At 47.1% G+C, this 144179-nt stretch overlaps 1 protein-coding gene and 1 long non-coding RNA gene across 3 annotated transcripts in view; both read left to right on the forward strand.

Moving 5' to 3' along the window:
- The first annotated feature begins 1760 nt into the window (after positions 1–1760).
- On the forward strand, positions 1761–111249 carry LOC105861111 (uncharacterized). Its single transcript, XM_076004606.1, has 5 exons — positions 1761–1769; positions 2628–2892; positions 9906–10028; positions 78341–78421; positions 109636–111249. The coding sequence occupies exons 1-5, from the start codon at positions 1761–1763 to the stop codon at positions 109782–109784; spliced, it is 627 nt and encodes a 208-aa protein (XP_075860721.1). The 3' UTR covers positions 109785–111249.
- A 16884-nt stretch (positions 111250–128133) lies between these two features.
- LOC142861001 (uncharacterized) overlaps positions 128134–144179 on the forward strand; it is a 19433-nt gene continuing 3387 nt past the window's right edge. Inside the window, exons 1-3 of one of the 2 annotated variants that reach the window (XR_012919666.1) lie at positions 128134–133690; positions 135314–135436; positions 136844–137318. This is a non-coding gene — a long non-coding RNA (uncharacterized LOC142861001). The remainder of the gene's footprint in view (positions 133691–135313; positions 135437–136843; positions 137319–144179) is intronic. The other variant, XR_012919667.1, reaches the window with a different exon arrangement.

Consider the following 144179-nt stretch of genomic DNA (forward strand, 5'->3'; position numbering starts at 1 on the left):
TTCTAAGAGGTCAGCTCTAGGTGTCTGCTCAGTGAGAAATAAATACCCGGGGCCTGACCTTGCAGTAAACCCTCCACCCAGAGCCGCATTTACCCCTGATATAGTGAAACTAACTGCACCTCAATTCTCCTCCTGGCTGTACAAGTGTCAACAAAAATGTATTTTTCCCTTTCCTCCTCAGTTCAGAGGTTATTCCTAAAAAGCAGCAGTTAATGTATTTTTGATTTTTTTGAGACTGAGAAAACTATTTACCAGGAACACACAAATTATTTGCTTTACTCTATATGACTCACTTAATGCAAGATTACCGGAAAAGCCATGTCAGAACAAATGGAAGATTAACTTAAAAACTGATTTATTTTTTCCGCACAATCAGTGGGGTCACTCATGTGGGCTGTAGTTTAAACAATCTCAAGGTCATTTAGCTTGTTACATATTAAATGTTACAGTCTTATGCAAAACAACAACAGATATGTCTTTGATTAAAAAAAAATTGGTCACTTTTCCTGTGCAACTTTTATCTCAAATAGAAAAGGATTCTAATTTTATCTGTGTTCAATAAGCAGATAAAAAAAATCGAAAGGCTGGAGCTGTTTACTTTTTCCTACAATTCTGTGAGCAGCAGGAGGAAGGAAAATCAACTTGAATCTAGCATTTTCTGAGCACACTAAAACAGCCAGGTCCCTTCCACCCATCTGGAAAGAAATTAATTACTTCTATGTGTTAGTTTAATATGAAATTATTTTATTTTCACTGTATTTTTCTTCCAGCTATTAGGGAATAAAAAAAAAAAAAAAGAAGGTGTGGAGAAAGATAGGCTTTGGTTTCTTGCCATCCATTTTCTCTCCAGGCCTTTCTTGGTTTCCAGATTTTGCTTTTTGTATTTTTTTCCTTTTTTGGGGAGGTTGAAAAATGTGTACAAAATGTGTATTTTAAATATCAAAAATTACAGATTTTGAACATGACAAAAATCTTAGATCCACAATACATTTTAACAAAAATGTTAATACCGTCTGCTTTCACTCTACTTAAATTAAAATGTCATTTTCATTTAATATCCTCGGATCTGTTCAATCTGACGTTTGTTAGATGTGAAAAAGTCCTGCAGACTATTTCGGAGGCTACTTCAAGAATGTAAACAATCGATATGTCAAATTTCCAGGGAAGTTCGCTTCTTAGTTCACAATTTTTAAGACAGTGGGGCGCCCGAGGTGGCGGCGTGGCTCCTGGGCACCGGGCGCGGCCGTCTTCTTCCCGGGGGCGCAGCGCGGCGGGGGCGCCGACGGCGTCTCCTTGCCCGCCTGGGTCCAGGGCGGCCCTGGGCGGCCTCCTCCGCTAGCACGTTCCTTCTCCGAAGTGCGCAGGCTGTGGAGAGCCCCCGCGGGCCTGGGGAGGGCGCGCGGCCTGCGGCGAGGGTTGGGCCGCGCGTCCCACCTGCTCCCGCCCGGCCCGCGTGTCCCGGAGCCGCCGCCGCCGCCGCGGAGCGCGGTTCCGCTTGATGGAACACCCAGAGCTCACTCCTCCGCCTGGCTCCCATTTGGCTTTTTATTATCTGCCTCCCCCATCCTAAGTGGTTCCAGATTTACAATTTAAGAGGCGAAGGGACCACGCTCTCAGCTCCCAGGGGACCCTCAAGGGATTAGGGCAACCGCAGCACGCACGCTGGGCGGCCTCGGGGGCTGCGTACGACTGCGGGCCGCTAGCGGGTTCCTTCCCGGAGCTCGGACCCTCCCCGAGAGCGCACCACCTAGGGCTACAGCATGAAGGCGGTGCTGGATCTCCGAGCTGGGGCCCAGCTGCCCTAGGCACCTGCCCGGCCTTCCCCGGGGCGCACAGCCTTGCGTGGAGAGGGGGCCCCAGAGTCCCAGGGGGCAGGGCACGAGCCCTCGGGCGACCTCGGAAGTGGGCGCGGCGGGCAGCACGGAGCAGACACTGGCTCCCAGGCCCAGCCAAGCCTGGCGGTCACGACGCGGACCACCCACGCCGCCGCGGACCTGGGAGCCAGCGGTCCCTAAGCGAGGCCTCCGGAACGCCGCGGGGTCGCGGGCTCTGCCTGACCACAGCACGTCACCTGGGTACCACCGTCCCGAGTCACTGCCCTTAGTGGGAGGACCCCAACCCGATCAGCTTCAAGCCCGCCACACCCCCATGCGCGGCACCCCAGGCAGGCCCCGCGGCTAGGCCCCGCAGGCGCCGGAGGGGGAGGGCCCCGAGGGCCCAGGGCGCTGTTCCAAAGGCCAGAATGGAAACTGTGCGAAAAGAATCCCCAAATCCGGCCGGGCCCGAAGCCCACCGGCTTACATAAAGCCCCAGGAGCCTGCCTGCCCGCCCACGGCCTCCAAGCTTGGGGGTGTACAACGGCGGGCGCCCGGCCAGCCCTGGGGCTGGCACCGCCACCGACCCCCGACCACGGGCCTGGCGTGACCCCGGGAGGGGGCAGGGGTCTCAGCCTCTTCCCACCCTCTGCTCCCAGAAACGTTTAACTGGCCTTTAATCACATTAGCGGGCGGCCCCAATTAGGGCCGCAGGAGGTGGGGGGCAGGAGGAAACCGCCGTGTCACTCGAGGATAAAGGTCCTTTCATGCCCTCGGCCTGGTCATGGGCAACCCGGCGGCCGCCACCCCCAGCCTTTGATCGCGGCGCCCGGGTCTCGCCGACGCCGCCGTGTCCGGCCCTTGCCACCGCACCGGGTGCCCTCGCCCGGGAGTGCGCGCTGGGGAGCGGGTAACTCCGAGGCCCACCGCCCGGTGCCCAAGCCCGACGGAATCCCGGCAGTGCGGGCGGCCCGCGGGCTCGCGCGTGCGCATCGGGGGCGCGGGCCAGTGGTCCGCCCAGGGGGCTCGCAGCGGGCCTGGGGACCGAGCGCCGCCCCCGCCAACCAGCCGGGACCTGGTAAGGCCGCTGCCTGTGGCGTGCGCGGTTCTGAGGGAGGGTGACCCGCTGCCACGGGTGGCCTGGCAGGTCACCTGTGCCCTCCTGAGCCGCCGAGGAGGTCGACCACCCTGAGTCGCTCCGTCCTCCTGGGCCCCGGGGTGAGGCCCAACCGTCGCCCGGGGTCAGGCGGAGGCCCAGGCCCAGGCCAGGCGCTGCTGCGGCCTGTCTCCCTGGGCCCCAGGCGACGCGGGGGCACGGGGCGGGGCGACGGGCCGGACTGGGGCCTCCCCGTCGGCTGGGCGGCCCAGCGCGGGGGAGAACCGGCCGGTGCGCCCTGTCGAGGGTCGCCGTGTGCGGCGCTCCCCTTGCTGCGCCACGCTTACCTTGCTCGGCTGCCGGGCCGCGCTCCCGTCGCCCCGGGGGTCGGTGCCGGCGCGCTCTGGGCGCACCGAGGTCGTGCGAGGACAGCGGCCGCCCGCGCCGCCGGAATGCTGATGCCGCGACTCCCGGTGGCCGCCCGGGACCCCCCGCCCCACTGCGGCAGCTGCAGCCCGGAGCCGCGTGACCCCGGCCCCGACCTCCCCGCGCTGGGCTGTTTGTGCGAACACAAAAGAGAACACTCATATTTTTCTTTTCCCGGCACAGACTTAACACCCGCCCCGTCTCCCCTCCCCCAAGTCACCCCCCACCTCACACACGCTTCACTGAGAACCGCTTTCTCTCCGCGCACCCACTTTGTCTCGCCTTTCTCTGCTATTTAATTCCATACTTGTATTCGAGGATGTCAGTATAGCTTAGAAAGTTTCATAGAAAGTCAGAAAGCAATTAGAGAGGCCCTTTTATTGGAGTCTCGTTGGTGCCATGGAATCTTTTAAAGGAGAGCCTGAAGGACCGAACACAATCCCATTAAGCCGCCAAAACTCCCACAGTCTTCAATAGGGGTGCTCAATACTTCGACAGACTTTCGCTGGCTCATTGGGAACGGCGGGTTTCAATTCCTAGTCCCACCGCCGACTCACAACAGCGGGGCCTTGGACCCCTCATGCCTCCCTTTCTCATCGGAATTTCCATTGGTGAAATGGCTCGCAGCGCCGGAGTGAACATTAATTAATGTCTGCAAAGCCAGTCCCAGGTCTCGGTTTGACAAGTGCTATGAAAACCTGAAGCGCTTTAATACAGAAACACCACGTCCCGACTGTTTATTTGAATTTTTTTTTAAAGAAAATTCCAGCTAGTTTCTGGAAATGTGAGCTCGATTCTTTTAAAATAAACTTTTTACCCCTCTCAGCTTTAAAATCGATCGGCTAACGTTTGGAAAATGGGTCAAAGAAATTATGCTTTGCTGGGAAAAAGACCACATATGACCAAAGTTTCAGCTTAATTGAATTTTAGTGCCAAATTATAACTCGCTGAATAACTGGACTTGGGTGAAGGGGGGTGGAGGAGAAGCCAGTTAAGGAGGGACAATTCTAATGGAAATACAGCCATCCTGAGCTGGGGTAGGGAGGCCACACTGGTACATTCAGGACTGCAGCCTCCACTAGCAGCCTAATTCCAAAGAGGTGAGGTTATCACAGTATCGGCTTCTTATGTGGGAAAACTAGTATTGGCCCATGTCTGATTTTTGTGAATTTTGGTTAATATTCTGGTGTGTTATTTAATGTAGCAGGCAACTCTTCTATAGAGCATAGCTTTCTCCTTTGCTATTTTAGAGAATAACTTCTGTTCTTGACAATAAAAATTAATCTCTTCCTTTAAAAGTCAGTATGTAAAGAAAGCAGGTGTTTTTTTTTTAAAAAAAAAAAAAAAAGAAGAAAAAAACAAAGTATTAAAAAAAATAGGTGCTTGGTTGTCAAAGCAAAGCGCCAGGTTTAGAACAATTAGGATTTTGCTCCTGGTGTGTGATCACAGATGTTCGTTTTATTAAATAGAAGTTTGTATTTGACAGTTTCTGGATTAGTTTTTGGAGAGGAGAATAGGTGATAGGCTCATAATTAAGGAATTATAATTTAGATGCTAATGAAATGAGCATCGGGTCTGTGGAAAGAGGATTGTTTTCTAACTCTATGAGGGGATAATTAAGAGCGGGCATGCAAAAATTGAATATTTAATGTTAGACTGCTTTGTGTTAGTCAGCAGTTATTTTTAGATTTTTCTCAAATTTGCCCTCTTTTTTTCTCTTTGCCCTTCCTGGTCCTGCTGCCACCAAGGTCAGCTCCTTGGCCTCTGTTCTCTTATTTTGTGTCTGCACTGCACCCACGGCCAGTCGCATGGCATTCTGCATCCCCTCCCCAGCCTGGCAGCCTTCGAGACTCCCAAATCCAAATCCAACCTCAGGCACTTCCCAGGCCTGCCTTCGAGATCCCCTGCCTTGGCCACACGGGTTTCTTCCCTGACTCTTTAACAAGCCTTTCCCCCCTGCCTCTGGACTTCTCTGTCACCCTCTTCCCTACCTGAAACGCCTCCCACCCTTCTCTTCCCCTGTCCAGGTGGCACCCTCAGACCTAGCCTCTGCCTCCTCGTCGCGGGCTCAGACCCACATTGACCTGGCCCGCGGCGGGCTCCCGTGGACCTGGCTCCCCCGCCCGGTAGTCACGGAGGGCTCCGTGGCACTGTCTGTGTCTCGTGGCACCGTCTGTGTCTCGTGGCACCGTCTGTGTCCCGTGGCACCGTCTGTGTCCCGTGGCACCGTCTGTGTCTCGCGGCACCGTCTGTGTCCCGTGGCACCGTGCTTATTGCTCGTACTGTATCATGAGTTTGGGAATGTTTCTGGTGGCGGAGGAAACACTGGGGCTCCCTGTGAGCAGGTATCATTTTACTCACTTCTTGGGGCTCTGTCAGCACCCAGCACTCAGAAAGTAGGTCATCCATCAGTCAATGGGATGTTGATTTATAAATCAGATTCCCATTTCAGCAGGCAGGAAGGAGGAAAACAGCTCAGAGTGCATCCGTTCACAGGACGCGCTTCTGCACTGAGCTCGTAGGACCCGTCCCTGGACTTTTCCAAACAACATAAAACTATTTAAATTAAATGGAATCTTAAATTGTTTAAAAAATGAATATGATTCAGTTGGATTGCAATAGAAAGTAGAGAAAAACAAACAAACAAACAAACAAAAGCAAATCCAGAAACCCAAACAGTTCAGTCTGCCTTGGATATTCTTGATTCGCCTAAGAAAAGGATCAGATTCCCGAGAAAGAAGCAAGACGTTGGAACAGTGCTGTCACATATTGGCGAAGGCCCCCGAAAACGCTGCCTCTGGCAGGTTGTCTGTTCCCTGTCTTGCTTGCGACCCTCTTCTCTGAAGTTGCCCTATGCCAGGACAGGGTGTGGGTAGTTTTGGAAAAGTGCCACCCCAGCGATGTCCTTGTGCACCTGGACCGATTGAATTCACGCACCTTCCTCGGGGAGCGTGGCTCACTCTGAATCACGCTGAAACACGGGCAATGGGACTTGCTTTGGAGAGGATGACAAATTCTGCTCTTGTCAATAAGCGCGTGATTAAAGTAACAAGATAAAAATGACACTAACACAGCTACTTTTAAAACTCTTCAGGGAACAAAGAGATTAGCAATTGCTGTGGTATGGGAAGAAATGAAACTGATGAAAATAACTCTCTCAAGAATTTGAAGGGGGAAAAATTGGCATCTTAGATTTTACTGAATACGAGCGAGGTATCATTTCATACCATTTAATAAAATTAACTAAATTAGAAGTATTAGCATTTAAAGATGGATTGTGTTCCTCCTGTGAACTTTACAGCCCCTGAGGGGGGCCATCCTAAGGGTCTTCATCTTCAGCTGAGAAATTGCACTTCCTGTTGGAGTGTACTTCTCGGTTCACACTTGCAAGTAACAATAAGATAATCAAAAGGAGAAGAAGAAAAAAAAACAGGTATATAAAACAGAGAGCTGGATTTGGAGTGCAGCCAGGTGACAACGTTCATGTGGCATGATTTTCAAGCTGTTTAAAAAACTTGAAAAGCTTCCTTTCTTTCTTCCCAAGCGAAAGTCTTAAAAAATGGATGGGTGGCTTAAGCCTTTTCCCACCCATGAAATCATTTGCCCTTATTGTGTCTTTTCAGCCAGCCACTTACCCCGAATGAAACCCTGCTTTCCTTCACGTCATTTTTGGAGAATATTTTGATGTTCTGATTTTGTTCCAATTCGATAGTTTAAGAAAATATGTAGGTTCGGGTTCCTTTTAAATTGGCTCATTAGAGGAGTCCCTTGGGTGTGGGGCAGGGGTGGAAAGAGAAAGCAAACAAAACAAAAATGCCAACTTTGGATGTATGGTTCAACACAGAATTGATATTTGGGTTCAGGCCAACAAGCAGTGAAATGGCGTGGCGTGTTGGGTGTCTGTTAAAGATAGCTTTGGGTCAAGGCCAGGCTTTCAGTTTTAATCCTAAGCGTCGCCCTCCTATTGGCTCTGGCTTAGGTACTTCTTTATCTTAAAAGACGCCAGTCCCCTGCTTATGTTAGACTTTAACAATACCTGTCCGCAAAACATTTGGGGCTGGGTGTTTTTTTTAGAATTTATATTTTTTTCCTTTCGGATTTTAGAAAGGGAATGCGGTATAGAGACTGTGTATTATGGAATGCTCCAGCCTGGGGGTACTTCCTTCCCAAGTGCACGTACATTTGGGTGGTTAGGAGTATTCACTTTAAGTGGAGCAAAACGGAGACTCTAAATAGATATCCTCACGTTGGCGTAGCGTGCAACATTTGTGAAACAACCTTTGTCTTTCAGAGCTTTATGAAGTGTTGGACTTGCATGTAATGGGGTGGTGGAACTGGATTTCAGGACCTCTTTTCTTTTCCTAAAAAAAAAAAAAAAAAAGGGAACTAGTTCCAGGGGCCTTCAAAAATCCTTTCCATTGGTCAGCTTTAATTGTAGCTATGGTGTTTAAGTGTTATTTGTTTCAAGACTGCTTCTATATTTTCAGATCATTCATAAAAAGTTGTGGGCTAAGGGCCACACTTTAGCATATTAAACATACACCATGCTAACATTTCGCGTGTCCTGCTCTACATAAAGGAGCAGCTGCAGGAGGCATCGGCTGGCTGGACTTAGCACCGAGGTGGGCAGCCTCTGGTGGCCATGTCTCACTCTCCCCCTGCCAGGAATATCTCCCAAGCTTAAAAGGGCTGCAAGTGCCTTCATTTGCCTCTGACCTCTAGAACCAAAATAAACTGCGCACGACTAATGGAACCTAAGGTACTAAGAGGTCCTTCAAAGGATGAAAGGGAGCCAGCAGCACGTGGATGGGGTTCCCGCAGGGGGTGGAGGGTTGGGTTACACAACTCCTACTGTCCCATCCAATTTTGGCTCCGTGGGTCTGTGTGACCCATATTAAGTTCTCATAAACATCAGCTCTTTCAAGAGGTAGAAACATTTGGGGCAGAAATAGCGAGCATTCCAATTTAAATGGGAATACGCTGTCTATTTTAATTATTAGAGAGATTTTAATTTTATTATAAAGGATCCCGTGTTGTTCAAATTTGATTGAGTTCTTTATAGGGCCCGTAAGAGCAAATGAAATGCACATAGGCTGTGCACACTCTCAGGAAATGTCAGAATTCTTCATTAGATTTTATATTGTGTTGGACACAAGCGCTCGACCTCCATGACTGTGCTTCTGAAATTAAAATGGAAGCCACGTGGAAGGATGATTCACCATGCCAGCATTCAGTTTTGCACCTGACTGTTCTGGGATCCATCTAGTGCTGAAAGCAAAACGGTCCTGTTTTAACAATGCACATTTTTAAGGGTTCCTGAAAATAACTGTGCAACCAACAGCACTGGCCTCACAGAGACACCAGCTTACTCTCATAAAAGGGGAAGAGGGTCCAGGGCCAGCATCCCTTGGGCAAAAAGAGCCGGGGGAGGAGGCAGGGAGGCAGCAGACAACGCTTAGGAGGACTCCAAGGGAGAAAACCCTCCAAAAAGTGCCATTCTGGTGCGAATTTTGGAGCTGCCAAAAGTGGCAGGGAGATGGCTGAGACTGGGGTACTCCACCTCATCTCTCTCCCACACGCCCGACATTTGTCACTCGGCACGTGTACATAGTGCACACTAAAGGGAGACGGCTGGCCCCGGGGGGTCGAGAACTAGCAGGTGAACTCCAGCCTCTGCAGGAGGCAGCGCCTATGCCTGCCTCAGAGCAAGCTTCTCATCTCAGATTCCTCTTGCTAGCTTCCAAGCATGCACCTTTTCCCCTCAAGGTCTCAAGGTGTTGTACAGAGCCTTTTACCTATGAAGCATCTTATTTAATTTTGCATGATTAAAATCGGGGGAAGCGGGTGAAGGCGCAGGCAGGGGAAAGGGGAGCAGGCTTCAAGAGAGGGTAGGTGGGGGAGCAAGGCAAAGCCAGGTGCTGCCCGAGGCAAGGTGGTGAGGTCCCCGCTCAGCAGCGGTGATGCAGGTGTAAAGATAAAGAAGAAATCATTGCGCCCAGTGACAGTAACAAAGCACTGATGGATTTATACCTTGCCAGGCAGGGAGGGGCCCAGGCACAGGTCTTGGAGAGGTGGTGCCGGAGATGAGTCTTAAAGGGTGAGTTGGCTGTGGCCAAGAGGAAGGCAAGGCCGGGGGCAATGCAGGGAGACTATCACCAGGAAAAAGGAATGAGCAGCCCGAGAAGGGCATGCTGGGGGCTCTGGGGTCTGGGGTCTGGCTCTGGGGTCTGGCTCTGGGGTCTGGGGTCTGGCTCTGGGGTCTGGCTCTCCATTTCAAGGCCGCAGACCCTCAGTCCTGCTTCTCTATGAGGAGTAGCTGAAGTGATCTCCTTCTGCAGGGTCTTACCTCACTAATACCAAGCTGCACTGCAGCAGGTGAAGTTCGAGTTCTGCAGACTTTAATAGGGATTCCCAAAAGAGAGAACCAAATGGACAGTTTTCCTAAAGTTTTGTGTATACAGATATTTGTAGGCTTTGACTTACAGATGTTTTTGGCTTTGGCTTGGGATCTCTGTACCAATATTGTCTTTCATTCATTTATTCAGTAGACATTTGTCCGCATCTAACAGGCCCAGAGCTCCAGCCCAGGCACGAGGCGCAGCAGGATGGCCCGGTTTCTGCCTTGGAGGGGCTGACGGTCTCGGGGGAAGACGCTGAGCAGCAACAATGGCAGCAGCAATACCACATCCCAGGTTAGTGGGTGTTATTTTTTGTATATTTATTTTAGCGTATTATGGGGGTACAAGTGTTAAAGTTACATATATTGCCCGTGCCCCCTCCCCCCTTGAGTAAGGGCTTCAAGCATGTCCATCCCCCAAACGTTGCACATCTTACTCGTTGTTGTTGTATATACCCCTCCCCTCCTCCCCCCTCCCACCCTCCCGACACCCGATAAATGTTACTTCTATGTCCACTTGGGTGTTGATCTGTTAATACCAATTTGCTGGTGAGTGCATGTGGTGCTGGGTTTTCCATTCTTGAGATACTTCACTTAGTAGAATGGGTTCCAGCTCTATCCAGGAAAATACAAGAGGTGCTAGATTACTATTGTTTCTTAAAGCTGAATAGTACTCCATGGTATACATATACCACATTTTATTAATCCACTCATGAATTGATGGGCACTTGGGTTGTTTCCACAGTTTTGCAATTGTGAACTGTGCTGCTATAAACATTTGAGTGCAGGTGTCTTTTTCATAAAGTGACTTTTGATCTTTTGGGTAGATGCCCAGTAGTGGAATTGCTGGATCAAATGATAGATCTACAGGTTAGTGTTTTAAAGTGCATGTTGTTTTAGTTGCTCCGAAGGAAAAGAGCCGTCAGCAGACATCTCTGGGAGCTCTACTATGCGACAGGCGCCGTGTGGGTGCTGGGAGGTGTGCAGGGGTCAGCCCTCTGCTCTCGATGAGCTTGGATCCTCAGTGGCTGAGCCAGGCCAGGCCATTTCAGTGTTATCAGCCGTGGGAGTCTTGGGGGCACACGGGATGGGGGGCAGGGGGTCATTGCATGGCATTGTATCAGGAGGAGGAGCAGCATGAAAAAGGTTGAGTGTCTCTGGGGTACAGTCAGCCCTAACTGGGGCTGGGGTAGGGGTGGGGTCAGGAGGGGTGAGGACAGTTGCAGGCACCAGGTGGCTGGGGCTATCTGTGGTTGTTGAGTTACCTGCTCCTGGAACACAAGAATTATGCCAGCCGAAGGTGTCCCATGGAAGATGTTCTACCTCTCGTGAAGTTCACATTTTATACAAAATGTTCCATGACATCAAGCGTAATTTGACATCACTTAAAAAAAATCCGATTTTCCGAACATAACCTGGATAACTGTTTTAATGTCAGGTTAGCTTCTTGCAGAAGAAAGACTTGAAACGTAGGCTACCTAGAAGGACTGGGGACACGAGTCCCTTCTCCCCGACAATAGTGACCCTAGCTTCGGATTAGAAATGCAAGCAGAATTTCACAAAAGGCACGCCATGAGATCAATGATGCTTGTGAACCTGCTTCCTGGACCGTTCCACAGAAGGGCTTCAGCCCCGGCAGCCCGTGTTTGGGCACATGGGATGCTCTACCTGGTTTGTCTGAGCTGTGTCTGATTCCATTTCTGGGGCCGCGCGGGAGGACTGAGCGGTGGTGGGTGGGAAGGCAAGGAGCTGCTCCCACCTGTACGGGAGCCAGCTGGTGTGCGCTTGGGGAGGGGAATCAGGTGGTGGCAATTCTGAGCTTTGTTTTCTGCAAGTGTCATTCCCCCCCTGCCCCCACCTCCCGGCTGTGGGAAGCCTTCACTTCGAAGATGTGGCTACCAGCAGAGGCGGAGGCAGGTGGCTTTAGACTTGCTGGAAGCCTCTTTCTCAGACCCAGAAAGTTGCCTCTCTGTGCAATGAAACTGATTTTGAGAGTGAGTCAAATATCTTTTTTTTTTTTTTTTTTTTTTAAAGAGCAACCACTTAGTAATTAGTTGTTCAATTCAACTGTTTTCTTGCCTTCTTTAAAAATTTTTTTTTTTTTAAATGTGGTAGTTTTTTTTTTTTTTTTTTTTTTCTGGGCAAATTCTTAGGATTTAATTGCACTTAAAAATTGTGGAGCCTGTCAGAATAAATTGCAGATAGAATAGTCTTACCCAATAAAACTAGTCCTGTGATTGTCACCACTGTCAGGCTTCTCAGATAAAGTTGTGGGAAGGACAATTTAAGTCTACACGGTGAACCACACTTCAAATCAGTATTCAGCATGAAGCTCATTGAACTGAAAAACAAATACCGGAGTTGTTAGCAGCCCTGATGTTTGAGGAATCAGGCTTTGATTTTAAAATGACTCCAAAATTTTCCCCCTGAAAATAAAAGGAGAAATGTCTACCCCTTTGGTTTTAAGTTAAGGCGGTGGCATTAAATCTGTTAAAAAATATTTTTTAAAGGACAAAATGGGTTTTATAGCATATTAAAAATAGTAAAAGCATAAACAGTATTGCTAGCTTCATGCAGACTTGCATCTGCCTGTTTGGCTCCGTCAAATTCTTGTTTATTTCTGGGAGCAAATGGCGATCACTGCCTGTCAGGGGCGGGCACGGACCTTTTCTTTGACTTCAGAAAAAGGCACCACTTTGGGGTATACAGAGCTCAAATGGTGTTTTCTTTTCCCGTGGCATTTCTAAGAAACACTTTCATCCTTTGTTCTTCCATTTTTGATAAGTGAGCGTCTAAAGGTGAATCGATCGATCTTCATGAAAAACGGAACGTTTTATGTATCTTATCCGTACGACCAAACTGTGCTTTCTGGGGGAGAAGAGGGCGCAGGGCACTTTTCATTCTCTCCCAGAGCCCGGCCCTGATGGCTGCTCTTGATAACCCTCAACTAAATGAGTGATAAATCCTATAAAAGACAGAAAGTACTCTGTCGTTTGAAGTCATTTTTAAGTTGACCGTACTGTGTGTCTCTGTGACTAATCTACACTTTGTGTATGTTTTTGCATAGTTCCCTGTGTATCAGGATGGGTAGGGAAAACATCTTCCTTACAGGAAAATGTTAGTTTATTTCTGCTTTTCAGCACTGTGGAGAAGATGAGTCAAATAATAGGCTGCGAAGTGTTGGGGCTTGAAGAAGGGAGACACTCAGCGGGAACCGGGGCTGGGCTGGGCGCAGGAAGTCTGGTTTCCGGGACGAGACCCCCCCCCGCCCCCCCCCCTGGGCCCAGTTCGGGTTCCTCGCCTGTGCACTGTGCTGTGCAAATGGTGTGATCCCCTGCGCCTCGGTTTCCTCATCTGCGTAGGACGTGGATGTCTGTATTTCCATCACATAGTTATCCGAAGGATTTAGCAGAAGAAAGACCCCAGTGAAGTTCTTAGCTCAGCGCCTGGTGCTTAGTAACTGATCATTAACGAGAAACAGAATTTCACAAAAACAAAATTAGAAAAATTAAGGTGGTTGAATATTTGTCTTATCAGTGATTCCTATTTTTTCCAAAGGGCATGTTAAGAATATGAGTATGCTTATGTATGAGTAATAATTAATATGTTAATGTGATTCTGTATGTTGTCAATTATCTGAGTCCTAAAGAGATTTAAAACGCTGTTGCCCATGGAAGTTGCTGGGTTATTGGTATGATGTGTATACGCATATGCTCATATATGTGTGTGCATGCATACCCCTCCCCCACATGCACGCACATACCTGTGTCTGGCCATTTCATACATTTTGTAAGCTGTCACCTAACAGCAGCAGGGCACTGGCCCCATACTTGCTCTGGAGCTGAGGAGGGTCCCACAGCCAACTTTAGCTTGGACTCCTCCACTTGGGAAAGTGGACTGTCGGCCCCACAGTTGAACAGAAACCCTCGTGCTGGTCTCAGGCTCCCTGTGGGCTGTGGAAGCCCAGGGCACTCAGGACCTGGGGCCCCCGGGGGCTGTTTCTTTCTGGCCCCACAGTCTCTGCCATCCCCTGGAAGGGCTTCCTGTCTCTTCCTCCTGGTGGGGGTGAGCAGCTGGGGCTCCAGAGCTGGCCGTCCCCAGGTGCCCAGGCAGGTGATGCTCTGGCACCAGGTGGTCCCCACAGAGACCAGGCATGAGCAAGGTGGAAAGGAAGGGACCTGAACCGCACAGAAAGCTTAGGGCAGATCTGGCTGAGCCCCTGGCCTCAGGCAAGGCTTGGAACCTTCCAGAGCCTCAGGCTCTTTCTGTGGTATGCAGATTAGCTAATGTCATAGGATCAGCTGCAGAGTCCCGCTGTTCCAGTTTATAAGCAGGCTAGGTCACAGATGTGATAACGACTCATCCCAGCTGAGGAGGCAGCAACTGCTTTCTGAAGTTGATTACTTTTATAAATGCTAAGGCAGGTAAATGACAAGTTGTCTGATATAAGCCAGTGGTAATGTGAGCTGGCATATTCTGTCCAGATCTGTCTTGTCCAGATCTGTTTTTCTGAGTATGCTGTTTCTCACCTTGCAGTTGTTATGTTAGAGCAAAGAGAAAGCCAACTTCTACCATAAATCACTCCTGTACATAAAGGGCTCCCAACCTTGCATATTAAATCAAGGCCTGAGAAGTTCTTTAAAAATCCAGATTTTCTACCCAGTCCATTCTGGTTAACTGAGCTAGATCATATAGCAACTGTTGAAGGATGTTATTTATCAACACTTGAATAAACCAAGTGTTAAAATATCCTATATTTTTAATACCCTAAGAGGTGAATAAAAATACTATTAATTTATTTTCCAAGCTATAAAATTCAGTTCAAATCTGCCTACTAAAAGTCTTTCTGTTCATATACTTAAGATAACTTTGCAAAAAGCAATGTTTAGGATTGGGTCCACAAATGTAAACTGATAACATATAAACATCATAAATTATCAGTTGTTTGACTGAATCTGGCTAACGGTGAAAACTGGTCTGTTGTGAATGCAGACAGAGCCTAAATGTGAGTCTTGTTTATTAAAAGACAACATTTTTGGTTAAAATTCTGAGTAGGGATTGTGTAACCTATTATTTAAAAATGTGTTAAAACTACTTTGAATTTCTTTTTCCCAAAGAGAATCTGTGATAAACTGTCTGCGATTCTTTAAGTGTCTTCAGTTACTTTGTCTTGAAGCCGAGGGGATTTAATAAGAAGAGCTGATATCAGTTGCATGCTCTGTCTGATACTGTTTTGCAGACTTTGCCCGTGTTGCCTCACTTATTCCAGATACCAGTCTAGCAGTGTAGGGGCCATCGTTGTGCGTTTACAGACAAGGAAACTGCAGCTCATCCCAGCCCAAGGGGGGAATTCAAGCCAGGAGGCAAACTTCCAGCAGCCCTGCGCTTCGTGACCACGCAGTACTGCTTCCCAGCATTACAGAGGCTTGTGGGGATTTTTAATTTTCAGTGACAGCTTTCTTATTGCATGACAAACTATATAATAATAAACACGAATGGATGTAAATTAGGACTATTGGGCAGGTTTCGCAATAGCAATTGTTTTGAACTTCTGCTTGAAATATGCTTCTGTAACTGGCAGCCTGTTCTAGCAGTGGGATTTAGAAACGCTCACCCAGTTTGAACGAAACCACTGCATGGCAATCAGAGGATGTTTCCAAATTGAATTTGTCCAGTGAAACTCTAAAGGGGAACTAATATTGTGTTATAAATGAGGACGGCACATGCAATGCAAACAGTTACCGAACAGTTAATCGGGGAGAGTTAAAAACACAATTTTATTTTCAAACAGCATCCGTGTTTACTGAGCACGTCTCACGTGCCAAGTGCTGGGCTACGAAGGGAGGACCTTCTTCCAGGAGCTCACGGGCTAGTCTGGTGGGAGAGAGAACCACGTCAAGAGATAGTGAAAATATTTCCAGATGGATGTGAAGAGAGTTATAAATATGAAAGTGGTGTATAGGGAAAGTATGGAAAGGGACCATTTTCAAATAATAACCCTCTGTTTCGTAAGAATGCCAGTAGTTTCCAGAGGAACAAGTTGCATATTAACTTGGGGGAATCACTAGCATTGTAACACTGAAGGGAATACTGATCAGGGGTCGCGTGCTCTGGAAACCGGGGACAGTCCCTGGAGGCTTCGTTACCCAACTGCGACCGAGACAGACCAACAGACATTTCAGCGAGTAACAGTGAACCACGTTTCTGACATTTGTGCGTTTCAACACATTTGTTTTATTGGTGAAGTTGAAGTCACAGATGATCAGATATCCTTGACGGGAACCCCCCCACCCCCTTCCATCTGCATTTAGAGAATCCCAAGAATCTGTGCGGGCGGAGACTGCAGGGCACAGGATAAGCCTAGTAGAGCCCGGGCCGGTCTCATCAGGGAATTAGATGTGTCTGTGCTCACTTTGAAGCAGAAGAAATACATTTCTAGAGGAAAAAGAGAAACCCGGCTCTAATCCTGCCCACTGGAGTCCATGGCACAACTTCCAGATGGTGATATTCAGATTCTTTTGATATTTCTCCAGCTAGGGATATGAAATACATTTGAGGAAAAAAAACAAAACTTATGCCCCGGAAAAAAAAAAATAAGCACATCCTAACTATTGACTATCTCCTGTCCGTATTTAATGAAATGATCACTTCCTGTTGTGAATGTCATGAGGTCAGCGGTAGTAGGTGCCACCAGGGTGTAAACTTCAGGGAGCCACACCTGGATCCCTGCTCTCACCTGTCCCGTTCACCTGGCATTCCCAGTGCTTCAGACAGGGTCTGGGATGTTGTAGGTGCTCAGAAATATGTGATGATCAAGTGACCGTGATGATTGACAGAGATGAGTGTAGAGTGAAAGCCATTCAACAGAGAAGTGCCTTTTCAGCCATAATTTAAAATATATGGGCAGACCTTTGAGAAGTTCATGGCAGTGCAGTGATGGTGATGCAATCTTCTGGAGCCTTTTCCTAGGTTCTTAAACAACTGAAGAGGAATAAAGAAGACCCGAGAAGGTATTTCAAAGAACACGTGAATAATTCACAGATAAGAGAGGAATACAATGTTGGGGAAATTCAGTAGCACCAAAGAACTGCAGCAGACTGAAAACAAATTGGGAAGTGGAGCCACTTCACTGCTAGCTCAGACAGCATTAGTATTTCATAAGTAGTTTTTGAGAATTAATTCGGAGAGGGGAGGATTTTCCCTTCTTTTTCTTTCTTTCTTTCTTTTTTTTTTTACAGGATGGTTCCCTATCACGAGCTGCTTTAACTGGACAAAAACATTTATCTGGCACACGCTTGCTCAAAACCCAGAGGGGGGAAAAAAAGCAAAGTTCCCTTAAGGATGTCAGCTCCTGACTACAGGAGTCAGTTTGAAAAATCTTGAGTTTTTAAGAAGGTGGCAGAATTACATAATTATTCACAACTCATAAGAAATTAAAATACCTCTTCCAAATATGAAGTTGTGAGATAACAAAAACCACAAATTCTAGACTCGAGGAGGGTGCGTGCATCTTCTACTCTCCCACGCAGAAACCCACGGCGGGCGAGGAGTCTAGGTGGCGCGGGGTGGCGCACGTGGCCGGGCTCGGGGGCGTGCGGGGTGCCGAGGGGACGCCCTCGTGGGGCGGCTCCTTCTCTGCGCCTGCTTGGGGGAGTCTGGGGCCCGGCTAGGCGCTGGGGATGCAGGACGCTGGGGAGCCAGGCGCCCCCGGGAACCACCCAGCTTCCTTCCCGCCCACTCCCGGCAGCGCTGCACAGGCACGGAGGAGCCAGAGTCCCGGAGGAAAGCGCTGGGGGGCTATGGGAGGAACCTGGGGGGCAGGGGGGACAGGTGCCGAGATGAGCCCAAGTGGCCTGTCATTCTGGACGGAGGCCATGCACTGTCATCCTGTTCGGGTACACTTTGAAAATCACAGCACCTCACTTAAACCAGGCTTGCTGTAAAAAGCTACAGTTAACCTCTTAAGAATCCGGGGAGCTGCCTTCAGAGGACGCTTGAAGCCTCCTCACTCCCTCCCGTTTTAAGGAAGCACCTGCCTCAGCCCTGCAGGAGGCCCCGGGGGTTCCCGCCTGCAGGGGGCTTTCCACCCAGTAGGGCCGGCAGGTGGGCACCCGGGGCCTGTTGGATGAGTAAGCAGTGCAGGGTGCTGGCGAGAGGAGATGCGGCCAGGATGGGCACCCGGAGGCAGGAAGGAGGGGCTGGGGTGGGGCTGGCAGAGGGGGCTGAGACCTGGAGCATGGAGTGGGCATGAGCCGGGGCACCAGGGGGCAGCCGGAGCCGGGGCCAGGCGGCGGCAGACCTGCTGGCGTGTCTGAGGAGGGGAGCCTTCCCTGGCTGCAGAGGTGGGTGGAGGCCTTGGCAGTGCAGCACGAGGTGCTGGGACTGGCCACGGGGACGTGTGGACAGGCGTCAGCTGGGTGACAGTCCAGCAGCACTGGGGAGGCAGGACTGGGGGAACAGCTGTCGGTGTGGGAGAAAGCCCACGCGGGGGAGCAGGAGCACCCCGAGGCTGGGCGGCGGTGTGGAAGGCTGCAGAGACCTCAGAGAATAAGGTGCTGAGAAGTCCCAGGAACGATCTCAGTGGGGAGGGCCTGGCAGCCACGGCCAGTGCGGTTACTGGACACAAAAGCCTCCCTGCGTTGGGCTAAGAGTGGATGGAGGTGGAGTGTGGATCGTGGGGGACAGAGGCAATGGCTCATTTTGAGGTCCATCCTAGTGCTTGGCACATAGTGAGCGCCTAATCCATATAGTTTGTTAATAATTGGAAACCTCTCCCTGTATTTCTGTATACCTTCATTACCAATGTTCTTTCACCAATATTATGTTATTTAATTTTTACAAACGCACATAACCTTGAACTTGGCTAAGGAAGGGACCCACCACAGATCGATCTAATTTGTGTCATTTCCGCTCTGCCGGTTGGCCTTCATGAAGTACCCCCTACAGAAGGAGTCTTAGCTTTGAGTTGTATGTTAACTGCCAAGACATGGAATTCAAGAAATAATTTCCTCCACACTCTGTTGAATACCCACCACCTGCCAGGAACGTACGAGGGCGGCATCGTGGCTGCTGCCATTTGGGAGCTCACGGTCTCGTTTCTTTGCTTAACAATGTGGAAATGGGATAAGATCGAATTCTCTGTAGAAACAATATCCTAGGAGGAGTTAGGGCCAATGAGCGCCAGCAGAATTGTGTTTGTATGTGGAGCATTTTATGGGGCCAGAGAACTTAGAGAAACATGAGACAATAAAACAATTACTATAAGAATAAGAGCGCCGTCTTCAATAAATCCCACCTATGGAGAATTAACTAGCCTTATGCCACAGTAAGTCTGACAGTGAAGGGGTTAAAATAACAAATAAATGACTTTATTTAGACTTGAGCATTTCTGGCATATTTTCTAGATTTTTTTTTTTTTTTTGCCACAGTATTTGATGTGACAGCTTTTGTTTGCTCACACTTGTCTCTCTTTTAAAATTCTCATATCAGCAGTAAAAGCTATTTCTTTTTCCTGTAACATCTTGAGCCCGGTATCCAATGATGGGAGAAATTGCTCTTGCATTACTTGAAATTATAATATTATGCCTAATTTTTTTTGGGGGGGGGAATTAAAGTAATTTAGATCTCAAGGCACCGAATACATTGCAGCCAGGTCATTGGTGACATCATTGCGATCAGTCACCCATAATTGTCTTGGCCCCCGGGGTGGGCCTTTGTGTGCAGAACTGAGGTGCCGGGGCTGGCCAAGGGGACGCGTGGACAGGTGTCCCCCGGGGGTGACAGTCCAGCGGCACTGGAGAGGCAGGACTGTGGGAGCAGCCGTCGGTGTGGGAGCAAACCTGCGCAGAGGGGGGACAGCACCCCGAGGCTCGGCGGCGGTGTGGAAGGCCGTGAGTGAGGCCCCCCACTTGTGGCATTCTGCAGGGGCGCTGATGTGAGCCCTGTCTGGCAATGGAGGGATGGTCGTCGCCCCTTGTGGAGGGGACGATCCTTGCCGAGCTCAGGTTAGGGAGTGGAGAGTCCTGGCCCTCCCCCCGATTCACCGTTGGGAGGAAGTGAGCGGGTGGAGGGGCAGCGAGGGTGCTGCCGTCTTTAAGCCCAAGATCACCCTCTAGCGCGTCACCCTCGGGTCCTTTGTCACTCCGAACACGCACGCGCTGCGGCACTGCCTCTTTGAAATAGATGGTGGGTTTCCGGTGCTGATTATCTCCGCGCGGAAAGGTTACAGGGGGGGAAGTCTATCTTTTCTCGACTCTGCGAGATCATTCACAGACTATAAACAAACCAGGATTTGTTGGCTAATCATTTTAAGAGCAATTTTGAAAGGAGACGCTCTATTTCCTCAGTCTGCGGCCGTCTCCAGTCTCCTCCTTCACTCTCCCCAGGCACCTTCGGGTCAGTTCCGCGCCACGTGAGGGTGTTAGTTCTTTGGCCGCTGGTCTCCGAGTGAGACGCACATGACCTGTGCCTGGCTAATGGGAGCGCTTCCTCCTGGCGCCTTTTGGTGGGAGCGGGTGAAACGCATCCTGCAGTTTTCAGAGTGCAGGGGCCAGGCAGTCCCAGCCGGCCGGTATTTCCTAAACTTTTCTGTGTGCGCTGTTGAAAAGCACAGCCTTACCACTCTCAAGAAGGACGCGGAAGAATCCAGTGCCAGTGGAATTCTGTAATGTGGGCTGCAGTATAAACTGTGGTAGGGTTGAACTGAGGACTGTTCTAGAAAAACCTGCTAGTAATTAAGTTCTCCCTCCAGCAAGGTAAGCGCTGAGTCTGAAGTATATTAGCACAAAGAAGAGTGAAACCTTTGTTAGTGGTTACACTATTTTTTTTCCCCTCTTTTTTTTAATGTAAGTAAATAAAGAATTCTGGCAAGACGAAAAGAATCTCGTATCTCGTTACTAACCTAAGGAGAAAAAAAAAACAAAAGATGTGGCCATTGTTGGTTGCATGTTTTAAATCACTGAGGTCAGAACGAAACTTAGATTACCCTGTTTCAGCAGTTCCCAAACAATGTTCCGGGGAATATCAGATAGTTCCCGGGGAGGGAGAGCGGGGGGAGAGGGAGATTTCGTGGCCAGCTCGGCTTCGGAAGCTTTGCATGTTACTCCCCTCCTCCAGAGATTTTCAGTGCACTGTGGTGTCTTAGAAGAGGGAATGCCATCTGCCTCTGCGGATCCGGCGCTTTTCTCATGCTGAGCGACCACAAAATCCTTTTTCACAGGGCACCTGCTCACGTCTCAGGGGAATTGCAACTCACTTCGTCTGCAGTGGAAGAGCCACCACTGGCAGCTGCTCCACCTGCCAGCCTTTCTCTCCTGCTCTGTGCTGGCTTCACAGCGCTATACTGAGGTCTGTGTCGCCATGCAGCTTGTTGTGCTGCGTGTCTCCAGCTTCGAGGGTAGACTGCACACTTGTTAAGGACAGATACTTTTACTTCTTCATCTCTGTGTACCCAAAAGTGCTTACCTGGCGCGATTACAGGAGTATTCAACGACAGTTTGCTGGAACCCTGTCCCACTGTGGATCACCGAAGGACCTAAGCGCATTTTGGAATCTGCTAGTAGTGAGGGAGGTTAGAAACAGAAGTTTGGGAAGCGGGAGAGGCCATGGAAACAAACACTTGCAGGGCCGGTCCAATCCCATTCTCCCCCTTCCTTTTCCTCAATGGGAAGCAGATACCGGTAGACTCCTTATCTTTCTGTGTACACAAAAGAGTCAGATCACGTAGAAAGCTCTTCCTTTTAAAATTAGGAAAAGACACAGTCCGATGGCCTGGAGCTCCAGGCAGACTCAAATGAGGCTCACCGGTACAGCTGGGGGGTAGCATCGAATTTCCACGAAGGGCTTTAAGCAGCATGCATAGGGCTTGGAACAGCGGGCTTAACCACCGCAGTTTTCACTTTGCTGAGCACTCAGAGTGCGTGACCCTTCTCTGCAAGGAGCCCAGAGCTGTCACCCAGAGGGAGCCTGGAAAGACAGCGCCGTGACCCAGGACTGTGGTCTCAGTCCCATGATCTTGGAACTGAGGAAACTGATTTGGTTTCCTTATTTTTAGTATTTTAAAATATTTATTTTCAATGTGTATTATATTTTATAAAGATTTATATCAAGTGTTTCAGAAAATATTTTAAATTTCAATCTTAATGACACCTATCTCACGAGGTAACTGTAATCTACATAGATACTTGAATGTATCCATTTGCATGTCTTTATACATTCATTTAGACGTGGAACAAAATACAGGAGGGTGCGCACCGGGTTATTAACATGAATTATCTGTGGGAGGCGGCGCTGGCAGGGAGAGGTGGCTGGGGGTGGCAGCCGACCTCCAGAAGGGAGCCCCAGGGGTGTGACCACCAGGAGGTGCCTGTGTGTGGTCTCTTCCCCCAGTGAACCTGAGTAACCGATAGAGTATTGTGAAATGAAGACTCGGGGCTTCTGAGGCTGGCTCATGAAACACATCGCACCTTCCGCCCTGTCCTCTCTCAATTTCTGCTCTGGGTGGGGGGGGGGTCGCCGGCCGCCATGTTGTGAGGCCACTCAAGCAGGCGCTGCAGAAACACTTGGGTGGTGAGCACAGGGGCCTCCCGCCAGCAGCCAGCACCCACCCCCGCCACGTGAGGGCTGGAACCAGGTCTTCCAGCCCCAGTCGAGCCTTCAGACGACTGCCTCCCCATCTACCTGGTGACTGCAATCATACGAGAGACCTGCAACTCAGAACCGCCCAGCTAAGTGCTCCCAGATACCCGGCCTCCAGAAACCCTGGGCCGGGTACATGCTTTTTGTTGTTCTAAGCTGCTAAGTTTTGAGTCACGTCTGTGGGGAGTTGGGTAACTAATACAAATCAGGGAGGAGAGAAAGCAGACAAGAAGAGAAAGCCTGCACTGAGCAAGTACGACATGCACGCGATGATTTCATTCACATAGAATCTCATAAAAAACGGGCAGAAGGAAACTAGCAACATATGTAGCGAGATATGTACCCACTGACTTGTAGGAATGTCTGTGTTACAGTGTCAACTGTCAAGTGACAAATATAAATTATGAAATAACGTGTGAGGAATGATGCTATTTTGGTACGGAGAAGCGACAAGCCAGCCCTCTGCGTGTGCGTAGACCTGCTTGTCTGTGATCGCCGAGGCCAGGGGAAGGCTGTGGGTGGGGGCGTGGAGGGGGCGCTTGTATCTGCCTTTGTGTGTCCGTTTCTTGCATTGTTTCACTTGTCCCAATAAGCTTACGTTATTTTTGTAATTTGAGACTACAAGTAAATAAATATTTTTAAAAGTTAAAAATAAAGTGGTTGAAAATGAGAAGAAAAACTTCTGCAAACTGTTTGGCATATGGAGGGGTATGGAGGCCAAAAAAAAAAAAAAAAGATTCTTTCTTGTGTCACTGACCCATTTAGTGGCATTTGATGGTCCTAATTGGGTGGTCTGGTGAAGCCTATAGACTCTTTCTCAGAGTAATGTTTTTAAATCAGTGGACTAAAATACAAAGGGCTATAAAGGAAAACTGTTCTACTGAAATAAAGTTATAGTATGTCAAAAGCCAGATTTGCGATGTAGTAATATGTGTGCTTCACTGTTAATATTTTAAATAAGATCTAGCAGTAAATCCAACGACAGCCGTCATTTCAAAGCAGCGATGAGTGTATGTAACATTCTGAGATACCTTTAACAACTTTAATGCCATAGGAAAACATCTGTGATTTCTACGAGTGACAAAGTCGCGGGAACCGCAGATAGGACTGAGGTCTCTTGCCTACGTTCGCAGTTGAAGCGAGTGTTCTAAACGTCTGAGGGAGAGTAAAGGTAGAAATTTTTTCCCCGTTCAGGTTTGCAGACAATGGTAACTAGGAATAAGTTCGCTTCCTCTGGGGAACGTTAGCTGGTAATTTACAAAATCAAGTCCCGGTGGGTAGGGAGACCACGGAAGGGCGGACGGGTGGGCGTCAGGTTTGTCAGCAGGCCGGCCGTGGGCGTGGACGCAGGTGGATGCCAGCGGCTGGTCACCGAGGCCGGCGGGACGCGAGGCGGTGGTGCCGTGCGCCCACCCGCTCCACGCCCTCGGCAGCGGTGTTCGGTGGCAGCCAGTGCACAGTGCCCTGTGCTACCCTGCCTCGCTGCTTTTCATTTTTAACTTAAAAAATTTTCTGCTTTCATTCACGTTTTCCCGTTTTGTCTATACGTAGCCTTTCTTGGCGGTTGTTTTCGGGAGGTATTAATTACTTAGAGCTAACCTTCGGTCATCCCTGGCTCTCTCGAAGTTGAACGATCCACAGGATTTTTCTGGGAGGCCCAGGACTTGGGTAGACACACTGATGACAGCTCCCCTTTCTCCCAGGACCCCTTTGAGGGTGAAGGCTGAGTCCTGTCATTTGCCACTGTGTCTGACAAATTGGAAAGAGCCAAAGACCCACACCCAGAGACGGAGGCCCTGACGGCTGTCTCTCGGGCACTCTCGTCACCAGCCAGTCACTTAATCACGCGTCGATACTTATCGAGTGCCTAGTCTGCGCGAGGCACCCTGCTAGGGGCTGTACTGCGGCAGTTGCCACACTGTGTGCCACAACGCATTCGTGGGTTAGTAAAAGTAATCCGCTGGCGACTCATTGGTAACGAGTCCTGACCACCATTTACAAAATGAAATGGAAAACAACAGGAATCATTAATGGTAAAGGCAAATGTTCTAACGTGAGGTGTATGTCTCAGGCGTGTACCGGATCACAACGCGCAGTACGTTCATTTCTTATTTTGGGTCACTGTCAAAAACTTGGGAAATCCCTGCTGCGAGGAATATTCGTTCAGCAAACATTGCAATTTAGAGTTCTCCCGTGGCTAAAGTCGCAGCCGAGCGGAACGGTCAGTGCAGTGACCGCAGACGCATGGAAAGCTAACCACACGAGGGGTAGCTGCACGGGTCAGGCAGACGCCTGCTGGAGCACCTGCGCAGGTGAGACGCAGGCCATTGCCCTGGCTGGGCAATGCGGCGGGTAGCCCCAGCCCGCCGGTTCCGTGGGAACGCTAGTGTCTGGAGGCCGGGCCGGGTTTGTGGTGCGGGCAGAAGGGGTAGGAGAGGTCGGAATGTGATGGGCCAGTCCTTGGAGAGCACCCGAGTTTCACAGGCTCTGCGAAGGAGCTTTACTTTATCCTAAGCGCAGGGGAGGCCAACAGGCTTTAAACAGGGAACTGGCCCAATACGATATGTTTTCAGAGAATGTCACCCTGGATACCCCATGGCATGTAAATTGAAGGGGAGCAAGACCAGAGGCAGGAGCGCCCTGAGGAAGTTTTGCAGAAGTCCTGGCTGTGGGGCCGGGGTGCTAACAGTGAGGGTGGATTGTGGGCCGAGAAGAGATTTAGGAGGTCGCAACCAGAGCAGAGTTTGCAAACTTGTTCTGTGAAGGGCTAGATACTAAATATTTCAGGCTTTGTGGGTTGTACTGTCTCTGTTGCACCTGCTCCACTCTGCCACTGTGGTACGGAAGGGGCCATAGGCAGTACCTAAATGAATGGGCATGGCTGTGTCCTAATAAAGCTTTATTGGCAAAGCGGGCTGTGACTGGATTCCCATGGCTGTAGTTTCAGACCCACGATCTCTATTGGTGGTGATTTCACCCTCCTCCCCACGGGGCACTTGGCAACGTCTGGACTGTCGTCACCGCTTGGGGAGGGGTGCCCCTTGCATCTAGTGGGTGGAGGCCAGGCATGCTGAGAGACGTCCTGCCATGCACAGCCCAGCCCCCAGGGTCCCCAGTGCTGGGGTTGAGGGGCCGTGGCCGGGCGCACAGAATACGCTGTGGGTGTGGTGAGTGCTAGCCAGAGAGGGGGCCTCAATCATGAAATGAGCCTCAGGGTTTTGCTAGCACTGATGTCTCCTTTCCATTCCAGACAGGATATGTGTGGTGTAAAGACAGTAGAGTTTAAATGAAACTTACTTTAGCAACTAAGAACTTCAGCAGGATTGCCTCACCCTGGTAACTTATTTTAAAACATTTCTTTTGCAGCACCTTTAAACACGTGCACGTCTGTGGGCAGTCGCGTAGGGTTTTCGGCATATGCGAGCGTGCCATCGATCGAGCTCGCGTGTGCCTTCCACATGCAGAAACCACAGAGCCCGTGACCGTGTTGCTCTGGCAATGCCTCCGAGGTCTCCTTGCGCCTTCTCCGGGGACCCAGGTGTCCGGCCACACAGGACTGCTCCGGGGGCCAGGCTCTCCCAAACCCAGGGTCCCACGTCCCCAAAGTCTTCTCCATCTCTGGTTTGGTCCGCGTCATTCTGGCCCCGTCGATCTCGGCCGGCACGCTGGTGCGGGACCCGCTGAGATGACCGTCCTCCCGGGCTGGCGCTCAGCATCATGCTGGCCCTTGTCGGCGTCTGCGGAGACAGGTCACCGATGACTCTCAGGTCACCCTGAGAGACAGGTCACCGATGGGCGCGTCTCCCTCCCTCTGTCCGGGTGGGAGGCCCCGACGCTTGGCGGCACCAGAGTCTAGTCCCCTCGTCCTGCTTTCGTCCACGCTTTGTAGCGCTGCAGGAGTGGCCGGTGTTTCCGTCCGGCCCCTTACTGGCCACGGGGCACCGGGTGGGGCGTCCGTCTCCTGTCTCACGTCCTCCGTGCCACCTGGCCACGTTGCTTTCCCTTCGTTTCCTAACATTTTCCCTTCCTCTTGCAACATCTTCAGGTTATTTGAAAGTCTCATCGTAAGATTCAATATATAGTTTTTGGCGTATCATAACATTGGCCTTTAAAGAGAATTGTTACATCACAGAATGAAATTCAGTACTTCAATGAATTGATACCTATAACGTCAATAATTTTAGAAATATGATGCATCTTTCTGATTTTCAAAGCTTTGTATTTTCCTTTGTACTTATATCTCTTTTTTTCAGCATTCTCCCACAGAGTTTTTTTTTTTTAAATAAAGCTTGCACGTTAGAGTAGTTTTAGACTTACAGAAAAATTATGAAAATAGCCAGAGTTCCCACAGACCCCAGGCCCAGTTTGCCCCTCGACCAACATCTTGTATTTGTTACGATTAATGCACTTTATTAGCTGAAGGCCGCGCTGTGCTCCTGGCGTCCCTGTGTCCCAGGAGGCCACGTGACACCTGGCCACCACGACTCCTTTAGCTTCTCTTGGCGGTGACGGTTTTTCTGACTTTCCTTGTTTCTGACGACCCTGACAGTTTTGCGGGTGCCGGGCGGGTATTTTGTGGAATGTCCCACGACGGGGTTTTGTCCGGTGCTTTCTCGTGGTTATTGGCAGTCTCGGGTTTGGGAGGAAGTCCGGGGGTGAAGTGCCGTCCCGGCGTCGGGGCTCCTCGCTGGGCGTGTGGACCATCGCCACCCGGCTGGCTTAGCGTTTGTCGGGTTTCTCTGCAAAGTTGCCCATTTCCCCCGTTCTCACCCTGCCCTCCGGGGAAGGAAGTCGCTGCGCCAGCTCACCCTCGAGGAGCTGGGTGGGGTCATGCTTTGCACCCCCCTAACCCCGGGGCCGAGTGCACAAGCCATTTGCAGTTGCTCCGCACGGGAGAGTCACCTCCTCCGTTCCCGTTCGGCTATCTACTCAATCATTGATTTACATCAGTATAGACTCGGGGATATTTGTTTTCTGCTTTGGGCTTTAGTCCAATGCTGTGTTATTTATTTTGCACTCAGTGTTCTGCTTTGGCCATCGGGAGTTGCTGAGTGGCTTCTGCATCCCACTGTCCTGTGGTGTTCACACACCTGTCACCGTGGGTTCTGCTGTTGTTTTGGGTGGGGGTGGGGTGGTGGGTTTTTTTTTTTTTTTTTTCTAGCACTCTCTCATTAGGCTCATCTTGTGTATTTCCTGCCCCTGTCTGCCCTGGAATCAGCCATTTCTCCAACAAGCCCTGGTTCCTTTTATGGAGAAGGGTGTTGGGCACCGGGGCCTGGGCACCAGGCGTGCTCACTGCTCTTGCTCGCGGCTCCCGGGGTCAATGCTGGGCCCTCTCAGCTGTCAGAGCGAGGAGACGTGTGTGTGTGAGGGACCTGTGTCTACACACACGCCTATAACTATTCCTGTGCATAGCCATCTGTGCCTGTGCTGAGACGAGCGTGACTTCATGCTGGTGTCTCCAGCCCCAGTCCGTCACCCGCATGGGTCCTTCCGGCCTCCCCCGGGCTCGTGACCTCCCCCTCCAGTCCTGTGGTGTCTGGCACGGAAAGAGCTGCTCTTCCTTAAAAACTTGCATTTCTTCCGAGCCCGGTGTTTTCCACGGTACTCGCTTATTTACCACCCATCCCCCGCTGCCACCCCAGTTCCCATTGTGTTAGGCAAACAGACACTTAGCAAGACACTGTGACGAGTCTTAGAGGTAGACATTTTTTGGGACACGGGAGCCCAGAGAATGCTGGGGTACCGCCCAAGAAACAGGACCCTTCAGGCCCCTAAGAGACAAGGCCGTGTGTGCCAAGAGCTCTTGTGGTCTCTGCAGAGAACTCGGTTCACCGCTGGCAGAGGGTGTGTTCTCGGGGTGGGGGTGGGGGGGGGCGGGGGTCGCCCTTGACTGATTGCGGCCGTGCTCGCAGGAGAAGGGGACTGACGTGGGCAGCCTAAGGCAGGGGCGAGTCCAACAAGGATGTGGTCTCCCCGCATCCGCCTCCAGCCTGAGGCGCTGGGCATCCGCTGGGCATGAACTGCACTGCAGGTGGGTTGCACCTGGACGTGGGGTGCGGGCTGTCATCCCCCAGTGGGGTCCGCCTTTGCACGACCTCTCCGGCGAGGTGGAGGGAGGAAACCCTCGGAGAAGGAGGCGGTGGGAGCACCCAACACCCGGCATCCAGGGGACGGCAGCGCTGCCCTGGTAAGGGGGTCTGGGAGGATCCCCAGCAATGCCAGATTTTGGAGAAAATCTCTGTCATCCTTCTGGGAGGATGACATGAAGCCTGATTGTTCTCCGAGACAATTCCAGTGGAAGATCCGAGGATCGGCTCGGAGGACGTGGCCTGGGGAGCGGCTCCCTGCTTCTTTCCAGCATCGCGTGCCGCCGTCATTTCAGCCTAGAATAGGCCGCCTGAGGCCTGACCACCACACAAATGCCACCTTCTGTGTGAGACCTGGCAAGGAGGCCTCTCTGTTGTCTGCCGTCTGACAGAATGTCAGACTTGTTTTCTTGGAATAGGTTGTGCTCCAGTTGGGCCAAAACGGAACAGCTACTTCCTGGTACCGCCCCGTGGTCCCGAGGGCGGCTGTCCCCGGGCCGCTGTTTGGTTGGCCCACTTCCCCTGCCAGCAGGTGTCGTCAGGGGCAGAGGGGTTATGACGGTCATGAACTTGGCTTTGTTAAATATTTTGCAGGCTCCCTGTGTTTGAAGTCCTGTCGCCTCTCCAGGACCTGTTGGTCAGCCGCACATTCCAGGAGAGGCTGCTACCGAAAAGGGAATGGGAACAGAAACGACTGTTGACATGGGAGTAGCCGGAGAGGAGCCCTCGGGAATGAACAGGGACTCCGGGCATGCCCGGCCCCTCCCGGCCGGGGCACAGTCACAAACAGCAGGATTCTGGGGCCCCCTGAGAATAAACGTCTGCTGGTTTCCGCTGTGATCCGCGCCCACTCCTGCTGTACGTACTGTAACCCGTGGTCGTGGGGAAGGAGTGTCAGGAGAATCAAGGCCGGGCTGAAAAAATACGGATCTGGACAGTTTGTCCTTTTGGAGGAGTTCAAAGTTCTCCCGTGGTTCAAAGCAGAGCACACACTGTCCAGAGCTCTCCCAGCCAAACTGGCCGATCCTGTCACTTGGGTCACACGGTGTATCCTTTGACCAGACTCTCTGGCCTCCTGGGTGCCTGTCTCTGGCTGTCCCTAACGTGGGAAGAGTGATGTGAAGATACCACCGGTTGAATATCAGGGTTAAGTCTGGGTGGCATCGCGTGTTTAACAGAAGTGTGTCATTTGTCTAATGAGTTTGTCAATTACCCAATTATTAATAATTTTTTTCCCAGCCATCCAATAATGAGAACCTGTGCCAGTCTGTTCAGGCTGCTGTGACAAAAATACCATGGACTGGGTAATTTGTGCACAGAACAAATTTATTGCTCGCCCTGCTGGGGGCTGGAGAGTCTAGGCTAAGGGACCAGCGGATTCGCCTGCGGCTGGTGCGAGCTCTTTGCTCCGTGGGCGACGCCGCCTCGCTTTGTCCACGCGTAGCAGAGGGGCCCACATGTTCTCTCGGCCCTTTCTTACAAGGCCGCCGTCCTGATCACGAGGGCTCCACTCCTGTGACTTAATCCCCTCCCCGCAGGCCCCGCCTCGGCACACCATCGCACTGGGGGTTAGGTTTCAGCATGAATTTTGGAGGAGGCACAACCATTCAGAGCACAGCAAGACCCCTCACCTGAAAACTCGCTACGGGGTATCGCCGCCGTTCTGGTTTGCCTATTTCTGGAAAGACAGAGCAAAACGAGAGCAAGAAAAGGATATTACTAACACTCCATTTCATCTTGTTTCTTTTTAACAGTCTAATAAGTACTCTGTGAAGAGCGCTTTGCCCGTTGGAGACCGGTGCAGTCCTTTGCTGGTGGGCTGGAGAGCACGCCGTGGCCTTGGACCTGTGGCGGTGACTGGGTGCACGCGGGATTCTTTCTCCTTAATTTGCATGAGGAATTAAGGAAGGGCGTGTGTCCTTTGGGACAGGCGAGGATTGAATTGAAGCAAAATACTGTATATGGCAGCGGTTCTCAAGCCTATCAGACCCGATGCCCCTTTCCATAACAAAGATTTTGTGATGCTCTGTGGCCAGTGGCAAACCTGGCTACAAACCCCCATCCGTGTGTGCACTCCCTCTGCAATGTGACGTCGCTCCTCTGCTCGTCAAACGGGGGTGTCCGTTACTCTACCTCGTTGCAGGCAGGCTGGCCTCGTGATTAATCATCACCAATAGAATATAGTGGACACGATGCTGGGTGACTTCAGAGCTAAGGCCTCGAAGGGTTTGCAGCTTCTCCCTTCTCCCCCTCGGAACCCAGGCACCCTGTGAGGAAGCCTGAGCCGGCTACTTGGAGAGGCGACGTGAAGGAGAACTTAAGTGCCGTAGCTCACAGCCCTGCCCAGCTGCCCTATGTGTGGCCATCCAGGACTGGCCAGTCCCCTGCTGACCTTGCAACTCAACACAAAGACAACACTCAAGCAGCGTGCTGTGAGCAGAGGTGAGCCATCCCAGCTGAGCCCTGCCCAAAGTGCCAACCTATAGGATTGTGAGCAAAGAAGTGGTTATTGTTTTAAGCCACTAAGTTTTGGGATAGTTTGTTATGCACCAATAGATAACTGATATTCCTCTTTATTTATTTATTTATTTATTTTTGAAAGTCATAGGTTATATAACCCATTATGCATATAATTAAAAAGAAAAATGTAATATCCTAATTGTAATACAAGGTGATATAAAAGAAAAGTAATTTATATTAAAATAATGTGCAAATACTAGAGCAAAACTATGCTTAAAGTCATAAAGAAGCAGTTAGATGTGCCCAGAATCACCACAAACTCACCTAGTGCAGGTGCAGATTGCTGCAGTGATGGGGACTCAGCTCGAGTGGTAGTGTCATCAATGATGTGGGTTTCTGGAATGGTAATTGGTTGAGTACAGAAAACAAGAAATAGTTTTGCCTCTATTGACATAGCAAGAAATAATTTTACCTCTGTTGACATAGCAGGCACATTCTTAGAAAATTAATTTTATATGAAAACTGTACCCCAGACTTCCTTTGTGTTTATACATACAATGGAGTTGCATTCTAGACTCAGATAATTATAAACACATTCAAAGGCTGAAAGGATTCACCACCAATAGACCTGCACTATGAGAAAGATTACAGGAAATCCTTCAGGCAGAAGGAAATTGATATCATATAGAAATATGGGTCTTCACAGGAGAATGAATAGCACCAGAAATGGTAAAAATACATGAGCAGATAGTTAAGAGATTTTACACATTACTTAGATCTCTTTGAAAGATACCTGACTATCTTAGAAAATAATAATGCATGACAAAAATAGTGCAAAGATCAGGAGGAAAAACAAAGGAAATATACTACTGTCTGATTCATATACTGTATATAAGTGATACAAATCTGTTGGAGGTAGACAGCGATAAATTAAAAATCTATACTATAAATCCCCAAGTCACTATTAAAATAACAAAGATATATAGCTAAAAAGCCAACAAAAGAGATAAAATTATAAAAAATACCCAGTTAATTCAAAAGGAGAGAGAAAACAAAGAAAAAGCAAAGAACAGATGAAATGAATAGAAAACAAACAGCAAGTTTTTAGATTTAAGCCTAATTATACCAATAATCACATTAAATGTAAATGGGGAGATACCCCAATTAGAAGGCAGAGATTGTAAGAATGAATAAAAAAAAAAGACCCAATTATATGCTACCTATTAAAAAAAACCAAAATTCACCTTAACTATACAGACAGAAGGAGATAGAAAAAGATATACCATGATAATAATAAATTTCAGAGCAAAGAATATTATTAGGGGCAAAAAAGGTCATTTCATAATGACATTGAAGTCAGTTCAGTGAGAGTGTGTCTTCACAATTTATACACGTAATAACAGAACTTCAGAACAAATGGAGCAAAATATGGCCATTCCAGTCAGGGATTTCAAGACACTTTGCGCTATAATTGATAGAACAAGGAACAGAAGATCAGTGAGGACAGAGAAGACAAAGATCTACCCACGACCTCCACCTAATTTTCATTTATAGAAAACTCTTCCCAGTGACATGAAGATGCCCCTGCATTTCAACTGGGCATGACATATCTACCAAGATAGATCATATTCTGGCCGTAAAACAAGTCCAAATAAATTAGAGGTTTCAAGTCATACAAAGAATGCTGCCTAACCACAATGGAATCAAATTAGCAATCAGTAACCGAAAGATAGCTGGACTATTCCCAGATATTTGGAAATTCAGTAACACACTGGTAAATAACCCATGGGTCAGAGAAGAAATCAAAAGAGAACTTGGAAAGTGTTTTGAACTGAGTTAAAAAAAAAACACTATGTATCAGACTTTGTGGGGAGCGACCAAAGGGGTACTTATGGGGAAATTTGTCACATGAAACACCTATGTTAAAAAAGAGAAAGATCTCCAATGAGCAACCTCAGTTTCCACCTTAAGAAATATGAAATGAAGGGAAAAGTAAGCTCCAAGTAAGTAGAAGAAAGGAAATTAAATAGCAGCAGAGTGGAAATCAATGAAAAAACCCACAGCAATAAAACAGGGAAAAATCAATGAAACCCAAAGCTGATTATTTAAAGAGAGCAATAAAATTGACAAACTTCTATACAGACTGATCAGGAAAAAAGAGAGAGGAAACAAATTGCCAATATAGAAATGATAAAGGTGCTATCACTATAGAGTACACAAGTTATGTTAAAAACAATCAGAGAATAATATCAAAAACTTTATGCCAATAAATTTGCAACTTAAAGGAAATGGACAAATACTTTGAAAGACAAGAATTACCAATGCTCACCAATAAAAATTAAATAACATGAATGGCCCTGTACAATGCAATCCCAATCAAAATTGAATTTGTAGTTAAATACTTTCCCACAATGAAAATGTCAAGCTAAAATGGCTATACTGGTGAATTCTACCAAACATTTAAAGAAGAAATAACACCAGTTCTCCACAAACATTTTTTAAAAAATTCAAGAGGAAGAACATTCCCAACTCAGTGTATGAGGCCAAGACAAGACAAAGGCATTATAAGGAAAGGGAATTATGGACCAATGTCCTATATAAATATAGATGCAAAAATTCTAAACAAAATTTCAGAAAATTGAATCAAACAATGTGCAAAAAGGATACTACATCATGATCATGTGTGGTTTATCTCAGGAATGCAATGTTGATTTAATGTCAGACAACAAATCAGTTCAATATGCTATATTAACACTATATGATGTGATGGTGTTGAAAATCTGGTGAATATACAAAAAAGCTACCAGAACTAAGAAGTTAGTTTAGCAGGTTTTCAGGATACAAACATAAATACACAAATATCGATTGTGTCTCTCTATATTAAGAATGAAAACATTATAAATTGAAATTAAGAAATCTCTTTTATAGTAACATCAAACATATAGAAATGTAAGGATGAATGCAATGAAAGTTGTGTAAGTTATGCATACTGAAACATACAAAACATTGCTGGAAGAAGTAAAAGAAGATCTAAAGAAGTGGAGACATATATTATGTCTGTGGTCAGCAGAGTCCTTACTGTTCACATATATCAATTCTCCCAGTTGCTGTATGGATTTAATGCAGTTTCAATCAAAATCTCAAAAATCTCAGCAGGTTTTTTTTTTTTCTTTTCTTGGAGTACTTGACAAACCGATTCCAAAATTCCTGGGGAAATATAAAGGAACTAGAATAATCAAAATGACTTTGAAAATAAAGATTAACGTTATTTGATTTCAAGACTTAATCATAAAATGACAATAATCAAGCCTCAGCAGTATTGGCTTAAAAGTAGACAGATATGTCAGTGGAACTGAATGAAGTTCAGAAACAAACCCACACATATATGGACAACTCCACAAACTAGTGGTAAAGGGATAATCTTTTTAACAGTTGGTACTGGGACTTTGATTCAAACGCATACAAAATTGAACTCAAAATGGATCCTAGTCCTAAACATAAAATCTAAGGCTGTAGAACTTTTAGAAGAAAAATAGGAGAAAACTTTTATGACATTGGGTTAGGCAAAGGTTTCTTAGATATAACAACTGAAATATGATCCATAAAATAATAAATTCATAAATTGGACTTCACCAAAATCAAAAACTTCTGCTCTTCAGAAAGGTATTCTTAGGAGAACAAGAATGCTGGGAGAAAATATTTATAAACTGTGTATCTGATGCAGACTTGTGACCAAATATTTCAAGTACTCTTAAAAGCTCAGTGACAAGAAAACAAAGAATTTAATTAAAATTTAGGCAAATAAATTGAACAGACACACTTCACCAAGGAAGATACATAGATGGCGGATAAGGGCATGAAAAGATGCTCACCATTACTAGTCAAGAGGGAGCTGTAAATTTAGAAAATGAGACACCATTATGCATCAATTAAAATGGATAAATTAAGAAGATTGACCATAGCAGGTGCTGGTGGGGACTTGGAGCTTCTGAAACTCTGCAGGCGAGACCGTGGAATGAGTGAGACTCTTTGGAAACCAGTCTGGCAGCCATTCCACCCCACCAAGGCTTGGACCCATTGGTGTCCACGCTTTATTTGTAATTGCCAGTGTCTGGAACCAACTCAAATGTCTACCCACAGGTGAATGGAATAGCTGTCGTACATCCACACAATGGAATACTACTCAGTACTAAAAAGAAATAGACCATTAACACGTGCTACAACATAGATGGATCGCAGGATAACTGTGTTGTGTGAAAGAAGCCAGGTAAATAGAGTACGTACAGTATGGGTTCACTTATATAGCATTCTAGAAAACACAAACTATGAATAATCTATAGTGACAGGAAACAGACCAATGTTTGCCTGAAGATGTTGAGAAATGGGGGCGGGGAGGAGTACACAGAAGCATCACAAGTGGGCACAAGGGAGCTTTTGTGTGTGTGGGGGTTGGGGGTGATATTTTTATTATCTGGAGTGTATTGATGACCTCACAGGGAGAGATATATATCACTTAAAATTGTATATGTAATACACTTAAATATTTGCAATTTATTGTATATCCATTTTACACTAGTAGAGTTGTTAAAGATTCAAATAGCACCTTGTAAACAATGTGATCAGGAAAATTGTTCCCCTCCACTTTCCAAATGACCCCCGACCTGAGAACACCGGTTGAGAGTAATGAAATCATTGTTGGCGGTTTACTTTATTTACCCTTTATCCTCTGCATACGTGCTGTGTCCCAGGAGACGTGATCCATGCTATGGTTGAGTTTGTTCTCCCTCCCAGGGGCAGCGGGTAACTGTTCAGACCTCACAAAATATCATTGCTGTTGCTATTGTTTTAGCCCACAATGGAAAATGACATTAAAGGCTATTATTCCTTGGCTTCACATATGCCATCCAAACCCAGTCCATCCTGAGGATCTTGCTTTTTCTTGCCATCTTTGTAAACTCCTTGAGTTTTCTGGGTCTGATTTGGTTTAACAAACAATTACTGATGGCCTATATCTCAGCTCTATTCTGCTTAGCACCATGAGCTGTTTAAGGCAGAAGTTTTATCTTACTTTCCTGCTAATTTATTAGTGTCTAGCCTAATAAATGCTGTATTGACTTGTTAGTTATTCTATCACATAGATACTATAATTGTGTTCTTTGCTAATGATTTTTTTTTTTTGTATTTACTCTCTCTCTCTTTTTCTATATCCTTGCCTTTAGCACAGACTTAACACAGAGGAGGTGACTAATATTTATTGATCAATTATTTTGGGGGAAGAATAGATAATCTATTAATAGTTAATAAGCAGCCTTAATAAGTTAATAAGTTTCTTGCTATGTCAGGACCCACTTATTAAATAGGAATGCCTTAACAATGTGCTTGACTGGACAGAACCATTCCCTCCTGTAAAAAATGAAAACAAAAAGGCTAATGTCTAGGCCTGTGTGGACCGGTTACTTCATTCCCCAAACATCTGTTGTTTTATTGGCTATGGCATGACGTGGTCCAAATAATGCTAATTAATTTACCTAAAAAAGCATGACACTAATAGGTACTACTGGGCATGTTGTTGATTTAGCCTTAAGCACTCCCGTTTTACATAGTATTTGATTTTTACGGTAAAATCTGAATCAACACTGCGATTAGGATGGATTTAGATTTATTCATCAAATTCAGAAATATGAGAACCAGAGAGGAGAAACTAAAATATTAAGAAGTCAAATTTTAGAACATATAAAAAGAAGAGCGATTGTACATAACCTGTGGTGCCATTATGCAACTGTTATGCCCAAGAGATGATGCATCCTGCACCATGTGCTTTCAGAGGGTTTAGGTGAATCCATGATCACTCTGTAGCTGGCTATTAGGGTAGCCCAGCGGTGCTTGGGGGTGCGGTCACTGTCTGACCGGCTCTTGGGAAGGAAGGGACACAATTATAAGCCCAGCAGTGGGCCTGATACATTTGCTGCTTTATAAGCTGGATACATTTAACCAACTCTGGATTATACACACAATTCGTGCTCGTTGCATGTAGTAAATGAGAAAATGCTGAAAAGTGTAAAGAAATAGATGACTCATTCTCATTATGTAATGGTAGACACTATGTCTGTGCTCTTTTTGGTAAGCATACATTTGTTTTTCTAATATTTTATATAAAAAATTTCAAAGGTATAGCAACATTAAGAGAAATTTTCAGCACACATATACCCACCCGTGTATATGTCCTGCCGTCACCACTTTACTACGCTTGCTTGACCCTGCAGTTATCCGTCTGTCTGTCCTCCATCCCTCCATTAGTTCATCTTTTTTTATTGGTGCATTTCATCATACTTCTCCGTAAACGATTCAGCATGCCTATCAAGAGTTCGGTTTGTTCTTTTCCCTTTGATGTAAGATGCCGAAACCTTAAGTGTGCATTCATTCCCTGGGCGTAGCTGTAAGGTGACCCCTAATTATACTCACACCCTGCGCAGTCCCTTGTAACTTGCTTATAACAAGTGGCAATTGCAGAGGTGCTAGGAAGTCTCTCCCGTGATTAGATTATATTGTTCCGAGACTCCCTTTAGCTAGAAAACTGGAGCCAGAGACTTCTCGTGGGCTTGGTTAAATAAGTGACCGTACTGGAAAAGCTGACGTGACGAGGAACCATGAGTCACTCCCACGACCTGAGGGTGGTCTCCAGCCAAGAGGCAGCAATCAGCTGGGGCCCTGGCTCGTACACCTGCAAGGAAATAATTCCCCAAATAACTGAGCAAGCCTGGAAGTGGCTTCACCCCCGGGGCGAGCCTCGACGGGAGAGTGAGCACGCAGACTTCCAGAGTCCCGGGCAGAGGACCCGAGTGCGTCCTGCCCAGGCTTCTGACCTACAGAGACCGTGAGATAATACGCGTGTGTTGTTTTAAGCTACTAAGTTTGTGGGAATTTGTCCCACAGCAACAGAAAACTAACACGAGTGTCGATCTGGACGTGGGGCGCGGCCGTGACAAATACCTAAAAAGGCGGCTGGTTTTGGAGCTCAGCAGTGGACAGAGAAGCGTGACAGAGAAAGGTGATGGAAAGACTGCGGTGAGCAGAGATCTGGACAGTAAGGACAGTGCAGGCGAGGCCTCCGAGGAAGGTGAGGAGCAGGTAACTGGAAACTGGGGGAGGGAAAATCCTTGCTCAATGGTGGCAGGAAGCTCAGCAACGCTGTCATCTGCAGTTACGTGGAACCGGAACTTGTAGGAGAGGAACTTGGTCATGCAGCTAAGGAGGATTCCAAGCAAAGTGTCGAAAGCACCCCAGGTCTCTTCTGGCTGTTTATAATAGTAAAATGTGAGAGGAGAGAGAGAAATCAAGAGAAGAGAGAAATCAAGAGGAGACATGTTAAACACAGAGCAGCTAGGACTTGATGATTTTGAAAATTCTAAGCCTCTGTAGATGGCAACAGACGCTCAGAGTAAGACAGCATGGCATAGAGAAAAAGCGGAGGGTGTGACTGGACAACCTTTCAGTAAAACCCGAACGACCAAAAGGTCAGTGTATTCAGTCACACGAAGGGATCTTGCGAGAGAGCATGTCTCACAGATCCTGTCAATCAAACCAGAGGATCTAGAAGGTCTAAGGGCATTGTCCCCCCCCTCTCCCCAGTGTCTCTCTCTTGGTCACAGATGGGACCAGAGACTCTTGTGAGCTTGGTGAACAAAGTGGCCCTTTGGGAGAAGCCCACATGATGAGGCATCTTTAGGGTTCTGGAACCTCGGGGTGGTCTGCAGACGACAGCTAGCAAAAAGCCAGGGCCCTCGGTCCAACAGCCATAAGGAAGTGAATTCTGACAGCAGCATGAATGAGCTTGGAACCAGATCTTTTCTCCCCGGTTGAACCGTCAAGTGAGAACACAGCCCGGTGGTCATGTTGATTGCAGCCTTGTGGGGTCCTGAGAGGAGGACCCAGGTAACGGTGCTTAGACTTCTGACCGACAAAACTGTAAGATAATAAATGTATACGGTCGTAGGCCTCTAGGTTTGTGGCCACGCATTCAGCAACAGTAGAAAACAAATATACACTGAGTTTTGGAAAAGTCACACTCTGCAACCCAAACTCCTGCCCAGATGTAGGACGTAGCCATCACCCTGGCAAGCTTCCTGCCAGGACTCCCCTCGCTGTCTCCGTCCTCAGACCCCAGAGGTGGAAACTCTTCTGATAGTGTTTACATTAAGGCCTTTGCCGGTCCTAAAAGTTTGCATAAATGAGACCAAGGGGTCCTTTTCGTTTCTGAATCTTATTTGGTTCTAGGACTGTATCACAATTTGTGTATTCATTTTCCTATTGGTGCATGCAGGGTCAGCTTCTAGTTTTAGGCTCTTATGAATAAACCTGCTATAGAAGTTTTTTATTTTTTGGTTTAAGTCTTTTTGTTAATGAACATATGTTTTTGTTCCCCCAAAGTCAAGACCTCGCCGTGGGTGTGCTAGGCCATGGGATAGGTGTATGATTCTCTTTTTTTTTGAAAACTGGGAGGTATTTTTCCAAAGTGGCTGTGTCACTTTACATTCTCACCAGCAATGTCTGAGACTGCCAGTTGCTTTGCATTCTCACCAACATTTGGTGTTTTCATTTTTTGTTTTAGACAGAGTCTCACTCTGTTGCCCAGGCTAGAGTGCCATGGCATCAGCCTAGCTCACTGTAACCTCAAACTCCTGGGCTCCAGCGATCCTCCTGCCTCAGCCTCCCAAGTAGCTGGGACTACAGGTACGTACCACATGCCTGGCTAATTGTTTTCTGCATATTTTTAGTTGTTTGGCTAATTTCTTTCTATTTTTTTTAGTAGAGATGGGGTCTCGCTCTTGCTCAGGCTGGTCTCAAACTCCTGAGCTCAAACGATCCACCCACCTCGGCCTCCCAGAAGTGCTGGGATTACAGGCGTGAGCCACCGCGCCCGGCCAGTATTTTCATTCTTTTTAATTTTAGCTCTTCTAATAGGTGTGTAGTGGCATATCCGTGGTTTTAATTTGCATCTTCCTGATTCCTAATGATGTTGAGTGCTTTTTTCCTGTGCTGATTGGACATTTACATATATTCTTTTGGAAAGTCTCTTTTTAAAACCTTTGCTCACTTCCATTTCTTTCAGAAGGGGTGCCATTTGTACTTTCATTGTCGCATCGGAGGGGTTCTTTACGTGTCCTGGGTAGCAGTCCTATGTCGGATGTTTGTTTTACAAAGACTCTCTCTCAGATGGTGGCTTGCATATTCATTTTCCTTATGATGTCTTTGGATGAGCAGAAGATGCTAATTTTGATGAAGTCCGATTTTTCTTTTATGGTTGTCGTTTCATGTGACTTGTTAAAGAAAACTTTTCCTATCCTCACGTCACGAACATGCTCTCCTGTGTCTTCCTATGTGAGCACCACTGTGTCCGGACTACTGGAGCCTTGAAGTCAGGTAGCATAAGTCCTCTAATTTTGTCCCTTTCCCCAGGTTGCTTTGGCTATTGGAAGTCCCTGCGATCCAGCAGAACTTTCTGCAGTGATAACAATGTTATATGTCTACACCTTCTGTAAAGGATAACAACTAGCCACGTGTGAGTATCTAGCCCTTGAAATGTGCTTAGTGTGCTGGAGGAACTGAATTCTTAATTTTATTTAATTTGAATGAATCTAAATATAAATATCAGTAGCCACATGTGGTCACCATGTGTAGTGATTACCACAGTGTGCGGTGCGGTTGTAAGTCCTTTGCATTTCCATATAAATTCTAAATTTATATGGAAATTTATATTTCCATATAAATCCATTATAAATTTTAGGACAAGCCTGTCAATCCCTACAAACCAGTGCTAGCACTGGAACTGGGGTCACGATGACTCTGTAGATCAACTTGGGAAGAACTGACGTGTTGGCCATGGTTAGTCCTCTGCTCCGTTATGACGGTATATCTCTGCATTTGCCTAGACCTGCCGTAATTCCTCTTAAAATGCTTTGTAGTTTTCCGTGTATCAGTCTTGAACATATTTTGTTAAATTTGTCTCCAAGTATTTTATGTTTTTTGATGGTATCACAAGTGCAATTATTTTTAAAATTCATTTTCGAGTGCATTTTCAATAAATTGGATTTTTGTATGCTTACCTTCTACCCCTTGACAGAAGGATAGATTGTATCAAATAACTAAATTCACTTATTAGTTCTGTAGCAGTTTGGTTGATTGTTTTGGATTTCCATGTTGCCTGAAAACAGATACGGTTTTACATTTTCCTTTTCAATATGGATGACTTTATTTATTTATTTTTAAGTGATTATTGTCCTATTATCCCGGCTAGGACCTCCAGTGCACTGCTGAACACCAGTGTTGAGAGTGGACGTCCTTGTTCCTCCGGCCTTGTTCCTCATCTTCATGGGGAAAATGTAAGCCTGTCGCCGTTAAATATGACATCAGCTGTATATGTGATTTATTTCTAGTTTTTATCACAAACAAATGCAGGGTTTTGTTAAATGCTTATTTTGCATTTATTGAAACGGTCATATAAGATTTATCTCATTCAGCCTGTTAAAATGGAGAATTATGTTGATTGGTTCTTGAATGTTAATACAACCCTGAATTTCTGGCATAGTTATTAGCATGCTCTCTTAGTTGATCTTTAATGTCCATAGGATTTGCAGTGGTGTCTGCTGTCTCATTTGCGATCTTGTTAGTATGAGCCTTCTCTATTTGTTTGATCAGAATAGCTAGAGGTATAATAATCATATTAATCTTTTAAAGAATAAGCTTTTAGTTACACTGATTTTTTCTTGTACTTTTTGTTTTATATTGCATTGGTTTCTACTCTTATGTTCAGGATTTATCTGTGTCTACTCACTCTACGTTTCCTTTGCTCCTCTTTTCTTAGTGCCGTACGTTGGAAGCTTGGGTCACTGATTTTAGATCTTTCTTCTTTTCATATATAATCATTTAAAGCTATTAATTTCCCTCTAAGCACAGATCTAGGTCAATTCCACAACTTTTGATATGTATTTATATTATCATTCAGTTCAAATATTTTCTAATTTCTCTTGTGACTTCTTTGTATTAAATATAATTTTTAAATATTTGAGATTTTCTAGCTATGTTGATTTACAATTCCATTGTAGTCAGAGAACATATTTTATATGATTCTAGTGAGATGTGCATTTGAAAAGGAAGTATATTCTTCAGGTTTTGGGTGTAATTGTCTATAAATACTCTACTCTTGAAGTCTGTTTTATCTAATGTTGATGTAGTCACTCCAGTCTTCTTATGCTTGCTGTTTTAATGATATATATTTTCCACTCATTCATTTTCAACCTATTTGAATCTGTATATTTAAAAAAATATGCTTCTTTTATAGACAGCTTATATTTGGGTCCTGCTCCCCCCCCTTTTTTTTCTTTTTTAAACTTGTTTTTTAATTAGAGTATTTAGTCAATATTTAAAGCATTTTTTATATGATTAGATTTAGCTCTCCCAGGTTTTTTTCTGTTTGTCCCATATGTGGTTTTGTTCTTCTGTTCTTCCCTTTTAGCCTTCTTTTAGATTATCTGAATCTTTTTTAGAATTTCATTTTAATTTATCTGTTGACTTTTTAGCTGGTCATCTTTGTATCTTTTTATGGTGGTTTCTCTAAACAGCACAGTATACACCCTGAACTTATCTCAGTCTACTTAGCGCTCAGACTGTAGCTCATCATGTGAAGTGTAGAAATTTTGCAACTGTGTGGGTTCATTTACCTCTCCCTTCTCTCCACACTGTGGTCATTGTGTGTGTTCAACCTACACTATAAATCCAACCAGGCAATGGCACAATTTTCACTTAAATAGTTACACATATTTTTAAACAAATTAAGAAATGGTTTTACTAGTTACCCAGATATTTCATACATTCACCACTTTCAATAGTTTCCCTTTTTTTTCCCCTGAAGATCTGAATTATTATTTTATTATGGTATTATTTCCCTTCAGAATGAAGAACTTCCTGTTCTTCCTGATCTGCTGTCAGTGAATTCTCAGTTATCTTTTATCTGAAATTGTTTTTTTATTGTTGTTGTAATTCTTAAAAGATATATTCACTTGACACAGAATTTTGGGTTAACAGGTTTTTAAAATTTTTTATTTAGAACTTTAAATACATTGTTGTAGTGCATTCTGGACTGACTTCTGTAATAACGAGTTAGAGGTGGCTGGATTTGCTGTTTTCCATGAATGTATGTAATGTTTTATTTTTTTCCAGTTGCTTTCGAGACTATCTCTTCATCTTTGATTCGGAACTGTTCGACTATGGGAGACTGGATGTGGTTTTCTTTGTAGTTTTTCTTCTTGAGGTTCTCTGACCTTCTTATCTGTAAATTCATGCCTTTTATCAAATTTGGGTAATGTTTTGTTTATTATTTTTTCAGATTTTTTTCTTCTTTTCGTATTCTCTCTTTTCTCTCCCTTATCCCAATCACACTCGTGGTAGATTTGTCAGTATTGTCCCACAGGTTTCTGGGCCTCTGTTAATTTTTCTCCAATCTTTTTTCTTTATATTTTCATATTTGATACATTCTATTGGCCTGTATTCAAGTTCACTGACTCACTCTTTCCTCTGTTATATCCATTCTGCTAGCAAGCCCATGCAAGGAATTTTTAAATTTCATATGTTGCATTTTGTGTAAAGACTTAATTATTTGAGTAGTTTTAGGTTCACAGCAAAATTGAGAGGAAGGTACAGAGATTTTCCCTGTATTCCTGAACCCCACCCCCACCCCCCTGCAATAGCCTTCCTTGTTAGCAACATCCAACACCAGAGCTGTGTTAATACATTTGTTACAATTGATGAACTTACTTTGACACATCATTATCACCTAAAGTCCATACAGTAAGTTTCATTCTCGGTGTTGTACATTCTGTGGATTTGGACAAATGTACAATGACACGTATCTAACAGTGAAGTATCATACATATATTGTATTTGATGCTCTAGAATTTTCATTTGATTCTTTTTTGTAGTTTCTGTTTATCTGGTGACATTTCCTGTCTTTACATGCATGAAGAGCATATTTTCATATCTGTCCTTTTATTTTATTTTTAATTTTTTTCTGCATTAGTACTTGCTTTAAATCCTTGTCTTATAATTTTTACATATGGATCATTTTAGAATTGGTCTTTATTATTTTTTTTCTCATGGATAAATCATTTTCATGTTTATTCTTTATTGTGTAATTTTGGATTGTATCCTGGACATTGTGAATGCTGTCTGGATTCTGTTACATTTCTCTAAAGAATGCTGATTTTTTTTTTTAAACAGACTATTAACTAGGTTGACTCAAACTGAAAACTCCTTCTCTTGAAGCAGCTCAAATCTTAGTTCCGTTCTCTGTCCTTAGCTTAGTTGCTTTGAATTCACCTAGAGAATCTGGGGTTCCCTTCTGTGGTTCTGTCTCTTCCAGAATCACCCCCTCACTCTGCAGTGCCCTGGTTGCCCTGAACTCTCAACTCTCCCAGCCTCTGTTCTTCACGCCAGAAAAACAACAGGTTTTCTCTCAGATATTTAGCCACTTGTGTGGTGACAATTTTGACTTGCCCTCAGGGCAAAAGTTATAAAAATGGGAATTTCACTTGCCATTTTTCCCTCCCAAATATGGACTTCCCTGTCGAGTCTTCCTGCTTTTTATTCACCCTCTGGTGAACAGAAGCCTCTTTTATATTCTTACCCGAAGTTGACAGCTGTCACCTGCAGGAACAAGGGTCTAGGAGGGACGCTTACTCAGCAACACCAGAAGGAAAGTGTCTGCCCCCAGCCCCTTCTCGAGGCTAAATGCATCTCATTGTCAGACAACCTGCATGGAATATAGGATTTTTTTCCCCTTAAAAACAACGCCTGAACTCCAGATAAATCAAAGTAAATGAAGCTCAAGATGACATCAGTTCCATTTGTCCAGGTCCCGCCCCACTTTCAGTTTTATAAGAAAGATACAAAATACAATGATTTTTTCCCCCCAGAATCTACAAAATGCTCTCCTGCTTAGTAAACACTTACTAAATTACTAAAATATCATGATAATATTATGGGTGTTTCCTGTATCATAAAATAGTTTTTAAAATAACAGTTTTTAATATTTACATGCCATTTCATCATATGGTCGTATGCCAGTTTACTTAGCCGTTTTCTCATTGTAAACTTAACGTTGTTTCCATATTTATCCAGTATCGGCTAGTATTCCGGCGAACATCTTTGTACATAAATCTTTGCTGACACACGGGGCTATGGGAGAAATCCTCCTAACCACTCTCCCCGCGTCGGTTTGCGGGGTTAACTGGAAATACGCCTTCCGGAACTCGGGCGGGCAGCCTCCCTCCCTTCTCCCTCTGCCTGAGCCGTGTGCTCACCAGGAGTTAATTGGGCCTGTTCCCAAGCCTGTTTGGGCTGGCTGTCGCTGTGATGTCATTGATTGGAACACTGACGTAGGAAGTGGGATCCAGAAAAGAAAGAGGCTGGCTGCTGCTACATAAACTATAAAAACTAAGTCACATGCTTCGGGGAAACTCAGTAAAGCGGCGTTGTGATACAGTTGCTATAAAATGAGTCCGTGGGCCGGGCCACTGTGAACGATTTGAGAAAATAAAATGGCAGAACGTAGAAAGAGTCTACTTTCTGATGGATACACCCAAGTATCTTTAAGTGCGTGCTCCACTTTAAAGAAGCCAAAACTTAATTAAGAGCGTGAATTATATAAGGGTGGTTTACGCAAGAAAGTTGTCGGGCTGCTCCTCACCCTGGAGAAAAGCCTGGGTCCTTCATTTGTAAGGTTGGTGAGCGAATTCGCATTTTTTATGTTGTAACATAATAAAATGTTTATGTGCCATTGTTTAAGATTTCCCCATTTAACTGACTTTTTAATGAGCTGACCAGATTGTCCAATTGCTGATCCCAAAAGCATGAGAAAAGGAGACTTTAATTGCATTTCCCCAGGATAGAGTCCTAGAAATGTAATTACTGTGTATTTTTTTTAACTATTAATTCCTATTATCTAATTTCCCACTTTAATTGTATTTCTTCAGAATAGATTCCTAGAAATGTAATTACTATGTATTTTTAGACTATTGATCTATATTACCTAATTTCCCACTGGAGAGGGTGTATCAATTTATGTTCTCACATAGGGCTACTTCTTAAGCTTTAATATTTATGTGCAAGCCTCCGGTGTCTTCTCTCCAGCTGCCAGCGGCAGCCGCTTGGTGGGCCGAGCGCCTCCAGCCTGAAACCTCGGACATGAAGGTCCAGCGTTGGCCTTCGCGCCAGCAAAATGGAATTAGGCCCCTTTTCTGTTGATACTGGATTTTTGTGAATCCCAATCTCAAAATAAAATCCCAACCATTAGCATTGGAATTGTTTGCCAAACACCCCAGACTCCATCTATCACTTTATAATATTTAGGCAATCACGATTTGTGTGTGTGTGTGTGTGTGTGTGTGCGTGCTAGAAGGGGCTTTAGGGATCAGCTCATCACATCCTCTCTTTTACAAATGGAGCCCTGGAATGGGGACTAGGAGAAAACGGCCGTCTTAGCTCCTGAAATGCAGCGGCACCTCAGCCGCGCTCAGAGCTCCAGCCCCCTGACTGCTGGTCTCATCCGGCCACGCGCCCTGAACCCCACGGCTGCCGACGGTAATCGAAAGCGACACCGAAACGCACCGCCTGGAGTTGCCTGTCACCCGCGCCGTCTGGGAAGGCCGTGCCGGGTGTCCTATCAGATAATGTCTGTAACGTAAGCTAACGTTTACTGAGTGCTTAAACGTGCCAGATACTGTTCTCAGTGCTCTACCTGGATCAAATTATCTTATTATCCCGTGTAAACTTCATAATGGCTCTCTGAGGCCCCATTTTATAGATAAGGAAACTGAGCACCGAGAAGTTCCCACGGTTTTACAGCTAGTCAGCGGTGGAGCAGGGACGCGATTCTCACAGTCTCCCGCGGAGCCTGGGCTCCTCGCGCCCTGCTCAGTTGCCTCCCTGGAGGCTGGGAGAGTGGAAAGACAGGGGCGTCTGTTTGATGTCCACTCCGAGCCAGGCGTTTTTGGATGTTTTATGTGCTTTAAAAAGGCTAATCTTCACGATCCCATTTTCAACTTGAGAAAGTAAATATCAGATAAATTAAGTGATTTGCCCAGGGACACAGCTAGGAGGTAGCAAAACCAGAAATTAAACCAAGACTCGACTAGCTCTCAAGCCTGCGGCGTTGTTAGAAAAACCACACTGCTGCGTCGCGTCCGCCGGTGGTTCTTCTGATCTTAGCTGCACGTTGTTACCGGGGAGGGTTAAAAATGCCCCTGCGAGGGTCCCACCTCCAGAGTCTGATTTAACTGGCTTTGGGTGTGGCTTGGGCAGTGGGGTATTTTTAAAACTCCCCGGGGATTTTAGCTCGCAGCCAAGGGTGCCGCCCACTGCAAAAGATGCAGGTGGTGTTGGTCACGCCACGCTATTTCAGTTCTTTGTCCAAATGTGGGACGAGGGATAAACACCTCAATAACAGCACGTTTTCAACAGTGTATTAGTCTCTTAGAGCTGCCGTGACAAATCACCGCAAACAGGGTGGGTCGAAATGACAGAAATTCATTTTGTCACAGTCGTGGAGAATGGAAGTCGGAAGCCAGAGAGTTGTCAGCAGGGCTTCTGCAGGTGCCGAGATAGATGGCCCTGCACGCGTGCCGGGTGGGGGGGGGGGAGCCCTTCCTTGCCGGCTCCCAGTTTCTGGGGGCTGCCGGCAATTCTTGGTACTCCTCGGCCTGCCTGTACCTTCATCCCTGAGTCCCTGACTCCGTGGACACACGGCCCTCCTCCCTGCGTGTCCGTGTCTCCCTGCGTGACTCCTCTGCGCGCGAGGACACCAGCCATCGCGTTCAGGACCTGACCTGATCTAATGTGGCCTCGTCTTCGCTGATCGCATGTGCAGAGACCCGGTTTCCGAATAAAGTAGCATTCCGAGGTTCCAGACAGACGTGAGTCGTGGGGGACACTATGCAACCTAGCACAGACAGAAAATTAGGCGACATCACGTGCTTGAAGAAGGCATGGGTTTCTAGGGATGGCCAAGATAAAACTCTCCATCGCTTGGTACTAATTTCTAAAATGGATATTTTTAAATGCCTTAAATACCCTTCTCTCCCTGTACAAAAAGCAGCCAGTCCTAGCACGCATCTCGCCAAGCCTCAGAAAGGCCGTACGTGCCAGTGCCCTTTCTGTCTCCGAGCCCCTCGGTGCGTTTAGGAGCACGGGGATGCCACCTGGGGAAAGCAGGCTCAGCTTGCTTGCCCAGATTGCACGTGAGCGCGCACAAAAACTGCGAGAAAGGTCATTGCCTGTTGATCTTTGAAGAAAAAATTAGTTTTGACTCTCCTTCGACTGTAAACTGACAGAGGAAATTTATAACTCATTTTTGGTCATCAGAAAGCTATCCACCATCTTTCCAAATATGGTCTGTAAGACTAATGCATCGAAAAGCAGGTAGAATTTGGAGTTTTGTTTTGAGATCGTTATTTTATTCATTTGCTTTTTTTTTTTTACCCCTCCGATGAAACCTTGACAATAATTTGAAAGTACATCATTAAAAACCTGACAAGCGGATTCCTTAAAGGATGTTTGCAGGTCAAAACCGTGCAGCCAGGAATCTATTTATTAATCTATTCGCTATTCTCCCCCACGGCGGAGAGCGCCGCCGCTTCCTCACCCTCTGGCCTTCTGCTGACAGCACTGGCTACCCAATTATTTCCATCTCCAATTGATCTTGATAGTTAGGCTGTAGTACACTTTGACAAGCTCATAATTTTCATTCTAGAAATGACATAAAGGATTTGGTTGTTAGAAATGGTCAATTGTCCTCTGGGGTTATCACTGAAACTCCCGCCCTCCCGGCAGCGTCCTGACCACTGTCAAATGGCCGAATCCTGCTCATCTGCCATGCTTCTCTTGACCCTGGGCAGGGCGGTTCGGTCGTGCACCCAGGAGAAACAGCATAGCTGATACACAGTCGGCGAACTAGTTTTTTTCTCCCTCCCAAGCACTTCGAGTCTTTGTAAAGCCTCAATAGCAACAGTTAGGCAATTTCTTAAATAATAAATTTGCATTTCCACTTGGAGAAAAATCCATGCTTTTCTGTCTCAATTTAACCTTCTTCGGGAAGGTCACGCTCGGGTCTAACTTGTATTCGGCCGAGTCCTCAAGGCAGAAATTAAAGGCAAGTCAACAACCTATTCCTCGGGAAATACCAAGGAATCAAAACCTCAAAGGCTCAGCAGATGATGTGACTGCAAACAAGTAGTCTATTAAATGTGCGATATGACAAAGATACGAGGATCGGCTTGTGTGTTTACGGTCTGGTACCTGACGAGGGCTGTGACAGCCACAGGCACCGGGAGGATGGAGGTGCTGTTGCCGTGGGGTGCAGGCCTGCTCTTGATGGCACACAGCTTTTCATCCAACATGCATAGAGAAACCATAAATCCCTAATAAGCCACAACTTATTGCAGACTTTCAAACTGCTTACCCACGACCCTGTGCTCGGGTTGTTCTCTTTCTGTGCTCTGAAAAATCACGGAACAAACAGCTATTTATTCCATGGAGAAGTAATTAGCCAATGCAATATGTAATTAAACAACAACAACAACAAAAAAACCCATTAAAATCTGTTTGCATATCTTTGCATTTAGTGAGTTCATTAGAGAATGATGTTAGCGAACTGAAAAATGAAATATTTTTGTGTCTAAAATATGACTTCTCTGATTCTTTGGGGGCTTAACAAAATGTCCAGTCCGTTTCGTGTGCAGAGTTGTTGAAGGGCCGATGCTGACACAAAGTTCATTTGAATTTGGCTGATTTTAACCGACTCAGGGTCATTCACTGGTCAGCAGAATTGGTGAATACTAAAATCCTGGCATCCTCAAAAGCAGTTTGACGAGGTCCTGGGATGAGCCTGGAAGGTGGCCGCGTGGACATCTTAGAGCCCACAGACAGGTGGCGTCCTGCGGCTGCTGGCACAGGCCTCCCGCCTTGGGTGTGACCGTGGGCGGGGTCCGGGCGGCGCCTGCCTGCTTTGGGAGCACGCCTGCACAGGAAGCCCGAAAAATGCCACCCGCTGGGGGTTGGGTGCCTCACGGTCACGTTGTGGCTGAGAAGCCCTGGGGCTGTGTGGAGCATTTTGTTCTTCAAGGCGAATGGTGGTGACGTGTGGCAAGCTGGTGAGGCCACGTTAAGAGCTATAGGGAGAGGGTGTTCACTTTCAGGTAGACGGTTCCCGCTTTGCACACTTGGTTGGTGAGGGCTCTGAGAGAGAGTTACTCAGTTCACTATCTCTGTGACAGCGGGCAGGGGCAGAGGAGCAGGGTTGGGACGGACCTGTGCGGGTTGGCCGCACTCCCTTTGCCCACTGCGCCTGCTCCGCCGTGTTCAGTTCTCAGCACCTGGCCCTCGCTCTGGTTCCCGCCCACCGTGCAGAACTGGGAGCGGGAGGAGGGCAGGCGGCCTCCCAAGTGAAACGGTCCCCAAGACTGGGTTCCATCACTTTGATAGAACTGGCCTTGCTAACCTTGGTCTTTGATGGCATCTTGGGATGTCTTACGACGTTGATTTGCTTACAAAAATACCTGCACTTTTGAAGAAGGATGCATGTCCTGGCATCAAGTGAACCTGTTGGTGGCTATAAATTGGCGAGGGCATGTACCATGTGATGCTCTGGTTATACTCCCCCCTGGGGCTGCTTGACAGCGTGGGACCGGAAGGAGCTTTGGCTCAGATCTGGATTTGGCCTGTGGTGGTTCCCTCACTGCTTGTGACTCGGGCAAGTCACTTTACGTCTTTCCGCCTCAGTTTCCTCGTCTATGCAGTGGGTGTGACACTGCATGCCTGGAGTCAAGAGGGTTGACACCTGAAGCACACAGACGTTTCCGGCACACGGTAGGTGCTTCAGAAATGATGACTTTATCATTGTTATTGTTAGCGAAATATCAGCCGTCCTCATGCGCGTCCTTATTTGTCCAAAACATCCCGTGCAGACTCTGAAAACAGCGTCGGGTAGAGCTGAACAACTGGATGAGAAAGCAGCCAGCGGAACAAAGAAGGAACGACCCACAGGAATGAATCCCCGCAAGGCGTCTGCCCCACGCAACAGAGTGGGAGCCTCCAGTCCCTGCGGCTCTGCGGCGAGGGTGCGGGGGCCACAGGGGGCCTGGGGCCCTTTGCGAGAAGAGGGCGGCCACGGACATAAAGTTAAGTGGATTTAAATGTAAGCAGGTCCAAAAAGCAAACAGAATTTCCTTTTAGAGGCCCAGGAAAACAATTAGAAGTAAACGAGGCCAGAAAGCGGGGTTAGTAACAAGAAGATGCAGAAATCCATCCAACTCATGAATACCATTGAGAGGGGAAGAGAGAGGAGCCACACCAAGAGTCACGCTGACCGAGCCACGGCCTCGCTGGGTTCCTCTAGCTCCATGTCCCTGCCTCCCGGGGAATTTCAGACTTAGCTGCTCCGCAGAAATGTCTTGCTCTGCCCCTGAGCAGAAGGCGAGCCTCTCTCTGGCCAGAAGGGCTGGGGCGGGGCCCCGCGGCCGCTCTGCCACCCTGCTGCAGCGGCGGCGCAGGCCGGGACCCCAGCACCTTCGCCAGCGGGACGCAGACCTGGAAGCTCCTTAGCTCCTCCGCAAGCAGAAGGGGTGCACGATGCCCGTCCTCGGGAGCAGGGACATCATATTCAGGTCTCGATGGCACATGATGGAATAAAACTCCTGGTACTTGTCACAGTGGAAGCACCCTGGACCCTGTCTCCTGGAAATTGCAGGAAAAAGGAAAGCTACGACTGGGAGCGGATGCCTTTCCCTCGGGCGAGGCCCTTTGGATCTTGGTGGCTATTCCTGACTGTGTCTGGACCCTCTGCCTCTGGGCTCCCGTCGCCCATGGCTGCAGCGTGCCCAAGTAAGTGCACGAGACATGGTCTCGACACCGGAGCATGAGCACCTTGGGGAGGGCCTGGGTTTCAGCCACCACTATGCTGCCCGAGAGGGTGCTCCATCATGTTTCAGTCCAGGAATCAGGGCCTAGGAAGGTGCCCTTCTGGGACCTTCTGAGGAGTCTGAGAAGCGAAGGCGAGCTGGTTTCTCACCATACTCTTTTCTTGCCTTGTCAGTGCTTGTGGCTGTGGCTTTTATGGCCATGCCAAGAGTGGCCTCATGAGGTTGGCAGAGGCCCTGCTGCCCTGGCCGGCTCCGTGCTGCTGAGTATAGCGAGGTCTGTTCAGCCTCACTTTGGCCTCCCGCACGCCGTCCAGCCCGTGGGCCTCGGCTCCCGGCCTGCCCAGCCGAGCCGTCCTCTGTCCCCACCGCTCTTTAACTGTGGGGTTGAGCCATGTCAACAAAGCGGGGCTGGGTGACCACAGCAGTGTCTCAGCTCTGACCATTTGCTGTGCAGACGTTACCCCTGGGACCTTCCGCTCATCCTGAGGATGACAAAGCATTTTGCAAGTAACCATTGCCAACTCCAATGCATAGGGGAACCAAGACGCGGGCAGGCGAGTCGCAGCAGAATTCAGCAGGCGGGCCAGCAGGACACGGATGCCAGTGCTGCGTGTTCTGCACTTGCTGTGCTCCGGACAAGGGACAAAGCCGAACGGCCTGGTCCAGCAATCCAAGACGCCTTGCAGGGACTGCCGGTCCGTGACCCCTGACAAATGGACACAGTCATTGCGGCGAAGACTGGAAGGAACCGCAGAATGGGATACATATTTAAGGAAATATGCACACAACTGAGTTTATTTTTCTTATCTGATTTTTTTCTGGTGCAATGTGAGCGCTGTTGAATACTTGGCAGCTGCTTTTCCATACTTGAGCTGTTTGTCATTTCTGGGGCTGCTGATGCAGTTGTGATCTCCCTTTTGGGAGGCATTTGCAGGCACATGTTGACCCAGCTGAAAGGGAACAGGGAGCGCCGGGGCTTTTATGAACAGGGCCCATCACAGCCCGGGGAGCGGCGATGCTTTTTCCTGATGGTGCCACTGGCACGGGCCACGGGCCGCGCCGCCACGCTGGCCGTGGGACGCGCGGCCGCTCTGGTTTCTGACACCCAGATCCTCTCCCAGCCGGGCCTTGAAATAAGTCAGCCTCTCCCTTCATCACACCCGGGAGCTGTGGTGGCGGCGCCTGCTGTGTCGCTGGAACGCCAGGGAAGTGGGCCCTCGGTAGCAACAGTTGCTAGGTGAGGCGCGATTGCCTGGGGAGCCCCGCAGGGGAGGGGACAGGAGGTGAGATGGCGCGGGGCGGGCGCGGGCTCATGCCTTGCCCATGAGGCGGGACCGCAGCCCGCTGTGCATTCGACTGCGAACAGCTGCCCCTCCAGGGGTTCCTTGTGCCTCCGCTGTCCTGGACGCCCAGTCCGGGTCTCACTCCCACGGAGCCGCTCGAGAAGCGATTCAGCACGTTTCTGGATGTCTCCAGCCCGCCAGGGGCTGTGTCCATGGAGAGAAGGTGGCGGCGGGGCCTGCCCTGCCCGGTCCAGAGCCCCGTGGGCCAGGTAGGCACCGTAAGGGGAGAACCACGAGCCCACCCATGCGGCAGTCCAGCCCGGAGGTCACCTGTCAGTGACTGGGGGGCCAGGTGCTGTGTGCAGATGGCCTCCCGGGAACTCCTTCTGGCCACAGGGGCTGACACCCAGGAGCCCTCCCGTGGGAGGCCGGGACTTGGTGGGACAATTCTGAGCCACATTCCCAGCAGTCTCAGGAGCGAGTGCCTGTAGCCCCCGGTGGAACTCGCTCCAGCATGAGCCCTTTGTGGTCCTTTCTCCCTTCCCCATCCCACTCTCCCACTTCCTCGGGGCTCCCTGGGCCCCTCCCCAGCACGCGGCCCTGGCGTCCGGCCTGCCTGGAGAGGCGGTTGGGAAAGACTCTGCACGTTTCGCTCGTTTCTAGAAAGATGAGTTCTCCAGGGGGAGAAGAGTGTCCTAAGCAAGGCAGGGGGCAAATCGGTGTGGCTGTCAGGAAGCTGAGGGTCGGTGCACAAGGCGGGGCTGCAGGGGAAGGGGAGGAGGGGAGAACGCCGGCCGCTCCCAGGCACCTGGTGATGGGTGGCAGCAGCGCAGATGTCCACGGAGAGGACAGACAGCCGCAGCACGGGGGGCACACTCGACTTTACAAAGGAAGGAGGTCCTGCCACAGGCTGCCACACAGGCGAACGTTGAGGACATCGTGCGAGTGCAATGAGCTAGACCCAGAGGACAGACCCTGCAGGACTCCACGCCAGGTGCCTGAGCGGGCGAGGGCAGGGACAGAAAGCAGATGGGGGTTGCCAGGAGCCGGGGCCGGGGAGTTACTAGTTAATGGGGACAGAGTTTCCATTTTACAGGATGAAAGGGGCTCCGGAGATGTGGCGATAATATTTAATGCCATTGAACCGTACACTAAGAAATGGTCAAAATGGTAAATTTTGTGTTTCGTGATACCACGGTAAGAATAATAATAAACGCCTCAGTGGGCGTGGGGTGAGGGTCAGAGAGAAGGTCTGTGCCCTCGGGGAGGAAGTCAGACACAGCCGCCCACAGTCCTGGCTTCCTCATTGCTAGCAAATTGCTCAGCTTCCCAGTCCCTCTCTTTCCTCATCCGTAAAAGGGGACTTTCACAGTGCCCATCTTGCCGAGTTGCTGTGGAGAGTAAATGACTTGCTACTGTCCAGTGGCCTGGGCAGCCTGGTGGCCAGCAGGTTGTGGAGTGCTTGCGTCTGTCCTTAGCAGTGCCTGACCTGCCAGTCCCAGCTCTGTGCTTTCTGCAAGCCGGCCTCCCGACCTGCAGAACCAGTTTGGCCACTGCTCATGGCCACTGTCACACCTGTACATAAAATCCCAGCCTCTCCACGGCCAGCTGATGTTCTCCTCTTGTGTTGACTTGTGAGGAGCGAGGGACAGTTTCTGAATTCAGTGCAATGCTTAAAACTGAAAGGGAAACTTAGAAAAGAAATGAAAGTAACAACACGAGATTGTTGTCCAGTGTGGTTGCAGTTCTTTTCCCTCCAGATTTCTGCCTAACCTTTACATCTCATTTCTGCACGCCTCTTGGTCCTCCTTGGAGTGATATTTAGTTGTACACAGGCTACTTTTTTGTAAGACGGTGAGAACTATTGCCGATGTTTTACAATGCCTTACTCTGAACTTTCCCCTATTCTTTTTGCGTAAATGCATTATTTTCAGGAAACCTATGTTGTAAGACAAGAGTAGGCAAACTACGGTCCTGGGGCCAAGTCCTTCCCCTGTTTTTGTAAATAAAGTTTTATTGGAACGTAGCCAAGCCCGCTCATTCACATATCGTCTACAGCTGTTTCTGTGCCGCCCCGGCAGAGTCGAGTAGTTGCAACAGAGACCATGTGACCCACAAAGCCAAAAATATTTACTATCTGACCCGTTACAGAAGACTTTGCCAATATCCTGTTGTGAGAGATGCTGAAATGTTTAACACTTTGAGGACTGTGGCACAAAATTCCGTATTATTTTTTTGTACCCCAACAAGCTAAAAGAAGGAAAACTTCTTTGCTATAATGCTTCTTGTAACAGTCATGAAATAATTCCCTGAAATTGTGTCAGAGCAAATGATAGCATTTATTTTAATGAGTGCTTATCAGCAGATTAATGAAACCTAGGGGAGGACCCAAAGCAAAGGCAATGAAATGTCTTGTCAGATTTCTCCGGATCTAACAGTTGGAAAATAATAGTCAGTCAGATTGAAAGACAATTGGCCATTTTATGTGCATCACTAAAAGTTTATATGTATACATTTCGGGGGAGGGGTCTTTTTGTTTGGAAATGCTTCCTGCATTCAGAATAAAGCATGATCAATTGTATAGTTCCTTGCATGCTCCAGTTTAACTTTACGCACAATGACATGGGGACTCTGGGGCGTCACCGGGAATGAAAGGAAGCAGGTCTGAAGATGTCCCCAAGTGCACTCAACTCCTCCGGGACATTCCAGGGTTAGAGAGGATTCGCAGACACCTTCTTGACACCCTGTCCTTATGGACTCAAAGTTCTCACATGATTTCTGATCATTTAGACCAGGGTTACTCAACTGCCACATTTGGTTGGGGCCAGGTAGCTTTTGGTTGTGGGGACCTTCCTGGCAGTGACCTTGACCCATGAGATGCCAGCATCAGACACTGCCTCTCCCCTGCCTTCCCTAGTGCTGATAACCCCAGCTGTCTCCAGACGTTGCAAAATGGCCCTTGGGGCCAAATCACCCCCAGGAGAGAACCTAGGAGTCAGTGGGGGAGGGGGAGGCGAGCCCCGATCCCCAGGTGTGGGGCAGGTGTGGTGCCTCTGGGGATTGAGCACCCTGGGGAGCCAGAAGCCCTCCCACAGCTGGGTGGGGACTTCTGCCCAAGGCTCCCCACGCTTCCCCTGCCCAGCCAGGGGACATTCCTGTCACACCATCAATAGTGCTGGCTGCAACGAGCATCTCTTTAGTTACCGAGGGCATGAACTAACTACCTCTGAGCTGGAGAAACCCCAGTAAACACACACGGATATCAAAAAAATAGACATTTTTAAAATTGTAGATGCTTTTAAAAGGAAGAGGTTAAACAAAGTAAAATCAAAAAGTTAATAAACTTGAGGGTAAAATTTTGACTAGACAGACAAAAACCAAAAGGCTGAAATGCCTCTACGCTTTAGAGAGAACTAATAATTAAATGACTTTCAGAAACTTTATTTCTCTCCGAGTACCGTTTTATGTAATTTTCTGACATCGAAACAACAGCTCTTCTCCTTGTTAAAAAAAAAAAAAAGAGAGAGAAAGAAAAGAAAGAAAAGAAAATCAGTCCCACCTCACAATCAACAGAATCATGGTTTTGACTAATCTCTATAATCAGAAGCTAATTTGCCTTAAGAATAATAATAGTAACAATATGCCTGTTATGAAAGAGTATGCTTTTATCGCTTTATTTGCCTGTGATTATGTAAATTCCAGATATACAGTGTCGGGAAGCTGCAGAAATCAACCCTGCGCTTTCTGCGGGAGCCAAGGGGAGCCGCGGAGAAAGGCCTTATGCTGAGAACCAGAGCCAAGCCTCACCCCCTGTGCAAGGAGTTTATTTTTTGCAGATTGGCTAAAACATTTGATAGTTTAAATACAATATGTTGGGGAGAGAGAGCTGAGCAGAGAGCCTCCCTGCTTCGCGCTGCCCCTCTGCTGTGCAGCCTCACGCAGGTCCTCTCTCTCGTGCCTGGCCGGAGAGGCCCGGCCCCTGCCCTGCTTCCCAGCCTCAGCCCTGGCCCCCACACGGCCCACCCCGGGCTGCGCACAGCTCTCTCTGGGCCTCGGGGTGCCGTCCACAGAGTAAGAAGATTGGGCCCCTCTGGCCTGGTGGCCATCACCCTGCGCGTCCCAGAGGCAGGTGCCGCGCTGCGTCCGGGCCCTGCAGCCCCCGGCTCTGGCCAGGCGGAGCACGTGTGCCGGCCGGCTCGACGGGCGAGGCTTCGCTCGTGGGAGGGACCCGGGGGCTGTGTGCGGCCGCGTGGTGTTTGCAAATCACCGCTTCCATCTGTGGACGCCCCTACCTCCTCCAGCGCCTCTCCCTCACGGGAGGGAGCTCTTGCTCCCGTTGCTCGCCGTCCTTGCAGAGTAGACGTGGCCCGTTTGCAGTGCAGGTGGCACGGGGGCTGACGGGGCTGGCCCCGGACAGATGCGCAGTTTGAACCTTGGCTCTGTCAGCAAATTACTCTGCTGCGGCCCTGTACCTCGGTGCCGCCTGGGTGCCGCCCTCACCGCCACGCGGGAGTGACAGCCGTGCTCCGTGAGCCTGTCGTGTGGGAAGGTCTTGATGAATGTAGCAGCGGCAGGAGACTCTCCCGATCAGGTGTTCGCGCCCAGCTAACGGCATTCCCATCTCATTTATCTTAATATCGAGCCGAGCTAGCCCAACAAAGAACTGAGACCCTACTAAACGATGATTTACGACCTGAGGCTGCGCGCAGACCTGAATCGGAATGAGGCCCCGCGCCGGCTGCGGCTCTCTGCGGCACGGCGAAGGGGACGGGAACTGAGCCGTCACCGGCTCCCTTTACAGATGGGGAAACTGAGGCACAGAGCGACGTAGCTGCTCAGTGTCACACAGCTGTCAGGGGGCGGGGCCGGAACCCAGACGCAGGCCCTGGGGCCTGGGAGCCACACCTTCCCCCAGGGTGTCAGCTGTTGGGGGTGGGGGCGCGGGGGCTGCTGTCTGCACTCTTGCACGGCACCTCTCTGTTTTGAGCCAGTCTCCCATCCAGGGACAGAAACCTCTGGATGCTCTCAGAGCATTTAGTGCAGTTGTGGGGGTGGAGGGTAGATGTAGGTATTGTTACTACTTAAAAATACCCCAACTTGGCTTTTTGGTGGCCCGATCTGATTTCGAATCCTGGGTTAGGCACCGTTCCCCCTTTTTTCCTGTGGCGCTGCATGCGCCCGGCCTAGAGGGTCCGCCTTCTGCCCTCCGCGGCTGTGCGCAGTCATTACTGGCTCAAGAAAAGAGGCTCTTCCCTCCTTTGGGCGCTTTCTGCTGGTCTCTAACGACCCAGGACCAAGAGTCGTGAGAGGGGAGGGTCCCAAGAAGGCCTGGGCGTGTGGGATACCAGGGCCTGTGTCCCAACATGGAGCCAGCGGGCTAACTCTCCCAGCCGCCAGAAAACACTCTGGGGACACACACATTTGGTGACAAACAATGGTTCAAGTTTGGAAGACAATTCTCTTTGCTTACGGCTGAAAACCACATTTTCCCAAACCAAATTACAACGAAGGTGAACCAGAGAAATCCTACTTTTATTGAAAACTTGACTTTAGGGTATACTTTTGAAGTCATAGGGTGTTTGAAAAATTCCTAATCACAGAAAACAGCACAGCAACAGACAGAGAAAAATCTGTGAAAACCCAGAGTCAGTGACTAGAGGAATCAGGCAATCACATTACAGCCCCAAAGCTGGAAATGACTCAGGGCCAGTATGTATCTTGGTGTGTTTTGTTTTCTGTGGAGATTTTGGAGCTAATTAATTTTCAGTTGGTTCATTTCCTCTCTGCCCGGTTCCCGGAGTGACTCCTCTCAAGCAAGCCCTCACGGCCCACGTGGACCGGGACTGCCAGGTGGTGACGTATGGAGATGCGTGATGGGAAAACAGAAAGATTTCTCGCAGAGCTCAGAGAAAGATCTGGATTCTGAAGTCTTCTCTTGCACATGCTGGGAGGCAGTCGGGGACAGGGCAGAGGAGGACACCAGGGTTGCTCGTCTGTCTCCCTGTCTGCTCTGCGATCATGAGAAATGTTCTGAGGCTGGTGCCGGCTGGGGGGCGGGGGGTGGATGGCAAAGCAACAAGATAATTAGGCACAATTGAATTAACTAAAGAATAAGTGTCAGCCTTGGTTGCAATCGTCCCCATTTCATTATCCTCAACCCTGTAATGCCTTTTTTTGTTGTTGTTGTCTGTTTCATTAAATCATTTTTAAGCAGCACCAAAACCACCAAGAAGACAGTTTAAAAAAGTGAAAATAAGTGAGGAGAATGTATACATCATTAGCTCCATCTGGATAATATTGAATTGGATATTTAATTCCACTGGCCTAGTGGAATCGTTACCTTACGTATGATCCACAGCCAGCAATTACCGTGTCTGGGAGTATGTGTGTGTACGCGTGTGCACACACACACGCATGTGTGCGCACATGTGTTGTTTTGGTCTCTCTCTTGCAACTCTTGTCTCTCTTTGGTGGGCGTGGACAACCTGGGCAGAAAATATTTTCTACCAGGGGTGAAAGTCCACATCTGAGGTCACTGCCCAGTGCATTGGCCTTTCTACCAGAAGCAGGACGCTGGCATGAGACAGACGCCAGAGACATCTAACTCCAGTGTGCAGATGAGGGCTGAGGAGGGAGGGAGTAGGGGCTGAACCCCCACCCTCTTCTGCTGGCCATGCTGTGGGCCCTGGCACCCTGCTTCCGGCCCAGGGCACGGGGAGCTGTGTTCTAACTGGCACAAGCCAAGGTGTGGTCTGCTCACTGACCTCTGCTTCTGGGAGCTGTGTCCACCCAAAAGGGTGTTTACTGGCTCCTGCAAAGGTGCTGTAAGGGCTGATGGTGGCCGTGGGGGAAGCAATGGGCTTCGTTCGTGGGCCTTGACTGAGTGCTTTCTTGAGGGCCCCGGTGGGCACACAGGAGGGTTTTCAGAGATTTTAAGTCAAAGTGGAATTTCTTCCTCCCTCCCTTCCTTCCCTCTCTCCCTCTCTTTCTCTCTCTGTTCTTCCTTCCTTCCAGTTCAGTTCTGCACATTGAACACATATGAAGGTCCTCTTTGTACCAGACAGTGTGCTGGTGGTTAGGAAATACAGAATCAAATGCAAGTAGGTCCAGCCCTTTGGGTTCTGAAAGGCCACGTGATGAAGAATAAAGGCATCCATCAAAAATGGAGCTCTGTTCAGGAGCAGGCTCAGCAGACCCGACCAACCCACGTTCTTTGATAGCATTTGGTGAGCGGCCAGCTGTGAGGAATACAGAAATCGTCCCCCTAGATCTTCCTTGGAGTGTGCATTTGCCCTGACGCGGTATTACTTGGGGGGCGATCTCTGCTTCCCCTACAGGTATTAGAGCTCCTTTGGCCTTATGTATCCATAGTGATTTTAATTTTTCAATACTCGTACTTTTGTGTGTTGTTTGGTAGGATGATGGTCTCCCTTTGACATAGGATTGCCAGACTTAGCAAACAAACAAACAAATAAATAAACCCCAGGATGCTTGGATAAATTCGAATGTCAGATAAGTAATGAATAATTTTTTTTTGGTGTAAGTGGGCCCCATGAAGTGTTTGGGACACGCTCATACTACAGTTTTTGGGTTGTTACTCTGATGTTCAAAATTTTTTTTCTTTTTCTTACATTTATTTATTTTCTTCTTCTTTTATTTTCTTTTACATGGATTGATGTTACTGGACCTTCAGATGATGTTCAAATTTAACTGAGTACCCTGAGTACCCTGAACAGTCATCCTCCCCTTATCTGTGTTTGCTTTCTGTGGTTTCAGTTATCTGTGGTTTCAGTTATCTGTGGTTTTCCAAGGACTGAAAATATTAAATGGAAAATTTCAGAAACAAACAGTTCATGAGTTCTAAATTGCACACTGTTCTGAGCAGCATAAGGAAATCTCATGCCATCCTGTTCTGTCCCTCCCTGGGCATGAATTATCCCTTTATCCAGTGTATCCTTGCTGCATATACGTCAGTCACTTAGTGGCTGTCTTGGTTATCAGACTGAAAAAACATAGTGTGTGTTTATATGTGTGTGTGTGTGTGTGTGTGTGTGTGTATCGTTCAATGGTTTCCTTGGTTTCAAGCATCCACTGGGGGCCTTGGAACCTATCCCCTGCAGATAAGGAGGGAATAACCCTATATTATCTGGTAACTCTTCTCTAAGAAGACTCAGTAGACATGAATTAAAACTAAGCATATATTAAGAGATATTTAGGTATTATGCTTCAATCTTTTAACTTTTAACCCTTTGCACTCAGATGTTGAGTGTGACTCGACACAGTTAGCAAAAATTATAGAGATTAAAATTAATCTTTGAATGTATCAATAATTTGAAATATAAAAAAATCCAAATAAATAAATTTGTATGAAAAGAAACTCCAGTATTTTATTCTACTGCCATGCTTTGTAAAATCTGGGGTATTTAAAAAATTAAATCCCGAGTAGAATAAAGGAATTGAGAAAAAAAGCAAGCGAGTGCAAAGGGTTAAGAGAGAGGCTGAAATACATAATATGCAAGCTCTTTAATTTAAAAAAGAGTGCATTTGTCTGTGTCATCTACGATTTCTGTCCTCAAGTGTTTCTTAGTTCTCTTTGTAGAGATCTCTCACCCCCTCAGTTAAATGTATGCCTAAGTATTGTATTTTCTTTGTAGCTGTTGTGAATGGTATTGAGTCTGATTTGACTCTCAGTCTGACTGTTATTGGTATATAGGAATGCAACTGATTTATATACATTGATTTTGTAACCTGAGACTTTGCTGAATTTATTTATCAATTCTAAGAGTCTCTTGCTGGAGTCTTTGGAATTTTCTATATACAAGATCATATTGTCAGCAAACAATGATAGTTTGACTCCCTCTTTTCTGATTTGGATACCATTTATTTCTTTGTCTTGCCTGATTGCTCTGGCTAGAACTTCTAATACTATGTTGAATAGAAGTGGTGACAGTGGGCACCCTTGTTTTGTTCCAGATCTTAGGGCAATGCTTTCAACTTTTGCCTATTCAGCATAATGTTGGCTATAGGTTTGTCATTTATGGCTTTTATCATTTTGAGATATATTCATTCTATGCCTAGTTTTTTGAGGGTTTTTATCATGAAAGAGTGCTGAATTTTGTCAAATGCTTTTTCTGTATCTATTGATATGATCATATAATCTTTGTTTTTGCTTCTGTTTATGTGGTGAATCACATTTATTGATTTATATATATTAAGCCATCTTTGCAATCCAAGTAGGGATGAAGCCTACTTGGTCATGGTGGAAAGCATATCGTGCTCATGGTTGGGTAGAATCAACATTGTTAAAAATGTCCATATTGCCCACAGTGAATTAGAGATTCAGTGTAATCCCCATCAAAATGTCAACATCATATTTCATGGATTTAGAAAAAATAATTCTATGCTTCATTTGGAACCAGAAAAGAGTCCTCATAGCCAAAGAAACCTTGAGCAAAAAGAACAAAGAACATAGCCAAAGAAACCTTGAGCAAAAAGAACAAATCTGGAGGCATCACATTACTAGACTTTAAACTATACTACAAGGATATAATAACCCAAACAGCATGGTATTGGTACAAAGACAGAGACATAGACCAATGGAACAGAGCAGAGAAACCAGATATAAAACCACCTACCTACAGCCAACTGATCTTCAACAAAGCAGACAACAACATACCCCGAGGAAAAGAAGACCTATTCAATAAATGGTGCTGGGAAAACTGGATAGCCCCATGCAGAATGAAATAAGACCCCTATCTCTCACTGATGCCAAAAATTAATACAAGTTGGATAAAAGACTTAAATGTAAGACATGAAACCATAAAAATTCTAGAAGAAAATGTAGGAAAAACTCTTCTAGATATCAGCCTAGGCAAAAAAACTAATCACTAAGACCCCTAAAGACAATTATAGCAACAACACAAATAAAAAAATGGGACTCGAATTATAAAGCTTCTACATATCAAAGGAAACTAATCAACAGAGCAAATAGACAACCTACAGAATGGGAGAAAATATTTGCAAACTATACATCCAATAATGGGCTAATATCCAGAATCTGCAAAGAACTCAAACAAATCAGCAAGAATAAACAACCCTATTAAAAAGTTGGCAAAAGACATGAACAGAAGCTTTTCAAAAGAAGATAGACAAATTGCCAACAAACATATGAAAATGCTCAACATCACTAATCATCAGGGAAATGCAAATTAAAATCACAGTGAGATATCACTTTACCCTTGTCAGAATGGCTTTTATTTAAAAAATCCAAAAACAGGAGATAATGGCATGAATGCAGAGAGAAAGGAATGCTTATATATTGTTGTGGGACTGCAAACTAATACAACCTCTATGGAAAACCCTGTGGAGACTTCTCAAAGAACTAGAAGCAGACTTACCATTCAATGCAGCAATCCCACCACTGGGTATCTACCCAGAGAAAAAGAGGTCATTTTGCCAAAAAGATGCCTGTACTTGAATGTTTATTGCAGCATGATTCACAATTGCAAAAATGTGGAATGAACCCAAGTGCCCATCAATTCATGACTGGATTAACAAAATGTTATATATATATATACATATATATGTATATATATATATATATGTATATATATATATATATATAGTACTACTCAGCCATAAAAGGAATTAATTAATGTATTTTGCAGCAATTTAGATGGAACTGGAGATTACTATCCTAAGTGAAGTACATCAAGAATGAAAGCACAAATGCCACAAGTACTCTCTAATAATTTGGAACTAATTGATGGGCACATATGAACACAAAAACAAGTAAGAATCATTGGAAATCTGGAAGGGGGGAAGAGGAAGGAGGGGAGGGTTAAAAATCCACCTAAAAGATACAGTGAACAATATTCACTTGATGGGCACACTTATTGCCCTGACTAAAGTATTATAAAGCTATCCATGTAACAAAAACATTTGTGCCCTCTTAATATTTTGAAATAAAAAATTTGTATTGAAAAATCTGAAAACAATAGTGCAGCTGCACAGATTGCATGGTGTAGTGGAAAGGGCACAAGCTCTGCCATCAAACAGACACAGGTACCATTCTTGGCTCTAGCACACCTGCTGGCTGATGTGGTGGTCTTTGCCACTGTCCACCAAATATGTCTGGCTCTCTCTTGGCACTTGGTAAATCATGTTTATCTGCCTAGTCTCAGTTAGGTGTGGCTACTAGACTTGCCATTCCCAGTGAGATGTGAGTGCGGCTGTCATCAGTCACTCCCAGGTGGCTGCTGAAGTGCCAGAGCACTGCTGGTCATGCCCAGCCTCTGCCACAGTGACCCATGGTGACCCACAATGCTCCTGGTGTGGGCTCCCTCTTAGTCCTCTGGAAAAAGGTTGACATGACCCCAGCTCAGAGCAGAGCTCCAAGCCACCCAGGTGGCTGTGCATAGAGGGAGGGAAAATAAGTATGTGCTGTCCTAAGTTACTAAGATCGGGGATTCCTCTTATGCAGCAAGGTCGAGCTTATACTGACTGATACACAGTGTGGTTACCTTGAACAAACCTGTTACTTTCCATGGCACTTGACATTTATATTTGAAAAAAAAAAAGAATTATATAATCAATCTTTTTAAATGCATTTTTTTTGTTTTGTTTTGAAATACTATAAGACTCATAGGAAGTTGTAAAAACAGCAAGGACATTCAACATAGTTTGTGGACAGTGGTGGTTTGGTTTACCTGAGACCTAACTTTTCCTGGTAAATCAATGGATATTCCCGAAGTCAAAGTGGCTGAAAGTGTGTTCTCAGGAAGTTCATGCAGTAGGCTCGGGAGACAAGCACCTCCCGGCGTGCCCACCCAGCCTGCCACACCGCCGCGGCCATCCTGCGGTCCAACCTGTGAAGGGCAGCCCTGTTCGAGATGTGTCTGCTCTTGATTAGCTGCAAGTTGACATTTAAGGTTTCTTCTTTCCTTAGGAACCAGGCCAAAGGGTTATGTAAGTTTTCTGTCTTAGACACATTCAAAAAAACATGTTAAAACAATACAAAATGTCTACAGAAACCACATGAGCTCTAAAAAAGCAGGCAAGAGCTCTTCCATTTATAACAACACACGCTCTATGGGCCAAGATCTTTGGCTGCATCCTATGAGGAAGTTTTGTCCCGTTTCTGGAGCTTCCTGGTGGCAAGTCGTCCTGTGACATATTTTGACCAAATGGGATTTGCCGATTCTTCTCCTTTTCATAGGGGCTGTTGAGGCAGGGCTAGTCTAGCGGGGCCCAGTGAGCTCAGGAACAGCAGAGCATCTGAGAGTCGTGAAATAGTTCAGGTTCTCATTGGTGCCATGTCCACGGAGGGCCCCCTTGTCCTCACATGTTTGTTAAGCATTTGTCCATCTCTGAGCCCTCAGACTTCAGCATGAAAGGTCGGATGCTTCCCTTTCCAAGTTCCCTGCAAAGTCAGGATTCTCTGACATTTGGAAAATTCTCCCCAAACCGGGTCTCTAGCTCCGTATAAAACCTTGTCGGCAGTCGGCTGCCTGCTGATCGGAGCCGGAGCTGCCCCGGCCTCTGCTGCTCCGGAGGACCTGAGGGGAGACGCTGCCTCCCTGGGACTCTGAGTGTCTCATACGTCTGTCTCACCAGCGTTTACATCATTATTTAAGATTTTTGTTAAAGATAAGGCGAGACCTTGAACAAGTGAAAATAGAGTGAAACAGAAAGGAAGATCCTTTCTACTGGGAGTTGCTTGTTTAAAGTGACAACTTCAGTCCCTTACGGACACTGGCTTCTCTTTCGCTGAGTTTTGGTGCCTGCGTCGGATGAACTGACCGGTTCCCAGCCTCGTTCCATACTTGGGATCCCGTGGCATGCAGGCCATGGCCGGTGTCTTGGACTCATATTCATGTATTATATAATTTTTTTTTCTGGATAGGCTTATTTAATGCCATGTCTCAATTCAGAACTTGGTCTCCAAAGCTGCCAGCAGTTGTCTGTTCTGCTTTTGGATTCATTTCAAGTTGCCGAGAGCAGTGTTTTCTGAGGCTGCACGGGCTGAGGATCCCTCGCGGGTAGTGGAGAGTGAGCACTGAGCCCGTGGGGAACAGAGACAGTTTATCTCTGAGAAACCAGCCTGTATTTAATGGGATCTAGTTTATATCTGATGCACTTGGGGGCATGAGAAGAGATGAGCCGTGTGCTGTCGGGGTGTTCCTGAGAACCTCTGAACTGTGCCTTCGGTGTGCTTGCACGCGCCCTCCCCGCCTCCCGGGGGGCTTCCTGGCAGCCCTGCGTAGGGAATGCATTTCCTTCTTCTTGCTGCCCTTCTCCTCTCACGTCCACCGAGCACCTCCTATCCTCCAGGGTGGGCGGTGGGGCTGCAGACATCGACAAGCCTTGGTTCCTGCCCTCCCAAAACACACGCTGCCGTCAGAGCCAGATGGGGAACCGGTGCAGTAATAAGCGCCGGGCTGGAGGTGTGCGCCGGCTGCTCGCGGTTCGTCTGGCAGGCGTGGGATGAGAGCGGAGCAGTTACAAAGGGACCCAGCAAAACCACGGTGTGGTTCGTTTAGGGAAGCAAGGCTGACCTGTGTCGGCTTATGGAAAAGTGGCAGCAGATGAACTGGGACAGATTAGGAGAGCCTTGGGCATGGTGGCCCTCAAATACTGAACTGACGTGGATTGGACTTTATCTGGCAGGCAAAGAGGGGCAGCTTTCTGGGTCTTTTCTTCTCATTTTGTTTTGTGAGTATGGGAGTGGCACGTTTTGAGTTGGGTCTCAGGAAGAAGGCGCTGGAGTGCTGGGCTGCTGCAGGCAGAGGCTGGAGGTGGGGTGCTGGGCACAGAGGTTTATGTGGCATCAACCAAGGTGAGCAGGGAGCACCACGCTCCCCACGAGAGGAGGCTCTGCATCTAATGCCGCCTTGACTCGCTCCTCAGACGAGATGTGCTCGTTGTCCCCAGCATGGGCACCTCCGGCAATCAAATCCGCTCCGGCCTATTCTGTTTAGTGAACATCTTTAATGCACTCCAAACTCCCCGGGCTGCGTGTGCTCACATATATGTTATGTTCTATGAGAGGTAAATACATGTTTATGTTGTTTAAGCCACTGTTCTTCTGCGGTCTTGTTGGAGCAGGTGACCTCATATCCTAATTAAGCCCTCTTGTAGTCTGCGCTGCCCAGAACACTCACCCTTACCTTTCAGTTCTCTCTGGAGCATCAGTTGATCACCCTGGCCTCCTCGGGTTGTCCTGGGTGTGCCCTTTCTCTTTTCTCTACCCATCCATAGTTGGTCAAGTTGGTCGTAGGTGGTCAAGCTCAGAGGCCCAGCTCAGGCCACCTCTTTTTTTCAGTAGGAAGATGTCCATCAGTGTAATTTTGTCAGGTTACCTGACCTATCGGAGCCTGAGTTTCACCGTCTGTGTAATGTGAACAGCAATAATAGTAATGTGTTAGGCACTGGCTTAAAGGACTTGCATGTATTTAGACATTTAACCCCTATAGCATCTCTGTAGATTAGGTTTTATTACTCTCCCTCTTTTACATTTGAGGAAACTAAAGTGCAGGGAGATTAAATAGGAAGAAAATAGCTATACTGAAGTCTGGAGATCAAAAAGAAGGTGACAAATACAGAAAAAAGTATGAGATATTTGTAAAATAGTCAAAATGCCTAATAATTGTGTAATTGAAGTCTTAAAGGGGGAAGAAAGAAAGAGAGAGAATGGGGCAGAAGTAAAGTTTTGAAGTTATGACAGCTACAAACTTATCAAAAATAATGAAAGATATCAAGCCACAGATTCAAGAATTACCATGAAACCCAAGAAGATGACACTGAGTCACATAACAGTAAAATTTCTGGAAAATAATTCCAAAGAGACAAATTTTAAAGAAGGTGGAAACCTAAGAAGCATTTCCTTTGAAGAAGCAGCATCAAGCCACAAAGCTGACTTATCAACAGAGATGATGACGGCTAGAGAACAATAGAATGTTACCTACAAGATACGGAAAGAAAACAACCTAATTCTATACCAGAAAAATTGTTCTTCAAAATGAAGATGAAAACATTTTAAAACAAATATAAACTGAGAAAAATTGTTAACTAGCAACCATACACTAAGGGAAATACTAAATGATATTCTTTAGGCAGAGGGAAAATGATCCCAGATAGAAAAGCGCTGATGCAGGGAGGAATAAAAAGCAACGTAGAAGGTAAAGACGTGATTAGATCAAAATAATTGTTGACTGTGTGGAATAGGAGCAATAACAGTAATGTTCTGTGGAATTTAACATAGATAGCAAATTAAGACCCATGAAAACAATAGCCAAAAAGCATTAAGGAAGTAAAAGAGGTCAAAGTGTTCTCAGATCCTTGCATTGTCCAGAAAGTGGTAAAAGTATTACTTTTTATTAGACCTTAATTTCGAGAGTAGCTGTTGAAAGAATAGTAAAAATGAACGTGATAATATAAAAGGACATGAGATAATAAAAAAAGCACAAAATTAATCCAAAAAAAAAGAAAGGAGAAGATAGAAAATAAGAGAAAAAGAGAAAAAGAAAAAAAGAAAGAGAAAAAGAAAATAAAACAAGTGTGAACAAATCTAAACCAGAAAGTCAGACGGAAGGTTTCAATCCAAAGTCGTGCTACTGGCGAATGTCGGGGCTGGGACTGGAACCCAGCCAGTCCGAGTACGCTCCCGATTCGGTGACGAACCTCCTCGCAAAACGTGCATGGCGCTGTACAACACCTCGTCGTTATTTTCAGAATTAAATGTGGAGGTGAGCCGTCTTTGTCAATTGCGAAATGCCATACGCTTACTTATATAGTGCAAGTGTGTAAAATAATACATATTTGTGTCCCCTATAGCATCTGACATAGCTCTGAGCGCATAGTGGAAGAACTTCTGATGGAAACAACACCATCTCTCTCTCTTTTTTTATTTTCCCCAAAGGCAAATCCACATCTTGCACTTTAAAAAAAAAAAATCTGGCTTTTGCTTCTGACAATGAAGGAGCAATGTGTCTGAACTTTCTCTAGGACTGTTAACAAAAAGAAAATTGGATAAAGTACATAAAATAACTTTTTCATACATGGAACATCAGTAAGGGCAGGATTACGATCCTAGGGAGGAAGGAAATGAAGGGGACGAGCCTGATAGCAGCCCTGGCTTCCTTCCTGGAAGCAGTTTGGGGCCATGGTGTGCGGAGGGAAAGTAAACAGTAAACAGTACCTGGTGGTCTTGCTAAGACTGAAGAGGTTAAGAATTGAAGAGATTAAGAATTGAGTTGAGAGAGGGAGATACAATCTATGGGGCTGGGTAGCAGAAAAGAGGGAGTTACACAGAGAAAGACCTCCAGAAGTGGCATACGAATTTTTTGAGTCTTTGGCTGCAATATAATGCTTTTCTGTACTTGCATAAGGTTAAGCTCCGTGGCACCAGCTAAGAACAATTTCTAGGGAAAGGGCAATTACCGAGGAGCTGTCAGCGGAACAATTTTCGGATCTCACACAGGGTCAGCAATAATGTAAGACCCCATTAGTGAGAGAAGAGAGGCTTCGCTGGACACGCGGGGCATTCGATAAAGAGCCAGAGGTTCTCGCTGTAGAGCTGGGGCTGCAGTAGTCCTTGAGGGAAGGCTATTCTGCCCCTCCTCAAAATAGCTTCCGAACAAGCCTCCAAGGGAACAAAGAGATTTGCAAGTAACTTAACTGCCTGCTACTCTTAGCAGCGGTCCCCAGCCTTTCTTGGCACCAGGGACCAGACTCATGAAAGGCGATTTTTCCCATGGACTGGGGCGCGGGGTGGGGGAGGGGGGTTGGCTAGCGATGGGGAGCGGCTGCAAGGATGCAAGGACAAAGCTTTGCTCACCTGCCTGCCACTCGCCTCCTGCTGTGCGGCCACAGGCCCGGGGTGGGGGCTGCAGCTGTGCAGGGAACCGGCAGCGTCCGGCGTGTGGGAACATGACATTCACAGCGCCCAGCATGTGATGGAGATTTGCTAGCCGTGCCAGCCAGCAGGAGGATATGACCCATAAACAGCGGAAAACTCAGGCCCAGAAACGACAGGCAGAGACGATGACATTAACACAAAAGAGGCGCTGAAAATGTTTTAAATACGTGGCGTATCCTTAAGAATGGAAAAGAAAATATTAATGTAATGGGGAGGAAAAACGGAGCATCTGAAAAACCAACAACAACAACAATAACCACCAAATGTAACTTCTAGAGAAGGAGAATGCAGTATCTGAGATAAAAAAAAAAAAAAAATCTACGAGGTAGAATTACCCGTGGACCGGACGCTGTGGGAGAAAACACGCAGCAGGGCAGTGCACTTGGATCCGTGGCGACAGAAACCATCCCGAAGGCGACATGGAGAGAAAAAGGACTGAAGGAGAAACGGAGTGGCAGTGAGCTGTGGGAAATATCAGCCGGTCTGACAGGCGGATAATTAAAGTTATAGAGGGAGAGGAGTAGAGAACAGGAACATATTTGGGGTAATGATGGTTCAGAATTATCTACTTTTTTTTTTTTTTTTTTTTTTGAGACAGAGTCTCGCTTGTTGCCCAGGCTAGAGTGAGTGCCGTGGCGTCAGCCTAGCTCACAGCAACCTCAAACTCCTGGGCTCGAGCAATCCTGCTGCCTCAGCCTCCCAAGTAGCTGGGACTACAGGCATGCGCCACCATGCCCGGCTAATTTTTTTTTATATATATATTAGTTGGCCAATTAATTTCTTTCTATTTATAGTAGAGACGGGGTCTCGCTCTTGCTCAGGCTGGTTTCGAACTCCTGACCTCGAGCAATCCGCCCGCCTCAGCCTCCCAGAGTGCTAGGATTACAGGCGTGAGCCACCGCGCCCGGCCAGAATTATCTACTTTAATGAAAACTGTATACACAGGGATCAGAGAATCTTTACAAAACTCGATCGCGCTCACACACGCGGCAGCCCGGCACGGCACAGTTCAAATTGCTGAAAATCGTGTAAGAAACTATCTTAAGACCGGCCGAAGGCCAAAGCCACTTTAGGTAAGAAGGAACAAGATAACAAGACTGCACACTTTTAACTCATTTTAGGGACAATGGGATGACATCTTTAAAGTGCTGAAAGAAAGAAAAAAAGACATTGTCAACACAGAATTAATTACATATTAAAATAAATATTAGTATCTACCCCAATTGTTGAAATATGTGGTTTTTCAGATAAAAAAAAATACTTGTATGAATTTATTGTAAGCAGACTTGGATAAGAGATGTTAAAATAAGTTCTTCAAGCAGAAATGGGTAATACGAGGTAGAAACTTGGATCTCTACAAAGTAATGAAGAATGATGGAAATGGTAAATAAGTGAGAATATATCATTTTTTTGTTTTAAAGTTTATAGATAACTGACTATGTAAAACAAACAATGAATTGTGGAGTTTATAACATATGTAGCAGTAAAAATACATGATAGCAAAAGCACAAAGGACAAGGGAGTGAGAAATAAAAATATACTACTATCAGACTCTCAAGTGGTATAATGTTATTTGAAGGTGACTCTGTGAAGTTAAATTGCCTATTGCCAATCATAGAGCCACCCCCCAAAAGAATAAATCAAAGAAGTATAGTTCATAGGTCAATGACACAAATAAAATGGAATGTTGAAATACAGTTAATCAAAAGATAGCAGAAAAAGAACGAAAACCAAATGGGCTACATAGAAAATACACAGCAAGAAGGTGATGTCATTGATACATACATTAAATAGAAGTGGTCCAAACACTCTAGTTAAAAGACAGATATTATCAGACTAATTTTTTAAAAAGTTACCTATTTCTTATTTATAGGAAACTTACATTATATATAAAGACGCAGAGTGTTAAAAACAAAAGGATGGAAAAATTGTGTCATACACATATGAATCATAATAAAGCCGGACTGTGTCAGTGTCATTCAAAGCAGACTGCAGAGAAGGAAGATTATCAGGCATATGGAAAGATATTTCGTAGTGATAATAGTATTAATTAAGAATTCATAGCAATCCTAAATGTGTGCGCACTTAATAACAGGGCTTCAAAATAAATGAAGCAAAACTGGAAAGTATTGGAAAGAGAACTAGATCCACAATTATAGTTGGAGATTTCAATATTTCTCTTTCAGGAACCTATAGAAAGGGTATGTATAAAATTAACAGGGAGGGACAGAAAAACTTAAACAACATTATAAACCAACTCGACCCAATTGACATTTATGGAAAACTCTACCCTAAAACTGTTTGAGGTACACATAGAACATTCACCAAGGTAGACTGTATGCTGGGTCACAAGGCAAACATGATTAAATAAAAAAAGAAAAAAAAACATGCAGAATATGTTTTCTGACCAAAATAAGATTAAATTGGAAATTAACCACTTTGGGACCAGCATCAACTATAGTTGATAGCAACAGATGAACGTGCATAGCGACTTTAGCCGACAGCCATGATATGACTTTTCTAACTTTTCATTTATCAAAATAAAATTGTGAACATTTAAAAATAATGTAATAAAAACATATATGTATATGTTACCTATTCTGATTCACATTACAAGTAAAGCTGCCTGTAAAGTAAAACAGGCTTTCAGTGCTTTCAAGCTTTCCTCATCACACAAGAGCAAAACAGATGCGTCGTCAATGCGCAGCACACGCTACCGTGCGGGCTGTGAGTGCCGCTGCGGGCGAGGCTTTGCGGCTGGTGAGCGCCGTACCGAAGTGGTTAATAACAGAAGTAGATTTGCAGAATCTCCAAATGCCAGATTTTTAAGCACAATCTACACTTCTAAGTAACCTATTGGACAGAAAAGAAATCACAAGGCAATTCCAGAATATTTGAACTGAGTGGAAGTCTAAACACAATGTAGTATAGTGTATTATAATGCGTAAAATGCAGCCAAGGTGCTGATTGGGGGGAATTTGTCCCTTTAAATATTTATATTAGAAAAGAAGAAAGATCCTAAATCAATTACCACTTTAAGCTAGAGGAAAAATAGCAAACTGAAGACAAAGTAAGAAGGAAGAAAAAAAATTGTAAAGGTAAAGGCAGAAATAGATAAAGTAGTAATTAGAAAAAAACAATAGAGAAAATCAATGTGACCAAAACCTGATTCTTTGAAAAGATCAATACAATTGATAAACTTTTAGCTGCACTGATAAAGAAGAGAGAAGGCACAAATTACTAACTCTAGGACTGAAATCCCTTAGGAGTTCTACAGACAATAAAGAATAAGGCAATACAACAAACAGCTTCAGGACACAAATTCTACAGCTTAGATGAAACTCATGTATTTCTTGAAAGATACAAAGGACCAAAACTGGTGTAAAAAGAAATAAAGCAACTGAGTATCTCAATATCTGCTACTGAAATTAAATTTATAATAACGTACTTTTCCACTAAAAATTACAATTATGGACGAACATTTAATTAATAATTAATATCAATCCTACATAAGCCCTTTCAGAAAAATAGAGTAGGATGGAAAAACTTTATAACTCATTTTATAAAACTAGCATTAGCTCAATACCAAACCCAGATGACATCTTTATAGGAAAAGAAGACTAAAGACCAATATCCCTGATGAACTTAGAAAAAAAAATCCTTCATAAAATATTTTCAAATCAAATCTGGCACTATATTAAAAGGATAATGCACTATGAGCAAGTGGGAATAGCCCAGAGATGTAAGGTTGATTTAATATTGCAAAAAAGTTGATTAATTCACCATTCACAGAACAAAAGAAGAAAACCCCATATGATCATTTCAATAGTTTCAGAAAAAGTATTTGACAAAATACAATACCCATTCACGATAAAAACTCCTGGTAAACTAAAGTAGAAGAAAATTTCCTCAGTTTAATAAGGGACATCCCCGAGAAACCTATAGCCAATGTCATGCTTAATGGTAACAGACTGAACGCTTTCCTCTTAAAAATGAGGAACGTGGCAAAGCTGTCCGTGCTAACCACTTTCATTCAATATTTTATTGGAATTCGTAGCCAGTTTAATAAGGGCAATAAAAAATGAAAGGCATACAGATAGAAAAAAATGAAATAACCATCTTTATTCAAAGATGACAGATCGAAGAAAATCCTAAGGAGTCTAATTTAAAAAGCTGCTATAACTAGTAGGTGAGTTTAGCAGGATTTTAGGATACCTATAACATTTCTATAAACGAACAACTATTTATAATAGCACAAGAAAAAATTGGAATGATTAGGGAAAATTCAACAAAATATGCAAGGGCACTAAAAATAATATACTTCAGAGTGAAATCAAAGACATAAATAAATAAAAATATATACCGTGTTTGTGCGCTGGAAGACTCGATAATGTTAAGATGTCCATTATCATCAAATTAATTTATAAATTCAATGAAATGACAATGAATCCCCTAATGTGTTTGTTTTGGGGTAAAAATTGATAAGCTGATTCTAAAACTTATATGGAGATACAGAGGACCTAAACTGGTCAAAGTTATTTTGAGTAAGAATAGCAATGTTGGAAGACTTCAACTTCCTGATTTCAAAATTTCCTATAAAGCTACAGAAATCAGGATTGTGTAGTATTGGCACAAAGATAGACATATGGAGGCATGGAACAGAATAAAGCTTCTAGAAACAGACCAGGCATTTGTGGTAAATTGAGTTTTGATAAAAATAGATTCAATGGGGAGGTTCAAAGTTCAACAACTACTGCTGAGGCTAGAAAGCGATTTAGAAAAAATATAAAACTTGATGTGTATGCCACATAAAAACAGTTACCTTCAAGTGGACCATAGAGTGATATCTAAAATCTGGAAGAATAAGACGCCTGGAAGAAAATATTGAAAAAAATCTTGTGACCTTGGAGTAGGCAAAGATTTCTTTGGTAAGATACAGACATACTAATAGTAAAAAGAAAATTAATTTGAAATTCATAAAAATCATAAGCTTGCTCTTCAAGTTTATGGTAGAACACACCATTAAGAAAATGACAAGACAAGAGAAAGAACAGAAGAAAATACTCATCACACATATCTTTAAAAATCTTTTGTCTTGAATGTATAAAGAACTTTTAAAACTCAGTACTGTGGTGCCAAAGATCCCATTAATATTGGAAAAAATTTTCTGGAGACTTAAAATGGGCTGACATCAAACTGTGCTCCACAAATATGTATAATTATTATGTGTCAATTATAAATAAAAAAGTAATTAAATGCATGTTCCAAAACCAATTATACCTTTGATCCCCAAAGCGGATAAAAATATTTCTTTTGATACTTCTGCTCCCACACAAGGTAGAGTCTCAGAGACTGGATTTATCCTCCTGCCTGAAACAACTAAAAAAATTTTTTTTATGAAAAATCAAGCAAGGAGATGGCACAACAGTTTCAAGGCCCTGGACATTGGGCAGCAAAGGGCATAGGTCCCTAAGAAAAATGGGAGGTGATCGAGTGAGCCCTAGGGCCTCGCTGAATTACTTACTGGTTCTGCAGAGTTCCAGGCTACGGCACAAAGAAGGGGAGCCCAGGTGGGGCCAGACTGCTTGCCAAGTTGAGGACAGGAGGTGAGGGCCCAAGGACTCCCAGGTGGCTGGACTTTGCAGGGCCAAACACTGGGGAGGTGGGAACTACACAGAATGAACTTCAGAGAATTACAGAAGTTTCTTCTTCAGGATTAAGCAGAACACTGATCAGCCAGCACAGATGAGGAAATCACCTGAAGTTGGGGGGAAAATAATCCAAAGGCCCTTGTACAGGGCCAGGGATAACGCCCGTCTGGAAAACTCATCACTCATGGGCATTGGTTTGATTCTCAGGAAAGCCTTTCCCCAGGAGTGGGGAGTAATTTGATGTAGACTGAGCACTGTTCCAGACCCACCTAGTAAATCTTAAAAACAAGACCTGAAAGGATCAACTGTTTCCAAGTTAACTTAATGTCAACCTCAAGTTATGCCAAGAAAGCTCAAGAATATTTATAGGAACAAATAAAAATACCCCAACACCCCCCAAGGTCAAATTCACACTGTCTGGCCTTCAGTCACGGATTTCCAGAACACACCAAGAAGCAGGAAAATATGACCCAGCATGAGAAGAATAATCAATCCATCAATCAAAATGGACCCAGAATTGGCACAGGTGTCAGATTTGGCAGACAAGAACATTAACATGGTTATTATAACTGCATTTTACGTGTTAAAAAAGCTAAGTAGAGACATGGAAGATATATAAATGACCGAAATTAAACTTCTGGAGATGAAAACTACAATGTATGAGATGAAAAATACACTGGATTGGATTAACAGGAGATTAGACATCACAGAAGAAAAGATTAAATAACTTAAAGACATAGCAATAAGAACTGTCCACAATGAAACACAGAGGAAAAAAAAAAAGAATAAAAATAAAAGTGCCCAACAGAGCGTCTGTAATCTATGGGAAAACTTCCAGTGGCCTCATATAAATACAACTGGAAGACTTGAAAATGGGAGCAGAGGGGAGCTAGGAAAGACATTTCACAAAATAATGGTCCCGAATTTTCCAATTTCTGTGAAAACTGTCAACCTACAGTAGATCCAAGAAGCTCAATAAACCTCAAGGACAACAAGTGTGATAAAAACTACATCAAGATATATCATAATCAAGTTGACCAAAACCAATAAAAAGAAAGTAGTATAAAGGGCCGGAGGAAAAAAGATGTGGAATGTATAGAGGAACAGAGATAAAGGTGACAGCGTATTTCTTATTGGAGACAGTGTAAGAAGACAGAGGGGAAACATCTGTAAAGAAAACACTGAAAAGAAAAGCAAGCCAGTGGAGCAGCATCTGTAAAGAAAAGGCGCTCAGCCTACTGTTCTATGCCTGGAGAAGACATCTAGCAAATGTGAAGGGGAAATAAAGTTGATTTCCAACACACAAAATCTAGAAGAATTTGTCATCAGTGACTGGCACTACAGGAAATGTTAAAGGAAGTCCTTTAGGGAGAATGAAAGTGATGCCAGATGGAAATACGGCTCAACTGAAAGGAATAGCGAACACCAGAAATAGCAACTCCGCGGCTAAATATAGAAAATATCTTCTTATTATTTCAGTCTCCTTAAAAGATAGCTGGCTCCTTGAACGAAAGTTGTAACAATGTATTTTGGGGTTTATGAGATATGTGTAAGTTAGATGTGTGAAACAATAGCATAACAGTTGGGAATGGAAGTGAAGTTCTTACGTGTGAAGTGGCACCACTTGGAGGTGGTGATATAATAAGGTGTGTGCTAGGTACCTTTGCGCAGCCGCGAAAATACAAAGACATGCAGCTCACAGGCCACAGTAAGGATACAATGGAATTCTTTGTGTGAGTCCCTGAAAAGACAGACCTACTGTGTAATGACCAGTCTAACGTGCCATCGTTGTCTGAGGCTGTCACCGCAAGGTGAGGAAGCAGTGGGCCGAAAATGGGTCTAAGGGAACTTTTCAGGGTGATGGAAATATTCTGCACCTGGTTACTCAAATGTGCACATTTATCCAGACTCATCTGGAGACCTGAGTCCATTTTATTGTATATAAGTGATAACTTTAGTTCCAAAGGTGGATTAAAGTATTTCTTATGTTGTCATCATTGCCATCATCACCACCATCGTCATTACCAACAATGACCACAATGCTAATCCCTTAGTAGTGGCATTTATTCAACACTCATTATACACCTGGAACTCAGCTAAGTGCTTTCTGCGTGTTGAATCTTTTCACCGCCGTGTTGTGACCACACAGGCCAGTGTCTCGGTTCATCTGTGCTGCTGTAACAGAAATTTATTTCTCACGGTTCTAGAGGCTGGGAAGTCCAAGATCAAGGCGCCGGCACCTGCGGAGGGCTGCTGTCTGCTCCCAAGACGGTGCCGTGAGCGCGAAGCCTTCCCAAGGGAGGATGCCGCGTCCAGCCCTTGGCCAGCGGCATGAGTCCGTCATGGGGGCAGAGGCCCCAGGACCTAAACACCTCCCGGAAGGCCCCACCTCTGAACACTGCTGCACTGGGAATTGCGTTTCCAAGACGTGACTTTTATTTAGGGCCACACTCACACCATAGCAGCCATGTACTTTTATTATCCCCAATTTATTCATGAGGAGGAAACTCAGAGAATTTGAAGGCGGGGCTTTCATTTCTGGCAGTCCAAGTCAAAAAGCCAGCGGATTAACGGCTGCACCACTCTCCCCTTTCGTTTCTGCAGGAGTATCGGTTGTGTTTCAGCAGGACAGAGGATCACGTTGCTCAGACCACTGGACGCCCGCGAATTGCTGCCATTATCGCTGTGAGTCCCCTCCCCTCGCCCGACCCGAGCAGAGGCTGACCCCACCCAGGCACCACTTGGGAGTCTGGGACACGTGCTCTTGTCTATGGCTGCCTTCACTCGCGGTGTTCTCCTGAAAGGACTCTGGGAGTTGGTGCCTTAAATATTTAGAAAAAATGAAGATTTTTTTTTCCTCCCCAAATCAAACAGCTGGGTCGCACACAGGTGTGCACTTTCGACCCATCATTACCAACGAGGCGTCTCCGATGCCAGGTCAGTGAGCACTTTCTGGGGCTCGAGTTGCAATCATTTTTATTATTGATATCTCTGTTCGTCTTCCTCTTTCACTTCTGCTAGTTTGGCCTGCGACCACTAACACAGCAGCTGTGTGGCCCTGATGCGATTCCATCTTCCCAGTCCATGGCGCGCTCTCCTACCGAGAGCTCAGTAAGGGTGGGGCGGGGGCCGGGCGCGGGGGTGGGACGGTGTGTGTTGTGGGAGAGAGGACTCTGGGCTCCACCACTCAGCACCTCTGGGACCCGACTGGACCGCTTGTGTTTTGGTTTCTTCTTAATTAAACTTTTTTTTTTTTTTTTTTTTTGAGACAGAGTCTCGCTTTGTTGCCCAGGCTAGAGTGAGTGCCGTGGCGTCCTAGCTCACAGCAACCTCAAACTCCTGGGCTCGAGTGATCCTTCTGCCTCAGCCTCCCGGGTAGCTGGGACTACAGGCATGTGCCACCATGCCCGGCTAATTTTTTTTTTATATATATATCAGTTGGCCAATTAATTTCTTTCTATTTATAGTAGAGACGGGGTCTCGCTCTTGCTCAGGCTGGTTTTGAACTCCTGACCTTGAGCAATCCGCCCGCCTCGGCCTCCCAAGAGCTAGGATTACAGGCGTGAGCCACAGCGCCCGGCCTTAATTAAACTTTTTGTTTATCGTCTTTTACAATGCATGAGCAGTAGAAAAAGAGTATGTGAAGCATACATTTAGATTGCAAACAGAATGATCGACAACTCGTAAGCCAGTAGCCTGCGACTACCTATTTGCTCCCTGCCCCTCCCAGAGATAACTACGACTCTAATTCAATTTCTTGTATATGCTGACTTACAAAACTCACTCCTGTATTTACACCTAACTATATATTATGAATTTTACTTGCCTTTGGGCTATATAAAATATGTTGCTTCATGTGGCTACTGTTTATTTACCTTCATTGCCACATAGTGTTCCACGGTGAGGGATGTTTGGGTTAGTTTCTCCTATGGATATATTCCAAGCAGTGGTATTGTTGGGTCACTAATTATGCTAATGTTCAACTTCAAATAATAATGCCAAATTGTTTTGCAAAGTATCTATATCAATTCATACTCCTACTAGCAATGTAAGAGTTTCTGTTTAACTGTATGCTATCCAACACCGGGTGTGGTCAGACTTCTTAATTTTCGCTGATAAAGTGTAAGATGATAGCTTATCAGTGATCTTAATTTTGTATTCTTTTGTGATTACTGATGATATCAAACCCCATTTTATAAATGTTTTGGCATTTGTGCTTCTTCTTTGACAGGCCTATTTATGTGTTTTGCTCATTTTTAATTGGATTTCTTTTTCTTATTGATTTGAAGGAGTTCTTTATATATTTTAGCTACTAATTCTTTGTTCTTTATATGTGTTTCAAACATTACATCCCAGTTTGTGGCTTTTCTTTCTATATTTTTTATGGTGGCTTTTGGTGAACATAAATGGCTGACTGTAATGACTTAAAACTTACTAATTTTTTATTTTATTTTGCATTTAATAGTTTTTGTGTCTTAAGAAATCTTTCCTTACACTAAGATCAAAAATATATTGTCTTAACACTTTCTTCTAAAAGTTTCTTTTTCCTCAGCAAGAAACTAGAGCAGAAAAAAAATTTTTTTTAATTAAAAAAAGAGAAAAAAATAAAAGTTTCTTTTGTTTTGTTTTGCTTTTCCCAATTAGGTCTTTTAATCCATTTAGAATTGATTTTTGTTTATGGTTTGAAGTAGGGATCTAATTTCATTTCCCCTTACATGGGTAGCTGTTTGTGTTGGTACCATTTGCTAATTGTGTGCCAGGAACAAGTAGCACACAGTACACAAATTGGCATGCCAGTAACATTGGCACACTGTTACATTAACTCGTGGTACAGAAGGTACCGTTCCAGCTCTCCTCACTGATCTGCAGGGCAGCCTCTGTACTATCCCAAAGCTCCAAATGTGTGATGGACTATTTCTACCCTCTCTGTTCTGATCCACTGGTCATTTTGTCTGTCTCTGCACCAATAACACACTATCTTATTTGCTCTTACTTTATGAATAAGCTTTCATATCAGAATAAATCTCTTATTCTCCAAGAGTACCTAATCTATTCTTGACCCTTTTTTCACCATATACATTTTAGAATTAGCATTTCTATTGCCACAAAAAAACCGCATTTGAAATTTTGATTGGAGGGACATGTTTATGATACTGAGTGTTCATATCTATGAACATGGGATATCTCTCCATTTACTTAGTTATTCTTCAACATATTTCAGTAGAGTTTAATAATTCTAGAACTCAATAAAGGTCAGTGCGTAAAGATTGTACCCATTTCTAATTAGAATAATTTCTGGATACCTTTTGGTTTTGATTATTATTATAAAAGCCATCTTTCTCATTTCTAATTGACTGAAAGTGTTTGCTGGTGTATAGAAATACAGTTTATATTTGTATACAGCCAAAACCTTGCTGAACTAATTAGTCTAATCATATTTTGTATGTATTTTATGTAAACAATTATTTAATTTTATTTTAATGTACAATAATTCAACTGGTTATTAGTTAATACATGTACTTTTAAATGTAAGCTATACATTGTCATTATTATTTTAAAATAATGGCTTCATTATTTTAATAAAAGTTTTACATGCTCATTATAAAAACTAAAGCAATACAGAGAAGTACAAACATGAAACCAAAAAATCACTCATTACCCAGGAACAAATAGAGTTGACATTTGGTGACCATCATGCCATATTTCCATGACTAGATAGAAAAATAGATGAATATATATGTATATATATGTATGTATATACATATATATCTGGAAAAGTTATTTTAATAAAAGTAGCATGATATTTTACATGGTTAAAAATATTAAATTTTAATTTTATTTGAGTTTAAAAGAAGGAAAAATCTGATGAAATAGCTGACATTAGATAAATTTCCTTATCATAAGAGATATTAGTCTGTAAAGATCCTATTTAGGTTAAGAAAAAGATTTTAAAAAGCATTAGGCAGTTGAGTCAGTAGGTTGTTTTTTCATCACATTTAATTTTTTGCAGTGTTTCTTTTTCGTCTTTCTTTCCTTTCTTTCTTTCTTTCTTTCTTTCTTTCTTTCTTTCTTTCTTTCTTTCTTTCTTTCTTTCTTTCTTTCTTTCTTTCTTTCTTTCTTTCTTTTTTTTTTTTTTTTTGGCAGAGTCTCACTCTGCTGCCCTGGCTAGAGTGCCATGGCATCAGCCTAGCTCACAGCAACCTCAAACTCCTGGGCTCAAGCGATCCTCCTGCCTCAGCCTCCCGAGTAGCTGGGACTACAGGCATGCGCCACCATGCCCGGCTAATTTTCTTTCTATTTTTAGTAGAGGCGGAGTCTCACTCTTGTTCAGGCTGGTCTCGAACTCCTGAGCTCAAGTGATCCTTCCGCCTCGGCCTCCCAGAGTGCTGGGATTACAGGGGTGAGCCACTGTGCCCGGCTTTGCAGTGTGTCTTAACTCCCCGTATAAAAGACGGGGTGAAGAGCTCTCTTACTTGACTCCCCTCCTTTCTCAATCTACCTGGTTTTGTTATCTATATCATTTTGCTTCGCTCTGTGTGCCAGCTTGGAATAGACAGAAGTGCGACAGGTTATTGGGGTGAAACTCCTGCGATGCAGACCCGGCAAACTCTGCCAGCCCGGTGAGGCTGACCCCCCACAGCTGGGTGCGGAAGCCACCAAGGTTCACGGGTTTCACTGTCAGCGGGGTGGAGACCGCCGTCCCATCCATCCGGCCCTCGCTGCGGGTGCCCGCGTTGCCACCCCCACCCTCTGCCGAGGTTCCCCTAACCAGCGTTCTTCACCCGGGCTCCTCTGTTGTTTGGCTGGGTTTCTTGTCCGACGTTTCCTTCCAGAGGGATTCATGGGTTCTAGATTCCTGGATTCTTTAACATTTGGGAACGTCTGCCTCTTGCCTTCTCGAAGGATCACTTGGCTAAGTAAGAAATCTTGCCGTGGTCTTCTCTCCTGGAATGATTCTGTGACGTCGGAGATGAACAGATCCCCCCCCCCCCCCGTAAGTTATTTGCTTTTTTCTGCTTGTATGCTCACAGGATCAATTCTTTAACCTTGACGCGTAAGAGCAACCAGGGTGCATCCCATAATCACTTTATAGCAAGCTTTCCTGGTATGCATGTGCGCTTTCAATTGACGCATCCACTTTTGCCTTCATTTCTGGAAAAATTTCTTCTATCATATCTTGGAATAATGTCTTCTATTCCATTTATTGGGTTGTCTGTTCCGGACAGCTGTTTTCCTTCTCTTTGAACGACTGCTATCCACACCCGTTGTCTTTACTTACTCTCACCTCTTTGTCTTCCCTTCTGCGCATTCAGTGCTGGCCTCAGCACTCAGATCATGGACTCCCTGCCATTCATTTGATCTTCAACAGGATCTAATCTCTTCTTGATTGTAATTTACTTATTAGACTTATAAGTTGGCTGTAAGTTTGTTTCCTTAGCTGGGCATAATTTTTTTTATTTTGCAGTCTCACCTTTTGATGTTTGTATAATCACATCGTTCATATATATACATATATAGGATAATACACATACACACATGTATGCACATAGTATATATACACACACATACACGTACACACATGTATATATACACATACTATGTGTGTACATGTATGTATGTGTATATTTGCGTGTGTGCATATCTCTATCTACCTATGTTTTTTTGTCGGTATGCAGCAGTCATGCGGGATCTGTTTCTGTGTTTTACATTGTATTTTCCTCCAGACTTTATTCTTCAACTGCTTCTTGCATTTTCTCCCTCCCTCTTCATTCTCTCTTCCTCCTTTCCTTCCCCTCCGCCCTTTGGTGGTGCACCTGTGTTTGTTGCCTTGCCATTTTTCATTCTCCTTGTCGCCTACGGCCGAGGCAGGTGGTCCAGGCTCTCTGTTTGCGTGATGCATTCTGTGGTGCATTTTCCCATCTTGCCGGGGGTCAGTTTGTGCTTCTCTGAGCTGCAATTTGAAGACCACGTGTTGCTCACAATCAGATTTCCTATTGTCTGAGTCTGTGGGGAGCGAGGGGTAGCAGAGGTGGCCCCCCCGAGGCTGAGTTCTGTCTGCCGTGTCCCCGGACCGTGCGGTCCCCTGGGCCCCTCCATCCCGCTGCTGAGGGCGTGCTGTCCCTCCCATGGGCATCGGATTGTTATTCTAACTCAGCGCAGCGCCCTGGCGGAGCTGCCAGATAAAATACAGGATGCCCTGTTACATTTGAATTTCAGATAAACGATGAATAATTTTTCAGTGTAAGTATGTCCCAAATGGGACATTTTGGCACACTTTAATGTGCTAGATCTGGCAACCTCATGCCCTGGGAAATGGCAAACCCTATTGCTTCTGCTGAGCTCCCGCTGTGAAGTGCGGGACCTTCCGCTCTGGAGGGTTTTAACTTCAGTTTTGCCCGCGGCCACGCGCTCCTCCCCGGCAGGCCCCGCGGTGCAGGAGTTCCGTGGGAACTGCCCGCGTTAATTCCTTCCCTCGGCACAGCTCCCCGGGGTTGAGGGCGAGGCTAGGAATCACGCGTCCTCGTGCCAAACCAGAGTCCCCCGCCTTTCCCTTGGCTGCCCTCTTTCGTGTTTATGGCGCGAGGTGGTTATTGCTGGGGAGTTTGCGCTTATGAATGTTTCCCCACTTGGTTGGGCGCTGGAGGAGGAGGGCGAGTCTGTGATTCTCCCGTGTGCTGCGGTCTTCGTCTGGAAGTGCGCTTCCTGAATTATTCATTCATTCACCGAACACTCACTGAGTGCCCACTGTGCAGTGCCTGCCATGCAGGGAGAAGAGATGAGCCAGTGATTATCACCCCTGCGACCCGACTGTCACAGACGCCGGTGAAGAATGCTACATTTTGCAGCACGCGGCAGCAGCAGGCAGAGGCACCGGCTGGCCGTGGGGGCCCTGGGGTGGGGGGTTGGGGGTGGCAGGAGATAGATGGGGCTGTCAGCAGAGGGCAGGCCGTGGAGGGGCCTGCGTGCCACCTGAAGGGGCCGGCCTGCAGCCGGCACAGAGCCGCGCAGTCCTGGACAGCCTGGGACCGAGGGAACGGAAGCCTCCTGCCGCCGCCTCCCCCAGAGAGCAGGCGCAGAACTGCCTGGACCGCTGGCGCGCACCGCTGTCCGAGAGACAGCGACCCTGCTGAGCGGCCGACCCGCACTGGCCATTCTGTAGCTGAGTTCCTGACCCCTGGGCACAGGAGAAGCCAGTTCCCCTCCACATGGCACGGGAGGTCACGTGTTTCCAGAACATCTTGTCAGCTCGTCTGGACCACGTTGTCTCTGGCTTTTCTGTGACTCAGTGGGCGCAGTGGCTGGTCCGTACAGAGAGCCACACTTTCGCCCTTTTTGGTTCTGGGCAACTCCCACACCATCCACAATTTATAATTTTAGCCAGTTGGAGAGACGCTTTCGGAATCCTCTTTTTGTATAGGCCTATGATGGCAGGATTGTCTCCAAAAGTGTGCTCCAAGAAGAGAGCTTATGCTACTCAACCCCTCCTCTGGGCGAGATGGTCCCGGAGAAGTCACTTGGGCATTTATCAGAACCGGTCACCTGTGAGTCCAAGCGGACGGTGCTGGATGGAGAGGTGCCAGTTTGGAGCCTGCCTGTGCACCGGGCGGACGGCAGTGATGAGGCCCTTCCCTCCAGGTGCTGCGCGGGGCTGTCGGGACACAGAGCTGGCTAAGGCTCTGGTCCTCACCCCCCGGAGTTCACAGTCTCTGCGAGGACGGCGCTAGACATGTGCGAACCCGTCACGGGACTCTGCGAGACGGTGCCTGATACAGCACGTCCTGCTGTGCACGTGGCACACTGGGCCCGGGCCACCAGCTAGGACACGGTTCCTTCCTTCCAGAATCCCAGGTTCCTCATACAGATGCGTACGGAGGACTTTGGGACCGACCGTGGCCGACTGCTCTCCTGAGTTCGGAGGCGGGAGGGGTGGCCGGCGCCCTGCTCACGGCCACGCAGGCTGAGCTGTCGGGAAGTTGGGCTCCGGGCACCAGTGGTCGCCACCCAGAACCATCTTCCTGCACGGAGGCTCTGGAAATGGCCGCGGGCGGCTGCCCAGAGACAGGGAGTGCATGGTGAGACCCAGATTATGATGTCAGGAAGCCTGTTCCCCCACCGACCACACAGGTGACTCCGTGATTGTCACGTCGTCCTCTGCGCTCGTTTCTTCAGTTGCAAATTAGAATGAATGCGTCTTCATGAGACTGCTGTGGGAGTTAAAGGAGACAGAGGAAGAGGAACCTCTCTACGACCATGAAAGCAACAGACAAATGGCAGCTGTCATCACTGGCATCCGAGGAGCCGCAGTACAGGTGAGGTGTGTGAGATCACGGCGCAGTATTTCCAGACTCCACCTGCAAACGGTTCCCCGGACTCCAGCTGGCACGTCCAGGGAAAGATTTCCGATGCCCTCAATCAGCTCAGCTCTTGCAAACAAGCCCGGAAACGCAGTGCGCGTCCCGTCCCGCCTGCAGCCCAGGGGCCCAGCGGAGGGGGTGGTGCCGCTTGCCACCTTCGTTCAGGATCAGAGGAGCATCTGACCCCTGCCAGGGGCCACGGCAGTGTGGGGTGGGAGAGCCTGACACCTGTCCACGTTTCCGTAGAGCAGGGGCTCGCCCACATTCTCTGCGAGGGCCAGATGGCGAACATCTTGGGCCCTGTGGGTCGCTGTCGCAGCCGTCAACTCAGCTCTGCCAATGCGGTGTGAGTGCAGCCGCAGGCGACGTGCAAAGGAACGGGCATGGCTGTGTGCCAGCAAAACTTTACTTACAGAACCAGGTGGTGGGGTGGACTTGGCCTTCAGACTGTAGTTTCCTGACTTCTGATGCAGAAGGGTTTGGGGAAAGTTGGACTGACGTTTACTTTTTGAAGGAGTTTGATTTTTGAGATTCTGGTCATCAAGCTAAGTTGCCAGTACAGCGCAACAACTTGGTGACTTGGAACGGAGTCTTCTTTGATGATCGCGCCTTCCAGGAGAGCTGCCCAAGGAGGACAGCTGCGTTAGATGTGTCTCAGGCAGCCAGGCCTTGCTCACACGCTGAAGGAGGCCCTCGCGGTGCCAGGAAGCAGGACTTTCTTCCCTTTCCCTCCTCGGCGCCGTGTCCAGGCACTGCAGTGGCTTGACAGCCAGTGGTTTCTGGACGTGAGACAAAACCGAGCTCCTGCAGGGGAATTTCTGAGTCTACTTTTCCCCTAGGTTTGACAGGGCAGAGAAAAGCCAGCAAACATTTGCCAGGGACACGGCGGGGCTGGTTGAAATTGTTGGCTGATCCACACTCTCATTCTAGCACAGATGGCCGAGCCCCAGGAAGCCTGGATGTTGCCTCCTTGTTAGCCTGAATTCAGAGACTCCCCTGTGCCGTCTGCTCTGTCCCTGTTCTTGCTGTGCACGGGCTTCACCGACCAAGGCGGACGTTTGCTACGTCGTTTCTCTGGGCCGGGCGCTGTGTGGGGCGCTTGGCGATCGGCTCGAATCTCGGCAGGAGGCTCGTCGAGGCAGCGGCACTGGCCCCACTTGCGCTGGGGAAGCGGGGCCTCCAGCGGGCAAGGCGGCCCTCTCTATCGGGCAGCGGCCGCAACGGCGGGGCCGGGGGTGAGGCCTAGGTCTGCTCAGCTACAAAATCCACGCCTTCCGCAAAGCCAGGCCCAACCGGGGCCTCAGGACCCCCGGTACCAATGCACGGTGAGCCCGGTCGGCCTGGTCTCCGCCGGGAAGACCCCGGCCCTGAGCGCTTCCTCCTTTCTGGCCCGGGTCCCTCTCACACTCCGCCGGGGCCGTGCGGGGTGAGTGTCCCAGCTTGCTGGTCCAGTTGGAAGGTGGCCAGCTCCCTCGTAAGTGGCCCGCGTGGATGTGGACATGGGACACGGTGCACCAGCCCGAGGAGCTTTGCTCATCAGGGGAGGGGCACCTGCTTCACGTCCCCATGGTGCCTCCCCGCCCGCGCCCCCTCCATTCCTTCTCGGCACACCGAGAGCCACCCACGCCCGCTCCTACACGGTGCCTCTGCCCCACGATGGCACCTGCTTGCTCCTTCCCAGCCAGACTGTGAGCACGCCGTGGCCAGGATCCTGGCCTTCCATTCCTGCGTGTCCCCAGCGCCCAGCATGGGGGCCCACACATGGTAGGCTGTCGGCAAGTGTCTGGGGAGTGGACAGGCACGTGCCTGAGCTGACACGAGCTCTCACGTGACATGATTTGATGTCCTTGTTATGCCAGCGAGGAAGTGGGCAGAGTGTGTGCGGTCCTCCCCTTTTGCACAAGACGAGTGGGATACAGATCCGCGGGGGCGCCTCGGACGCAGCCCTGACTCCAGGCCGGGCTGTCACGCTCTGAGGATGCTTCGCGTGGCCTCTGGCACTGGAGCCTGTTGGTGAGCAAGGGCAGTTCCTGTCACTGGGGCCTGCCTCCTCCCGGACTCCGTCCTCCTCCTGGCTGCCTGGGGCTGGGTGTGAGTGCGGGTATTTCTGTCTGACAGGTAAGGACACTGGGATCCCCAAAATCGAAGGAACGTGCCCAAGGCCACACAGATCCAAGTGTCGGGACTGGACCTCGGGCCCAGCCACGCCAAGGTCTGCCCGGGCCAGCCAGGCTGCCGCCACCCCCCTTGCAGCTGGTCCCACTGTCCTGCTTGTTTAGCCAATTCTGAATGTGCTTTCAGAAGGCTCGCTGGACACGTTTCATCAACTGAGATTATTATTTTTTTTCATTCTGGGTTGTTATTGTGTATCAGAAAAAAATGAAAAGAATTTAATTCATCACTAAGTACTGGGTAGGAAGAATGTCAAAAGAAACCACAGCCAAGGAACAGCAAGAAGCTCAAGGGTGAAGCTGATGGAGCCCACCGGGCCGAGACACTGGGAAAGTCTTGCCGGTGGTGGCTCTGCCCTAGGGGAGTCCACGAGGGTCTGTGTGTGGACTTTCCTGGCTGAGTTCTCTGGCATGCTTGGCCCCTTGGCAAGTGTTCAAGGCAATGCTTGTTGTAAGGAAAATTAGATGTGCCCAGCTCTGAGGTTAGGGGTACAATGGTCCACATGTTTGCATACCCCCAACATTCATGTTGAAACTTATCCTGGATGCGACAGTATTAAGAGGTGAGGCCTTCAGCAGGGGCTTAGGTCCTGAGGGCTGCCCTCGGGAGTGGGATTCGTGTCTTACAGAAGGGCTTGAGAAGGCCCGATCGTCCCTTCTGCCCCTCACACCACGAGAGGGCGCTGCGGCCAGGCGCCATCTTGGAGGCAGAGAGCTGCCCTCGGCAGACGCCGAATCTGCCGGTGCCTGTACCTTGGACTTCCCAGTCTCGAGAACTGTGAGAGATAAACTGCCATCAGGTCGGGTTGTGTGAACTCCAGGCCCTGTCGGGAGCTGTGATCCTGTGCCCTGCCCATTTGCACGTCATTCGTTGTTTGACAGAGGGGTACAGGGGAGGGAAACTTGATACCAACAGCGTGTCCTCCAGGCAGCTGCCCGAGTCCTCCTCCTCTGGCCCGGCCCAGCTCCTGGGGCACCACCTCCTGCACCCCCCGCACCACTCCCCTCCCCGCTGGGCCGGCCGGTTTTGCACCTGCCTCCCTCACCTGGGAGCTCTCTGCAGGTGGGATGCCTAAGCCGCCAGGTGGTGGTCAGCGCAGAACACTGTGACATTTTTTATATATGAGTGTAGTCCACCCTTTCTCTTCTTAAAGATTTCTTTCTTCTTCTTCTTTTTTTTTTTGTGGTAAGATGTATACAGCATAAAATTTGCCACTTTAGCTGTTTTTAAGTGTGCAGTTCAGTGGTATTGAGTATGTGTCACCACTGTCTGTCTCCAGAACATTCTCGTCTTGCCAAACCGACAGGTTCCCCCTTAAACACTGACTCCCCGCTCTTCCCTGCCCCAGCCTCTGGCACCCGTCCAGCTGCCGTCCCTGCGAACTTGAGTCACATGTGGTGCTCGGATGGGGGGACCGTGCAGCATGTGTCCTTTCGTCCACACCCTCCTGAGTGATGGCAGTCCCTGCCACGGGAGGCGAGGACAGCAGCCACGTGCCCCGTGCCACAGAGTGCCCAGGTCCCAGTGCTGGGGTGCACCTGGGTAAGCCCATGCACCCTCGTGGCCCTGCTGTCTTGGCGTGCGGGGACACTGCCACCTAAGGGGGGTGAGGCTCTGGGGGACGTCCCTGCCTTACAGAAGGGACACGGTGGCCGCTGGCTGCCTGTGGGGGCCGGCGGGGGGTCTGTCCTGCTGCTCCCCAGTAACTGAAGGACCTCTGCGCCCCACGGGAGGACAGTCTCCGGGTGGGAAGGGTGCAGTGCCGCCGTCTGGAAGCCTGGGCCCTCCTTCCCCTAGGCTTCCGACTCCAGGAACGCAGACAGGGCTCCTCGAGGCTCCCGCGGCCCGGGCCTGTTTTGCAGGAAGTCTCCTTGTTTATCCCACTTGTACGTTTCTCCTGGCAGAGACTATCCCCAGCACCGGCCAGAGTCATTCTGGGACAGCTGACCTCTGGGCCTCCGGAGATGGCTTAGGAGCCTGGGCGCAGCCTCCTGCTCGGAGCAGCGATATTCCTGGCCGCACATGAAAGGGAAGATTATAACAGCCCATTTTCTCCAGGCAGCTTATCCCGATTAAGTGGAATCAGGCAGAAATCTCCACCCGCAAGTCCTTTCTTCTCATCCTGCCCCACCGGCCGCCTCGCCCTGATGAGGTCTGACAACACGGGGGTGGGACGGGTGGGGGGATGGGGGTTGGGCTCGGGGTCCACCGGGCCTGGGCGCGAACCCCGAGCCGGGCCGAATCCCAGGGCCTGCCGAGGGAGGAAGCGGCTGGAGCGCAGGGGCGGCGGCTGGCCCAGGGTGGCACCGGTGGCCAGCGATGACGGAGCTCGGGGGAAACCAGATCGGCCGGGAGCACCTCCGCCGTCCTCCCTGCCATTCGTCATGCGTGGGCCTGCGGGGCGGGCCCTGCCTGTACACGGTGTTCCCTGAGACCTCGGAGTGAGGTTGTGCAACCCTGTGCCTGTGTGTGGCGTGTGGGGCTCGGAGTGTGTGGGCCTCCCAGGGGGTCAGGCCAGGTTAAGCCTGGGCCGAGCGGCGGCCAGCGCCAGCCCCCTCACCCTCCGCGAGCCAGCGCGGGAAGCCAAGGCCCCTGATTTATGGAGGGCGGAGCCGGGCTGTCCCTTCCCACCGCGCGGGGCTGCGCTGGCTGGGCCGAGCCCACACCTATTCTGAGCGTTCTTAATATTTTCACAGGGACTCTGGGGCAGGTGATTTATGGCCGCCTCTCGCCTTCCAACGCCTGTCTGGGGCCGGGGCAGAGGCATCTGGAAAGGCCAGGAGAAAACACAGACAAGCGAGAAAGCCCCGAGCCGGCCGCCGCGGCCACTCGCTGGAGGCAGAGGGTCAGGCCCGGACCCGGGGCCAGGCTGGGAGCTCTCCGTGACTTTCCAAAACATCGTATTATTAGAAACGAACTTGGGAACACCCAGGCCTGGGGAGCCAGGCTGTGTGGCTGACTCTGAGGCCCAAGCAGTCAGAGGGCAAAAGCCATCCGGGCCGCACTGGCAGCCCCTCCGGCCTTTCCATTTCAGAGCAGTAATTCACCGGTAAGATGGAAACTGCTTTGAGATAACTAGAGAAACGCTGGCCTTTAATGCATATAAACAAAGTAATTGCAAAGGAAAGGCGCCCGTTGGCCCCAGAGCCGGCCGAGGCAGAAAGCCCAGCCCGAACGGCGGAGACCCGGGAGCTCTGTGTGGGTGAGCGGGGCCCTCACCTGTCCCCTCCGCGGCCGGCCTCTGTGCTGGGTCCCGTTGCTGCCCCATGCTGGCAGCGCGCTCGCCCTGGCAGGGCTCTCAGACCACGGGTTCTGTGCCTTGGCCCCCGGCAGGGCTGGCCCGGCCACGCGTGGGAGCAGGGAGGGGCCCTCGGGAGTGAAGGATGGTGGGACAAAGAGGGAGGCCAGGGTGGGGGTCGTGGGTGGGAGGAGCCTCGTGTGTGCAGCTCGGTGTGCCAGGTGGACAGGGAGTCTGGGGCAGCCCTGAAATGGGGGGCGTGGAGGGGACGGGAGACACGTGCCAGGTTGTGGGGGCTCCTGAGCTCACACCGAAGACTCCAGGCCTTGCCCCTAGGGCGGTGCAGCCAGGGCTTGTTTTTGTTAACTGACAAATAATTATGGTATATCATATATCTGCGAGGTACAATGTGATGTTTTGATATGTTTACACTGCGGAATGTTTATATCTCAAGCTAATTAACAAATCCATCACCTTACATACTTATCATTTATTTTTTGTGACGAAAACATTTAAAATCTACTTTTTTGCAATTTTGAAATAGACAATGTGTTGTTATTGATTGCAGTCGCTGTTCTGTGCAATGAGTCACTAACGCTTATTCTGGTCTCACTGAAACGTGGCACCCTTGGGCCATCCTGTCCCCTTGCCCGGCTACCCGCTCCCCGGTCTCTGGTCACCCCCTTTCGACTCTCCGCTCCTAAGAGTTAGGCTTTCTGTAGATTCCACATTTTAAGTGATACTTCTCAAAAGGAGACATACAAATGGTGAACAGACCTACAAAAAAAAAATGCTCATCCGTGCAATCGTCGGGGAAATGCAAGGGGAGCTGAGCAAGGCTTTGAGGCAGACTGTGGGGACGTCGGCACGGGGCAGGCTGGGGACTGGGGGCTGGACGCCCTGTGGTCTTCCCAGCGCGGAACACGGTGTGGCTGAACTTGAGCGACGAAAGTGATGGAAAGGAGGAGGTGGGTGGGGACTGGGGGAGACAGAGGGAGCGGGCTCAGAGCCCCCCTCCCTGCGCATGTGCGGGGTGGGGTGGGGACGGGGAGCCGCGAGGTGGGAGGACAGCGTCACCGAGGCAGCCGGCCTGATGACCAGGCGGATGGTGGTGTCCTTCCCAGGTGGCGGCTGCAGGAGGTGGTGAACGTTCTAGATTCGCACGTGATACCTCAGTGGCCCGGAGAGCAGCCCCAGGGACGATCTGGCGGACAGTGCAACGCGCACCGCAGGAAGAAGGGCTGGGACTGAAGGGACGGAGGCCCAGGGGTGCTTCACTGTTTACCCCGGCGGCTGGTCACCCAGTCGGGCTGGTTAACTCCATTCTCTTGCGGGGCAGGATTTCACCTCTTCTCTCCCCTGTGGTTTCGTGGTGATATCCGTGTTTGCCCATGAGCATGAGCTCCCCGAGGCAGCCTGCCTTTTTTTAACAGGTGTGAGCCTGGGTTGCCCATGGGCGCGTCCAGGGGACCCGAGAACAGCTCTTGTCACTGTGGCGGCTCCCTACAGAAGGCGGCGAGCTACAGGCGTGTGCCTCGACTTCCCCATCAGCGCCTGCGATCCAGCCTCGGGGGCCCGGCCAGCTCCATCCCCCGGGCCTCTGAGTGACTTCTGACCCCGATCCACCTCTCTGGTGAGATTTATTAATTACCGTACTTGAGACAGCTTCGTGCCAAGAAGTTCAAAGCATCTTCCAACCTTGACCCGTTAATCCCATTAGCATCCCGGGGAGAGCGGAAGGCACTGGCTGGGTCCCGTGATCCCGCCCGCCCCGCCGTCGCGCCCGTGGGGAAGGGACGGGGACGCTTGAGCGAGGAGAGCGTGTCCTGGGTGTCCTCTGGGAGTCCACGGCAGGCCCGGAAAAGAAGGGAATTTCCCGACTCAGGCCGGGGGCCGCGCTGCCCATGCGGGCTTCCTTCCTTACAAAGCAGTCGCGGTCCACGCCCCTGAGGATGTCCCCGTCCCCCAGCACGGGCAGTGACGATCTCTAAGGGACAGCGGCCCTGGCGCCGTCTGCACTGAGCCCCGGAGAGAGGCGTTTCATTACCAGGGGCAGCAAAACGCGGCCGCCTCCCCTCTCCGAGCATCCTCTGCAGAAAACACCCTCCCTCCCCCACAAAAGGGTTTGGCCTCGGAGCAGCGGCCACATCCGTCACCTGTTCAGGGAGCGCCACAGCTGTGCGGTCCCCAGGGGGCTACCTACCAGGGCAGGGCTGCTCCCCGGGGTGCCTGAGGGGACCCACGGCCAGAGGCAGCTGGATAAAGAAGAAACAAGATGTTCTTTCTCCTGCCTGTATCCCTGCACTCTCAAGATTCTACATTGTTTTTAATTTTCAGCCTAATTTTAGTCCAAGAACTTGGAGAAGCTGGAGAAGGCTCTTAAAACTTGTTTTTTTTTTTTTTTGTAAACAAGCGCACTTTTCTGGCCAGATGTTTCTTTTTTCCTGGTCTTGCAGGGCTGCGCCATTGAGCTGTCCGGCTGAAACTGAATAAATCTTTGTTTTACGGCTTCTTTGGTCCTTCAGAATTAAGGGCCTCAGGAAGGAATCAGATCTTTTAATCCTCCGTCTTGGCCTTAAATGACCTCGCAAATGCGCCATTAGCTGAAAAATCTTAGAGATATTTTTGTGGCTGACCTGAAAGCACATTAGCAAAGTCCCAGACCCTAATATTGGGGTGGTTAGTCGTGCCCGGAATGGGATCACCAGGCACAGCCCTTCCCGGCGGGGCACCGCCGAGGAGCGAAAGCATTTCTTTTTCATCACCAGGGTATCTTGCATGATTAGGTGCGCCTTAGCAGTGACCAAGACAACAGTCGCCTTCTGTCTCCAGCTGGGTGCCCCATTTGCAGTCTGGGCCCTGCCTTCAAACTGTGCAGAGGGGTCCCCGGCATGACCTCCGCGGGGTCCCTGAGCCGGCTCCCCGGAGAAGAGTGTCGGGTGCGGGCGGACGCACCGTAGGGAAAGGCGTGCGGCACGGGGGAATGTTTGCACGGTTTGGGGAGAGCAGGCTCGTTCCAGCTATTTTTACTTCTAAAAGGGCCCTGGCAGCGGGACAGCCTTGTAAACTCTGTTGTGAGCGATACGGCAGCAGCCAAGCGCGCAGCACTCCCAGTGCCGGGGAGCGCGGGCAGGCAGTCGGCCTGGGGCTTGGACAGGTTTTCACGTCCCGGGAGGAAGAGAAGTTATTGCCCAATCTTGAGAGCTGGGTCTCAGAGCCTTGGTGTCACGTCAGACCGCAGGGCCGGGGAGCTGGAGCTGGAGGCAGAGCCCCTGTGGCTCCTTCGGGACCCCCGGCCTGCAGGGGCGTCCCAGCGCCGTCCCAGCCCCGGTCCCCAGAGCAGAGTCTCATGCTCCGATGTCTTGGAGCTTGCAGCTCCTCCTCTCTGGAGACGCGCCGTGCCTTTTCCTGGCCCCTGCCGTGTGCGTGGGGCCGCCGCCGTTCCTGTCATCCAGCTCCTCCGCCCTCCATCGCCCTCCTCTCCTCCCACTCCTATTCGCCTGTCAGATCCTGGCAATTCTACTTCTGGGTACCCGTTGGAGAGTCCATCACCCAGGCCCTGTCAACAGCCTCGTCAGGGCTCGTTCCTGCCTCTGATCTCTCCGAGCCTCCCCTGTCAGCATGGTGCGAGTGACCTTTCCTAAGCTCAGCCCTGACTGTTGCGCTCCGCACTCCTCCATGGCTCCCTATTACCACAGGATCGAGCCCATTCGTCCACCCTGGTTGGTTCAGGCCCCTCACAGCGCAGCCCCAGCTTACCTTTCTGGATAAGGACTCGGGGTCTTCCGGCCGCATCGGACAGAGACTTCTGCTGCTCCTGTCCCTTTCTTCGCTCACTGTATTTCTCTTACCTGCACGGAACCCCCGTGCCCGCCCAGCTGCCTGCCCGCAGGCCTCCCCAGCTGCCGAGAAAAGCAGGTCCTGGACTCAGGTGGGAGAAAGTGAGCAGCGGGAAAAGCCCGTTTAGTTGCGACACAAAAAGAAATCTGGACCCATAAGAGAAACCAAGGAAGAGATTTCGATGTGGCTCCTTTAGCGCGCTGTTTTGGCATGGGGACGTTTTGGCGAGCCACCCCCTGGTCAGCTGTATCATTTGACAGGTGACACGCGACGCAGATGCTCTGGCCTCACCCCTGAGCCCTGTGCCTCTGTCGAGCCCACCCTGGGGGTGAGCAGGGCTGAGGGGTGAAGGGATCGTCAGGGAAACGGGCTTCAGAGGCCCGGGTACCGCGGGCACTGCACGCTGCCCACTGCGGCGGGGCCGCAACCTCTAGCAGCTCCTCCCCCGGGAAGGGGAGCCTGGGTCCCCCACCCAGGGCTTCTCCCTGCGGCTGCTCTGGGGATGCAGGCTGGCCTCCCATGGGAGGGAGGCCCTGCTGCATCCTCCAGCCACCCACTGACCCGCGGCAGACCTCAGACAGCCCAGAGCGCCCAGTGGAGCTCAGCCGAGCTAGCCCAGACCAGAGCAGCCCAGATGACCCCCACAGTCATGAGCCTAACCCAGTGGACATTGACTTAAGCCACTAAATGTTGAAATGGTTTGTTAAACCGAGAAGCCAGTGACACAGGAGCCACCTGTGTGCTCCTTCTCTGCGCGTTCCGAGTCTAGACCAGTCCGATCTCCCCCTCCGCGTGCTGGGGACCTTGTGCGGCTCTGCACTCAGGGCACGGAATCGGCTGCTTAATTACGAAACTTCGAGTGTCCATTTGGAGAACTGAGATCGTGGACCCCTGCGCTTTGGTTTTGGTGGTGATGCACAAAGAACATAAAACGCACCCTTTTAACCACTTTAAAATGTGTAATTAAGTGGCACTAAGTGCCTTCGTGATGTCGCACAACCGTTGCCGCTGTTTAGTTCCAGAACTTCTCCATCAAACCAGAAGGAAACACCACGGCCATTAAGCAGCCACCCCCCCCCATTCTCCGCTCCCCCCTCCCCCAGCCCCGGCAACCAGTATCTGCTTCCTGTCGACGTAGGTTTGCCAATTCTGGATGTTTCTTACAGAGGAAACCGTGCAGCATGTGTTCTTCTGCGCCTGGGATGATGAGGTTAAATGTTTGACCGGCATCACACCGCTGGTAAAAGTGGCTCAAAGATGCTAATCGAGAGAAACATGTTCTGGAACCCGGGCTGGCTTGGGAGGAGGTTTCTGGATCCCAGGGGAGACCCGGGTGACAGGACTCTCTCTTTCTCAGCAGCGCGTTCACGGGAAAGTCACCGCTGAACCTCTCGCAGTCCATTAGGCATGTGCAGCAACACATTTACATTGATTTTTAAGATGCTTATCATTTTTTTCCCGACAATAAAAATGCCTACTTATAAGAATCCAGGCAAAGCGAATGTTTGGAAAAAAGGAAAGAGAGAGCTGCCGATTGCAAAATGAGAAAGAGCCATGGAAAATGGAGCCGGGAAACGGGAGGATGCGGGGGGCGCAAGTGGAAAGTCTGTTGTAGCGTGATTGTGGGGCTGATGGGACCGAGTGAGCGTCCAGGAGATCTGGATGAATATTACTTGGCAAAATAATAGTAATTTTAAAAAATTGACGGACCATTTTGACGTAAATGCACCAAAAATTTTCCGCTATTGAAATAGCCTTTTGAGAGTTGCTGGGTTAAAACGGACACGTTGGTCACCCTGCGTCAGGGGAAAAGGAAGATGATGCTAACCGAGCTGCCCCCAACTTCCGCAGGGCTCGAAAGGAGGAAAATCGCACCAATTGGTATTTTCAGGCTTCCGGATTCCAGGCGGCTTGCTCAAGGCTTTTTTATGGGCGAGATATCTCACGAGCTCTTCCAGCCAACCTGTGGGTGGGTGGGTGTTGCCACCTCTAGCACGCGGGTGAGGGTTGGCGGTAAGATGCCCCCCACGGCATCACGGAGGCTGGGGGCTGCACCCTGCATGCTGGCTCTGCACCCCTGGGTGTCCCCGCAGCTTCGCAGCCTCCTGTCTGGATGAAGCAAGTGGCCCCTCGTGGGCGAAAGCTGGGCCGGGCGAAAGGCTGTGCAGGGGCGGGCCCTCAGCACGCGTGAGAAGTCAGAAACAGCTCGAAGACCGTGTTCCACTCATGATCTCCTCAACGTCAGCTTCGCTTGACGGTCGACAGACACAGCATCTTGCCGTCACTGTCTTCCACTCGCTGGTTTTGAAATGCCATCCCCTCTTTGAGCCCATCGACTGTCTTTGTTGGCCAGACCCTGTCCGATTGCTCTTGCTTTATGAATGCTGGGCATTGGCTTGCAAAGCACGCGCACACACCCAGGCAAGAAGAGACAGAGGCGGCAAGGCAGCACGGGGAGGCAGGGGCACCCCACAACACGCGGAGGGAGGTTCCGGCACAGAGGGGAGAGCTGCTCGGTCCTCAGGGCGGCCAGAGCTGACCCTCAGCACCAGGCCCAGAGAGGAGCGTGGCGGCTTCCCTTGCTCTCCCCTGGCACCGAGGCTTCTCCTCCCAGCCACTGACCGGGAAGCCCAGGGTGGACCCTGGCCAACTGGGCCACGGCCCCTCCGACAGAGCAGCAGTCCCGGCAGGCCATTTGGCTGAAGGATGCACATGTCTGTAGAGGTCGGGGCGGGGGGAGGGTTCTCCAAACGCTTGCTTCGTGTCACGGGACACAGCTGGGCTCTCTGCAGTGACACAGCAGCACACAGCACGGAGCGTGCAGCGTCTTAGGGAGGGAAGTGGGGGGCGGCCCTTCATCTGGCAGAAGCCATGGAAAGAGGGCCCGGAGAAAGCCCCAGAAAGGGGCTCCGTGCCTCGTGCATCAGGGCGCCACCAAACGTGGGGCCCCAGTGGGTCCTTGGAAAGTGGGTGGCCTGCATGTATGCTTTTGATCCCTCTTTCCTTTTTTTATTAAAAAAAATTGCCATGGAGCACATGAAATGTATGGCCAAGCATATTACCATAAATTTCTTAAAAAATAGAATAATTGACTTGCAAAACAAGAGCTGGAAGCGGAGACGAAGCTGGGGAAGAGGTGGAAGGACCAGGAGCACAGCAAGGGGGCGAGCGGGACAGCATGCAGCGGAGTGCAGAGATGTCTGAGGACGTGGGGGACGGTGGCAGTGAGGGGATCCCCGACATGTGCACCTCAGGAGTCCGAAGGATAAAAGAACTAAGGGCGTGGAGGAAAAAAATTTTAATTAAACAGTAATTTAAGAGACATTTCTGAAAATAAAAAGAAGACTTGAACCTACAGATTGGAAGGGAATGCCTCGCCCTGAGCAGGTACATCCGGTGGCTGACACTGAGGCGTTCCCGGAGAAGGTGGCTGCCACCCGAACCCTCTTCCGCGGTTCCCTTTTCACCTGCGAGCTCTGGCTTGAGTCTCCTTCCAGCTAGAAGAGGGAGGAGCAGACGTGTGATGTGCTCGAAGCCACTTTGTACCTAACCAAACTGACGCGCACAAAGAGAGACAAGACGTCTTCGAATGCGCAAGAATGCAGGAATGTGGTCCACCTGAGCCTGTCTCTAAGTCACTGCTGGAGGAAGGATTTAGCCAGGCAAGGGATGAGAGAAAAGAGCTGTCTCTGAGCACGGAGCCCGTGGGACTCTAGGGTGAGGGTGCAAGGGCGGAAACATTCCGGGGGGTGGAGAGGAAGGGGTGGTGAGGGAGCGCGGAGAGAGGACACCCCTGCAGGGGCTGTGGCGAGATGGTTCTGGAACATTCAGTTCGGGAGACTGTCTTCAGGTTGGGCATGAAAAGTTCACCGCCGGCAGCAGCAGGCACGAGGGGCGGGGGTTGGATGTCGGATGTGCGGACAGACGCTGTGGACTTCTCTCCTGCTGGCCGCGTTTCTCCACGAAGCCTCGGCGGAGAGCGAGGACGAGAAGACGAGAGAGAGGGAGCCGTGAAGCCGTCATCCTGGGCACTGCTGTCTGGTTTACTGTCTGATCCACCCATTGAGCTAATTATTTCCAAAACTGTGTCTGTCATTTGTACACGTTCCTTGTGGTGCATTTTCAGATCTGCATGTTCATTCCTTATATAGGCTGTTGTTTGCTTTTAGAAGTCCGGCCTTGTTTTCTTTAAACATGTTATACATAGCTACCCCGTGTTCTGTTTCTGCTCATTCTAGCGTCTCGAGGGGCTCAGTCTTGTCGTTTCTGCCGCCACACACAGACACAGGGCCACCTCTCCGTGCTCAGTGATCTTTGTAACCCCGCACCTGGTGTGTGGGAGTGCTGACGGCCCGGACTGGGGGGTTTCCCTTCTAAGAACCGCTAGGTCCCCACCATGAAGGGTCCGGCTCTGCAGAGCCCCAGGGCCAGCCGCCCCTGCCGCGCCAGCTCGGGGCCAGAGGCTGCTGCAGAGCCTGGCCCTCAGGGACCTCCCCTCCCTCTCGCTGTGGCTCCTGGCCGGCTCGCTCATTCCGTTCCCTTTTGAATTTTGTGTGCTGGGGGTGGAGAGAGTTGGGCTTTCGAGATGTCACTTACTTCCTGGGAGTCCAGTAAGGCCCTGACAAGGGATTCCCCCACTGTTCCTTTTTGTGATCCAGGACATGCTTGTTTCTCGGTGTTGCAGAAGTGAAAGAGAAAACTCGGTTTTCACTGTGTACCTGTTGGTACCTTTTGAATCCCGTGCCACAGCTCTGCACTGCCTACCCCGCAAGGCGGACAAAGAGAACAGGCTGCTCGAGAAGGTGACTTAGGGCCGCAGGCCCACATCGGCAGGTAACCGAGCACTCAGCAGTGCTCCCGGCTCTGCCTCTGCCCAGGCTGGGGGGTGTTGTACTCGCAGCCCCCACTGTGGCCGCACCGCGCACACTCTGGTCCCTGCCTTGCCTGGGCGCCCACTCCTTACAGCCTTGGCTCAGCAGTGCTCCTGGAGCTACCCTTCCCTCCCCGCAGAGACTCCCTCCGCCTGCCTCCCCCAGCATGGGGTCCGTCCGTCGGCTGTGCGCCTCTTCCTCCCTCCTCGCCTCCTCCGCAGAGCAGAGGGCCCAGCACATCTTCCTGCTGGGGCGAAAGAACGCGGGGTCCCTCGAGGGCCCCCAGCCCCTTGTCAGTTTCACCGTCTGAGATGTGTCCAGGAAGCCCAGTTACCGGCACCGGGAAGGGGTTGGCAGGTGCTGCGATCCGGATCCCATGAGGGTGCTGCTCCGGGACTGGCGGGAGTGTGGGGGAGAGAAAGGAATGCTCCTTAGGACGCCCTGCGGTTTAGGGGCAGGGGCGGGGAGCTGCACCCCGCCTTTCTGGAAGCCGCAGAGGGGCCCTGTGCAAAGGCGAAGATGCTACATGAGTCAGCTCGGTTCCGGGCAGGAGCTGGAGCCCATTGACCTGGACTTTCATCTCTTTTCTGGCATTTCGGGGAACAAACAAGGGGTTATTACAGTCACATCTGACGCTTTGCCTCGCCTTACAGAGAACGGCGCGGCCGAGTTGCTCCCACAGCCTCTCCTTGTGGGTCCCCGGAGGCCGAAGACCCAAGGGCACGCCGGGGTGGGAGGAGGACCTCATTGCGAGACCCCCATGGCTCCCTCCCGGTCCCTGTTTCCTGAGCGGTGGGACGGGCACCTGGGACGGAGGTAGGTCGTGTTTCCTGGGCCCCTAGCTCTCTGTGGTCTTAGCTGCCTCTGCGTCCTCCAGAAGGAAGCTTGCTCCTGCCCCGTGCTCGGCAGGCATCCGCCACCTTGGTCCTGGGGCCAGGCGTCATCCGAGCACCGAGTCTGTAAGGGCAAGCTGCTCTGGGCGTCCCGAGAGTGACCCACAATGAAGGGTCACTTCATTGTGGGTCACTTCATTGTTAGACCAGGGCTGATGGCAAATCCTGGGCAGACAGGCGCCCCTGACCTAGTCTCAAGGTCCAAGGGAGCTGGCTTTTGAGCTGAGTGTCCTCAAATCAGCAGCAGGTAGCTGGGCAAGCAAGAGCAGCTGGGGAGGGCGGCGGAGTGGGGGAGGAGCTTGTATTAATCCAGCTCCGTTTTAGCTGCTTAAGACCCACAAATATGCCAAGCTGGCCCCAGGAGCAGGCCTGAAATCCTGATTTTCTGCTCTGGGACTATCTTTTTAAATGGTCGTAGTGTCATCTAGTTAACAGGGAGATAGATGTAATTTTTAAATTGTGTTTTTCAGCTTTTTGGAAGCGTTCTTGACTTTAACAATGAACTGTACATATCTAAAGTGCACGGTTGGATAGGTTTTAACATATGCCCATGGAACCAGCGCCAGGGGCCAGTGGTGCGCCTAACCACCCCCTCCAGGCTTCCTTGAGCTCCTGGGAAATCCATCCCTTCCACCTCCCCATCCTCACACGACTGCTGCGGTGCTTTCTGTCGCCGTAAATTAGCTTGCATTTTCCAGAGTTGTATGTTGATGGACTCACACAGGACATATTTGTGTCTGACTTCTTTCACACGGCATAGCCACTGTGAGGTTCATTCACATGCATGGCATTGTGCGTGTCAGTAGTTCATACGTGGTGTTCTGCTGCGTGGATATACCACGGTTCATCATTCCCGCCTGGCGACGGCCATTTGTTGTTTGACATTCTGTTATTGCAAACAAAGCTGCCAGGAACGTTTGTGAACATCTCTTTGTATGGCCATGTGATTTCGTTTCTCTTGGGTAAACACCTAGAAGTGAACTGGCTGTAGCGTATGATAGACGTATGTTTAACTTTTTAAGAAACTGTCAGACTTTTCCGAGGTGGCTTATTCCTTTCACAATCCCACCAGACGTCCTGCCTTGTCCCTGGACTTAGGGGTAAGCCGTTAGTCTTTCACCATTAGATGGAGTGCCAGTTGTAGATATTTTCGCAGACGCCCTTTATCAGGTCGAGGAAATTCTCTCTAATTTTAATTTGCTGAGAGTGGTTATAGGGAATGAGCTGTGAGATCTTGTCAAATGACTCTCCTCCATTTATTGAGAGGATCATTATGTGGTTTTCTCCCTTACTCTGTCAGTATGGTGAATTTCATTATTTAATTTGCAAATGCAATTCAATGTTACATTGCTTATAAACCCCACTTGGCCATGATGTATTATTCATTTTGCATATTGCCTGAATTTTGTTAAGAATATTTGCATCTATGTTCATGAGGGACCTTTCTCAGTGGCTTGCTCATAACACGGTCTTCTGGTTTGGGCATCATGGTAATGCCGGCCTCAGAGAGTGAGTCGGAAAACGCTTCCTCTTCTTCAGGGTTTTGAAAGAATTTGTGTAAAATGGATTACGTCTCTTTCTTAAACGCTTGGTGGAATTCTCCAGTGAAGCCATGTGGGCCTGGGATTTTCTCTGTGAGGTTTCTAACTACAAATTAAGTTTCTTTAATAGATAAGAAGCTGGGCTGTTCAGATTATCTGTTTATCCTTGAGTGAGCTCTGGAAGCCTGTGTCTTTCAAGGAATTTCCCCATTTCATCTGAATTAAGGAGTTTATGAACATAAAGTTGTTCATAATCTTCTCTCACTGGTACCTAATGCCTGTAGAATTTGCAGTGGTGGCTTTCTGTTCTCTACTTCTGGCCTTGGTGATTTGCTTCTCTCTCTTCCCAGACCTGTCTGCTGAGCGGCTTGTCCATCGGCTCATCTCCTTAAACACCTCGCTTTTACGTCCTCCATCTTCTCTACCACTTTTCTCTTTCCTATGTCATTGATTTGTTACTGCCTTTGTTGTTTCTTGCTTTTTGATTAATTTTAGATTAACTTTCTCTTTGTTTCCTCCTTTCTTAAGGCGGAAGCTACTCGAGAACTTTCTTGTTTTCTGATTAGGTGATCAGTGCTATAAATTTTACTCTAAGCACTGCTTTAGCTGCATCTCACACATTTGGACATGTCATGTTTTCATTTTCTTTTATTTCTAATAGTCCTTGGCATTTACTCTTTGACCCATAGGTTATTTAGAATTGTGTTATTGTTATTTGGGAATTTTAGAAGATATCCTTCAGGTATTGATTTTTAATTTGCTTTCCTTGTGTGCAGAAAACATACCTTGCATGACTTGAATCCTTCCTTGTAAATGTATTTGTCTTCTTTGTCCCAGAATCAGATCTGTCTTGGCAATGTTTGGAAGGAGCTTGTGCTCTGCTGTGCAGCAGGGCCTTGGATAACATTGTTTTGTTCAATTTCGTTTTGTTATGAGATTCGTGAGGAAAACCAAAATCAATTCTCAGTGGGGTTGCTGTCCGTGTGGAGTGTGGGTGTCCTCCCCATGTCTGCATAGGTTTTCTCCAGGCACTCCAGTCCCCTCCCACATCCCAGAGAGTGCATATTAAGTGAATTGGCGTGTCTGAATGATCCTAGTCTGAGTGCGTGCGTGTGGGTGTGTGTGCGTGTGACTGTGCCCTGCCATGGGGTGGTGTCCTAGACACGGTTGGATCCCTCCTTGTGCCCGGAGCTGCCCAGACAGCCTACAGTCACTTGCAACCCTGGACTGGAATACTTGGGTTAGAAAAATGAATGAATGAATGGGTACAAATTATTATCGAAAACTCGTCAAGTCTATGATAATCACACAAATGCATGACAAGATGCGATGGGGAGCAAAAGCCCTCAGCGAGCCTGCCGCATTTGTGATTGCTTTCTGACTGTGTGGTTGGAGGAAGTGCTCTTACAGTTTTCACTTTGCAATATTTATTCCTTGATTTAACCCAGTGCCACTATGACCATCTTCATGCACTGATTCACCAAAAATTGGGTAAATAATGATCTTTCTTTAAATGTATATATAGCTCACATTTACTTCAGTGTTTAATATTAGAAGAGTTTGGGTCTTTAAAAGTTTAGTGATGTTTTTGTGCCCAGAAATATGTCATAAGAATTTATTTATTTATTTATTTTCAGCATATTATGGGGGTACAAATGTTCGGGTTATGTATATTGCCCTTGCCCCCGTCATAGGAATTTAACTCTTGTTTATACCAATTAGCCTTTGGTAAAACTGGTTCCGTTATATGTTCTTCCACTTAAAGTTGCAGTTTCTAGGAATTTACTCATGACATTAAATGAGGACTTACTACAGTCAAGTAGGATACTCTGTAAATCTCAGATCAGGTCAAATTGACTTATAGTAAAGTTCAAGATGTCTATATCCTTGTTGATTTTCTGTCTACTTGTTCTATCAATTTTTTGTTTAAAGTTTTGGTGTTGTTTCTTTTCTTATTTCAAAATATTAAGGGGGTACATATGTTTTGTTACATGGAAACAGTGTATAATGTTGAAGTCAGGACTTTTAGTGTGGCGGTCACCAAAATAGTGTTCATGGTACCCCATAGGCAAGCTTTGTAACCCTCCTCCCTTCCCAACCTCCCCCCATTCTTGGCTTCCAGTGTCCTTTATGCCTGTGCAGACCCATCATTTAGCTCCTACTTATTAGTGAGAACACATGGTATTTGGTTTTCCATTCCTGAGATGCTTCACTTAGGATAATGGTCTCTACTTCCATCCAAGTTGCTACAAAAGACATTATTTCATTCCTGAGTAGTACTCCATAGTGAATATTTTAACATATACCACATTTTCTTTATCCTTTCATAAACTGATGGGCACTTAGGTTGATTCCACATCTTTTCAATTGTGAATTGTGCTGCAGTAAACATTCAAGTGCGGGTGTCTTTTTGATAAAATGACTTCTTTTCCTTTGGGTAGATACCCAGTAGTGGGATTGCTGGATGGAACGGCGGGACTACTTTTAGTTCTTTGAGGAATTTCCATACTGTTTTCCATAGAGGTTGTGCTAATCACGCCTTTTATTTCTACCTATGCTTTCACAATGCATTATCATTAAATTCACTTGAAATGGTCAATTATCTTTTAAAGAGAGTTTTAAAATAAGAGGCAGCGTCTTTCATATTTACCCTGGCGCTTCTCACAGCTTCATGCATGTCCACACTGCTGTCCGTCACCGTTTGCCTCCTGTGTGGGGGCTCGCCCCGCCACGTCTGCAGTGAGGATCTGCTGGCAATCAATTTCCTCAGCTCTTGGATGTCTGAAAAAGTCTTTCTTTTTGAAAGCTACTTTTTTTTTTTTTGGCGGGTAAATATTCTAGATTGACAATTTTTTTTTTTTTTTTTTACTTCCAGATGTCACTGTATTGTCTCCTGGCATGCATTGTTTCTGATGAGAAGTCGGCTGTCACTCTTACATTTGTTCCTCTGTACGCACATAGTACGTTTCTTCTTCCCTCACTCTTGCTGCTTTTGAAGTTTTCTCTTTATCATCGGTTTTGGGCAATTATATTATAATGTACCTTGGTGTGCTTTTCTCTATATTTCTTGTATCTGGGATTCTTGTATCTGTGGGTTTATAGTTTTTATCAAATTTGGAAACATTTCAGCCACAATTTATTCAAATAATTTTTCCCCACCTGCCTCTCCTTTCAGGGACTCCAGTTACATGTATATTGGGCTGTTTGAATTTGTCCCACTGTTCACTAGAGCGCTGCCCAGTCCCCCCTGCCATGTTTTTACTTTCTCTATTTTATTGTGGATGGCTGCACTGCTGTGTCTTCAAGTGCAGCAAACGTTTGTTCTAGAGTGAAATCTGCTGTTAATCCCAGGCTTTTTTATTTAAAAGAAAAAACTCTACAAGTTTTGTCTTTCTAAAATCTCCCATGTCTCCTTTCAACATTCTGATGTTCTCCTCTACCCTCTTAACATAAAAAAAAGTAGTGATAATAACTGTCTGACATCTTTGTCTACTAACTCTATCATCTGTGTCATTTCTGGGTTTGTTTCTATCGATCAATATTTTTCCTGATTATGGGCCTATTTTCCTGCTACTGCCCATCCTTGATACTTTTTGATGGGATTCCACAATTGTAAATTTTATTTTTCTGGGTGCTGGGTAATTTTGTATTCCTTTGTATATCCCCAAGTTTTGTTCCTGGAAGCCATGATGTTGCTTGGAAATGGCTTGGTCCCTTTTGAGCCTTACTTTTAAGCCTTGTTAGGTGGGACCAGGATGGCCATTAGCAGAGGGGTAACACACTGCTTCACTCTTGGGACAGTATCCTTCTGAGTACCCTACCCGATGCCTCGTGTGTGACAAGGTTTCTCTACTCTGACTGGTGAGAACACAAACTCTTCCTGGCCCTTTGTGGGCTCAGGTTGTCTGGCTTGCTCCTTTCTGCCGGGCACTTCCTCTTACGTTTGTTCCTCTGTACATGCATAGTATGCTTCTCCTCCCCTCACTCTCGCTGCTTTTGAAGTTTTCTCTTTATCATTGGTTTTGGGCAATTGTATTACAATGTACCTTGGTGTGCTTTTCTCTATATTTCTTGTATCTGGGATGCTTGTATCTGTGGGTTTATAGTTCTTGTCAGATTTAGAAACATTTCAAAGACCGCCAGCCTCAGGCGGTCGCCCGCACGCGTGTGCTGATCAGAGCTCAGCCGAAGGCTCAGGCAAACACCGTGGAACTCTGCCCCACAGTTCCCGCCTCCCCGTATTCCCAACTCTGTCTCCCCATTCAGGGAGACGCCCAGCTCTGTTTGGGTCACTCTTCCCTGTAAAGCGGGCTGGAAGCTGCGTCTAGGTAGGAGGCTGGGGCAAACTCAAGGCTTTCCTATTTATTTTCCTTCTCTCGGGGATCACTGTCCTGTGCTGCCTGTTGTCCTATGTCTGAAAATTTTTGTCTTTTTTTTTTTTTTTCAGTTTTTCTGTCTGGTTGTTTAGTTGTTTAGCGTGGGAGGGTAAATCCAGTTCCCGTGACTACATCATGGTCAGAAGCAGAAATGTTACGTGTGCATTTTGTTTATTGTGGTAAAGCACACATAACATGAAATTTACCACTTTAGCCATTTTTATGTGCACAGTTCAGTGGCATAAAGTGCACTCACATTGTTGTGCAAACATCACCATCATCCACCCTAGGACATTTTTTACCTTTCCAAACTAAGACTCTGTCCCCATTAAATAATAACTCTCCATCCCCCTCCCCCAGCCCGTGGTAACCTCCGTTCTACTTTCTACCTTTATGAATTTTGCAACAATACAGTCTTTGTCCTTTTGTGCCCGGCTTATTTTACTTAGAATAAGGTCTGTAAGGTTAATTCACGTTGTAGCATGTGTATAATTTTCCCTTTTTAAAAATTTTTAATTGACACATAATGATTGTACATATTTGTGGGATACATGTGACATTTTGATACACATATACAATGTGTAGTGATCAAATCAGGGTAATTGACATGCCCACCATCTCAGACATTTATCGTTTCTTTGTATTGGGGGCGGTCAAAATCCTCTGGCTGAATAACGTTTTATTGTCTATACCACATTTTGTTCATCTGTTTATCTGTTGGTGGGCACTTGGGTTGTTTCGACCTTTTGGATATTTGAATAATGCTGCTGTGAATACAGGTGTACAAATATCTGTTCGAGTTCTTGCTTTCAGTTCTCTTGGTTATCTACCCAGAAGTGGAATTGCTGGATGGCACCGTGGTTGAATGTTTAATGTTTTGAGGAACTGCCGTACTGCTTTCTACAGTGGGTATGCCATTTTACGTTCCCGCCAGCAGTGCACACGTGTCCCAATTTCTCCATTCTCTTGCCAACACCTATTCTGTTTTTTGATAGTAGTTGTCCTAATGGACATGAAGTGTCCATGAATGACGTCTCTAAACTTCCCTCTGAGAACACGGCAGAATGGGCTCATATTTAAGCAGGGCAGGGGAGGGGGGTCAGGACACTTTCCCAGGGTCAGGGCAGTTGGATCGGAGCCCTGGATGTTACATGGTTTTTAACTTACTGAGCTGTAAACTCCCTGAGGCGTCTCTGTATCTGGCGTCCATCACAGCGCCCAACACTCCCTGAGTGCCCCGCAGGTGCGGCGTGGTGGGGAGGCACAGCAGTACAGACAGCCAGCAGCTTCGGGACCGCGGGGCTCACTGTGGCTGCAGCAAAGGAGAGTGGTGGGCGGGGTAGGGGTGAGGCTGCGGCATCCCCAGGGGCCAAACTGCCCAGGGCCTTTGGTGCAAAACTCAGACATGTAAGCCTTTCCCAAGGAGCTACAGAAGGCTTGTAAGTAGGGGCCAGTATGGCCAGACTTTCATGTTTCGAGGATCACACTGAGCACAGCAGGTTGGGGGTCATTCGGGGAGAAGGGGCTGGGGGAATTAATGAAGACGCAGCAGGGGAGAATCGGGCTGGCAGGGTGGGGGCGAGGCAGAGGCGAGTGTGTTGGTCGAGGTTCTGCAGAGAAACAGGACCACCAGGGTCAGACATACAGCCATGCAGCACTGACACAAGGGAACCTTCTGACAGACGCGTCACCAGACGATGTCATCATTGTGTCACCATCACAGAGCGCACGTACAGAAACCTAGACGGTGCATCCGCTACACGCCTAGGCTGCATGGTGGGGCCTCTCGCTCCTGGGCTGCAAGGCTGTGCAGCTCGTCGCTGCACTGAGTCCCGTAGGGCCAGGGTCCCCACCTACGGTGAGCGGCATAATTATTTCAATATATATTTCAATGTAATGATAACAGCAATAAAGTGCACAGTAAATGTAATGCATTTGAATCGTCCCCAAACCATCTCTCCCCTTCCCGGTCTGTGGAAAAATTATCTTCCATGAAAACAGTACCTGGTGCCAAAAAGAGTGGGGACCACTGCTGTGGGGAACTGTAATGCAATGGTAGGTATCTGTGTATCTAAACATAGGAAAGCTACAGTAAAAATACGGCATTTTTACGTAATCTTATAGAACCGCCCTCATATATGCAGTTTGTCTTGTGGCACATGGCTGAATGTGTGTGCATGCATGTGTGCGTGCGTGTGTTTGTGTGTGCATATGCGTGTATATGCATGTGTGTATGTGTACACGTGTATATATGTATGTCTTTGCATGCATGTATGTGTACGTGTGTATATGTATGTGTGCATATGTGTTTGGATGTGTGTATGTGCACACGCACATGTTGTGTGTGTAAGAGCTTTAATGTGAGGAGCTGGCTCACATGTTTGCCGAGCCTGAGAAGCCCGCGCCCTGGCATCTGCGAGCTGGAGCCCAGGGGACCCGGTGGTGTGATTCAGTCTGAGTCCACAGGCCTGAGAACCCGGGAGCCGATGGTTTAATTCCCAGTGCGAGGGCAGGGGAAGATGAGATGATCTGTTCCAGCTCAAGCAGGCAGGCAGCAAGCGAAAGGGGCGAATTCCTCCAGCCTCCACCTTCTGTTCTGTTTGTTCTTTCCAGGGATGAGAGGACGCCCACCCACACTGGGGAAGGGGACAGATTTTACTGAGTCCCTGGACTCAAATGCTAACCTCATTCTGAAACACGTGCCACGCCCAGAAAGAACGTTTCATCCAGACACCCCGAGGCCCGCTCAAGTTGATGCATAAAATGCAGCGTCACACTGACGAGGGGGGGGTCTGTCCCCACCTTCCCCGTGCGGCGGGGGCTGGGCCACACCCAGGGACACCTGCCTGCTTCCTCGGCACGTCGGGGCCTCCACTCTCAGCAACAGGTGCCAGAAGCTCAGCCCCTGTGTGCAGACTCGCAGATGACGTGCAAATAGACGAACCGGGGAAAGGGGAGAGGGACTTGTCTCAACCTGGGCGGATCTCTTCCATCCTGGAATCTGTGAAGGTGATAAAAGGAATTTCCGAAGAGGCTTCCCTTGCTCATATCGGAAGCTCGGCGAAGGAGGAGAAGGAGACACGTTTCCCTGCCGCCGACAGTGTGCTCCCTGTTTCCGGAGTGTTCCCTGCGTCCTCCCCGCCCCTGGCTTGTGCTTGAAGACAGCCCCTATCAGCTTGACACTGCGAGAACTACAAAGTGGAGAAAGCAGAAGACTTCTGTTTGTTTTTCACTGGAGTGCTAATGGCTTCTTCTGTTCTCAGATTTGTGCCTGCCTCTGGGTAATTGGCAAAAAGGGATGTGCCATTTGTCACAAAAACGAAAAACATTTGAAGTCAATGTGAGTTATATGTGTGTGATGATTATTGTCTAAATGAAGTCAGCTTTTAAATTTCATAAGCTGAAGTTCTGGATCCACTCAGCAATGCATAGAACGTATTGTCTGAAAGGCTTTGTGGGCCTTTTCAGAGGACATTCAAGTTCAGGGAAGGGAGTTGAAAAAGGCAAGGCTGTATCAATGGCAACATTTCCTGCCTGCCCGCTAACCCCTGCCCCAGCCCGCTCCAGTTGTTTTCCGAGTCTCAGGGCATGTCATATAGTAAGAAAGGCGAGGGCTCCTAGACCCCCGACTGACATCCTCAAGCCTCGGCCAGCCTCTCTGCCCTGGGGCTAACTCCTGGGCTTCCCAGATGTGAATACAAACCCTGGGGGGATCTCATCCCAGCCTCTCTCTCTCTCTCCCACCCACCCCGGGCCTCCTACCTTTTCTCTCATTCTTTGTTTTTTTTTTAAGACCCCATGTACCTATTGCTTAACTCCTTCTGGAATTATTTTTACCACTTGTGAAGATCAGTCGTCATGCTCTAAGAGCGATGACAGATCTCCAGGCAGTTTCTCCCTTGGGGAATTTCTCTGCTTTTGAAAAAGGCCCCTTTTGGATGTTTGATAGCAGCAGCTTGGGGAGCTGGGAAGAGTGGCTGACACCTCTGTCTCTAATGATATTTTTATGACGCTCCCATTGGGAAACATGGGATTCTATTCGAGAGGAAAAAAACAACCAAAGGCTTATAAACAATGATACTAATGGTGATGGAGCTTTTCTCCATAATTGGATAAACAGTCCTAATTTTATAAAATACAATTATCAGGAGCTCAGACTTTGACTCTCCTGTGTATTTTGAAGCATGGCTAAAATATAATAAACCTAATTGATTCCTTCCAAACAAATAAAGCCTACAAAATTCCATGGGGGGTGGGTGGGAAATTGCCATGAAAAAGAAAATGGAATGTTGAAAAATGCACATGAATTCACAGTTTCCCAGCAGAAAGAGAGCTCGTCCCTTAGGGAAGGGAGCTGCCCAGATGTCCCAGAGTGAGGTGGACGGGGGCTTGGGCCGGGCCCTCAGTACCCCCACCCTTCTCCGACCCTGGTGGGCAGCAGGTGCAGAAGAGGCTGGGCTACTGTGGTGTCCCGGGAGTCCAAAGATCAAGGTTCCAGAAATGGGAAGTTCAGGCTGTGGAGGGAAGGAGGCCAAACCACAAACTCGGTACCTGTTTTCACGGGTGGGGCTGCTAAACCTCACACTGACTTCATGCCACCAGCCCTCACTCGATTGGTGTGGTTGTTTCTTTTCCGCCGGCGCGGGCACGCCTCTGCCCACGAGCGAGTGCCAGTGCCTCGCGGCGGTGGCAGTGGTCTGGCACCTTCTCCTGGCCACTGCAGCCCCTCAAATGTCGTCCCGGGGTGACTTGAGCAGTTTTGTCCTTGAGGTCTTGAAACACCTTGAAACGGAACCACGTGGTCCCAGGAGCCTGAGACCCTCGCCCCACCAGCGGCAGCCCCGGCCCGGGCACCTCTCCCCGGTTGCCGCTTGCTCTGTTCCCGCAGCCTGGAGGTGCTTCTGGAAGGGATGACGGCAGCTGACAGGGAGTTGAGGAGTGTCTTCTTCGTCCCTGGCATCTGTTCCCGACACACCATCTGCCCTAGACAACAAGCCCACGTCTTTCTTCTTGTTCTTCCTTCCCTTCCCGCGTGGACTACGGCGGTGGAGGAAGTCATCTCGCTGCTGCGCGGGCCGCCGCGCTCTGCAGGGGAAGGGGCTTGGGGGCTCCCCTCTGGGTCCCCAGGTCGCCTCTCCTCCGCGTCACCCGCCCGGGGCCCAGCCCGCCAGCCAGCCGGCGCGGCGCAGGGAGGTCTGCCCTCCCCGACAGGTGGAGGAGGGGGGCTCAGCGCCACTCTCCCCCGCGCAGGCGGGCGCTGACCCAGCAGCCTGAAAATGCAGATGAGATTTTACATAACCCTAAGACTCACCCTGACATTATCTAATATATTTTTTTTAAAAAAATCCTACAAGCAAATTGGACAGAGAACTGGAGCGGGGAGAGATGCTGGGAAAACCTGTTTTCTTCTCAAAGCATTATCAGTGACACGCCATATGGTTTTTGCCAAACCATTTGGCTGCTCTAAGATTTTCTATTCCCAAATGTAAAGCTGAGCTAATAGAATTTGCCACCCCACCGGGACATTGCAGGCACTAATCAGAATGTCTATAAATGCCTTTGAACTCCTTGGGAAAAATATGCAACCAAAATACCAAGTGAAATTTAGATAAATGTCATCCTAACCCCAGATCTTTGCTTTGAGAGTGGGGATTTAGGGCTTACGTGGACATGTTTATTATGGGTCTCACAGAAATTACACAAGACTGGGTACTTGGACTTTTAATTTTTTAAAAACCAAGGCTGTGAAATATGTCAGGTTGAGACCCAGAAATTTCTCAAGCGTGAAGCCTGTTAGGACGAGCAGTCTGCACTTAGGAGGCTTCCCGCGAGCACCCGCCTGTGCCCTGCCTCCCGTGGCCACTGAGGTCTTGTCACGTTTCTGGTTTCCTCGAACCAAAGACACGACCTTGCAGTTTTATATGTTATGATGTATTATTAATATCTTAATGCTCATGCATTCTCTCTCCTTTCTGCTGGAAGAATCGAGAAAAAATTTCTATTGACAAATCTACAACAATTCATCCTTTAGAAAGCCCCATGACTGTTTATTTGACTCTCTGATAATTATACTTAAGTCCATGTGTTTACTTCGGAGATCTCCAAAAAGAGGAGAAAAGATCTAGCAACCCCAAATTAGTTTAGGAACCAGCATGTCCCTTGCTTTAAGGAACACAGTAAACATTTCAAAAGAGCACGCCAGCTCATTATCTAACTCTCTCTTCAGTGACTTCAGGCAAAACAGCAGCAGTTAAGCAATGTTTGCCAAAAGCAAATCTGGGGACGGGTGTTGATTTGAAAAGAGAAGTGAAGAAGAGCTAGCTGCTCCTGCAGGTCCTCCTGGCCGGCGGCTCCAAGCGAAGTTTGTTTCTGCGGAGACTCCCCTCAAGGAGCTGTGGTCCTTCCTCCACCTCCCTGGCACCGGCCCCTGATAGCTGAGTAAGCTGAGGTGTGCAGTGGCCACCTGGGTCTCTCTCGAAGCAGGAAATACAGCTCCCCAAGTCTTGAGAGGGAAGAATGGGGAAGCAGTCCCCAGTTGCTGTCACTAGGCTCCTACCCTGGAACCTGCACCAGCTACCTCGGGCTCAAGAGCGCAGGTCCTGTGGGGCGCGAGTATGGGTGCGTTTCCACGGTGATGTTAGGTGCCTCCCCGCAGCGCCCCCACCCGGCACCCTCTGTAATGTTCTGGCCCAACATGATTGACATGTCCTATGGCTGTTGGAGATTCTGGTTTGTTTAGGAAGAGCTAGCTTCCTGGTGCTCCAGAGCCTGAAAGAAATGCTCTTTTGTGACGGTGCATCTGGACACCCAGCACAGTGGGGTGAGCGTCAGCCCCCCGACTCCCCCACCCCTTATGCAAACCCCAACCGAAAGGTTGCACAACGGCCGTTCAAAGTCGGCCACATTTCTTTCCAGGGCTACGGTTTTGTTATGTCTCCACTCTGGGGAGTTGGAAGACGGGAGCGTGGAGCAGCCATCCCTCCCCCTACCTCCTGGTGATGTTTGGAAATCTTAATTTTGTTTCATAGGTCACAGGTCAGCCCATCCCTGCCGATTCTTGTAATTGGACAGGACGTGCTTTGTGTGGTCTGATTACATCTTTTCTTTCGGACCCAACGGGAGCCATCAATTAGTACCGTGCCGGTGCCTAAGGCTGACCTGAAGCACGCGGTGGCAGATCTTCCATGAAATGCCCGGTACCACTTTATTCCCAGGAATCTTAATTACAAGGCATTACTCTGATGGATGTACCAAGTAGCCTCAATTCACCCTGGTCTGTGGCCCTTTGACAGGCCACCCCCTCCATCATTTTCTGCCCTCCTTTGCTGCCCCAAAGTAACGGTGCCCAGAAAGCTTTATGGTGAATAAACGTGGAGCGCTGAGTGGGATTAGAAGCCCCTCTCTTGCCTGGAGACCTTTCTAAAACTACTTCCTCTCCTGCAAGTCCTTTTCTGGAAAGGTTGAAGGGAAGGGAGATGTCTCAGCAGTCTCCTGGACCTGGCTTAGACCTCACCTTCCCCCCGTATGAGAGGACAAGTCACTGGGATTCGCCATGCCTCCATTTCCCCGGCTGGGGAGCAGGACCCAGACTGTTGGTGAGACTCGTTGAGACGGCAAGGGTGCAGTCAGGGCCTTTCTGACGGTGGGGCTGTGATGGGGGTGACGAGCTGCCAGCTGCACCGTGGGCCTTCCAGACGCGGACGGGCGCCCTGATGAGCAGGTGTTTTCGGTCTTCATCTCTTGCTCCTGCCAAGTCCTTCCCAGGGACACAGTGTGACGGCCAGGCCCCCGCTGCCCTGCGGGAAGGGACGCAGGCCCCCTCTGGCGTTTGAAAGCTAGTTTGCACAGCAAGTTCTGGGAAAAGGTGGGCGCATTCGTATAGGCACCAGGGAGGCTCTTTGCTGGCAAGAGATCAAGACCGGACTCTCTTCCCTTTCGTGCTTGAGTGTTGAGCAGCGGGGCACGGTGCTGACGTGGGGCTGCCACCAGGGGTGGACGCTGGCGGTGCCAATGGAGAGCCAGCTCCCTGTGAGCGGAAACGAAGTTAGTGCCTGGGGCCGAGTAGGGGCTGTGCACAGTGTGTGCTGGACGGTGGGGGGCACAGTGCTCGGCAGGAGCAGTGGCTACCTGTGTCGGGGTGAAACAGAAGAGCTGTAGCCCTGGAACCCACGCATGGAGCATCCTCGTGATTCACCCTGCTGGGGCATCCTCCTGCCGGGCACCCATCACACAGTGCCCTGCCCCATGCAGCAGTGGTGCCGTCGAATTCACTCTTTACTGACTACAAATTTATCACACACTTTTCTCCTCTTTTCTTTTGGGACATTGGGGGCTTAAATGTGACTACTTCTGGATGTGGTACCTGTGTAGGAGGACAGCGTCGTGTGGAAGGGGGCTGAGGGCGCCTTGGATGGACATCTGCCCCACACTCTGGCCTCCCCAGTGCATGTTGCCAGGTGCCGCCTCTTGCCCTGGACCAGCCAGGGCACCCTCAGGATGGCACTGGAGCAGAGCCCACCAGGGGCCTGTGCTTACTATGGCTAAGGAGCTTCCAGAGGCCACGTGGAGAGGTCACCAGTGCCTTGTGGTGAGAGCCAGGCTCAGACTTGGTCTTCTGGAGGTGAATGGCTGATATGATCAACCACCAGACAGTTCTCCAAAATAAGTCACAATTTTGAAAACAGGTGAAAGTTCTCCTGGGATTTAAGTTGATCAGAGTTTCAGAACAACCCTGCTTTGGGCATTATGGGTCTATATGTAGTTTCTATGTTCACCTTCTTCCCTGTGCAAGCCTTTCTTTCCATTTTCTCCCCTCCCTCTTCCCCACTTCCCTCCTCCTTTCCTCTTCTCCCTATGAATCACACCTGGTCCAGGTCCAGATAATGATAAGCTTTTATATGTTTGCCAACATCTCCATTATCACCATCATCTCCATCATCCCCATCACCACCATCATCATATCCATCACCATCATCTCCATCACTACCATCATCTCCATCACCATCATCATCTCCATCACTACCATCATCTCCATCATCTCCATCACCACCATCATCTCCATCACCACCATCATCTCCATCACCACCATCATTTCCATCATCCCCATCATCTCCATCATTCCCATCATCTCCATCATTGTCATCATCTCCATCACTACCATCATCTCCACCACTACCATCATCTCCATCATCTCCATCACCACCATCATCTCCATCACCACCATCATTTCCATCATCCTCATCATCTCCATCATCCCCATCATCTCCATCATTCCCATCATCTCCATCACTGCCATCATCTCCATCATCCCCATCATCTCCATCATTCCCATCATCTCCATCGCTACCATCATCTCCATCATCCCCATCATCTCCATCACCCATCATTTCCATCGCTACCATCATCTCCATCATCCCCATCATCTCTATCATTCCCATCATCTCCATCACTACCATCATCTCCATCACTACCATCATCTCCATCATCCCCATCATCTCTATCATTCCCATCATCTCCATCACTACCATCATCTCCATCATCCCCATCATCTCCATCACTACCATCATCTCCATTATCCCCATCATCTCCATCATCGCCATCATCTCCATCATCCCCATCATCTCCATCACTACCATCATCTCTATCATCCCCATCATCTCCATCATTCCCATCATCTCCATCACTACCATCATCTCCATCATCTCCATCACTACCATCATCTCCATTATCCCCATCATCTCCATCATCCCCATCATCTCCATCATCCCCATCATCTCCATCACTACCATCATCTCTATCATCCCCATCATCTCCATCATTCCCATCATCTCCATCACTGCCATCATCTCCATCATCCCCATCATCTCCATCACTACCATCATCTCCATCATCCCCATCATCTCCATCACTACCATCATCTCCATCATCCCCATCATCTCCATCATTCCCATCATCTCCATCACTACCATCATCTCCATCATCCCCATCATCTCCATTATCCCCATCATCTCCATCATCCCCATCATCTCCATCATCCCCATCATCTCCATCACTACCATCATCTCTATCATTCCCATCATCTCCATCATTCCTATCATCTCCATCACTACCATCACCTCCATCATCCCCATCATCTCCATCACTACCATCATCTCCATCACTGCCATCATTCCCATCATCTCCATCACCATCATCATCATTATCATCATCACCACCTTAAAATGCTGAACATTATAGTTTAAAAAAATTGCTTTTATGAAAAGGTACATCAGGTCTAAGATGTCAGCTTCTGGATCAAACGAGAGTTTGGGGTTATTTGTATTTTCCAAATATTTGGCCCCTCCTACTAATTGTGAGGTATAGATCCATCCAACTGAAATGGATTTTATTCACCACCTGCCCCTGCAAGTCCTTTCCGGAACAAGATGGGATGTAAAAGTAAATTAAGTAAATAAGTGTTCAACATGCATAGTCAAACCCAGACATCCTAGCAGATTATTTCTCTGTTTAAAGCACATGGGGTCCAGCTTGCTCTATTGGGAACACGTCAAAGAGAAAAGCCAGCTTGGGACAAGGGCCACAATAGGACAGTTGATTGAGCCCTTTGATTTGGGCACTTCAGCACTTCGCTGGCCTTGTGATGGTGTCCTGAAGGTCACTGGCCCTGGCAGGGAGTGCAGAGAAAGGATGTTTACACCTGGGCAGGGGACGAGCCGTCTCCGAGGCTGGGAGAGATGGGAAGAGCTGCGTGATGCTGAGCGTAAGGCCCTCTAGGCCTTTCTGACACGTGCTACCTCATGCGTGATACACACGAGAGGTACTTGTGTGTCTCATTGGTTGTCTCTGCAGGCATCGCCTTCCCGTCTTACAGAGGCAGGAAGCGTGGCGCAGGCTGACGCCATTGCTTAGTGTCCAAGGTCAGACAGCCCAGGAGCTGGAGTCTGGACCTTTGTCCGGTATTATTATGGGTTGAATCGTGTTCCTCCCCCCAAATCTATATGCTGATGCCCTCACCCCCAGGACCTCAGAATGTGACCTTATTTGGAAATGGGGTTGCTGCTGTTGTGATTAGTTCAGATGAGGTCATGCTGGAATAGGGCAGGCCCTAGTCTAGGATGACCGGGTCCTTATCCAAAGGGGGAAATTGGACACAGGGGAAATGCAAATGGAGGTGGAGACGGGGTGATGCTTCTGCAAGCCAAGGAGGGCCAGAGACTGCTGGCGAGCCACCAGAAGCCAGGACAGAGGCCGGGATCAGATTCCGCTCCCAACCTCAGGGGGAACCAGCCTCGACCGCACCTTGATCCTGGACTTGCGGAACTGTGAGGGGTACCTTTCTGTCCTGCACGGCAGCCCTGGGGAACCAGTGCAGGCGCCTGTGCCTGTGCCTTCCCCAGGGTCCGCCTGCACTTCAGCAGAGTGACGGGGAGACGTCAGAGGGTCCCTTTCCACCTCTGCAGGACTGACTGTTGAGAGGGGTGCTCCCGGTCGCCTGCGGGTGCCTCTCCCGCCCGCCCTCTGCTCTGCTCCTGCTGGCTCCTGCTCTCTCGCTTGCGCTGTGACTCTTCCGACCGTCTGTGCCCCCAGAGGGACGTGGCCAGCACGGAGGTTGCGCAGACGCAGAGGGGACTGGGGAAGTAGTGGAGGCACCCCACCCCCGCGGAGCCCTTGAAAATGTTTGTTTTTGGATAATGGGCTTTTTTTTTTCAGGAAACTTATCTCTTATTGGAACCAAATCAACAAGAGCTACCCTTGGACTCTGGCCTCCCGGGAGGGTCTGGCGATGTGGGTGGGAGGAGGGGTGGGGGGTCTTCCTGAGGCTCTGGGCTCCTACCGAGGTGCACGGGCCTCCCGCTCGTGTCCCTGTGGATCAGGATCAGGTCGGGTCCACAGATCCGTGCTTTTTAAAAGCTGCATTTGGAGATTTCAGTATTTAAAACTCTTTGCACACGTAGGGCCAAGTTCCAGGAAATGGTAAACAGTGCCTAAACGACCACTCTGTCTTCAACAGTGGCTCTGAGTTGTGTCCGGGGTGTGTTTCTGGTGGTGATATGTTTTCCTCCGTAGCAAACATGAGGATCTTTATTAAAACAGCTCCATGTTATTATTTAATATCGTGATTCCCAAATGATAGCTGTGTGGCACAACCCTCTAAGGAAGTTGACATCTAGATGATGTCGGCAGTTGCTGCCTCTTGCTGGTTGCAGCGGGGTGCACCCCCGCCCCGCCCCGCCTCGCTCTGTGCTGCCCGCCGGCCGGGGGAGCGGAGGTGTCCTTGGGGCGCACGTGTGGGTGCAGGGCGCCGAGGGGGAGTTTCCTCTCTCCCTATCCCTGCTAGCGACATTGAGGAGCACAGGCCTGACTTTCCAGCATTCCCCGCTCTGAGCCCTGAAAGCTGGGGAGTGAGAGAGCGCCAGGGAGAGAGGGGGTGAGAGAAGAGGCAGGAAGAGCTTCCGGCCACAGGCTACTTCTGCGCCTTCCAGAGTGTTAGTCCCTGTGGCTTTCCCCAGAGAGCGCGGAGCAATTTTCCACTCTCATAAAGAAGAAAGATGGTTTCCTTTCTCCCAATAGGAGCCTGCGGCGGCTCTGTGCTGCTCTCGAAATTGCGCCAAGTGTCAATGCTGTAGACAGGCGTATACGTTAAGCACTTCTTAGCTGGTTCCCTAACAACCACTCTGGTGTCCACAGCCTGCCTTAGCGACACGCCGCATTAGCGGTGCAGTACAACATGACAGGTTTTAAAAAAGAGCCGTGTTCTCTGGCACAGGCCGTCTCCGGGGAGAGCGCGGTAGGCAGGGGCGGCGTGGGGCTCGGGGCAGAGTCACCGCGGCTCTGAGCCGAGACTCCACCGTGTGGACCCTGAAGTGCGTGGTGTCGCCTTGCACTTTTAGCCTTGGAGGGTGTGACAGGGGCGGGCTGGCATCTGTTTATTTCGCAAGATTTTAAGTTCACGAGGGGCACGTCTGTCCTGTGCTCCCCGCTCAGCATCCTCTGTACCCTCGAGAGCCCGGAGCTCAGGCTCGGCGGGGAGCGCCCACACTGGGCTCCGCTGTCACGCGCTTGCCCACGGCGGCGCGGGCAGGCCGGGTGACCCCTGCCTGCAAATTCTCGCTGCAGAAGACTCCGGCTGTTTCCTTCCAGGGAAGCACTGCCTTTCTTGTTCTCTCTCTTTTCTAAACTTCTATTTGAAGTGTGATATACCTGCAGAAACCTGCACAGCAGTGTCCAGTGGGATAAATTTTCATCGACTGAACACACCTGTGTCACCGACACCCAGACTGAGAGGCGGAACGTCACCTAACCTAGGACACAGCCCCTTCCTCTTCTGTGCTTCCTGCTTCCCACCAAGGGAAACCTGCTCAGCACTACAGAGTGGCTTCCCTTGTTCTTGTACTCTCTACTACATAAATGAAACTGCACAATGAGCTATACAATATGACCATTTTTAGGTCTTCCTTCTTTTGTCCCAAGTTCACATCTGTGAGATGGAGCCACATTCTTGGTGTCACTTTAAAGAGCACTCATTCTGGTTGTCACATTGCCATCCGTGGTGCCACAGTGTATCTATTCTACTGATGAGTAGTGTTTAGGTACTTTCTAGTTTGGGACTGCTACAAATAGTGCTGTTGGGGGCATTCTAGTCTGTGCTCTCTGCTGAACGTCCGTGAGCATGTACCTGAGTCCATACCCAGGAGTAAGACGCTAGGTCTGAGCGTCGATTCAGGGACGATAGGTCCAACCACAGAGGTTGGCCCAGTTTGCACCCGGACCTGCAGGGAATGAGATTGTGCCACATCCTTGCGGACATTTGATATTTTCATTGTAGACATTTTTTTGTTGTGTTTGCCTTTTCCTTGCCCTCCCCTCCTCTGCCCTCCAGCAATAGAGCCGTTTGATTTTGACAAAGGTGCAGCAGCAATTCAATGGAGAAATGGTAGGAACGGTGCTGGACCAGCTGGACGCTGACATGCGAAAGGCGAATCTCAGCCTAAACTCTCTTCCTCATTTGCTGCGAGTGTGTGTTTGTGTCCTTTGCAAATGCCCATGGAATATTTACAAAAACCATGTTAGGGACAAAATCTCAGTCAAGTCCCCAGAGCAGAATTCACTAAGCTAATTTCTCTCACTTCAATGGAATATAATTAGAAATTAGTACCAAAAGGATGTCAGCTCCAAGAGGCAGAGTTCCTTTGTGTTGTCATCCATGGCTATATCCCCAAAGCCTAGAATAGTGGCTGGCACCAGTTTCTGAATTAGCAAAAATATAATGAGCATATCTGTTAGGAGACAGCCAATGAACATTGGCAGAGGACCTAAGTGAGGGTATTCGCTGTCCGTTTACTGTCCAGCGGTGGGTTTTCCAGGCTCTGCTCAACGTCCCCATCGAGGGTCCCGGCCCTTTCCCTCCTGCTTCTCCATGTTCCCATTGTGCCGGCTGTTTGTCCATATGGTCCCAGGGTGACGATGACAACTATAACAGTATTATTAATAACATTTAGGTTGGTGCAAAAGTGATTGTGGGTTCAGATCGTGAATTTCAAATCATTATGGCTAGCCTCAAACACATCTTTATTAATGAAAATAGAAACCATTACAATCAACACATTTTTGCCAACAAGAAATAAGTTTGTTTATTCCTGTAGGGTGAAAATCCATGCTTGGGAAATCGACAAACTCTTGGAAAGCATTTTCTGCATCCTGCCGGTTGTGGAAGCATTTTCCCTGCAAAAAGTTGGCGAGATGCTTGAAGAGGTGGGAGCCGGTTGGCGAGAGGTCAGGTGAATATGGCAGAGGAGGCAAACGTCATAGCTCGATTTATTCAACCTTTGAAGTGTTGGTTGTGTGACGTGTGGTTGGGCGTTGTCGTGGAGAAGAATTTGGGCCCTTTCTGTTGCCCAATGTGGGCTGAAGGTGGTGCAGTTTTGGGTGCATCTCATCGATTTGCCGAGCAGACTTCTCACATGTGATGGTTCGCCGGGATTCAGAAAGCTGTAGTGGATCAGACCGGCAGCAGACCACCAAATGGGGACCATGGCCTTTTCTTGGTGCAAGTTTGGCTTTGGGAAGTGCTTTGGAGCTGAGCTGGTCATCACCGGTTGTCAATAAAATCCACTTTACATTGCACATCACAATCCGATGGAGAAATGGTTTCCTGTTGCTGTGTACAAGGAGAGAAGGTGACATTTCAAAACGATGATTGTTTTTGATTTTCGGTCAGCTCATGAGGCACCCACTTATTGAGCTTTTCCACCTTTCCAACTTGCTTCAGTTGTTGAATGACCATAGAATGGTCGATGTTGAGTTCTCGGGCAAGCAACTTCTCATGTGGTTTTAAGAGGATCAGCTTTGGTGAGGGCTCTCAATTGGTCATTGTCAACTTCTGATGGCCGGCCACTGCGATCCTCCTCTTCAAGGCTCTTGTCTCCTTTGCAAATCTTCTTAAACCGCCACTGCACTGTGCGTTCGTTAGCAGGTCCTGGGCCAAGGGCGTTGCTGATGTTGGGAGTTGTCTCTGCTGCTTTACCACCCATTTTGAACTCGAATAAGAAAATTGCTCGAATTTGTCCTCCACCTTTAGTCTGATGAACAGGAAAAGGAGACCCTACGACTGTCAAGAGAAAATGCAGGAAATTCTTTCTCCTCTGGTTCCTTTGTCGTCGTTCTTTCTTGCTTGTCCATGAGAACAACAACTCTGCTGACTGCAGATTTCTCTCCCAGAAACCATGAGACTCAGTGGCAGTGGAACAGCATTTTTTAACTGCTGGAAGAAAAGAACTGTCAACACAGAATTCTACATCCACTGAAAATATCCTTCGGGCATGAAGACAAGATAGAGACATTCCCAGATGAAGGAAAACCAAGAGGAATTCTCACCGGCAGACCTGCTTGCTCCTTTGATTTATGTAGCTCTCATTAACCCTGCTATCACCATAAAATCTACTCTTACCGTGTTGTGGAAGTTGCTAATTTCATCCTTGCCCTTAAAAAAAAAAGCCATTGCATATTTCAGACCAAGGCGTCTAGAATTATTGTGAGCCAGCATTAACTCACTTGCCCGAGGCTGCACACCTGGTCAGTGACTGGGTGAGGTCAGGACTTAAATTTTCAAACCCCCTCGTCCGGGGATGCCACCTGGCGCCAACCTGTGCAGGTCAAGGCACCGCTGCCAGCAACGCACACGTCAGCCCGAACTCTCATGTCGTCAGATGGGCGCTTCTTATCTGGTGGTTGGATTTTACGATTGACTTGAAACTTTTATATTGAATTTCTATACTTCTGGTTGCTCCTCTAATTTGGCTGTGTTGCAGCCCATATTATTTGTAAGCATTAAGGAATGGAGTCGATTCACTTGCTTTGGAGATACTCTATCTCTTCCAAAATGACCACTTATTATAGCATGCATTTGAAAAATTTAAATTAACTATATCGAGGTACAATTTCACGAGGTTCAACCAGTGTGACCTGTGTAACTACCACCATACTCAAGGTAGAACATCTGTCTCCAAAGTGCCTTCATGTGACCCTCTAGCATATCTTCCCCTCCCCCAAGGCCACGGGCAGCTGCTCAGCTGCTTTCTGTGAAAAGGTGCAGCAGGATGTTATGTGCCCTTTTGCGCCTGGTTTGGTTCATCCAGCACAATATTCTTTGCTGTTCGTGCCTGTTGGCTGCGTGTGCCAGAGATCTGCCCTTTTCACTGCTGAGCGGCTGACGTTGCCCCTTGCAGAGTCACGCTCTACTCTGCCCGGCGTTTTAGTAGGCATTCGGGGTGTTCCACTTTGGAGCTATGAGGAATGAGCGTGCTCTGGCTATTTGCGTATAAATTCCTTTGTGGACGTGTATTTTTTATTCCTTTTGGGTATGTATCTGTAAGTAGAATTTCTGAGTCGTAGGATAAGGGAGTGTATGTTTGACTATTTAGAAATTATCAATCTGTTTTCCAAACTGGTTATACCATGTCACTTGTCCACACGCAACATTCGATGGTCGCGGTCTCCCCACATCCTCACTAACACCTGCCGGTACACAAGGCGTCTCTCTGGGATTTTCCACTCGCGCTTCACGTGTGACTCGCGGTGCCTAGTACTGTTTCTCGTGCTTATTAGCCACGCGCATGTCTTTCTTGGGGAAGGGCCTGTTACAATCTTTTATCCATTTTAAATATTAGGCTGTTTGCCTTCTTCATTTTTTAAAAAGGGAATTGGTAAAACAAGGCTCGGGAGGCCACTCCAGGCAGACCACGGACAGGTGCACAGGGACATGGGTGTCCCACATAGGCTAGGGCACCCACACGGGCACATTGACCCTCACGAGGAGACGTGTGCGCACAGACACCTGCAGGGAGGCAAAGGACCTGCACCTCACGTGTCGGAAGACGCGGCCTCACACGCACGCACGCGCACACACGTGCACGCGCACACGGCAAAGGCTGCTCGTCCCACGGCCCCACGCTGCTGCGAAAGCCCTCCCGCGCCCCCCAGCCTGGGCAGGCGTGGATGGAGCAGGGCTGGGCAGGGCGGTGGGAGTCCTCAGCCCGCACGTCTGCACGCCTCGGCCCTGCGAGGGCAGGCGGGAGGAAGGAACAGACGAGAACAAGCAGAGAACCTCACGGCGTAGGAGCCGCAGCTTCCGGACGTCGCTTGGGACATCCCCTGCGCCTGTGTGGGGGAGGGGAAGCCCACTGGGGTGGGGAGGGGGCTGGGCCGGGGACGAGGTCCAGGCTATCCTGTCACACACAGGGCCACTGCCTCAGGGGCCTTTCTCTATGTGGCCGCAGAGGGTCTCACAGCTGGTGTCCTGAGGTTGTGCAGGGCTTTGAATGCAGGTCCAGCGGCTGAAGATAAATCTTTGAGGCTTTTTAAAAAAATTAGTAGATTTTTTTTTAAGAGCAGTTTTAAGTTTTTGGAGAAATGGACCAGAAAGTACGAGAGTTCCCAAATACCCCGACCCCCCAGCACAATTTCCTGCATGATTTCTGCCTTGTGTGAGAGTGGTACATTTGTTGCAATTGATGAGCCAATCTTAATGTAGTATTATTAACCAAAACATACAGTTTGCATTAGGGTCCACTCTTGGTGTACATTCTGTAGGTTTTGACAAGTGCATAATGGCATGTGCCCCCCATTGTAGCATCATACAGAATAGTTTCACCACCCTAAAAGTCCCTGGTGCTCACCTATTCATCCCTCCCTCCCTCCCTCCTAACCCTTGGAAACCACTGATCTTTTTACTGGCTGCATGGTTTTGCCTTTTCCAGAATGGCAGACAGTTTGAATCATATGGTATATAGCTTTTTCAGATTGACTTCTTTTCCTTTTTATTGCTAAATAATATTCCATTGTATAGATGTGCCATAGTTTACTTATCTATATCATCTTTCTGTGTCTTCTTTGGTGAGGCATCTGTTCATATCTCTTGCCTATTTTTAATTGGATTTGTTTGTTCTCTTATTGTTGCATTTTAGGAGTTCTTTGCGTGTTTTGCAAACAAGTCCTTTATCAGATATGTGATTTGAAAATGTTTTTTTCCCCAGTATGTGGCTTGTCTTTTCGTTTCTTAATAGTATCTCACACAACAAGATGTTTTTGATTATAATGGATCCCAATTTACCAATTTTTCTTTCATGGATTGTGCTTTTGGTGTTGTATCTAAAAGTCATCACCAAATCCTTAGACCTTTTCCTGTGTTATTCTGTAGGAGTTTTATACTTTTGTGGTTTATATCTAGGTTTATAATTCATTTTGAGGGTTTCTTTCTTGTGAAGGGCATAAGTCTGTGTCTAGATTCATTTGTTTGCGTGTGTGTCTAGTTTGCTCAGCACCATTTGTTGAAAACACTATCTTTTTCCATCAACTTGGCTTTGCTTTCTGACAAACATCAGTAGGTTATATTTGTACTATTTATTTCTGGGCTATTTTCTGTTCCATTGATCTATTTGTCTAATTTTTCATCAGCACCATACTGTCTTGATTATTGTAGCTTAATTCTTTTTCAATATTGTGTTAACAATTCTGAGCCTTGTCTTTCCACACAAACTTGGGGATGAGATTGTCAATATTCACAAACCACTTGAGATTTTGATCAGGATTTCATTGAATCTATACATCAGGTTGGGAAGAACTGACAACAATATTGAGCCTTCCTATCCTTAAACATGGAATATCTTTTTAGTATTTTAGATCTTTTATTTCTTTCATTAGAATTTTATACATTTTCTTGTATAACTCTTGAACATATTTTGTTAGATTTGTACTTAAGTATTTCATTTTCTTGGTGTTAATGTAAATGGTATTATGTTTTGAATATCAATTGTTCATTACTGCTATATATAAAAACAATGACTTTTGTATATTAACGTTGGATCCTGCAACTTCGCTGTAATTGTTTATTAATTCCAAAAGAGTTTTTTTGTTGTTGTTGATTCCTTAGGATTTTCTACATAGACAATAATGTCATCTTAAAAAATAAGACAGCTTTATTTATTTCTTCCTAATCTGTGTACCTTTTGTTTTCTTTCCTCGTCTTACTGCTTTAGCTAGGACTGCCAGTACAATGTTGAAAAGCAGTGGTATAAATACATGCAATTAGTATTTTTTTAAATAAAAATAAAAATTTAAATTAAAAAAAAACCACAAAAACAATGGTGAGCATATCCTTACCTTATTCCTGACAGTAGGATGGAAGCTTCAAGTTTCTAACTATTAGATATGATGTTAACTGTGGGGTTTGTAGCTGCTTTTTATCTTTTTTTTTTTTTTTTTTTTTTTTTAAGAAGAGATAGGGTCCTCACTGTCTTGCCCAGACTGGAATCAAACTCCTGTGCTCAAGGGATGCTCCCACCTCAGCTTTGCAAGAAATAGCTGGGACTACAGGTTTGCACCACTGCACCCAGCTTGCAGCTGCTCCTTATCAGGTTGAGGAAGTTTCCCTCTAATCCCTGTTTGCTGAGAGTTTTTATCACAAATGGGTATTGGATTTTGTCAGGTTTTTTCCTCCATCTATGTGATTTTTCTTCCTTAGCCTGCTGATGTGATGGATTGCATGGCATGATTTTTAAATGTTGAACCAGCCTTGCATACCTGAGATAAATCCCAGTTGGTTGTGGTGTGTAATTCTTTGTATACATTGTTGGATTTGGTTTGCTAATATTTTGTTGAAGATTTTTGCATTTATGTTCATGAGAGTTGTCTGTTTATAGTTTTCCTTTCTTGTGTTTTTGTCTGGTTTTGGTTTTAGGGTAGTGTTAGCCTCATAGAATGAGGTAGGAAGTATTACCTTTTCTTCTATAATTTGGAAGAGTGTAGAAAATTGCTATTATTTCTTCCTTAAATGTTTGGTAGACTTCATCAGTGCACCCATCTGGGTCTAGTGCTTTCTGTTTTGAAAGATAATCATTTATTGATTCATTTTATTTCATAGATACATACCTCTTGAGATTATCTGTTTCTTGTGTGAGTTTTGCTAGATTGTGTCTTCAAGGAATTGGTCAATTTCATCTAGGTCATCAAATTTGTGGGCATAGAGTTGTTCATAATATTCCTTTATTATCCTTTTTATGTCCATTGGATCAGTAGTTGTGACCTCTGTTTTATTTTTGATGTTAATATTGTAGTTTGTATCTTTCTTCTTTTGTAGTTAACCTGGCTAGAGGTTTATCCACTTTATTGATCTTTCAAGAACCAGCTTTTGATTTTGTTGATTTTCTCTACTAATTTTCTGTTTTCAATTTCATTGATTTCTGCTCTAGTTTTTATTATTTATATTTTTCTGCTTAGTTTTTATTTTTTTTCCTTTTATTTTGTCATATTATGGGGGCACAAATATTGTTAGGGTTACATATATTGCTGCTGCCATTCCTCCCCCCCTCCCCCCTGCCTTGCCAAAACATCAAGCGTGTCCAACCCCCAGGTGGTGCGCATGGCACCTATTTTGTAAGTATATATCCTTCCCCTCCTCCCCCCTCCCGTCTGCCCACCACCCGATAAAAGTTTGTTTTTGTTTGTTTGTTTATTTTTCCTTTTTTTGACCATTTGGTTACATTGTATATCTTTGCCTTTCCCTATGAGGAGTTAGAGGTATTCTCTTCACCCCCCCCCACAATGCTTGCCATAACCCTAAGATGTGTATCTCTCCCTCCCCCAAACCCTGGTGAGCACTACCACCATTTGAGCACCATAGTTGTAATCAGTTAGTACCAATTTGATGGCGAGTAGATGTGGAGCCCATTGTCTTTATCTTGTGTCGCCTCACTTTGGATAACGGGCTTCAGCTTAATCCAGGATAGCATAGATGGTGCTAGCTCACTGTCATTTCTTAGAATTGAGTAGTATTTCATTGTGAGCATATAAAAAATTTTAATTATCCACGCATGAATTGAAAGGCACTTGGGTTGTTTCCATGATCTTGCGATAGTGAATTGTGCTGCCATAAACATTCAGGTGCAGATGTCTTTATTATAGAATGTCTTATGCTCTTTAGGGTAGATGCCCAACAATGCTATTGCTGGGTCAAATGGTATTTCTACATCTAGCTGTTTGAGGTATCTCCAAATTCTTTTCCGCAGAGGTTGCACTAATTTGCAGTCCCACCAGCAGTGTAAGAGTGTTCCTGTCTCTCCACATCCCACCCGCATTTGTTGTTTGGGGATTTCTTGATACAGGCCATTCTCACTGGTGTTAGATGGTATCTCATTGTGGTTTTGATTTATTTGCATTTCTCTGATGATTAGATGTTGAGCATTTTTTATATGTTTGCAGGCCATTATTCTGTCGTCTTTGGAGAAGTTTCTGTTCATTTCCGTTGCCCATTTCTTGATGGGATTGTTTGATTTTTTTCTTGTTTATTCTTTTAAGTTCTAGATAGATTCTTGTTATTAGACCTTCATCAGAAGTGTAGAGAGCAAATATTTTCTCCCACTCTGTGGATTGTCTATTTGCTCTAATGATGGTTTCCTTAGCTGTGCAGAAACTTTTTAATTTGATAAGATCCCATTTGTTTATTTTTGATGCTGCGGTGATTGCCTTGGGGGTCTTCTTCAAAAATTCTTTGCCTAGACCAATGTCTGATAGGGTTTTCCCAACATCATCTTCTAGGATTCTTAAGGTTTCATGCCTTAGGTTTAAGTCTGTTATCCATCTTGAGTGAATTTTTGTGAGAGGTGAGAGTCTGCTTACTTTTTAATTGGTTCTTCTTGTTGTAGTTTCTTAAGGTGGAAGCTTAGATATTTGATGTTAGATCTTTCTTTTTTCTAGGATGCATTCAATACTATAAATTTCCCTCTAAGCAGTGCTTTTGCTGCATCCCACAAATTTTGATAAGTTGCGTTTTCATTTTCATTTAATTTAAAATATTTATCGCTATCTCTTGAGACTTATTCTCTGCCCCATGTGTCATTTAGAAGCGCGCTGTTTAGTCTCCAGGCATTCTGGGTTCTCTAGCTATCTTTCTATTATTGACTTCTCATTTACCCCATTGTGGTCAGCAAGCATAGTTTATCACTTCCATCCTTTTAAACTTGTTGAGCTGTGGTGTGGCTTTGCATTTGGTCTACCTTGATGAATAATGTTCCGTGTGAGCTTGAGAAGAGCGTGCATCCTGCTGCTGTTGAATAGAACGTTCTGCACGTGTTGATTACAGCCGGCTGGACGGTGGTGCTGTTCAGTTCAGTGGTGTCCTAACTGATTTTCTGCCTGCCGGATCCTTGGCCATCACCGATAGAGCGGCGTTCACATCCCAGCTGTGATGGTGGATTCATCTATTTCCTCTTGCAGTTCTGTCAGATTGTGTCTCACACATATGGCACTCCGTGGTTAGGCTCATACACATAAGGATTGCTATTTACTCTTGGAGAGGTGACCCCTTTATCATTATCAAGTGCCCTGCGTTATGTCTGATAATTTCCCTTGCTCCTGCTCTGCAGGCTGCTTTGTCAGAAACTAACATAGCTACTCCAGCCTTCCTTTGACGTGTGCTGGCATGGTGTGACTCTCCTCCTGTTGCTTTCAATCTATCTGGGTCTTTATATTCAAAGCAGGTTTCTTCTTCTTCTCCTTCTTCTTCTCCTCCTCCTTCTCCTCCTCCTCCTCCTTCTTCTTCCTCTTCTTTCTCTTCTTCCTTTTTTTTTTTTTCAATTCCACTGTGACGGTCTGTCTTTTAATTGATGTATTTACACCATGGATGTTTAAGGTGACTGTTGATATAGCTGGATTAATATCTACCATATTTGTTATTGTTTTCTATTCCTTGCCCTTGTTCTTTCTTTCCTTTTGTCTTTGACTCTTTTTCTGCCTTCTTTGGCTTTAATTGAGCACTTTTATATGATTCCATTTTCTCTCTCCTCTTGGCATATGAATTATAGTAGCCTTCCTCAATCTTCAGTTTTGCTTTCCATGGTTTCAGTTACCCATGCTGTGAAAATAGGTGAATACAGGACAATAAAATATTTTGAGAGGGAGAGAAAAGAATCATGCAACTATTATTATAGCATATTGTTATAATTATTCTATTTTATTATTAGTTATTGTTAATCTCTTACTGTGCCTAATTTATAAACTAAACTTTAGCATAAGTATATAGGCATGGGAAAAAACATAGCCTATATAAGGGTCAGTACTGTCCACAGCTTGAGGCATCCATTGGGGGTCTTGCAATGTACCTCCCATGGGTGAGGGTGGATTATATACTGTGTATATTGCTTGCTCTTTTTCCCCCCTGCTTGTTAAAATAGCTGTCCTAGAGTTTGCAAAGTACATTTTCAACTAATCCAAATTCATTTTCAGATAACGCTGTCCCGTTTCACCGGGAGTGTGGGCTGTGCGCAACAGAGACTCCCGTCCTGCCCTCCCACCACTCACAGCCTCGCGGCCGGCCACGTCTCTCACCCGAGAGCGCAGCCACTGAATACGGCGTCGCTACCGCTGCTGTGAACAGATGCATATTTGTTAGATCACTGAAGAATAAGACAATGAAAGATTTTATTTTCCCATCATTTATTCATTCCCTTGTTCAGCTTTCTTTTCCTTCCTTTCCCTTTCTTTCTTGTGGTGGGAATGTGTAGGGGTCGAGGGGAAAGTTCCTCTTCATCCACTGAAAATCACTGACGTGAGGCAGATGGATGGGAGGAAAGGCAAACAAATTAATTCACCACGCATGCCCAGGAGCCTGCAGAACGGGGACCCGGCCCCCGGTGAGGTGCGGAAGCTCGAGGCTGCAGAAAGAACGGGGGCTCGGAGCATCGCCCCAAACAGGTGATGGGGGCAAATCAGGTTTAGTGGCAGGACAGGCTGTGGGGAGGAGGGGAGAGGAGAGGAGGCCTGGCCAGCGCAGGTGGTCCTGGAGTGCAGAGGAAACCCACAGGAAGCAGCCCTCGGAGAGAATAGATGGTAGGTGTTTCTTTTCAGACCTTTAAGGGTGTCAGACTCCCATTTAGCCTTTCCTGGATCTGGGCGAGGGAAGGCCTGGCCGCATCAGTGCGGATTCTCCATAGATGCAAATTACAGACAAAGGAGTGGAAAAACCAGCTGGGATAAGCATAATGAAGAATAATTTAAATATGTCATCCCATATCCTTAGTCCCGAGACCAGATCAGCTCAGTTAGACACCTGTGTCCCATTCCAGCAGGGGGCACTGCAGGTGGGCTAGGCCCCTGTATGTGACACAGGCAAACGGGTCTCTAATAAGGGGCATTTCTATGGAGAAAGGGAAGAAAAACAAAGGCTATTTGTCTGGAGTCATCTACGGACTGGTTTTCTAGAATTTACGAAGCATCTTCAGGTTGCAGTGGCAACTTGGCAGATTTTTCTGGATTTTCGTTTGAATCAGATGTTTAAGTGAACTTTCTGCGTGGTCCACACCTGAGCAGGCACACAGGCTGTTTCCATAATAAGTTGCTGTGATTTTGTTAGGTAGACGGCGAGGGATTCCACGTCTTCCAGGGACGAAGGTGGGTGCTGTCCCCTTGGTGCCATTGCCCCACCTGGGGAGAAGGACAAGGGTAGGCCCCAGGTCCCTGCCTTGGTCCTGCCCCACCTTAATCCTGTCCCAAGCAACTGCCACACCTGGGGGAGGAGGGAACACCCTGCGAATCTGCCAGTCAGAACTTAGTACTCAGCCAACTGCAAAAGAATGCAGAGGACTCCCTAGCCCTTGCCTTTGCCAGCCAAGCGTCCTCTGCTCTCCCTCCCTGAGCAGCATAGGCTCCACAGAGTCCAGAAAGTGACCTAGAACACCCTGCATGCATAGCAAGGCTCAGGTCATGCAGCTCCCAACCGTCCAATCAAAGTGGTGGTTCCATGGTGACGTCTGAGCCACGAGGGAGGTCCCAATCTGGACACTATAAACATGGTCGAGACCATAACCAAGCTCTTTTTGCCCCTCTTTTGCTATGACAGTGCAATGGGCCTGGCCATCATCTGTGGCATATGTACCATGCTCTGTAACCCTATATCTTGCTCTTGCCCTATAATCCTATCTTTTTTTTTTTTTTTTGAGTCAGAGTCTCACTTTGTTGCCCAGGCTAGAGTGAGCGCCGTGGGGTCAGCCTAGCTCACAGCAACCTCAGACTCCTGGGCTCAAGCGATCCTTCTGCCTCAGCCTCCTGAGTAGCTGGGACTACAGGCATGTGCTACCATGCCCAGCTAATTTTTTGTATATATATTTTTAGTTGGCCAATTAGTTTCTTTCTATTTATAGTAGAGACGGGGTCTCGCTCTTGCTCAGGCTGGTTTCGAACTCCTGAGCTTGAGTGATCTACCTGCTTCGGCCTCCCAGAGTGCTAGGATTACAGGCGTGAGCCACCGCGCCCGGCCTAATCCTATCTTTCTCTCCCCAATAAACCTCATTTCCCTGCTTGCCTTACTTTGATGTGTCTGGTGATTCTTCGGCCATGAGCGCGTGCCAAGAACTGACATTTCAGACCCCAAAACCTGACAGTTTCTCTCAAGGTTTAAGTTGTCTAGCTTCAGTTTGCAGGGCTGTAAAGCACAGTTTTAATTTCCAGTGATTCCACATCAGAAAAAATGGAAGAAAAAAATTGAAAACATTAGTTTGGAGACTTGCAGCCAACAAATAATTTGGGATTCAGTCCGAATTGTTGGCAAATAATAAAAACTCAGAAATAATGGACAAGGCTAAAATCTAATAATGGGCGTTCCATAGTTTTTCTCTCCCCAGTCCTCCAGCTCTACCAAAGACAAATCATAGTAAGACCAATTTATTTGCAAAGTAAGCTGTAGTTTTATTATACTTGGCCTAAAGTGCAGCAAGAATAGAGATTGGCCGTATAGGCTCTTTTTAAATTGGTTTTGCTGGAACTTTTTCATAAGAAATCTCAGGTTAGACCTTTAAACACCTCAAGGGTTAGCTGAGCCAGTATTTGCCACCAGACTGTCTACAATTACTGCATGAATTGGGTGAATTTTTCTCTTCTAGAGATTCCAAAATAACTTGAGTTTCCTGGGCCTGTCAGAAAGTGACATTCTTTGTTTACCACAGATCAGCAACCTTGTAAAGGGACCGCATAGACAAGGTACCAGGCCAATCTCTCTAACAGGCTTTTTACCAGCTCTAAAAGGTCAACTTCAGTTCCTCAAAGCAGTCTGGTCATATCTGAAGATACACTGTTGGCAAAACGACCGATGCCTCCAACTGTGTCCTGTTGCAAAAGGAAACAGGTTCTTATTGAATTTATGCAAATAACTATATTGCCATAAATTAATAATACCTCACAAATAGTTTCCAAATTCTGGAGAAATCAGAGAAAAAGATAATGCTTCAGATTTTTGTTTGCAAAAGTATACTTTACCCAATTTGTCATAAGCTATAAATAGCTCAAAAGAAAAACAGTTTTCTTTACTCTGGAAAATAAAACACAAAAAGAATCTGCAACGCTTCAAACAAAAAGTCATAAAAACATTATTTTAGTCCTCTAATAGTGTAGTCTCATGCAATTAATTCTCATTCCAATGATGTTGGGTTAGTACATAAAGTTTTTAATTAGAGACCTGGAAGTTTTTTTTCTAGCCCAATGGTAAGATCTCCAGAGTTATCAGAAACCTGTATTCAAAAGCACTTGTCAGAGTCCTTTCTGTGAATTTCCTTAAAGAAGAAGCAAATGTTGGAGTGTAGCTGATTGTAAACTACTTTTTGAGAAGAATCAAAGTAAAACAACAATTGTCTGTAGATGAAAAAAGTGTTAGTATAGCCATGGTTAAAGACACAATTGACAAGGAGATTTGGTTATCTCTGTGGTATACAACAGTTTAACATAGTAATTATAATTGTTACTCATAAAATATACTGAGACATGCCAGAATTTTAAGAATCTCACACAATTTTGGAGCACATATGAATAACACATTTATACAAATGTAACCCCTGAGAAGCTGAACATCATTTCTTATTTGACAATGCTTCCCATATGACTTGACATGCCAAATAAATAAATAAGCCCAGTATGTCTCTCTCTGGGACTTCTAGGGGTCTTAATATTCAAAAAGTTAGTTTGAGGTTGAAAAGACTGAATTTAGGATTTGAAATTTTGATTTTGGGAAGTTTATCAAATATCAAAGGTTTAAAATGCATTTGTTCAAGTAGGATCACAGGTCACTGTAAAATAACAGTCATTCTTTTACCCAAGGTGATAATTTAAAGATTTTTAAAAGTAAAAAGTTTTGATAGTAAGGAGACTCAGTTTCTCAAACAATTATGAGACCTAATAAAGATAGCATAAGGCAAAGAAAATCTGTCTCTCCCTCCCTCTCTCCCTTCTCTCTCTCTCTCTCTCTTTTTTTTGCAGTTTACTCAAAAGGTAAACAAAAGTCTTTTAATAACTCTTGTTAGTACTACACAAAAATCTTGTTTAAAAGAGGAAATCAGACTTTACCTTTGAATCGGTATATTCTTAATGCTACAACTAACTTGAATAAAATCCTTATAAACAAATCCATAAAATTTCAATCAGTTTTGACCATAAGGTAGGATTTCCATGAGTCTTTTACAACATTTTGATTTTTTTTTTCACTCTCTTTCTTTCCCAACTTTCTATATCCATTCAGTTTTATTCATTATTTTTCCTTTCAATTTAAGGCAACTTCTAAAAGCTTCTCAACCAGGCAAAATTACTTTCCCTTTAACAAAAACCACATTTCCATGACTTCTTATAACCTTCTCTTTACCAAAGACACATCCCACTTTTCCTTATACACTTTGCATACAGAATTGTTTCCCTTGTATCTAGTTGATATAAGTACATATGTTAATTACAATGCTAACTCTCAACTAATCCTTGTTTTTAGTGGAAAATCTAGGAAGTAAGCAATTACAGTTATGCACCATATGCAGATCTGAAGACAAAGGACAGGGCTGCGGAGGTGGTGCCTGCAGGATCCGGTCCTCCCCAGCATGGCCAAGAGACGCAGGTGGGCCAGGGAGGATAGGGCCCAGGTGTTGTCCTCAGCCCTCACCACGGTCACTTGTCTAGACCTCAGAATCTAAACGCTCAGATCCAAAGACATCAACTCACCAGTTTACTGAGTATCAACAATATAATAGAAGCAACAGTTTCATGGCCTTAACACGCCTAGCAGAGGCGGTAACAACCTGTCTGACCAACAGACCCAGGCAAAAACGTCCCAATTAGATTCCGAAGGCATCTCTATTTTATTGTACCAACAATTTTATAGCTATCTTTATTTACCAAAGATTACTAAAATCACAGGAACTTAAGAAGCATTTGGGCTTGTTTACTTGATTTGTGAGTACTCATTTTTTAAAGTTAATTCAGTAACTGCATGTAGAAGATATGTAAACATATGTATAGACATATACATGTATGTAGACACAACATACAACATACACATGCACCTGTGTATGTGTCTGAAAGCCAAAGAGATCAAGGAGTTTAATGCGAAGGGAGTCGAGCTTTAGACTTGAGAGGAACCTGTCCACTTACAACTCTTGGGATTCCACAAAGAAAGGCAGAGGTTTCTCCCCCAAAAAGGAATCTGTGGTGCTTTTTCTGTGTTCCTTAAGGGATCCCAGGCTGTTAAAAAAATCTTTTTAGGTCCCCTTGTGTGGCATCAAGGGTGGCAAGAGGACGGAGAAATAGACAGAAGTAAATGGGAGAAGAATTTTTAAGAAAAGAAATGAACAGAAGGACTGAACACGTAACTTAAGAAAGAGATTTCAGTCAACTGAAAACAATTTTTAAAAAAAGGATACAAAAGAGAAAAAGCAGAAAATCTTTTCTTTTTTTTTTTTTTTTTAATCTCTAGCTTGAATATCAGCTCTTAATTAAGCTGACTTTTGACCAGAGCTCTTTAAAAAAATCCTTTCCAATCTCTTATTATAAGATTTTATCCAGGTCAAACGGCTGTTATTACTGGCTTTCGAATTTTTTTTTTTTTTTTTTTTAACCCAAGGAACCCTCCCAAGTGAAACTAATTAGCCCTAACCAAGGACAGGACTTAACCGAGGACACACCAGTCATCTCTAAGGAGGCGAAAGGGTGCCTCAAAAAGCCAAAAGTCACACAAATAGCAAACCCGAAAGGGCCTGGCTGCCCGACCAGGAGTCGAACCCATGCCGCAGCAGTGGAAGTGGGACAGGAAACAGTGGGGCCACACGGTGGGGGCAGCCTGCACTGCCGCCCAGGGAGGGGACCTAAAGCTGCCACTTTGAGCTTACAAAGGCTTTTTGCTGTATCATTTAGTTAAGAGAATTTTTAAGGCTAGCCATGACACTATTATGTATGTGTTTTTCTGATCTGATCTTCTCATCATTTAGAAGAAGAGAATTCTAAATTTTTTTTTTTTTTTCTAATTTAGGAGTCTAAAGGATCCCTCTTCTCGCCACTGACAATTAGAATTTCCGACTCTGCACGTATTCCGACCATGACTCAACCCAGACAGGCTCTTCAAAGGGGAGGCAGTCCTCAAGACCCTGCCCTCCACAGTCACTCCCCGACAGACGGAGGCCGAGAGAGTAGAAGACTCTCGTCACAGACAGTCAGGGATGGTGTTTGCCTGCAGCGGCCCACGGACTTTTTGGGGGGCTGCTCTGAGCAGGCCTGCTAGTCTGTGGTGCTGGGCAGGCTCCCCTGGGACGGGACGTCCCCCAGGACTCACCCGGCAACAAGAGGTGAGATGACAGCAGCCCCTCAGGGACGGGACTTATCAAGACAAACTTTCCCGAGAGCTTAACGTATCATGAGCAAAAAAAAGTCTCATGTTCTGAGCCGTTTTCAGACTGGCCGCCTGGCACGACTGGAAAATCACACCCCCTGGACAGCAAAGACCAAAAGTAAGTGCTCGCACTCGGTCACAAGTCAAGGTCTCGGGGACAGCAAACAAGACGAGAGCGTGCGCCTCTCTTTATGAACAACACAGAAAGATAAAGACAAAGGAAAAGACTTCCTGGGAGGACACGATGTGCCTATTCGTACCACGAGGTACCACGATGTATACCAGTGCTGCTACACAAGATAGCCGCACACAAAATTCTTCTCCCATTAATCAAAATTTTGTAGAAGAAACAGTGAATTTTTTTTTTTTTTTTTTTTTTTTTTTTTTTTTTTTTTTTTTTTTACCATTTGCCTGATCAGATTGCACAGAGAGAGAGAGAGAGGCCGGGAGCCTGGCTGGAAAGAAATTCTTACCCTTTTGTTGGCATATCTGGTCCTAGATTTTCTTAATGGAAGCTTCCAGAAGAACAGAGTTTTGATCATCCTGCTCATAGTGCAACTTGGCCCTCCCCAAAGCTTCCCTGAAAATCACCGACATGAAGTAGATTAATAGAAAAAAAGACAAATGAATTAATTCAACACGTATGCACAGGAGCCTTCAGAAGGAAGCCCCCAGCCCCGGCGGGGTGCAGAGGCATATACGTCAATACCACCTCCAGGCTGCAGAAAGAACGGGGGCTCAGAGCATCGCCCCAAACAGGCGATGGGGGCAAATCAGGTTTAGTGGCAGGACAGGCTGTGGGAAGGAGGGGAGAGGAGGCCTTCCCACAGGAAGCAGCCCTCGGAGAGAATAGATGGTAGGTGTTTCTTTTCAGACCTTTAAGGTGTCAGACTCCCATTTAACCTTTCCCGGATCTGGGCGAGGGAAGGCCTCTCTGCATCAGTGCAGATTCACCGTATATGTGAATTTCCCCCACAGGAGACAGCTTTGCGGGGCCACTCCTGTTTGTTGGCCCTCTGACAGCCATCTCAAAATACAGGAAAGAAATTTATTTTGGGGGGTAGAATATTTTTATTTCTTTCAGATGGGAGTGATTCTTTTCAACTACTTTCTCTGTCAGAGTTGAAATTGGGAGTCTCCAGTCTTGCTTTTTTTTTAAAATAAGGTCTGATAATCTTTACTCTTAGTTTAGACCATTTATACTTTTTATTTAATTCTATACTTTTGCTGTTTGTTTTATCACCCCACCTCCTGTCCTATGTTCATTGATCCTGTGCCACTTTTTTTCTGCATTCTTTTGGATTGAGTAATTTTAGCATTCCATTTTGTCTCCTCTATAGCTTTTTTTTGGTTGCATTTTATATCTCTGCCTCTCCCTAGCAAGGGTGAGAGGTATGTCCTTCCCCTCCACACTGCTCACCACATCCCTCAGATGTGGGTCTACTCCCCCAACCCCCAAATCCCAGGTGAACACTACCACCATTTGAGCACCATAGTGTTAATCAGTCAGTACCAGTTTGATGGCAAGTACATGTGGAGCCCATTCTTCTGATCTTGTGTCACCTCACTTTGGATAATGGGCTTAAACTCAATCCAGGATAATAGGAGCAGTGCTAGCTCACTGTCATTTCTTAGAATTGAGTATTATTCCATTGTAAACATATACCAAATTTTAATTATCCACTCATGAATTGACAGGCACTTGGGTTGTTTCCATGTCCTTGCAATAGTGAATTGTGCTGCCATAAACATTCGGGTGAAGATGTCTTTATTATAGAATGTCTTATGCTCTTTAGGGTAGATGCCTAATAATGCTTTTGGTGGATGGAATGGTATTTCTATTTTTAGCTCTTTGAGGCATCTCCATATTCTTTTCCACAAAAGTTGCACTAATTTGCAGTCCCACCAGCAGTGTAAGAGTGTTGCTGTCTCTCCACATCCTCACCAGCATTTGTTGTTTTGGGATTTCTTGATGCAGGCCAATCTCACTGGGGTTAGGTGATATCTCATTGTGGGTTTGATTTACATTTCTCTAATGATTAAAGATGTTGAGCATTTTTGTATGTGTTTATTGGCCATTATTCTGTCTTCTTTGGAAAAGTTTCTGTTCATTTCTGTTGCCCATTTCTTGATGGGGTTGTTTGATTTTTTCTTGTTAATTCTTTTGAGTTCTAGATAGATTCTTGTTATCAGACCTTTATCGGAAGTGAAGAGGGCAAATATTTTCTCCCATTCTGTAGGTTTTCTGTTTGCTCTAATGATAGTTTCCTTGGCTATGCAGAAGCTTTTTAATTTGATCATATCCCATTTATTTATTATCCCATTTATTTTTGTTGCTGTGGTGATTGCTTTGGGGGTCTTCTTCAAGAATTCTTTGCCTAGGCCAATGTCTGAAAGAGTCTTCCCAATATCTTCTTCTAGGATTCTTAAGGTTTCATGCCTTAGGTTTAAGTCTGTTATCCATCTTAAATAGATTTTTGTGAGAGGTGAGAGGTAGGGATCCAGATTCATTCTTCTGAATGTAACTATCCAGTTTTCCCAGCATGATTTATTGAAAAGAGATTTTTTTCCCCAATGTATATTTTTGTCTGCTTTATCAAAGATTAGGTTACCATATGCAGATGGTTTCATCTATGGAATCTAGTCCTGTTCCAAACATCGATGCCTCTGTTCTTGTGCCAATACCATGCTGATTTAATTATTATTTCTTTATAGTACAGCTTGAAGTCTGGAAGACTGATGCCTCCAAGTTTATTCTTTTTACTTAAGATTGCTTTAGCTATATGAGGTCTTTTCTGGTTCCATACAAAGTGAAGAATTATTTTTTCTAGATCTGTAAAGAATGACGATGGTACTTTGATGGGGATTGCATTTATTCTGTAGATCACTTTATGTAATATTGACATTTTAATGATATTGAGTCTACCAATACATGAACAAGGTAGATTTTTCCATCTGTTTACATCTTCTACAATTTCTTTTTTTAGCGTTCCATAGTTCTCCTTGTATAAGTCTTTCATATCTTTTGTTAAATATATTCCTAGATATTTAGTTTTCTTTTGGGCTATAGTAAAAGGTATTGCATTTTTGATTTGAGTTTCAGCTTGACTGTTATTAGCATATATGAATGCCTCTGATTTGTGTATATTGATTTTGTAACCTGAGACTTTACTGAATTCATTTATTAAATCTAGGAGTCTCATTGACAAATCCATGGGGTTTTCTAGATATAATATCATATCATTGACAAAGAGCAAGAGTTTGATCTCATCTGCCCCCACTTGGATGCCCTTAATACCCCTCTCTTGCCTGATTGCTATAGCTAGGACTTTGAGCACTATGTTGAATAGTAGAGGAGATAGTGGGCATCCTTGTCTAGTTCTAGTTCGAAGTGGGAATGGTTTCAATTTTTCCCCATTCAGTATGATATTGGCCATGGGTTTGCTATAAATGGACTTGATACTTTTAAGGTATGAGCCACCTATCCCTATTTTGTTAAGAGTTTTTATCATAAAGGTGTGTTGGACTTTATAAAATGCTTTTTCTACATCTATTGAGAGAATCATATGGTCTTTGTTCTTTTTTAAATTTATGACGTGAATTGCATTTATAGATTTGCATATGTTGAACCCACCTTGTATCCCTGGGATAAAGCCCACTTGGTCATGGTGAATTATTTTTTTGATGTGCTGCTGAATTCTATTTGCTAAAATTTTGTTGAGGGTTTTTGCATCTATATATTCATGAGGGATATTGGTCTGTAATTTTCTTTTTTTGTTGCATCCTTTCCTGGCTTTGGTATCAAGGTGATATTGGTTTCCTAGAATGAGTTAGGAAGGATACCATCCTTCCCAATGTTGTGGAATAATTTCTGTAGTATAGGTATGAATTCATCTCTGTATGTTTGGTGAAACTCTGAAGTGTAGCCATCTGGTCTGGGACTTTTCTGTTTGGAGAAGTTATTAATTACTGCTCCAATTTTCTGAGCTTGAGATTGGTCTATTCAGAAATTCTGTTATGCTTCTAGGAATTTATCCATTTCCTCCTTGTTATGTAATTTTGGGGCATATAGTGTTTTATAGTAATCAAAAATAATGTTTTGTATTTCTGTGGTGTCTGTTGTGACCTCTCCTTTTTCATTTCTTACTGAGTTTATCAGAGTCCTTTCCCTTTGAGTTCTTGTCAGTGTAGCAAGAGAGCTATCAATTTTGTTTATCTTTTCAAAAAACCAGCTTCTTGTTTCATTGATCTTCCGTATAATTCTCTTGTTCTCAGTTTCATTTAGTTCTTCTTTGATCTTAGTTATTTCTTTTTTCTGCTAGGATTGGAATTGGTTTGCTCTTCTTTTTCCAATTCCTCAAGTCTATTCATTAGGTTATCAGTATCTAACCTTTCTGTTTTTGGATGTGAGCATTTATTGCTATTAGTTTTCCTCTCAGGTATGCTTTTGCTGTGTCCCACAGGTTTTGGTAACATGTGTCTCCGTTATCATTTAGTTCGAAGAAACTCTTTATTTCCCTCTGAATTTCCTCCTTGACCAAATAATTCTTCAATAATAGATTGTTTAGTTTCCATGACTTTGTGAAGTGGTGAGTGTTTCTATAGGGATTTAACTCGAATTTTATACCACTATGGTCAGAGAAGATACATGGTAAAATTTCTACTTTTTTGAATTTGTTGAGATCTGATTTGTGGCCTAATATGTGATCTATTTTGGAGAAAGTTCTGTGGGCTGCTGAAAAGAAAATAAATTCAGCTTTCTTTGCATGGAATGTTCTGTAGAGATCTGTCAGACCCTTTTGTTCAAGAGTTCTGTTTAAGTCTGTTATTTCTTTGCTTAATTTGTGTTTGGAGGATCTGTTCAGTTCATTCAGTGGAGTGTAGAAGTCCCCTGCTATCATGGGATTAATGCTTAGCATTCTATTTAGATCAGACAAGGTTTGCTTTATGTAGTTGGGTGCTCCTGCATTGGGTGCATAAATATTAAGAATTGTTAAATCTTCTTGTTGGATCTTCCATTTCACCATTATATAATGGCCATCTTTATCCTTTTTTACTTTTGTTATTTTAAAGCTTATGTTATCTGAAAATAGTATGGCTACTCCTGCTTTCTTTTGACTACCATTTGCCTGGGTGATAGTTTTCCATCCCTTGACCTTCAGCCAGAAGGCATCTTTGTGAGTCAGATGCATTTCTTGTAGACAGCAGATACTAGGTTTGTGGATTTTTATCCATACTGCCAGTCTGTGTCTCCTCAGAGGACAGTTTAAGCCATTCACATATATTGAGAGGATTGAAATTTTAGGAAGATTTCCAGTCATATTGTTGGGTGAAATCCTGTTGTCTTGTTTTACTCCTTGAACTGTCATGTAGACCAAGTTCTAGCCTTTAACTCTTGAATGATTTTATTTTGAAGAGTGTCTATTGTGCTGTTCAGTTTGTAAGGCAGATATGAGTACTTCCTGTAGGGCTGTTCTGGTCTTTGCAAATTCTTTCAACGATTGATTGTCTGATAAGGACTGCATTTCTCCCTCATAGATGAAACTTAATTTTGCCAGATAAAGAATTCTGGGTTGGGTATTATTCTGTTTAAGAAGATTAAAGATAGTCATCCAGTCCCTTTTGGTTTGTAATGTTTCTGTTGAGAAATCTGTAGTTAGTCTGATAGGCTTTCCTTTGTAAGTTATTTGTTGCTTTCATCTCACTGCTCAGAGAATTGCTTATTTTTGTTTACTTTGCTCAGTCTAATAACCACATGACGAGGTGATTGCCTTTACATATTGAGTCTCCCAGGAGTTCTGTGAGCTTCTTGTATCTGGATATCAAGATTTCTGGCCAGGCCTGGCATGTTTTCCTCCAGTATTTAGTGAAATAAGTTTTCTAGCCCTTGTGAATTTTCTTTTTCTCCCTCTGTTATTCCTATGAGTATGAGATTTGTTTCCTTTATATAATCTCACATTTCTTGCATGTTTTGATCTTGCCTCTTATTTCTGTATTCTCTTTCTTCCACTAATTTGTTTAGCACATATGTATTATCTTCAAGCTTAGAGATTCTTTCTTCTGCATGATCCTATGTTTTATGTTTTTTAAAGGTTGATCTAGGATTTGTCAACAGAAAAGAAGATAAACTCTGTAAAATAATTTAAGGAGGTTTATTCTGAGACAAATTTGAGGACCATGGCTCGGAGCCATGCCTAAGAAGCCTTTAGCAAGTGGATTCACTTTGGCTGGGTTACAGTTTGGTTTTACACACTTTTAGGAGACAGAAATTACAGAAATCAATACAGGGAAGGCATATGTTGATTTTGCCCCGAAAGGTGATACATCTCAAAGTGGGGGATTATAAGTCATAGGTGGATTTAGGGATTCTTTAGTTGACAATTGGCTGAAAGAGTTAGGCTTTGTCCAAAAGACCAGGAATCAGAGGAAAGGAATACTTAAGTTAAGATAAGGGTCTTCTGTCCTTCATGTGATGCTATACTGGATTCAGGTAGAGAAGTAAACCATGTCATGAAAACCTGTTTACTGAGATTTTACCATTTGTAGCTGTGACTCACCAGGGCCCCTTCGAAAGGAATTTTTGGGGCAAAGAAAAGATCAGGATTCAGTCCTCAGATTTATGGTATGCAAATTTAATTTATCACTATTTACCTTCAAAAAATGTTTAACATTTCGTACATTCTGTAAGACATATAAACCATATATTTCCACTCCCCCTCCTGCCCTTTGTGCATTATTGTCCTACATAATATTTCTACAAATATTACAAACTCCACAAAACATCATTATTAATTTTGCTTTTAATAGTTAATTATTTGTTAGATGATTTAAAAATGAAAAAAAATAATGCTTTTTGGAGTTATTCACAGTTTTGCTATTTTTGCTGCTGTTCATTCCTTTGTGTTGATCTGAGTTTCCATCATGTATGATTTTATTTCAGCTCAGAGAACTTTATTATTTCTTATAGTGTAGATTTGCT

Source organism: Microcebus murinus, chromosome 6 (assembly GCF_040939455.1).
Source record: "Microcebus murinus isolate Inina chromosome 6, M.murinus_Inina_mat1.0, whole genome shotgun sequence".
NCBI lineage: Eukaryota > Metazoa > Chordata > Mammalia > Primates > Cheirogaleidae > Microcebus > Microcebus murinus.

Coding starts and splice junctions, on each gene's coding strand:
- LOC105861111 (XM_076004606.1), top strand. Junction 2,893..9,905: donor CGCCAACCAGCCGGGACCTG/GTAAGGCCGCTG, acceptor CGCATCTAACAG/GCCCAGAGCTCCAGCCCAGG. Junction 10,029..78,340: donor GCAGCAATACCACATCCCAG/GTTAGTGGGTGT, acceptor TCGTTTCTGCAG/GAGTATCGGTTGTGTTTCAG.